The 144,179-nt window shown below is 42.6% G+C and overlaps 2 protein-coding genes across 4 annotated transcripts; both read left to right on the top strand.

The window, feature by feature from the left end:
- The first annotated feature begins 4,520 nt into the window (after positions 1-4,520).
- On the top strand, positions 4,521-8,382 carry LOC140211420 (cortexin-3). Its single transcript, XM_072281104.1, has 3 exons — positions 4,521-5,065; positions 5,306-5,669; positions 5,999-8,382. The coding sequence occupies exon 3, from the start codon at positions 6,095-6,097 to the stop codon at positions 6,329-6,331; it is 237 nt and encodes a 78-aa protein (XP_072137205.1). The 5' UTR covers positions 4,521-5,065; positions 5,306-5,669; positions 5,999-6,094; the 3' UTR covers positions 6,332-8,382.
- A 35,149-nt stretch (positions 8,383-43,531) lies between these two features.
- On the top strand, positions 43,532-120,756 carry LOC140211419 (coiled-coil domain-containing protein 192-like). 3 transcript variants are annotated; one of them, XM_072281103.1, is made up of 7 exons: positions 43,532-43,701; positions 47,627-47,681; positions 53,428-53,532; positions 70,401-70,532; positions 82,713-82,769; positions 85,129-85,261; positions 120,148-120,756. In XM_072281103.1, exons 1-7 carry the CDS (start codon positions 43,553-43,555, stop codon positions 120,183-120,185), a joined length of 669 nt encoding a protein of 222 aa, XP_072137204.1. In that variant the 5' UTR covers positions 43,532-43,552; the 3' UTR covers positions 120,186-120,756. The 3 variants fall into 3 exon arrangements, with proteins under 3 accessions (XP_072137204.1, XP_072137202.1, XP_072137203.1); XM_072281101.1 differs by lacking the exon at positions 120,148-120,756 and adding an exon at positions 104,259-105,503; XM_072281102.1 differs by lacking the exons at positions 82,713-82,769; positions 120,148-120,756 and adding an exon at positions 104,259-105,503.
- The last annotated feature ends 23,423 nt before the right edge of the window (positions 120,757-144,179 follow it).

Genomic DNA, 144,179 nt, shown 5'->3' with positions numbered 1-144,179 from the left:
GGGTTAATTAGCAATCTTGTCGTGAGAGGCCCCTTGGGTAAGAGTGACCATAATATGGTGGAATTCTTCATTAAGATGGAGAGTGACATAGTTAATTCAGAAACAAAGGTTCTGAACTTAAAGAGGGGTAACTTTGAAGGTATGAGACGTGAATTAGCTAAGATAGACTGGCAAATGACACTTAAAGGGTTGACGGTGGATATGCAATGGCAAGCATTTAAGGATTGCATGGATGAACTACAACAATTGTTCATCCCAGTTTGGCAAAAGAACAAATCAAGGAAGGTAGTGCACCCGTGGCTGACAAGAGAAATTAGGGATAGTATAAATTCCAAGGAAGAAGCATACAAATTAGCCAGAAAAAGTGGCTCACCTGAGGACTGGGAGAAATTCAGAGTTCAGCAGAGGAGGGCAAAGGGCTTAATTAGGAAGGGGAAAAAAGATTATGAGAGAAAACTGGCGGGGAACATAAAAACTGACTGTGATATGTAAAAAGGAAAAGACTGGTAAAGACAAATGTAGGTCCCCTACAGACAGAAACAGGTGAATTGATTATGGGGAGCGAGGACATGGCAGACCAATTGAATAATTACTTTGGTTCTGTCTTCACTAAGGAGGACGTAAATAATCTTCCAGAAATAGTAGGGGACCGAGGGTCCAGTGAGATGGAGGAACTGAGCGAAATACATGTTAGTAGGGAAGTGGTGTTGGGTAAATTGAAGGGATTAAAGGCAGATAAATCCCCAGGGCCAGATGGTCTGCATCCCAGAGTGCTTAAGGAAGTAGCCCAAGAAATAGTGGATGCATTAGTGATAATTTTTCAAAACTCGTTAGATTCTGGACTAGTTCCTGAGGATTGGAGGGTGGCTAATGTAACCCCACTTTTTAAAAAAGGAGGGAGAGAGAAACCGGGGAATTATAGACTGGTTAGCCTAACGTCGGTGGTGGGGAAACTGCTGGAGTCAGTTATCAAAGATGTGATAACAGCACATTTGGAAAGCGGTGAAATCATCGGACAAAGTCAGCATGGATTTGTGAAAGGAAAATCATGTCTGACGAATCTTATTGAATTTTTTGAGGATGTAACTAGTAGAGTGGATAGGGGAGAACCAGTGGATGTGGTATATTTGGATTTTCAAAAGGCTTTTGACAAGGTCCCACACAGGAGATTAGTGTGCAAACTTAAAGCACACGGTATTGGGGGTAAGGTATTGATGTGGATAGAGAATTGGTTAGCAGACAGGAAGCAAAGAGTGGGAATAAATGGGACCTTTTCAGAATGGCAGGCAGTGACTAGTGGGGTACCGCAAGGCTCAGTGCTGGGACCCCAGTTGTTTACAATATATATTAATGACTTGGATGAGGGAATTAAATGCAGCATCTCCAGGTTTGCGGATGACACGAAGCTGGGTGGCAGTGTTAGCTGTGAGGAGGATGCTAAGAGTATGCAGAGTGACTTGGATAGGTTGGGTGAATGGGCAAATTCATGGCAGATGCAATTTAATGTGGATAAATGTGAAGTTATCCACTTTGGTGGCAAAAATAGGAAAACAGATTATTATCTGAATGGTGGCCGATTAGGAAAAGGGGAGGTGCAACGAGACCTGGGTGTCATTATACACCAGTCATTGAAAGTGGGCATGCAGGTACAGCAGGCGGTGAAAAAGGCGAATGGTATGCTGGCATTTATAGCGAGAGGATTCGAGTACAGGAGCAGGGAGGTACTACTGCAGTTGTACAAGGCCTTGGTGAGACCACACCTGGAGTATTGTGTGCAGTTTTGGTCCCCTAATCTGAGGAAAGACATTTTTGCCATAGAGGGAGTACAAAGAAGGTTCACCAGATTGATTCCTGGGATGGCAGGACTTTCATATGAAGAAAGACTGGATGAACTGGGCCTGTACTCGTTGGAATTTAGAAGATTGAGGGGGGATCTGATTGAAACGTATAAAATCCTAAAGGGATTGGACAGGCTAGATGCAGGAAGATCGTTCCCAATGTTGGGGAAGTCCAGAACGAGGGGTCACAGTTTGAGGATAAAGGGGAAGCCTTTTAGGACCGAGATTAGGAAAAACTTCTTCACACAGGGAGTGGTGAATCTGTGGAATTCTCTGCCACAGGAAACAGTTGAGGCCAGTTCATTGGCTATATTTAAGAGGGAGTTAGATATGGCCCTTGTGGCTATGGGGATCAGGGGGTATGGAGGGAAGGCTGGTGCAGGGTTCTGAGTTGGATGATCAGCCATGATCATAATAAATGGCGGTGCAGGCTTGAAGGGCCGAATGGCCTACTCCTGCACCTATTTTCTATGTTTCTATGTTTCTATGTTTATTCCTCTCCATTGATGCTGCCTGACATGGTGAGTTCTTCCAGCATTTTGTGGGTGTTACTGCCATGAAGGGTCCACATAGGAACCACCTTTGGCTATCCTGCTCTCAAACAAGTATACCACCTTAAATACTATTGTTGGGGGGGGGGGTGGAAGAGGGGGAATTGTCTCTCAAGGGAAAACATCAATATTTGCCAGATCAGCTAGCACCACACTTACTCTATTGCACAACAGAATAGACTGAAATGAGCAAACAGTGATGATAAGTCTGCAACCAGCAGTGGTTGTCAAGGATCAGTGCTGGGTCCTCAGTTTAAATGACCTGAGTGAAAATGTAGCTGGGTTTGTTTGATAAGTTTACAGATGACACTAAAATTGGAGGAGTTGTTGGTAGTGAGAAAGGTTATCAAATGATACAGCAGGCAATGTATCAGCTGGAAATTTGGGCAGAGAAATGGCCATGTGAGTTCTTGCACTTTGGGAGGTTAAAAGCTAGAGGAAAGTATACAGTAAATGGCAGGACTCTTGGGAGCATTGATGTACAAGGGGATCATGGAAAGGCCCTCAGATTGTGCAACATGAGTGGTAGTAAAAACCCACACAGCAAGCTGGATTTCATCAGTCAGGGCACTGAATATAAAACTTGGCAGGTAATGTTGCAGCTGAGTAAAACTTTATTTAGGCAACATTTGGAGTGTTCTCTGCAATTAGGAAATGGAGACTTTGGAGAGGATGCAGAAGAGGGTCACCAGGTTGTTGCCTGAATTACAGAGTATTAGCTATAAGGAGAGGTTGGACAAACTTGTATTTTTCTCCGAAGCACTGGAGGCCAAGGGGCATCCAGAATCTAGTATACACAATTATGAATGGCATTGATGGTAGGTAGCCAGAGTCTTTTTCCCAGGGTGTGCAGTAAATGTCAAATATTATAGAGCATTGGTTTAAGATGAGAGGAGAAAGTTTAAAAGAGATTTGTGAGGTAAGATATTTACATGGAGAGTGAGTGATACATGCCTGGAACACACAGGTAGAAACAGATAATGACAGCAGTGTTTAAACGGCATTTATACAACCATATACACAAGCAGGAAAATGAATGACATAGACCATTTGTAGACAGATGCAATTAGTTAGATTGCTATCATGGTCAACATAGGGCATGTTCCTATGCTGTACTCTTCTATATTCTACATCATTCTAGACTACCCTGTCGCACTCTTTTGAATTGGCATAGTTGACCATATGATGTGCCATTAACATTCCATAGTCATCAGTTGGTTGGAACTGTCTATTTCTAGTTTTCAGTATTACAGTACTGCATTCTCTCCTCAACAATCCATCTTCATTCCTTTCCTCTCCAGGATCTGCATACTTCCCCTCAGTACAGTTCCATAAGTACACAAAGTTAGAATCCTCAGAAATGCTAATGACAGTTAACTATATCTCACAGCACCTCTTGATTGCCAGGACCATTCTCTTCAAAAATCCTTGTTTCTCAGCTAACATCTGTCCAACCTCCCTGGCTACTTCAGAAGCTGAGCAGATTGTTGGAGTCCTGTCATTCTAGTTAACCCTGTGTTAGGTTTCCAAATGTGTTCACACTTGCTCTAGCATTGTTAAGTTTACCCATGTCCAGACCTGTAACAAAGCATGTATCTATCACTGCATTGTTAAGTCACATCTAAACTTTCCGGTATTCTGCTAGCTATTTTCCTCTCTTCTTTCAAACATCCAAAACTCTATTTATTTACTGTACTAAACAATACCAAGTCTTGACCATTCGCTACTATTGTGCTCACTGATTTACACTGATGCCCAATCCAATAGAACCTTAATGTCAAAAGTTTAATCCTTGTTTTCAAATTATTATGTAGCCACTTCCCTGCCATTTTCTAAAAGGTTTCCCAGGCCTCTACATTCCTCTATTTCTGCTTTAACCTGGTGTCTAAGCTCCAAAGGTCCAGCATGAGTGGTTCTGTATTGGAATTATTTCCTTAAACCTCCCTACTTCTCTTCCTTCAATTCACCCCACCCTTTCAGTCCGCTGGAGACCACGTCTTCCCATTCTCTCCAACTGTGGAGCTTTGTGTGGAAAAGGGCTGTCTGACAGAAATCAACTGAACTGCCCTGCGACCTTTTATAAAGTTAAAGGTGCTATATAAATGCAAGCTATTGTCGTCGAAGCCTTTTTTTTCAAATCGTCTCGTTTTGAACTTCCCAATTCGTTTCTGACAATTAAAAGCAGTCATGTTTATTTGTTCGAAGTTCGAAGTTCTGTATGAAGGGTGTTTCAAAATTCGAATAAACTATCACGATGCGGCGCAGCGGCTCGAAATCTCGGCCAAACAAATCAATAGTTCTGAAAGGCTGCAGTAAACCACACTCGGGTCGGTCTGCTCATATTTCCTGTGGCGAACAGTCATGTCCCTCGATCTAAAGCAAAGGTTGCCTTTGAACATTTTATTTTTCGATAACCATTTCTGGAAGAACTATTTTAAGAGGACCTTTAGCGCTTTGATTAAAAATCGGCCGGTGTAAATACGATTGAACCTGTATCTCATCGATCCTCCCACTTCAAAGGGAGTTTCCTGCTTGGCGTTACAGTATCCCGTGTTGACTCGACCTTTCAAGAGAAATCGACACGAGAAGGGGTGATTACCCTGCCTTTCCGTGCGATTTATCGAGGAAGGCAGCAAGTGGGAGAATGGATCGTCTTTTCTTTTCGAACAGATCGAGGTACGGCTGGTATTTACCAATGTAAGCGCGCATGTCTGTACACAATACCTGCAATCTGTTGAAGAACTGCTGTCTTTCTTTAAGTGTGATTCTCTTTCTAAAAATATTAGTATCATCGTGCGAACCGTGAAAAGAATATTATTACCATCGTAAGAACCGAGACATTGCATACTTTAAATGCATCTAAGAAAGATTCTGATGCTTATCAACAAGAGGAAATCTTTAAAATATCTTCGGCAGGACTCACGAATTCCAGCGATTTGGCACCGGGACAGAATCCGATCCCGAAACGTCACATTCTTTAATCAGTGAGAATGATCAATAGTCTGGCGACGTCTCCTAATGAGGTTCCAATGGCGTCACTTGGTGGGGTACTTAACCTTAAAGACTAACTGCATAACCTGATCGCCCTGAGAATCGCTGTGATCAGAATGACAGTGCCTGAGCTGAAGAGTGGGAAAGAAGGGCGTGCGTGCGACCGGCAAGAGACTGGTAGGAACGGCACAGCTCAGACCACAATCCTTGTTCGTGAGACTCGTGATGTTAATATGTGAACCCAAATGTTATTTGGCAAAGTATTGACAACGTTGCATTTGGACGTATGGTAGGTGCATGGCGATTCTTCAAAGTATGTAGGGATGTTGGGTCGTCAAACATTTCGAAAGTTTTAAATTGGTATTTATGTTGGGGGTAATGTCTAAAAGTGTTCTGAGTTTGGTAATCTGTTGCTAAATCACATTTGCTGGGCTGTTGTGATAGTGTTAACTGGATAAAATTAGAAGCAACTGGGACACTTCTGCGGTTTTGCAAAGAAATAACCGAATGTTATGTGTTACTTTCTTGCTGAACGCTGTCACTCAGCTGGCAATTTGCTTTAGGTGAACTGGTTGAAGCATGTCTAACTTTCCAACATTGAACATTTGCTCGTTTTAGATCGAGGGCTTCGATCCAGCCGTTCTCGCCATGGGCTCGAGGAATTCGTTATGAGAAAGAAAATTCTGGGAGCATTCGTTTCAACTGGCCTGGAGAATGGAAAGTGAAACGACGTCCACTTTGCTGCCGGCTGTAGACCCAGCCCACCATGGCATGACTCTCGAACAGAAAACTACCTTCGCTTTTGTAATCTTCCTTTTTATCTTCTTGGGAATTCTCATCGTAAGATGCTTCAGGATCCTCCTGGATCCGTACAGGAGCATGCCCACGTCCACATGGGCGGACGGGCTGGACGGTTTGGAGAAAGGACAGTTCGACTATGCATTGGCTTGAAAAGGAGCTCGTAGTGAAAGTGGCTGCTGGATTTTAGAGATAGTCGTTCCCACTGTGCGACTGCAAGAACGCATTGCCAATAGGATTTTTCGCCAGCTGTTGGCTGTGAACTATCTTCAGAATGGGACAGCTGACTTAACATTTGAAACTCTCATTGGTACTATGCAGTTCTCTGATCGGACTGGTTGCTCGCCAAGAGCTGTGCACAGTCAGCCCGCAAAAATCATGTCTTAAAAATCTGGAGATGTGTTTGATTCTCTTCTGTCGCCACATTATTGCCTTTCCAGCGCCGAAAGGGTGTCAGTAAAACGTACGTAGACGCTTTATATTCTGCAAGAGTGAATGATAAAATCGTGGACATCTCGATATATTTGGGTCGAGGAATCCATAACTAAACGTCGTGGCATAATTAAGAGATTAATACATGTCATTTTAGGAGAGACTTATGCGGGTTACGTAAACCCTTTTGTTCGCAGATTTGAACTATTTACATAAAAATCTCATGAACACATTTGATGTAACTTAGTAACACTCTAAGAAGCTTCTTTATTCTTTCCTAGTGCTGGTCTTGAAGTTGACCAAGGTTTTGATGAAGCTTTTAATAAGATCTAGTAGGAGTTATGCATCACTCAATGAAGAGAAAGGATGAATTTATTTCAGAATGCCAATTTTGTTATTTCCCCCATGAATCAATAAATAAAAAATAAAGCCTACCATTGTTTGCTTAGGGTATTTAGATGGCGTCTTGATTCTCAGTGTCAGATGGTGAATTTCAGTGAATTTCCCTCCTCTAGTAACCCAGCAGGTACAGAAACACATAATCTCCATCCAAGCTGATAATCTCACACGTGTCTTTGAGTTTATTCCAAGCAGTTTAGACTGGGTTGGCAGTGCAAACATATGAGCTGCTCCAGTTTACCTGCCAAAATTTGCAGTCTAATAACACAACAGAAAGATTTTTATAATTCTTGATGCAACTCAAAACACTCCTTCATTGGATTTTAGGTTATTCATAGTCAAATAGCAAGAAACACACCTTCTTTGCCATACCTAAACTTTAGGTATTTTAATTGTGTGGTCAATCATCAACCATGTGCTTAAAAATAATTAATTTACAAGTTCTTGTTGACTGACTTGTTCTGAAGTTCTGTTGCATCTACAAGCAAAAGGGTTTTTTTAAGAGACTCTTAGATAGGTACATGGACCTTAGAAAAGTAGAGGGCTATGTGGTAGTGTAATTCTATGGAGTTTCTAGAGTAGGTTACATGGTCGGCACAACATTGTGGGCTGAAGGGCCTGTAATGTGCTGTAGATTTCTATGTTCTATGTTCTAAACTGGGAGTTACTTTCCCAAGGAGACTCTGGAAGACACCATCTCCACTTACCTAATACCTAGCCTCCACAACCCCAGGAATGAATTGGCTAACAAAGAGAAAATTCACAAAACAAACCATGTACTTCATGAGGTATGAACATGTATCACTGTAAATAATAATGCAATATTATATTACATGATGAAGGGTTTTGGCCTCTATAAATGCTACCTGACCTACTGAGTTCCTCTGGCATTTACTGTGTTGCAAATGTAATACAATGTACTTCCATATTGTGATGAACTTATGGATATATCTCACACAAGCAATGGAAATTTTAGACTGTGATGGTCCCAAGATCTGTCTAACTTCTCCCATGAAAGATCCTCCCTTTCTTAAAAGTTCAAAACAAGTAAATTGTAATTGATTTCTGTAAATTGTTAGTTGATGAGTTTGTCGGTGTTTATGTTAGCAGACGAATATATAACACAATAAATAAAATGACTTTCTGAAAAAATATAGCAGGCTTTGCTCCAGGCTACATACTTCTTGATTCTTCTGTAGTTCTTAGAACAATAGCTATTAACAGTCCAATAGGTAGGAAACTAATATTATGAACGCAAACACGAGGAAATCTGCAGATGCTGTAATTTCAAGCAACACACATAAAAATTGCTGGTGAACACAGCAGGCCAGGCAGTATCTATAGGAAGAGGTACTGTCGACGTTTCGGGCCGAGACCCGAAGCGTCAACTAATATTATGATTTTAGTTTCTTAAGACTAAGATAAATATATTGTAAAATAAATATTGAAGGTGGATAACTTGCACATCTGATGTTGGCAAGTAATGTGTTTAATCTACTTATAATTACAGAAGATAACACTCCAGTCAGAGCAGCTAATGACAAGTGGTCAGCACAGATTATTGGTCTGTAATTTGTAGGCATAACAGCCAATTTTCTGCCCATGCATTGAAATTGTTTACAAAATGTATACAATAGGAAACAATACAATAACAATACAAATTGTTTACGAGAGGATAAATCTACATTTCAGTCCATGAAGCAAACTACTTTCGTTCTGTATTTTCTTCAGCATTTACAGTTCACAGATGGCCAAATGTGTAAGAAAAACATGTTATTATGTGATATTTTGCGACTAAAAGAAATTTCTACATGGTAGATTAAATTAGAAAACATTGGAAATTTTCAGTGAGTCAGGTAATATCTGTGGGCAGAAGTAAGCTGAGAAAGTAGTTAATAGTCTTACTTTAGAAATGACCGGTTCCAATGTAAGATCAGAATTGATGTTTAGTTATCTGAAGTATTTGAATTCAATATTGTGTCCTAATAGTTAAAACATGCGTAGATGGAAATGTAACGCTTTTCCTTGAACTAACTCTGGGCTCCATTTTCTTTAAATGTAGCAGCCCTGCTACCACAGTTGACAGGGCATACACTCCATTTTCGACACTTCTGCTCTCAAGCAGTCTCCTCCTATCCCAACTATGGTTCCTACTGTCCTTAACCTCAACCTCACCAGCCTTCATATTCAACAAATCATTATCCATAATCTCTACCACCTTCTGGATCATTGCACACTGACTTTCGTAAATCATGGCATTGAGTACAGGAGCTGGGATGTTATGCTGAAGTTGTATAAAACATTGGTGAGGTTGAATTCAGGGTATTGCGTGCAGTTCTGATCTCCTACCTCCAGGAAAGACATCAATGAGATTGAAAGAGTACAGGGAAAATTTACACAAATGCTGCTAGAACTTGAGGACATGAATTATAGCTAAAGGCTGAATAAGCTTGGACTTCCTTCACTGGAGTGCAGAAGAATAAGGAGAGACTATATCGAGGTAAGCAACATTATGAGTGGTCTAGATAGGTTGAATGCATGCAGACTTTCCCCCTCAGGTTGGCTGAGACAAGAACTAGAGTTTAGGGTGAATCGGAGGGGGATCGCCTTCACTCAGAGGGTGGTGTAAGTGTGGAATGAGCTGCCAGCAGAAGTGGTAGATGTGGGTTCAATTGTAGCATTTTAAGAGAAGTTTGGATAGGTACATGGATGAGAGAGGTATGGAAGGCTACAGTTTGGGTCCAGGTAAATGGGTCTAGGCAAAAGACCATGTTGATACAGAGTATGTCAACTGAGGGGCCTGCTTCTGTTTTGTAGTGGTCTATGACTCTAAGAGTAACACCGACAATAATAGTGTTAATAGTATTACTTGGATTCTTGGTTCCTGTCCAATTACGGACATTCCCTTGCTGTCTTACTCCTCCCCCTTATTGACAACTTGAAACACACATGTTTTCTCACTTTTCCTGTTCTTGTAAAAGGTCACAGACATGATATGTTAATTATGCCTTTCACTGCACAGATGCTGCCTAACTTGCTGAATGTTTCTACCACTTTCTCCTCTGACTCTCAGTATGAACAGTTATTTTTTGCCTTTCCTAAATTAGAAGTAAAATAGAGACAGATAATTAGAGCATGATACAAATGAAATTTGGAAGAGGGTAAGAGGAAGGAACGTGGCAGAGGTAAGAGGTGGTATAGTGAAAGGAATAGGTACCATTGCTTTGAGACATGGTTCCTTAAAGTTGTTATAGTGGGGAGTAGTTATAAGGATATGCTCCCACTACCTATTAAATGCTCCCAATGGTGTGCACATCTGATAACTATGTCTAGCTTCTGAACTTGATGTGTGGCTTGGTTACCAAGTCTGGCAGAACCATTTCTACTCACAGAAGAAGGGCAACATTGGGTTACTGGTGCCTTAAAACCAGTCACTTCAGACAGATGGGCTTGACAGCTGTGGCTGGCAGCTCATCTAGGAGAAGAAAAACTCTGATCTCAAACCTCTGCTGCCTTGCAGCTATACCCACTTAGGGGAAAGGCTTCGGGAGTAAACTCTGAGGCAAAAATTCAGAGCTGGAGTCCCTAAGGCAATCCTACATTGAGCACAACACCGACTGGCAACCCCTGCAATGCTCCTGCTGCCAAACTGTATCGGCCCCTGCCATTCCTTTGGGTTAATCGGCTGCATGGAGAGGGGAAGCTTGCTACATTGGCAACAGCTTGCTCTTCACATTGTACTGTCCTAGCCTGCATGTCTAGATAGCTGGGACGCAACATCCCTGGTTGACTCTGACCTCTAAAATTTTGAGACATGATTGTGAGGAGATCCAATTGTCATGCATCATGTATGAAAAGGCAACGATGCAATGAAAAACCAAGTGTGAACAGTGTACATCAGAATGGAGCAGGGTGTATAAGCCTAAAAGAACACAGGCAAGTAAAGCCAGAGTAATGAAGAAGATAAAATCAATGCCAAAAAAAGCAAAAAAAAAGAGAAAGACAATTCATACTGGATTTGATCAGCAAAATTATTTCATTGGGGTGAAAGGAAGGTATTTTTTATGTGAATGTAGAGAGTGTGGTGAACTTTAAGTGCAGTAAGTCACATGGGAATTTGATATGGTTGTGATGACAGAAACTTGTCTACATGGGATGGGATTAGGCAATAAGTATTCACTCCAGAAAGGAAAGAAATTAACAGAGTAGTCATACTGATGAAAGAGAATATTACAGAGCTGGAGAAAAGGGTGGCACAGTGTTCAAATCAAATTTTGTTGGTTAATATTAAGAAAAAATATGCAGAAGAACCGTTACATTATTGGATTCTATAATAATAAGTAAAAGAGATACAGGGGAGGAAATAGAAAGGAAGGTTTTAGTGAATGAAATGCAAAATCTATAGGGTAGGTATTTTGGGGAATTTTAAATATCCCAGTGTAAATTTGAATTGCAAGAGTGTTAATGGAAGAGTGGGTAACTTCTAAAATGTGTCCAGGATATCTTTCTATGAAAACATCTATTGTCTGATGGGGAATGCGATATTGCTAAATCAGGTTCTGGAACGTGATCAGGGTGAAATGCACCAGAATCAAAATCAGAATCATGTTTAATGCAGTAGCAAAAACTAATCCAAAGTCAAAACAATTGTCACTAGCCTGTGACCGCCACAGGGCTGTTAAATAACACGTAACTTCTTCCCTTTGCTTTTACCACACCCCTACTCATGTGACTAGTTACCATAACAAACACCATAAACGCACAACACAGAATACATACCAACAGAGAACAGATTCCTGGCTCCTACATTCCAGCCCCCTAATAATTAAACTATAATAATTACAACTACATGCTACTAAGACTTTGGAGACTTGAAATCTCAACATTTATACAAATATCCTCTTTTGATAAGCAGCCTATCCTGGATTGTGATTTTCTCCTGCCAGGCCAGGTTGTCTCTCTTGACTGCACTGAGGAAAATCTGTCTTGAAATGCCGCTGCCAAAGTTCATCCAAGCACAAAACTGAAGTCCCATTAACTGTCAGCTCCGGCCGACTGTAGTCTCTTCCACCATCACAGTCTCCTTTCAATGGTCCATTCACAGTCCAACCTTGCATTGTTCTGATTGCGTAGGTCTATCATTAACACTGCAAATCACTTGCAACATCTCCAATGCCTGAGGCACGTTTATCCCTACCAACAGTTCAACTTCCTAATTAATTTCTGGCAGATAAACATGCTTCAGGTGAGACTATCCCTGAAGATCTTGCTGACAAGGAACGTTCCCATTGCGGACAGGCATACATTTCTGTGTATAGACTTTAGGCAGTTCACAATAGTTTTCACTATCTAAGCCAGACATTTCCAATGCTGAAATGATGTAGCTAGTCACAACGTTCTCTTGACCCATGGAGTGTAAGAGAATGCACGTTCCATTTCCTGTCAGGTGAGCTTGTTCATGGAGCCCACTGTGCAGAATACTGCTGTGTCTCCTTGATCTATGAAAGCATAAGTTGCCACTGTCTTGCTACCCCTCTTAGACTTCACCTGAACTGGAATTGTAGGAAGTTTACAATCATGATCACCAGCCCCTATAAGACCATTAGATACTAGAGCAGCACTCGCTGATATGTTTGCTTCATTCACCGCTTGTTTTGAAATCTGCACCTTTTCATCAACTTTGGGCTAGTTTCACTTTCCACAGCAGCTACAGTGGACTATTTGACACTGTTCGATGGCCGCCAAAATCTTCATTCTTGACTTCAATGCTGTTCTTGAAAGCCCTCATAAATTAATGATACTGCAATTGATTGCCATTGAAGATTTGAATCTCTCTTTTAGGCAGCAATGTAACATGTTGTTGTTGCATCACTATGCTTGTTATTTCCTTTCGTCCTCCAGTGTGGCACTTAGATCTTTATCATCTGAAAGACGAGTGCCACCATACTGTAAGTTAATGTCCTCAGAAGCACCTTGTGCCATTGGGTATGGCATAGGTTCAGAGTACCTCCTTGGGACAGGCTGAGAGTGAGCACCCAAGCACCCTGAAATACCACTGGGGGTTCAAACTTGTGATCAAATACTTTTGATTCTCAAATGTATCCACCTTGACATTGAGCATGCTGGATTTTCTTTGTTCCATGTCAATATAGGAACTCTCACCAGAGGACTGCTCTGCTGGAGCATGTTTAGCATCCATGGCACTTGACACCCTCAGTACTTTAACCCTGGCCATCTTGGCTGCTATTTCCTCCTGCGACTCTGTCTGCCTTAGAGGCTGCTTTGCCTGTTCTTCCTGGTCTTTTTGAAGCTGTTCCATCTTTTCTTTCAAAGCGTGTTTATCCCTCCACACCTGTTGCCTTGCATATAACTCAGTGTAGCGATGTGGTATCAGATGCACGGGAAACCCTGCTGGTAACAGAATGTGCTGCATGTACGTTATGCAGGCTCTCCTCAGAGTGTACATCATCCTATAACTCATCACCTTTATACATAGTGACAGCCCGTTCTTTGTCTTTGTAAATATCATTATTTCCTCCAGGGAACTGACCTTCAACATCACATGTTTGTTTCAACCTTTGTTCAGCCTCTGCTGTGACTGTACCAGTAAGCGTATCAATGTTTACAAAGTCTTCAACCTGTTTATCTCACTTAGAGATAGACATTAAAGAAAGCAGCAAGTTATGTTGCCTAGTAGCATCTTCATGAAGGGATTTTAAATCATCCAAATGAGACTGCACTCCCAAAATATCTTCTTGTTCTTCCTGCAAAAGATTTCTAATTGATGGTATTAAATCTTTAATCCTCTTAACAGATGTATTATAGTCAATTCTGTTCGCTAAAGCTTTCCCAGTAAGTTTAATTTCTCTCTCAGTCCTGCCTCCAAGGTTATCTCCAGCCTGATTCATTTTGTCTTCCAAGGCATGCAAACAAGACAAAACCGTGGCAGTCTCAATTCAGCTTTTCCATAATGGAAGCAATTTTTTAACTTCTTCAGCGTTTCAGCAGAATGAAGGGCCAAACACTTCAGGCATACATCACTATAGAGTTGTCCAGTTCAACCTAGTTGGACAACAATGTTGACCACTTCAAAGCTGCATTTCAAATCCAAACACACAGTGTGAAACAACAAACAAGGTCGTTACTTGTCACAAGCTGCTGCAGGATGTTGCTTCCAATTTCTCGGGCAAGTGTTGATGTTCATTTGGTATAAGTGTCAAAATCTTTGCTGACAAAATGTATCAGCAAAAACTAGTACAAGATCAAAGCAATTGCCGCTATCCTGTGACTGCCTCGTGGTTGTTATACTTGCATGATGCGCCCTCAGCTCCAATGAAATGATTGTTCCAAAGACTCTTTTTCCTTATTTCAATCCTTTATTAGCAATTAACAAACTTGAAATGACATTACGTGGGCAGCAAAAATATGACTTCTGCCAGTCCCAAGCCACAAATTGCCATGAAGTAAGCAAGAATATGTAACTTATTTCCTATGCTTTACCACTCCCCCACATTGTGACTAGATACCATAATAAACTTCATAGACGTGCAACACAGGGTAGATGGCACATACATTTAATATCATATGTCATGAAATGTCTTGTTTTGCAGCAGCACTATAGTGCAATACATTAAAACTATAAATTACAATGGTAAATATATAAAAGATTCTATTCAGAAATCTTTTGCTGGAGGGGAGGAAGCTATTCCTAAAAGATTGAGTGTGGGTCTTCAGACTGCTGTACCTTCTCTCTGATGGTCGTAATATGAAGAGAGTACAGCCTGGGTGATGAAGTTCTTATTGATGCATGCCAGCTTTTTGAAGCATTACCTTTTAAAGACGTCCTCGTTGCTGGGGAGGCTGGTGCCCAAGTTGGAGCTGGCTGAGTTTGCAGTTCTCTGCAGCTCTCTAATATTCAGTAAGGAAACATAACATGGTAAGATTTAAGAAAAGAAGAAAGAACAATTCAAATTAAAAATAATTCATTGGAGTAAGGCCAATTTCAAAGAGAATGCTCTAGTCCCTAGAAAATTGGCACCAAAAGATGCAAAAGTATAACGGAGTAATGGTCTGGCTTTGATGAAGAGTCACTTCAGTGAGAATTGGGGTATATTCCCATGAGTAGCAAAGGAAGGAGAAACAACTGCAGGATATAAGAGAAGATATAGCAAAAAATAAGTCTACTTATGACAGGTTTTGTGTTGCGTGGAAGTGAAAAATAAAAGAGGGAATGAAATAATAATAAAAAAAACAACTAGCTGTCAACTTAAATAGGAAGCCAAAGATATTCTGCCCTATTCTGCATCTGTCTTCAGCAGAAGGAGATTTCTAAAATATTAATTAAGGAGATAGTTGAGATTCTAGATGCGTTAAAAATTTTTTGCATGGATTTATTAAATATGATGGTTAATCTTAAGGTGGATAACGCACCAGCACTGGACAGAATGCATACAACGACTGTGAAGGAAGCACAGGAGGAAATCTCAAGTTTACTGGACGTAATCTTCCAATGCTCCATGGATACGGATGTGATACCAGCGAACGAAGAATGGCATAAAAAGGAGCAAGGATAAGTGCAGCAATTACAAAGCAGTCAGTTTATCCTTGGTGGTGGAAACATTTTAGAAACATTGATCGGTGACTAAAATGCTACACAATACTCCTAGTGCAGTCTGACCAGTGCTTTATAAAAGATGTCAGCATGATATCATTTCTCGTATATTCTAGTCCTCTTGAAATGAATGCTAACATTGCATTTGCCTTCCTCACCATTGACTTAACCTGCAAGTTAACCTTTAGAGAATCCTGCACATGGACTCCCAAGTCCCTTTGCACCACTGATTTTTGAATTTTCTCCTTGTCTAGGAAATAGTCTACACCTTTGTTCCTTCTACCAAAGTGCATGACCATACACTTCCCTACACTATATTCTATCTGCCACTTCTTTACCCATTCTCCTAATATCTAAGTCCTTCTGCAGACTCCTTCCTTCTTCAACATTACCTGCTCCTCCACCTATGTTCATATTGTCCACAAACTTGGCTACAAAGCCATCAATTCTGTCATCCAAATCATTGACACATAATATGAAAAGAAACAGTCCCACGATCAATTCCTGCAAAACACCACTAGTCACCAGTAGCCAACCTGAAAAGGTCATTCTTTGCCTCCTGCCAGTCAACCAATCTTCTACCATGCTAGTTTCTTTCTGGTAATACTCTGGATTCTAATCTTCTTAAACATCCTCAGGTGAGGCTCCTTGTCAAATGCCTTCTGTAAATCCAAATAAATATCATCCACTGGCTCTGCTTTGTCTATTCTGCCTGTTATTTCCTCAAAGGATTTGAGCAGATTTGTCAGGCAGAATTTCCCTTTAAGGAAATTCCCTTTTATCATGTGCCTCCAAGTACCCTGAGACCTCATCCTTAATAATGGACTCCAACATCTTCCGAACTACTGAAGTCAGGCTAACCAGCCTATAATTTTCTTACTTTTGCTGTCTCCCTTCATAAAAAGTGGAATGACATTTCCAATTTTCCAGTCCTCTGCAACCATTACAGAATCTAGTGATTCTTGAAAGGTCATTACTATTGTCTCCACAATTTCTTCAGCGTGCTCTTTCAGAACCCTGGGGTGTACTCCATTTGGTCCAGTTGGCTTTCAGCTTCCCAAGCTCCTTCCCCTGAGTAATAGCAACTACACCCACTTCTGCTCCCTGACACTCTTGCATTTCTGCTATACAGCTTGTGGTCCCATGATGAAGTCTGACACAAAATACTTATTAAGTTTGTCCCCATTACTACCTCTCCAGCATCGTTTTCCAGCAGCCTGATATCCACTCTCACCTCTCTTTTACTCTTTATATATCTGAAAAATCCTTTGATGTCTTCTTTAATTTATAGGCTAGCCTTCATTCATATTTCATTTTTTTCGCTCCTTATGGCTTTTTTAGTTGCCTCCGTTGGTTTAAAAAGCTTCCCAATCTTCTAACTTCCCACTAATCTTTGCTTATTAAACACCCTCACTTTTAAGCTGTCTTTGACTTCCCTTGTCAGCTACAGAGGTCTCACTCTCCCTTTAGAATACTTCATCATCTTTGGTATATATCAGTCCCGTGCCTCCTGAGGTTCAAACTGCAAGGTAGATTCTATCATATTATGATCACTGCTTCCTTAATGGTTTAATATTGTGCTATTGGATATTTCATCTCTGATTAGCAAACTTACTTTATATTTAAGCCTTTATAAGTATGCTTTTATGTAACATATTACATCTGAATTAAAAACAGACATAATGAAAATTTATATGCACTCTTCAGCAGGATTTATATTGAAAGCTTGCTATTTCCTATTAGCCGTAAATGTATAGATTCAAAGTATAGGGAACATAGGGTCTTTCTAAGATTTTATCCTTGCCTGTCATGCAGGAGAGTAAGGTTCACTTCTGTGACGGGGAGACAATTCTTTGAGGAAATAACAGGCGGATAGATGGAAGAGAAAAGATGTTGTTTACTTGAATGTCCAGAAGACTTTTGACAAGTGCTGCATATGAGGCTGCTAAACAAGATGAGAGCCCAGGCTACTACAGGAAAGATGTTAGCATGGACAGAAGATTAGCTAACTGGTAGGAGGCAAGGGGTGAGAATAAAGGGGTCCTTTTCTAGTTGGCTGCTAATGACTGGTGGTACTTTGCATGGGTTGGTGCTGGGTCTGTCATTTTTCACGTTATAGGTTAATGATCTGAATGATGGAACTGATGGCTTTGTGGCCAAATATAAGAATGATACAAAGGTAGGTGTAGGAGCAGGTAGTGTTGAAGAAACAAGATCAGGAAAATTCGCAGAGAAGTGGCAGATGGAATACACAGAAGGGAAGTGTATGGTCATCCACTTTGGTAGAAGGAGTAAAGGTGTACGCTATTTTCTAAACATGGAGCAAATTCAGATTTGGAAATGCAAAGGGACTTGTGAGTCCTAGTGCTAAATACCTTAAAGGTTATCTTGTAGGTTGAGTCGGCAAAAAGGAAAACAAGTGTAATGTTAGCATTCATTTCCAGAGACTAGAATATAAGAGCAGTGATGTAATGCTGAGGCTTTTAAGACATTGGTCAGACTGCATTTGGAGTATTATTTACAGTTTTGGGCCTCATATGTAAGAAAGCATGTACCGGCATTGGAAAAGGTCACAGAAGGTTTATGAGAGTGACTCCTGGAATTAAAGGGATTAAAAGGGATGAGGATCGCGGAGTGTTTGATGGCTCTGGGCTTGTTCTCGTCGGAGTTTAGGAGAATGAGATGAGATCCCATTGACACCTAATGATTATTGAAAGCCCTAGATAGAGTATACATAGAGAGAATGTTTCCAATAATGGGAAAGTCTAGGACTGGATGGGACAGGCTCAGAATATAATCATCCCTTTAAAACAGAGAGTGGTGAATCTGTGGAATTCATTGCCACAGACAGCTGTAGAGGCCAATCATTGGATATATTTAAAGTGGAGGTTGATAGTTTATTGATTACTTAGAGTGTCAAATGTCACGGGGAGAAGGTGGGAGAATGAGTTTGAAAGGGAAAGTAAATAGCCATGATCAATGGCAGAGCAGAGTCAATGGTATAAATGGCCTAATTCTGCTCCAATGTCTTATGTTTTATAAATGAATAAGATTGGTGTGGAGTCCACTATGATCTGCTGCATTTGACTGCAGTACAGCCTGGTATAACTGGCTGCTGCAGAGACATCTGCAGAAGGTCCTGATACAGGATGTCTTCCCAAAATATAGACTATCTCTCCACTGCCATCATTGCTGCCTGACTGACTGAGTTCCTCCAGCAGTTTGTATTTTTGGTGCTTCAGATGAGAGCATCTGCAGTTTCTTGTGCTTCCATTTGCAAACGTTCCATGATTTCATTTAAGAACTATAGCAATTCTGTTAATATGGAGACTTTAAGTGAAGGATGGCAGACTCTCAGTGCCAAATAGCTTGCCAGTATGTAGGGCAGAATTTCAGAGAGACTGGAGAGTGTTTAGTAACTGCGTCTCAATGAGTCATCTTACTGGAGTGAGGTAGGTCATCTAGTTGAGTGGTGCCATAGAAACAATCTCTTGCTCAACATCAGCAAAATTAAAGGGCTGATTGTAGACTTCAGGAAGGGAAAGGAACATGTGCCAGTCTACCCTGGGAAATAGGTGGTGGAGAGAGTCAGCAAGTTTCAGGGCATTGACATATTGTATGACCCGCCTGTGTCCAGCACATCATAAGGAGAGGATCGTTAATTTCTTTGGAGGTTATGTTGCAACAAATGAGGTGAACCCAAGCACAGGACACAGGCACGGAGATTTAGTTAGGATGCAGATGCAGGTGTGAGTGTTGAACAGCAAATAAGAGGGAGAGCGGGAAGGCAGGAGACAGCCAGAATTTATCTTGACACAGAGAGACTGGGTTTCACAGATAAATCTCGGTACTGAAGCAAAACTTAGGACACACAATCCTAAACAGCCGGGAAGCGTTAATTACCACACTGGCAAAACCAACGATCTGGCAACTAGTGGGTGTAAAGCCGGGGTTCTTATGCTGCAGGTCTTGATGAAAACCAGGTGTGCCGTCATCAAAGGGAATTAGGAGAAAATCAGGAATTAACGGTCAGAACTGTGACAGTACCCATCCCCCCCCCAAAGGGAGCTGCCAGGCGAACCACCAGGCTTGTCCGGATTGTCTCGATGAAAGTCACGGATGAAGGAGGGGTTTAAGATGAAGGAGCGGGGAATCCAGGTGCACTCCTCAGGACCATAACCCTCCCAGTCGACCAGGTACTGGAGACCCCTGCCTCGGCAGCATACATCCAGTATTCACCGGACGGTGTACGCTGGGTGGTCGTCAATGATCTGGGCGGGTGGAGGAGGTTCAGCAGATGGGCACAAAGGGCTGTCAGAGACAGGTTTTAATTGGGAGACATGGAATGTGGGATGAATGTGCATGGATCTGGGCAGTTTAAGTCTGACCACCGAGGGGTTGACAATGCTCTCAATCTCGAGGTAGCGAGGGGTGAGTTTCTTGGATTCATTCTTGAGGGGATGTCTTTAGAAGAGAGCCAAACCTTCTGACCAGGCTGATAATTAGGTGCAGGAATTCGATGGCGATTGGCAATCCTCCGGTTGCGGTCGGCTGAGTGGAACAGGGCTGCTTGTGCATCCTTCCAGATCTTGTGGCACTGGCGGAGATGGGCCTGAACTGAAGGCACAGCAATGTCATCTTCATGTGCAGGAAACTGAGGGGGTTGGTAACCGAGGGAGCATTCGAAGGGAGACATTCCAGTGGCGGTGCTGACCAGGGAGTTGTGGGCGTACTCGACCCAAGTGAGATGGGTGCTCCAGGATAACGGATTGCTGGCGGTTATGCAGCGCAGTGCTTCTTCCAAATCCTGGTTTGCTTGTTCTGCTTGACCATTAGTCTGCAGATGGAAGCCAGAAGACAGGCTTACTGAGGCTCCAAGGGCTTGACAAAAGGATCTCCAGACTTGAGAGATGAATTGGGGGCCCCGGTCAGAAATGATGTCAGAGGGAATTCCATGAAGGCGGAAGACGTGATAGACAAGGAGGTCGGCTATTTCACGGGCTGTAGGGAGTTTGGTAACACACAAGAGGAAGGAAGATGTTAAAGAGCACTGCCTCTAGTACACACCCCTGCCTCACCCCTGTGCGTACAAGGAAGGGCTCGGACTCTTGTCCTCCTATGGTCACCTGAGCAGTCATCCCATTGTGGAACTGGCGGAGGATGTTAAGGATGTTAACATCTTCCTCTTGTGTGTTACCAAGCTTCTCCACAATGAGATTGAAGACAGCAGCAGTGTGGCAGTGGACGTCAAACTAGATGGCAACCTCTTTGACATCAGGAGGCTCCACGCAACCACCAAACTCCGTAGAGAGCGGGTCCTGGAGCTGCAATATGCAGATGACTGTGCTCTTGTGGCCCACACTCTGGAAGATCTTCAGACTGTCCTTGCTGTGGCGGTGAGAACATACAGCAGGATGGGGCTGACTGTCAATACCACCAAGACAGAAGTGGTTTGCCAATGGAGTACCAGTGTCTCACCCACTCTACCTGTCTTTACTGTTGGTGATGAAAAGCTGTCAGTAGTGCCATCTTTCAAATATCTGGGGAGCATTCTCTCTGAGGATAGTGGTATTGACAACGACATCCAGAGCCGCATTAAACAGGCATCAGCTGCCGTTGGGAGATTTCGGTGTAGAGTCTTTCAGAACAGGAGCCTTCGTCCCTCCACAAAGGTCGCCGTAAACCAAGCGGCCTGTGCCACCACCCTCGTTTATAGCTGTGAAGCTTGGGTAACCTACAGCCGTCACATCAAGTCCTCGGAGCACTTCCATATAAGCTGCCTCCAGCGCATCCTGGGGATTACCTGGCGTGAGCGGGTGCCTCACACTGAAATACTTGTAAAGGTCAACTGCAGGAGTATCGAGTCCATGATCACCCAGCGCCAGCTGCAGAGGCTGGGGCACGTGATAAGGACGCTCCCATGTCAGCTACCCCGCAGGGTGTTATATGGCCAGCTACATCATGGTCGATGCTCAGCTGGCAGGCCGAAGAAGCGCTATAAGGATCAGATGAAGAATGCTTTAAGGAAATGCAAGATCAGACCCGAGGACCTGGAGGAGGTTGCTGCTGACCGTACCACTTGGTGACAGCTGTGTAGGGACAGGATTCATATTCTGGAGGTGGAAAGAACAACCAGAAGACAGCAGAAGAGAGCCAGGAGAAATGCAGCCATGGTTGCCACCACTACCACCACCACTAGTCATCAAAGATCTCACCGTTAAAGGAGTGGACGTCGTCATCAGATTTTGATGGACAACTGAAGAGGGAGTTTGGGAAGGGCTACGAAGTGCACGGCTTTGGAGAAGAGGTCCACCACGGTGAGTACAGCAGTGTTACCATGTGAAGGGGGTAGTCCAGTAATGAAATCCAGAGCAATGTGAGGCCAAGGACGGCTAGGGACAGGTAGGGGACAAAGCAACCCAGCAGGTGGTCGATGGAAGGCTTTTCCATGGGCACACACAGAACAGGCAGAGACGAAGGAGTGAGTGTCAGCATCCATGATGGGCCACCAGAAATGTCTCCTCAGAAGGGACAGAGTTTGATTGATTCCGGGATGGTAGGCGAAACTAGAAGTGGGCCCCCACTGGAGAACCTGAGACCGAACCGAATCAGGCACGAAGAGGTGATTGGGGGTCCATTGCCTGGGTCAGGTTGAGTCCGTTGGGCCTCTTTGACTATGGATTTGATCTCCCAGCTGAGGGCAGCCACCACACAGGATGGTGGAAGGATGGTCTGGGGGTTCAGAAGACCCTCCTCAGAGACGTATTGATGAGAGAGAGCATCGGGCTTCCCGTTCTTGGAGCCAGGATGATAGGTGAGTGTGAATCTGAAACGGCCAAAAGAAAATGCTCAACGGGCTTGGCGGGAATTTAGGCGTTTGGTGGTTTGGATGTATGCGAGGTTTTTGTGGTCCGTCCAGACGATGAATGGATGTTCAGCTCCCTCCAGCCAGTGCCTCCGCTCCTCCAAAGCGAGTTTGACGGGCAGTAACTCCCGGTTCCTAACGTTGTTCGGTGGGGGATAGCTGACGAGAGAAGAAGGCTCAGGGATGGAGCTTTTGGTCTGGGCCGGGGCATTGGGAGAGGACCGCTCCCAGCCCAGAGTCAGAGGTGTCGACTTCCACAATGAATTGACGAGAGGGGTCAGGTTGGGCCAGGATGGGAGCGGAGGTGAAACACCTCTTCAGCTCTGAGAAGGCTGAGTCCGCTTCGGGGGTCCAGTGAAAAGGGGTCGCAGGACAGGTGAGTTGAGTAAGGGGTGCTGCCACCCGGCTGTAATCCCTGATGAAGCGATGGTAGAAGTTTGTGAACCCCAGAAATCGCTGGAGTTTGAGCGCCGTGAGTTTTGGCCACTCCACCACCGCCCGGATCTTTTCGGGATCCGCCCTCACTTGCCCGCCCTCAATGATGTACCCCAGGAAACTGACAGAAGGAACTTGCACTTCTCTGCCTTAACGAATAGCTTGTTCTCCAAAAGCCTCTGAAGAACCTGACGGACATGGTGGGTGTGTTCCTGAAGACTGTGGGAGAAGATTAGGATGTTGTCCAACTAAACGAAAATGAAACGGTTAATAAAGTCCCTGAGGACATCGTTTACCAGGGCTTGGAAAATGGCCGGCGCATTGGTGAGACCGAATGGCATGACCAGATATTTGAAATGACCAAGAGGGGTGTTAAAAGCTGTTTTCCACTCACCTCCCTCCCTTATCCTGACCAGGTGATAGGCACTCCGCAGGTCCAACTTAGAGAAAATGGTGGCTCCATGAAGGGGCTCGAAAGCAGAGTTGATAAGGGGCAGTGGATAATTCCTCTTTATGGTGATGCTATTCAGGCCACGGTAATCAATGCAGGGGTGCAGTGAACTGTCTCTCTTCCCCACAAAGAAGAAACCTGCACCTACAGGGGAAGATGACGGCCACGAGAGAGTCATTTAGGTAAGCCTCCATTGCTTCCCTTTCTGGTCGGGACAGGTTACACAGCTGACTAGTGGGTAGAGGGGCTCTGGGGAGAAGGTTAATTGCGCAATCGTAGGGGTGATGTGGAGGCAGGGAAAGAGCCTGTTGTTTGCTAAACACTTCTCCCAGATCATGATACTCTGCTGGAACCTTGGATAAGTCAGGGGGTTCAGAGGCAGACAAGGTCGCGGTGACTTCCACTGGGGAAAGGGCTGATTGTAGACAAGTGGAGTGACAGAACGAACTCCAGCTGACTATCCTCCCGGTGGATCAGTCAATGTGGGGGTTATGACGGCTTAACCAGGGGTAACCAAGAGCTATAGGAGCTTGAGGAGTGGAAATTAAATTGAATCATACCTGTTCCCGATGGTTCCCGGAGAGAAGGAGAGACAAGGGTGGTGTGCAGTGTGTGACTTGGGCCAGTAGTCTACCGTCCATTACCCAGGCTTCTGGGGGGGCACTCAACAGCTCACAAGCAATTCCGGCCCAGAAAGCTAAGTCTTCATCCAAAAGGTTTTCCTCAGCACCAGGGTCTACTAGAGCTGACAGAGGCAGGGGCTGTTTGTTGTAATGTAAAGTAGCTGGAAGCTGCATCCGGGTTCGGGGGACGGAAGGGAATGCTGTCTGGCTCACCAGGGTCCCCCTTTTCACTGGTGAGTCTTCCCCTTTTGGCCGAAGGGGACAGGTAGCATGGAAGCGGCCGGACTGGCTGCAATATAGACACTCACTCGCTCTCAATCTCCGTAGTCCTTCTGTGGGGGAAAGGCGGCTCTGTCCCAGCTGCATGGGTTTCTCTCCCGGGGCGGTGGAAGCGGCCAGGCTGGGAGATACTCTAGGAGCAGGAGGAGGAGAGATGCTTGTTGTTGCGGGAGGCGGTAATGAGTGCCGACGAGTGGCCAAAGGCAGTGGACGACCAGTTCTTTCTCTATGACGTTCTCAGAGACGATTGTCCAACCTGGTGGCTAGGGAGATCAGGGAATCCAGGCTGTCGGTGTCATCTCTTGCTGCCAACTTGTCTTTTACCATGTCACTGAGACCATTCTGAAATACCCCTTGGAGTGCCTCATCGTTTCACCCCAATTCGGCTGCTAACATCCGGAACTCCACGGAATATTCGGCAACACTGCGTGAGCCCTGGCAGAGAGTGAGTAGACGCTTGGCGGCATCTTTACCATGAACATGGTGGTCAAAGATCTTCCTTATTTCCGCGATAAAGGTGGCGAAGGAAGAGCAGATATCAGGTTGGTTATTCCAGACAGCTGTGGCCCACGCTAAGGCACTTCCTTGCAACAACCCCACGATGTAAGCAATCTTTGACTTATCCATGGAGTACGTGGACAACTGCTGTTCGAACACCAAGGAGCACTGAAGGAGGAAGGCCCGGCACTTCCCCAAATCCTCAGCATAGTGCTCCGGTTCAGGTACGTGAGGCTCTCTTGGCGGGGGGGGTGGGGGTTGCTGAAAAGTAGGGGGTTGCCGCTACAGGCTGTCTGGGCTGGTTAGACAGGGTCCCAGCAGTGGATGGGGTAAAATGAGTAGATACACGGTCTACCTGGTCACCGATGTTCGTCACATCAGCAGACATGGGACGGAGGCTCTCCATGACCTCCCAGGGGAGTTGGTTGTGCAGACCCAGTAGGGAACCCTGGCTGGCGAGGGCTTGTTGAAGGGTATTCATGTCCGCTGGGTCCATAGTGGCCAGATCGTTCTGTTGCAACGAATGAGGCGAACCCAAGCGCAGGACACAGGCACGGACATTTAGTTAGGATGCAGACGCGGGCATGAGCGTTGAACGGCAAATAGGAGGGAGAGCAGGAAGGCAGGAGACAGGCAGAATTTATCTTGACACGGAGAGACTGGGTTTCACAGGTAAACCTCGGAACTGGAGTAGAACTTAGAAAACTGATCTTGACACGGAGAGACCGAGTTTCACAGATAAATCTCGATACTGAAGCAAAACTTAGGACATACAATCCTAAGCGGCCGGGAAACGTTAATTACCACACTGGCAAAACCAACGACCTGGCAACTAGTGGGTGCAAAGCAGGGGTTCTTGTGCTGCAGGTCTTGATGAAAACCAGGCGTGCCGTCATCAAAGGGAATGAGGAGAAAATGGGGAATTACCGGTCAGAACCATGGCACAATCAAAGGGAATTAGGAGAAAATGGGGAATTAACAGTCGGGACTGTGACAGGTTAAGGAGATTCAGATTGTTATTGACCACCCTAACAGGAAGGAAGGACAGGAATGTTCAAAACTGCTGAATGCATCACCAACACCAGCCTACCTGCCATTAAGGACATACGTATATACAGAAAGGTGCCAGTAACATCATGAAGGATCCCATCCACCCTGCTCATGGACTGTTTACCCCACTCTCATCAGGGAGGAGGCTACCCAACTCAAAAGCAGATAGTTTCCCCAAACAGTAAGGCTGATCAACACTTCCACCCACTAACTCTACCACTGCTTTATCATTTCCTGTCAGTCACCTTATGTACAGTCTTGTGTCACATTATGAACACACTGTACAATCTATCTATATATATAAGCTATTTTATGGATTTATATTTATTGTGATTTTTATTATTGTAGTGTCACAGACCCCGTGATGGGGATAAAGAACCAGCAGAGATGGAAAACACTTTGGAGTCTTGTATTGCTATAAACTAATAATATTCATTAGTAACTATGCAATACAGTAATATAAATGTAAATAAATCAAACAGGTTAGCAATGATTATATATAAAAGTAAGTGTGGAATATATATGTATGAAAAACCAAGCTTCTTTAGGTCTAGGGGTAAAAAGATACAGTCTTACGGTGTTGAGTAAAGCTCAGTTCAGTTCAGTTTGTGGTATTTAGTTGAGTAGTGATGGAGAGAGAGAGAGAGAGAGAGAGAGAGAGAGAGAGAGAGAGAGTGAGTTGAGTCTTCAGGTGAGCTGATGCTGTCGATCTTCTCGCTGTCCTCCGAAATCTTTTACAAGTCACCAACTGTGACTTTAACCAGGGGGACCGGTCTTCTGTGGTGGAGCTATCACCCAGGCGAGGGTGGACACATAGACAACCTCCCACCAGTCAACCCCTTCTTCACCGTTGGAATAGCAATTTGGATCGATCCGCCTGATTGATCCTCCAAAACCCACTTTCTCTGCGGGCACAACAATGCTCCTTCAGTGTCCAGATCATGTGTCTGAGGTCTGTATCATCTGACCTCCCATTTATTTCACCAGGCTGAGCATCACCTGTCATTCAAAGAGTCCCTCCTTCCTTTGTCTGTAAAGGAGTGCAAGCAGGCAACAAGTCCTTGAAAGTAACATCAACGATGTGCTGAAAATCATAACATCAAGTGTCCATTAAATAACACTGCCTTCGGTCACCATAGCAACTTTCGAGCTGTCTCCAACTCCAAACTCCAAACTCAGTAGAAATCCAAAGTTACTTCCAATGCCTTAAAGTGACAGTCCACTGTTAATCTTTGTCTCTCTCGCTCTCTCTTTTCCAAAAGCAACATATCGGTGGTTAATAACTCTGTCTCTCTCTCCTTTCCAAACAAACCATCAATGATAAATGTCTCTCTCCAAACAGTTAATAGGGGCACTCCAGGATCCCCTCACAGTAGGATTTTGTGAATAAAATATATGAGAGTCATTTTATGTGCTTAACAAAAGCCGCAGCACTTTACTTCCATTGCGAACAAACCAAAAACAGTCGCCTGACACGGATGTCAGACACTGACTCAAAGTGAACACAACTCAATGACTGTGTTTGTGATTTATGCAGAGCAGTTCCTATCATGAACAATATGTGTCAGCTGTCAGCCATTACATTACCGTACACAGGCTCCCCCAAGAATTCACCAAAATCAGCATGGTGAGACTGTCTGGAGCTCACACAGGCCACGCAACTCAGGTCCTTGGTTGGAGTAACAGCAGGTGCCTCTGGCTCATCCACACACATGGTCATGCCTGAATTCAGGTCTTGCTGGACCAGTTTCTGGGCCAGAAGTACATTCAGGTTTACCCTTCCTATCTACAATAGAAGTCTTTTCACCCCGTTCCAAAACACAGAAAGGTTTATTGTGAGGGGGTTTAAGGGGACGTTGATGTGCATCATGGTGGACAAAAACGAACCAGGTAGAATACAGGTCAGCTGGAACCCAAGACTGCTGTACACCATGATGGGAAGTAGCAGTAGGTGAAAAAAAGAATTGAGTTTACTGAAGAAGGTGGAGCACTGCTGAATTATTGACCAGGCGGTCATGGCGTCAGGAATAAAGTCTTCCAGCACACGCACTCTACTGCAGAGGACTGCAGGTCCTGTTTTGAAGCCATTCTGAGCCCCAGAAAGAGCCACAGGAGGCAATTGTGGCAACACTCATTCATCAGGAAGGTCCTCAGAGCAAGCTTTAAGGAACGATGAAACTGCTCACACAGGCCATTGGACTGCGGGTGATACACCATGGTGCGATGCCAAGGTTCTGGGCCATGTGGTCCAGGGGTCTGATATGAATTGGGGGCCGTGATCGGAAGCAATATCAGATGGGGTGATGAACCGAGTGAGCCAGGTGTTGATGAACATCTGAACCACGTTCGCAGCTGTCGTTGATGCTGGAGGGACAACCTCTGGCCACCTGGTGCTACGGTCCATCATGGTAAAGAGATACATGAAACTACAGGAAGCGGGTAGAGGACCAACCAGCTCCACATTGATGTGGTCAAACCATTGCCCAGGGACTTTGAAAGGTGCCGATGGTGCCTGAATGTGACAATTAATTTTTTGCCCACTGACACACAATACAGGCTGCAGTCCAGTCTGGCACGTCCTTCCTAAGGCTGTGCTACACAAACTTTAAAGCAACCAGTTTCTGTGAAGCTTTCCTGCCCAGATGTGAGAGGCCGTGATTGGAGTTAGGACAGTACGCCTCCAGTTTGCAGGCACAAAGGGGCGAGGGTGACCGGTTGAGACATTGCATAGGAGAGAAACTTCTGTGTCCCCGAACCTGATGTTGACCAACTGCAGGCCCGTGACTGTTGTCCTCTAAGCCTGGACCCCTGGGTTGCTAGCTTGGTTGACTGCTATGCTGGCTTGGTCAATCCCATTGTGTATGACTTTGACGGTGGGTCATGAGTGGCTATCAGCCACAGCATTATTTTTCCTTTCAATGTGCTGCATGTCAGCCACGAATTCTGAAATGGAGGCCAGGTAGTGCTGCTTCCGTGCAGACCAAGGGTCTGACACTTGGGTCATTGCATGCCCGAGGGGTTTGTGGTCAATGAATGCTGTGAAATGCTGGCCCTCCAGTAGAAAATGAAAATGGCGGATGGCCAGATGGAGATCGAGAAGCTCGTGGTTAAATACGCTGTACGTCCCCTCAGGGGAGCGGAGCTGCCAGATGAAGAAGGCGGGCAGCTGCTACACGCCCCCAGCCAACTATTTGTGCACAGCAGCCAAACCATAGTCTGAGGTGTCAGTAATGATGGCTATAGGTGTGTTGAGGAGTGGGTGCATCAGTAAGGTCGTGTTTGAAAGAGCTCATTCGGTGTCATCAAATGCTCTGGTTATGTCCACTGACCACTTGAGCAGGCGATTAGGGACAGTGATTAGAGGCGATTAGGGATGGTGATTAGAGGCGATTAAGGATGATGATTAGAGGTGATTAGGGAGAGTGATTAGAGGCGATTAGGGACTGCCTCTAAGGGAACTATACAAAGGGAGCATAAATTCAGCAGCTCATGGAATGAAATGGTGAGAGAAATTTGCCACACCTAAGAACTCTTGCAGAGCTTTGGTAGTGCAGGCAGTGTATAGTCCTTAATGGCGACGACCTTTGATGGCAGGTAGTTGTGTCTTCTGTGGAAATGCGGTAGCCGAGAAGGTCAATAGTAGACAACCCAAAATGGCTTTTAGTGGGGTTAATAATCAACCCATGTTGACTTTAGGACTTGAAAAGTGTGTGGAGTTGTGGTAAGTGTTTGGTTTTGGATGTGCTGGTGACAAGTATGTCATCCAGGTAAACATAAAGAAAATCTCTAAGTTTTTGACAGCGCATGAGTCGCTGTAAAGTCTGTACTGCATTTTTCAGCCCAAACCACATGCATAGGTATGAAAATAAGCCAAATATGACTATAACAGCAGTTTTGGGAACGTCATCAGTGCACACAGGCACCTGGTGTTAGTCCCTGACTGTCTATTTTTTAAAAAATTGTCTTTCTAGCCAAGCGTGCTGAAAAGTCTTGAATATGTGGGACCGGGTAATGATTGGGATTGGTGGCTGTGTCAAAGTGGCGGTAATTGCTGTATGGATTGCAACCACCATCGGGCTTAGGGACATTGTGGAGGGTGAAGCCCAAGGGCTATTTGACCTGCATACAGTGCCAAGCATTTCCACTTTAGCAAACTTAGGCTTGGTGCTGGCCAGCCTTTCTGAGACCAATCTGTGCGCAGGGATGTGGATCGTTGAGCTACTTGTGGAAATGTGGTGCTCGACCACATGCTTTGTGATGTCATGGAATATGTGGGCTTGGTGAGGTTTGGGAATTCACCCAGCAGGCGAGTAAATTCACGTGTGGTGATACATGCGCTAGACAGTCGTCATGTGGAAATTACTGAGGGGACAGTGCAACGATCCAAAGTCCTGAAGAAGGGTCTTGGCCCAAAATGTGGATTGTTTATTTATTTCCATGGATGCTGCCTGACCTGCTGAATTCCTCCAGCATTTTGTGTGTGTTGCCTTGGATTTCCCCATTTGCAGAATTTCTGACACAAGGTCTTTTGCGTCCACAAACCAGCAGTTCTTAAGTTCTACTAACAGTCCTTTGGCATGCAGGAAATCCCTGCTGAGCAGAGGTCTAGCAACTTTAGCCAAGACAAAAGTCCCATGTACAGTATTGACCACTGAACCAGAGCATCACGTGGCATATCCTGTAAGTCTGGATCCTACTGCCGTAGGCAGCCTCCAGCGAGGATCTGTCGCCCTGTGCCTTATAATCAATGGGCGATGCTGGCACCAGACTCACTCGAGCGCCCGTATCACCCAGGAAGCATCGCCCTGAAAGGGTGTCCATAATAAATAATATACAACCCTGGTAGCTGGGACCCATAGTGTTCACAGATCTCCAATGTCCCAATGCACTGGCACTGTCGAAGCTGCATGGTGGCCAACTCTTCTTGGTGCTCGTGCCGAAGATTGCATGGTAGAAACATGGACCTGGTGTTGTCTGGTTCGGAGCCACGGGTGTGAGTCTGCCGACAGGGCTTATTGAGACAGGGAAAGAAGGAGGAACGATGCATCTCTGCCTGACTGAGTGTAGACTATCAGCTATTTTAACAAGCTCCCTATAGTCCTTCATGGGTACATTAGCAACGGCTGTGTGAACTTGATCAGGCCTTTGTCTGCATAAAGAGTTCTTTAAAAATAAAACAAGGATGGTGATTGCCCCGGAGAGACAGCATGTGGTTCATTTGTTCTGAAGGCCTATCATCAGCCAGGTCAGGCAAGGAGAGCAACCGTTTGGCATACTCAGACTCAGACATTCCAAGTCTGTCATAGGAGTTTTCAGAGTGACATGTTTATCATGTGCAGGTGGGTATTCTAGTAAACTCACCACTCAGGCTGCAGTGGAACTACATAGTGATGCTACAGTGAAGTAAAATTTGGTAATGTCTGCAGTGATCTCTCACAGCATGAACTGGGCTTCTGCCTGTGCAAACCATGTGGTAGCATGGTGCTTCCAAAATTCCGTTAGTTTCAGAGTGACTGCATTGGTCGACATTTCATTGAGTAAATCTGGAATCATCCAAGAGCATTGGGGTCACCAATGTAGGATTTTGTCATGGTCCCGACCGTTAATTCCCCATTTTCTCCTAATTCCCTTTGATGGCAAGACACCTGGTTTTCATCAAGACCTGCGGCATAAGAACCCTGGATTTGCACCCACTAATTGCCAGATTGTTGGTTTTGCCAGTGTGGTAATTAACGCTTCCTGGCCGCTTAGGATTGTGTGTTCTAAGTTTTGCTTCAGTACTGCGATTTACCTGTGAAACTCAGTCTCTCCGTGTCAAGATAAGTATTCTAAGTTTTACTTCAGCACCGAGGTTTAGCTGTGTAACTCTGTCTCTCTGTGCTAAGAAAAGTTTTGTCTGCCGTTTTCACTTCTATGCTCCATGTCAAGATAAGTTCTGCCTGCCTCCTGCTTTCCTGCACTCCCTCCTGTTTTCCATTCAACGCTCACGCCCGCGTCTGCATCCTAACTCAATCTCCATGCCTGTGTCCTGCATTTGGGTTCGCCTCGTCCATTGCAACAGATTTTGTGAATAGAACATGTGAGAGTTGTCTCATGTGCTTAACAAAAGCTGCAGCCCTTTACTTCCATTGCAAACAAAGCAAAAGCAGTTGCTTTACACTGATATCATTACGTCAGACACCTTCCATAGGACGGGCTCTGTGTCTATAGGACACTCAAAGATGCTGCGCAGATTGACAGTGTTGTTAAGAAGGCATAAGGTGTGTTGGGCTTCATCAACTGTGGGATTGAGTTCAAGAGCCGTGAGGTAATGTTACAGCTATGTAAGACCTTGGTCAGACCCCACTTGGAGTACTCTGTTCAGTTGTGGTCACCTCACTACAGGAAGGATGTGGGTACTATAGAAAGAGTGCAGAGGAGATTTACAAGGATGTTGCCTGGATTGGAGGGCGTACCTTAATGAGAATAGGTTGAGTGAACTAGGTCTTTTCTCCTTGGAGTGATGGAGGATGAGAGGTGTATAAGATGATGAGAGGCATTGATCGTGTTGATAGCCAAAGGCTCCTTCCAGGGCTGAAATGGCTAACACAAGGGGTCCCAGTTTTAAGGTGCTTGGAAGTAGGTGCAGAGGAGATGTCAGGGATAAGTTTGTCACGCAGAGAGTGGTGGGTGCATGGAATGCACTGCAGGTGAGAGTGGTGGAGGCAGATATGATAGTGTCTTTTCAGAGACTCCTAGATAGGTACACGGAGCTTAGGAAAATAGAGGGTTATGTGGTAGGGAAATTCTAGGCAGTTTCTAGAGTGGGTTACATGGTCGGCACAACATTGTGGGCTGAAGGGCCTGTAATGTACTGTAAATTTCTATGTCCTATGTCTCTTAGAGTGAACACAACAACTCAATGATAGTATTTATGAATTACAGTATATAGAACAGTTTCTATTATGAACAATATGTGTCATCTGTCACCCATTATATTTTCCTACATTATTATTCTGTTCTTTATTTTATTTTGTTATTTTTGTGCTGCATTAGATCTGGAGTAACAATTACTTCATTCTCCTTTACACTTGTGTACTGGAAATAACATTAAGCAATCCTGCATCCTGAATAATAGGAAAAAATGCAGAGGGAAATCTAGACCTAAAGATGACCAAAAATATAACAGGAAGCATTGCCACAATTAGCAACAATTAAACTGTTCCAAGCATCCACAAAAATATGCTTCTCAGAATGACAGGGGTCCTTGCTACCACACATTCTGTGGTTATCTTGGATCATATGCAATATTTGAAATATTGTGGGACAGTGCAATACTGATGGCACCACTAACAACACACACTTAAATGGCATTACCATTGAAACGTGACCTTAGCAGTCAACAGCTGAGGATAACAGGTTGTAATTTACAATGCACTTCCATATCCAGATATGTTCTCTTCATAAAAATAAACAATGTGCTGAGGTTGTTGTTCTATGTATATGGACTTAAATTGATTTTAATCCAGAAATTAGTAGCTTTAAATAGCTAGACGTTATTTTTAATTCTGCTACATTATGGGTTACAGTTGATGAATGATGAATTCTTTATTTTAGAATGTTTACTTGTTTGCAACTGCAAGAAAACTTAAATTGGACTATTATAGGCATTATTTATAAATCTTTCATTGTTGTTCACATTGCATACAAATGTTTGCCTATGAATTTAATGTGCCCGGAAAAGTATGTTACAATAGCACTGTGAGGGTGTTCTCTGGCTTTGAGAGAGATCTCTAGGTAATAATACACTATCTGTCCATAAGGCCCAATGTGTTGTATTTCATCAAGTCAATCTGGCACAAAGAAACTGGAAAAAGTTTCCTTCCTCCAAATATCTCAGCATTGCAGAAAGTGAAGTTGATGAAGGAAATGACTTGAGGTGTAGAATAGGGTTAATGAGGGAAGGGGACTTTGTGGCTTGAGAACTTGATTACAGGGTCAAAGTGCAGCAACTGGATACTGATGTGGACATGGCGGAGGAAGGGACATAAACTGGAGTGATGGTTGGGTAGTTGTAGGTCAAGGGATGTTGGGTGATGATTACAGGAGATAATCACAAAGATTTATCTTGGGCCCAGTACATAGAAACAATCATGATGAAGGCATGCCAGAGGCTATACTTCATTAGGAGTTTGATGAAATTTGGGATCTCACCAATGGACTTGCTGATTATATAGATGTGCAGTGACTAGTTATATCACTGTCTGGTATGGAGGCTCCAATGTGAAAGATCTCAAGAGGCTGCAGGGGGTTGTAGACCCAGTCAGCTACATCATGGGTACAACCCTCCCACCATCGAGGGTCCAACCCTCCCACCATTGAGGGCACAACTCTCCCACCATTGAGGGCACAACTCTCCCACTAACAAGGGTCCAACCCTCCCACCATCGAGGGTCCAACCCTCCCACCATCGAGGGTCCAACCCTCCCACCATCGAGGGTCCAACCCTCCCACCATCGAGGGTCCAACCCTCCCACCATCGAGGGTCCAACCCTCCCACCATCGAGGGTCCAACCCTCCCACCATCGAGGGTCCAACCCTCCCACCATCGAGGGTCCAACCCTCCCACCATCGAGGGTCCAACCCTCCCACCATCGAGGGTCCAACCCTCCCACCATCGAGGGTCCAACCCTCCCACCATCGAGGGTCCAACCCTCCCACCATCGAGGGTCCAACCCTCCCACTATCAAGGGTCCAACTCTCCCACTATCAAGGGTCCAACCCTCCCACCATTGAGGGCACAACTCTCCCACTAATGAGGGTCCAACCCTCCCACCATCGAAGGTCCAACCCTCCCACCATCGAGGGTCCAACCCTCCCACCATCGAGGGTCCAACCCTCCCACCATCGAGGGTCCAACCCTCCCACCATCGAGGGTCCAACCCTCCCACCATCGAGGGTCCAACCCTCCCACCATCGAGGGTCCAACCCTCCCACCATCGAGGGTCCAACCCTCCCACCATCGAGGGTCCAACCCTCCCACCATCGAGGGTCCAACCCTCCCACCATCGAGGGTCCAATCCTCCCACCATCGAGGGTCCAACTCTCCCACCATCGAGGGTACAACCCTCCCACCATTGAGGGCACAACTCTCCCACTAATGAGGGTCCAACCCTCCCACCATCGAAGGTCCAACCTTCCCACTATCGAGGGTCCAACCCTCCCACCATCGAGAGTCAACCCTCCCACCATTGAGGGCACAACTCTCCCACTATCGAGGGTCCAACCCTCTAACCATCGAGGGTCCAACCCTCCCACCATCGAGGACTTCAAGCGGCAGTTCCTCAAGGAAGTGGCATTCATCATTAAGGGCCCTCACTTGCCCTCTTCTATTACTACCTTCAGGGAGGAGGTACAGGGGCCAAAAGACCCACACTCAATGATTTAGGAACAGTTCCTTCCCCTCCACCATCAGATTTCTGAACAGTCCACAAATACATAGACACTACCTCGTTAGACCTCTTTTGCATTTTTTTTGTAACTTATAGTAACTGTTATGTCTTGCACTCTACTGCTGCCACAAAACTCAAAATTTCATGATGTATGTCAGTGACAATAAACCTAATTCTGATTCTGATTTTGACTATAATTGTTATGTTCCAGAAGACCCCTAACAGAATTGGCAATGCTTGAGGATAGGATTGAGTGCGAAGGTGTGCAGGTTCTTAAAAAAAAAAACATCTATCTAGAAGAAGATGGAGCCCCTGATACCTAGGCCCAATATAGGCAGGTAGCTTGTTTCTGTATGCAAGGCTTGCTTTATAAGAACGTAAGAAGTAGAAATAGGAGTACATTTTTGGACTCTCATTCCCAGTCTGTCATTCAGTAAGAGCATGCCTAACTATTTACCTTAAACCAGATTTCCTTCACCAAAACCAAATCACTTGATTCACATTACTAGATTATTAGATTAGATTATGAAGACACACAGTCCTCTTTTATTGTCATTTAGTAACGCATGTAGTAAGAAGTGATACAATATTCCTCCGGTGTGATATCACAGAAACACAGGACAGACCAAGACTGAAAAACTGACAAAAACCACATAATTATAACATACAGTTACAACAGTGCAAGCAATACCGTAACTTGATGAAGAACAGGCCATGGGCATGGTAAAAAAAAGTTCAAAGTCTCTCGAAAGTCCCACATCTCACGCAGACGGGAGAAGGAAGAAAACTCCCTTCCATGCCCAACCACAGTCTGACTCTGAGTCGTCCGAAAACTTCGAGCCTCCAGCCACCCCTCTGACACCAAGTACTGAGCACCATCTCTGCCGAGCGCTTCGACTCCAGCCCCGGCCGCCAGCAGCAGGCAAAGCCAAGGATTTTGGGGCCTTCCCTCCGGAGATTCTCGATCGCACAGCAGCAGCAGTAGCGAACCAGGCATCTCAGAAGTTTCTCCAGATGTTCCTCTGTGCTTCTCACGGCTGTCTCCATCAAATCAGAAATGTGCATGGTACCCTATTTAACAAATACAATATCATTTTCACCGGAGAGGCTGCGCACGCTGCGTCGCGTTGCCATCTTCTCCTCCTTATATCAAAATATCTATCGGTCCCTGTCTTGAGTATGCTCAGAGAATGACGTTGGTATGCTAGCTTCTGCTTTTTAACCAGAGGTTTCCTATCTCTGTCCTAAAAGCTTGTATTCTTCTTAAAAGACATCAGTCCTTAATACAAGATACTCAGGCTAGGGGAACTATTATCTCCACGTCTCTGTTAAGCCCTTAAGGGTTTTGTACTTTTCAATGAAAGCAGCATAAGATCATTAAGATATAGGAGCAAAACTACGCCATTCAGCCCATCAAGTCTGGTCCACTATTAAATTATGGCTGAATTATTTTCAGCCTTTTCCCCTGCCTTCTTCCTGTAATGCTTAACCTCCTCCCCCTTAACCAATCAAAAATCTATAAATCTCTGCCTTAATTACACAAAATAACTTGGCCTCCACAGCCATCTTCCAAAGATGATTTATCACCTTCTTGCTGAAGAAATTCCTTCTCATCTTTGTTTTAAATGGATGTCCCTTTACTCTGAGGCTAGGCCCTCAAATTCTAGATGTTCCTACTAATGGAATATCCTCTCTATGTACGTCCTATCCAGGTCTTCAGTTTACCTCTCTCATACCTTTGCAGAATGCTCTCTCCTATATATGGCATCTAGATTCGTATATAATATTCCAGATATGCTCTTGTTGGGACTCTATGTCATTGGATTAAGATCTATGACATTTTTTGTATCCAAATATTCTTGTATTAGATTTGCCATGTCTTTTTGTTAACTTTCAGTGACATGTGCATTATAACACCCAGTGTGAGCACAGACTTTTCAGACTCTGACCTTTCAAAAAATTCTCTGCTTTTCTTTTCTTTTTAGTTAAAGAAGCCGATTATGACGTACTACTCAAATCCAAAACCTTGGTATATATTGTGCACAGCTTGGGCCACACCAATTCCTGTGATATCCCAATAGTAACAATCTTACAATATGAAAATGACATGTTTATTCCTACATTTTTTTGTCAGTTAATCAGTCTTCAATTCACACCACCTTACCATCCAAAGACTATGCGCTTTAATTTTGATTCAAGGACTCTACAACTCGTAATTTATTTATTTATCTATCTGTTTGTTTGTTTATTCTATTGCATTTCTCTAATCTACTGTGAATGATAGCAAGAAAATGAATCTCAAGGTGACATGAAGTATATGTACTTCAATGACAAATTCACTTTGAACTTTAAACTTTAATTTTCAGTGTTGAAGACTGTTTAAAAGTCCAAATACTCCACATGAACTTGATAATTCTTATCCTGTCCAAGTTTTTTTAAGAGTACATGTGAAGTTATGCTTCCCAATTGCTGCAAACCCACAACAATAAGTATTTTAATGTAGGTTCATTTCAAATCATTTTCATTTTGAATACCTGCTGATTGACAAGCTATTTGATTAAAAAGGGGAAAGGAGAGTTACATTGCCCACTCGTGATCTTTGTCTTTTATATTGGAAAACAGAGTCCAGAACAGAAATTTGTCATCAGCTAAAATTGTCAGAAATGACCATGTTGATACTGGAGAGACCTACAGAGTCTTTAGAGTTTCAAAATCAAAGTAGCATTGGTATAATTTTCATGTAGATTAGGTAAATGAACATTTTTCTTGTTCTTTCTATAACCTAGAGATTAATTTTCTCAGGCATTGTATGGTGTATGTATTTTTGTCTTCTGGGATTTCTGGAAAAGTGGGTAAGTGTCACATATGTTCCCTGATAAAAGTAATTTATTAAAAAATGTACTGCTAAAAGGAACTTGCTGAGTTTCTCCAGCATCTTCTATTTTCTTTTTCGCTCCAGATTCCAGTATCTGCAGTTTCTTGTGTTTCTATGGTAATTAGGAGTTATTATAATCAGCATTTAATTTATAAACTTGCATTAAAGTTATTATGCTGATGAGATTAAAATACAGTAGTTCATCCATATTGGACTTTGTCTGCTTAACAGAGCTGTAATCTCACTGTGAGTTCAAATCCACCCCATGCTTAACATTTCCTATCCCTGCAACCTTTATTTCAATAACCATCACAGAACTCTGTACTTCAAAGTACTCTAATTGACAAAATTGCTCATCAAACCTGCGTTAATTTAGGATTTAACATTAAAGATACAATTCCACATTGATTGTGATTTCTGCATTTCCTTTTGCTCCCCGTGACCAAAGATATTACTTACCCTGGCCTGGAACCTTTCCAACAATTTATCACTCACATCACTCTGGATAGAAAATTCAAAACATTCACAATTTGCTAAGTGAAATCTGCTTCTCATTTTGGTGATAAATGTCCGACCCCACTTTTTTAGACCATGGTCCCAGAAATGAAAGCATTTTCCTGTTAGGGCATATTCTGGAGTTAGAGTATATAACAGAGTTAGAGTTCAACAGCAACCAATCTTCGGACATGAATTCTGTAGATAGAATTTAAAATGCAGCCCTGTACAATAGTTTTCCGGAAGCTGTGGACTAGAGTTGACTGCAAACCAGACAGTGCCGATTAACATTAATTTCGCGTGTCTGGAATGTGTGTGTGAAGAAGGAGGTGTATGAAAATCATATGTAATTCAAAGGAAGCATTGTAGATACATTGTAACAATAGAATTGTCCTGCTGTTACCTTTGACCTTTAGCACATAAAAATGTCATGTAATATTAGGTCAAGAGGCCTCTTCCTCCAAGAGTGTCTCAATATGATGCCTGTTGCTTGTTTTTGTTAAATAAACACTTCTAGATCCACCAGCTTCAGTGTCTGTCCTGTGACTTTGTTCATGTTACAGCATATCCATTTACTCTGTCAAGTCCGTGAGGTGTGATATGCATATATTTCAATGAGATCATAATTCACTTCTAAATCTGGAGAATATAGACCCATTCTGCTCTATCAACAGGGTTCTCATTCCAGGAAACAATTCAGTGAGCCATTGTGGCATTCTCTCTGTGATTGCCATGTAACTTCTGTATGCAGGAACTACCTTTCTAGACCTTTACACCTCTCCACCTTCAGACATAAACCAAGTTACATCCCCTTCTTAACTTGGAGAAATTTTTACCTGCTTTGCACCTGTTACATATCTTGGGATATTTTCCACTGTTAGATGTAAGTTATTGTTTACCTAGCTATAAACATGAGATACATTTGGAAAAACAATCCCACACTTAGCCACAAGCCACTGATACTTTCTTGTTCCATCTTTAGCATCCTATCGGAACAACAGATGGCAGGAAGGAAGAAATTAATAATAGAGAAAGGAAAAGCCAAAGGGAGGAGACACACAGCAAAGAGAGAAAACAAAATAATCAAATGAAAAACAAGAGAGGAACGAAGTTGGAAGAAAATACTGTTGAATGAAGTATAAAGAAACTTGGAAAATTACTAGCGATGAAAAACAAAATCCAGGCCAAGACAGGAAAATAATCTTTGAATCAAAAAGAGGAACAAAGATAGGATAAACAATATGGACCGTAGTTCTGGAGAGTGGTGAAAAAAAATGGCGTTAAGATATTTACACCTGACCAGAAACTTGAAATTCCTGTCAAGCCTCACCCTTTATAAGTATACCACAACCTCTGCAAACATGACAAATGACAACATAATCAATCAGATTGAAGAATCATGTTGAAAACAAAGAACATAGAAGAGTACAGGCCCTTTGGCCCATGATATTGCGCTGACTTTTTAACCTACTCCAAAATTAATCTAACCCTTCCCTCCCACACAGCCCTCCATTTTTATTTCTTTCATGTGCCGATCTAAGAAACTTTTAAATATTCCTAATGTATCTGGCTCGACCACCACCCTGGCAACGTGTTCCATGCACCACCACTCTCTGTGTAAAGAACCTATTTCTGACATCTCCCCTAATTCTTTCCTCCAATCATCTTAAAAATATACCCCTTCACATTAGCCATTTACACCCTGGGAGGAAGTCTCTGGCTGTCACTCTGTGCTTCTTCTCATCTTATACACCTCTATCAAATGAACTCTCATTCCCTCCACTCCAAAGAGAAAAGCCCTAGCTTACTCAACCTGTCCTCATAAGACGTGCTCTCTCGCCCAGGCAGCTTCCTGGTAAAGCTCCTCTGCACCCTCCCTAACGCTTTCACCTCCTCCTCATAATGAGGTGAGCGGAACTGAACACGATATTCCACGTGTGGGCTAACCAGTGTTTAATAGAGCTGCAACATTAACTTGTGACTTGTGAACTCAGTCCCTCAACTAATAAAGACCATACACCTTCTTAACCACCCTATCAACTTGTGCGGCAACTTGGAGAGACCTATAGACCCCAAGGTTCTATTGTTCTTCCACACCGCTAAGAATCTTGCCAATAACCCTGTACTCTGCCTTCATGTTCACCCTTCCAAAGTGTATCACTTCACACTTTCCTGGATTGAACTCTATTTGCCACTCCTTAGGCTAGCTCTCCATCCTGTCAATGTCCTAGTTTAACCTACAACTACTTTTTACATTATCCATAATACCACCAAACTTTTTGTCATCTGCCAGCCGATGAACCCACCCTTCCACTTTCTCATCCAGGTCATCATGTCAAATAACGTAAGGAGAGCAGAATCAATGGAGCTGTAGTGGAGCGTGTATCAAGCTTCAAATTCCTTGGTGTCCACATTTCTGAGGATCTCACCTGGTCCCTGAACTCCTCCATCCTGATCAAAAAGGCTCAACAGCACCTTTATTTCCTGTGGAGCATCAAGAAAGCTCACCTCTGTCCCAGGATACTGATGGACTTTTACTGCTGTACCATTGAGAGCATACTCACCAACTGCACCTCAGTGTGGTATGGCAATTGTCCCGTATCAGACCGCAGAGCACTCCAGCGTGTGGTGAAAACTGCTCAGTGGATTATCGGCAGCCAATTGCCCACCATTGAGAACATCTACCATAAACACTGCCTGGGCAGGGTGAAAGACATTATTAAGGATGCATCTCACCCTAACCATGGACTTTTTACTCTCCTCCCATCCAGTAGGTGCTACAGGATCCTCCGCTCCCGGCACCAGCAGGCACAGGAAGAGCTTCTACCCTGAGGCTGTGACCCTGCTGAACCTCACATCACAGCGCTAAGCAGTATTGCATCCATATTGTACTGAATCAGTACTTTTATATTTGTGTGCTGTAGCACTTACTGCTTATTCACAGTTATTTTGTAAATAACACTATTCTTTGCATTTCTGGTTAGATGTTAACTGCATTTCATTGGCTTTGTATCTGTACTTGGCACAATGACAATAAAGTTGAATCTAATCTAATGATTGGATTAAAAGAGTGGAGAATAGGCTCAAATTTAGGGAGCAAGTGAAAAACCGAGACCATATGGTGAATTTATTTAGAATGTTAGAAAAATTGCTAGATACAAAATACATTAGACATGAGAGCAGGAATGTGGTATTGAGATAGAGAATGGCAGGGCAGTCTTGAAGGGATAGGTGGCTATTCCCATCTCTGTTATTGATGTAGAAGGCATTGTAAATGTCCATGATGGAGATAGAATAATACAATACTCCAGTGGTAAGTGAATCTATTTAGGTATTCTATTTAAGAAAGCCCTAATGAAGGGCTTTGGCCGAGAATAAGGAAGGACTTCATTCCTTTCCATAGATGCTGCCTGACCTGCTGAATTCCTCCAGCATTTTGAGTGTGTTACCCCATTTAAGAAAAGCAACACACATCAAAGTTGCCAGTGAACGCAGCAGGCTAGGCAGCATCTCTAGGAAGAGGTACAGTCGATGTTTCGGGCCGAGACCCTTCGTCAGGACTAACTGAAGGAAGAGCTAGTAAGAGAAAGCTTTAACAGTTTCCTTCTAAGCTCAATCATTTTATGATGCTAAGAGTGGTCTTCACTTTTCCATCAGATAATATCAAGTAAAACAATAATCTCGTTTGCCCTCCAGCTCCTTTTGCGACCAGCTCCGGGGCGAAGAGATACTTAAAGCTTCCAACAGAGGGAGTCCTTGGGACGCGTAATTGTTGACCGATGATATCACCGCCGTGCGGAGACTTTCGTTCCAAAACAGGAGAAATTCTGCAGATGCTGGAAATTCAAAGCAATACTGTACATACAAAATGCTGAAGGAACTCAGCAGGTCAAGTAGAATCAATTGAAATCAATGTTTCGAAACGAGACCCTTCTTCAGGTCTGGAAAGGAAGGGGGAAGACGCCCGAATAAAAAGGTGGAGGAAGGGGAAGGAGGCTAGCTAGACGGTGATAGGTGAAGCCCGGTGGGTGGGAAAGATAAAGAGCTGGTGACAAAAGGAATCTGATAGGAGAGGAGAGTGGACTATGTAGAAAGGAAAGAGCAGGCTGCGCCGATAGGCAGGTGAGAAGATGTAAGAGGCCAGGGTGGGGAATAGAAGAAAGCGAGAAGGGATTTTATTTTTACCTGAGGGAGAAATTAATATTCATGCCACAGGTTGGAGGCTACCCGAACGGAATATGATGTTATGCTCCTCTACCCTGAAAACAGTCTCGTCGTGGTAGGAGGCCATCAAAGTTTAAGTGCAAAGGAAATTTATTAGCCGAGTATATATATATCACTGAGATTAATTTTCTTACGGGCATACTTAATAAATCCAATAACCACAATAGAATCACTGACAGAACGTACCAAAAGGGCGGACAACCAGTGTACAAAAGACAACAAATTGTACAAATACAAATAATAATAAGATAAAATAAGCAATAAATATCGAGAATATGAGATGAGAGTCCTTGAAAGTCAATGGACCGACCGTCGGAACGGGAATAGGATTTAAAATGTTTGGCTGCCGAGAAATTCCGCTTTTGGCGGCTGGAGCGGAGGTGCTCGACAAAGCGGTGCGGCAGTTGCCGACGGTCTCACCGATGCAGAGGGGGCCGTGTCGGGAGAACCGGACACGAGAGACGACCCCAGCAGATCAGCAGGTGTCCGCACCTGGAAGGACTCTTTAGGGCCCTGAATGGAGGAGAGGGAGGAGGCGAATAGGCACTTTGACCGCTTGTAGGGAGAGGTGCGAGGAGAGTGATTAGTGGGGGTGGACGAGGGAATGACTGAGGGAGCGATCCCTGCAGGAAGTGTTGAGGTCATTCCTGTTGCCGGGCAACGCTCTGTAGCAATAAACAAAGGTGGCTGCGGCGAGCACTCACGCATGCGCTTGGCAGTGAGTGCGGCGCTATGGACGGCAACAGGCAGCGGGCAGATGGGGAATGCAGGCAGCGGGCAAGTTAAAGTGATATCGGTTAAACCTGATAAAAAGGAACGTGTGTCAAACAGTATCACACGTCTAGAAGTGCACAGGTAATACATTTCAGTACGGCCCCTTTCTCGATTGGGGCTCAGAGGAAAGTTATTTTGATGGATTGAGATAAATATAAAAGCGACCGGATACTGCAAATCTCTAGTGTAGAATCAGTGGCAGCAGTTTTCTTTGATGTAGAGGAAGCTTACGATATGTTATGGATACAAAAAATGCTGCTTAAACTGTAAAATATGGGAAATGGTGGTCGAATGGTAGATTCAAGTTTCTTTATGTACAAAAGATACAAATTAAGGTGGAACAACATTCTCTGAGAGGATTATGAGATAGTGAATGAGACTCCACAACGGAGTGTGTGTAGCTCACTCCTTTTTAATGTTATGATTAATGACATGTTCTTAAATGTTGGCTCAGACAGACATCGTAAAATGCAGTGTGGAAGAGAGGGAGGAATATAAATTATATAGTTATAAAATGCAGGAAGCTATTCATGAAGTAAAGGAATAGAGCCGTCGGTGGGAGTTTAAATTTTCTGTTGCAAAGACTCAGGTTATTTGTTTTTTCTAAAAGGAACATTACGCCCACAATGGTTCTCAAGTTATATATTAAATCTCTTAAAGAGGAGTCAGTGGTAAAGTTTCTAGGTATGTGGATAGACACATGGCTAATGTGAAAGGTGCATGTAAATAAAATTCTAGAGAAGTGTAAAAAAAAGCCCTTAATGTGCTCAGCTGCTTACTTGGGTGTGATTGGGGTGCAGGCTCACTTAAATGTTGCTTTACTCAGATCTGTCTTTGTTTGTGGATGTGTTGACCATAAGATATAGGAGCAGAATTAGGCCATTTGGCCCATCGAGTCTGCTCCGCCATTTCATCATGGCTGATTCATTTCCCTCTCAGCCCCAATCTCCCGCCCTCATCCGGTATTTCTTCATGCCCTGACTAATCAAGAATCTATCAACCTCTGCCTTAAATATACCCAGTGACTTGGCCTCCACAGCTGCCTGTGGCAATGAATTCCACAGATACACCACTCTCTGGCTAAAGAAATTCCTCCTTGTCTCCATTCTAAATGCACATCCCTCTATTCTGAGGCTGTGTCCTCTGGTCAGACTCCCCCACCATAGGCAACATCCTCGCTGCATCCATTCTACTGAGGCCTCTCACCATTTGATAGGTATCAATGAGATCCACCCTCACTCTTCTGAATTCCAGTGAGTACTGGCCCAGAGCTTTCAAAGGCTCCTCATATGATAAGCCTTTCAATTGTGGTATTATTTTTATGAATCTCTGTTGAATGTTCTCCAATGTCAGCACATTCTTTCTTAGATGAGCAGCCCAAAACTGCTCATGATACTCTGTGAAGCCTCACCAGTGCTTTGTAAAGCCTCAAAAGTACATCCTTACTTTGATATTCTAGACCTCTCAAAAGGAATGATAACATTGCATTTGCCTTCCTCACCACAGACTCCACCTGCAAATTGATCTTTAGGGAATCCCGCACGAGGACTCCCAAGTCCGTTTGCACCTCAGATTTTTAAATTTTCTGTCCAAGTGTGAGGTGTTGCACTTTAGTAGGTTAGGTCTTACATAGAGGGATTTGAGGAGTCTAGTAGGACAAAGGGATTTGGGAATATAGCTCCATGATTCATTGAAAGTAGCATCACAGGTAGATAAGGTCATAAAGAAAGCTCTTGGCACATGGGCCTTCATAAATCAACGTATTGAGTACAAGAGATATGATGTTATGTTGAAGTTGTATAAAATGTCGGTGAGGCCTAATTTGGAGTATTGTGTGTAGTTTTGGTCACCAACCTACAGGAAAGATATAAATAAGGTTGAAAGCATACAGACAAGATTTACAAGGATATTGCTGGGTCTGGAGGACCTGAGTTATAAGGAAAGTTTCAATTGGTTAGGAATTTATTCCTTAGAGTGTAGAAGATTGAGAGGAGGATTGATAGAGGGGTATAGATGGGGTAAATGCAAGCAGGCTTTTTCAGCTAAGGTTGGGTGGAACTACAAACAGAGGTCATAGGTTAAGAGTGAAAGATGAGAAGTTTAAAGGGAGCATGAGGGGAAATTTCTTCACTAAGAAGGTCGTGGGAGTGTGGAATGAACTGCCAACGCAAGTGGTGCATCCGAGCTTAATTTCAGCGTTTAAGAGAAGTTTGTTTGGGAAATGAATGGCAGGGGATATGGAGGACAAGAGTCCTGGTGCAGATCGACGGGAGTGGGCAGCTTAAGTGGTTTTGGCATGGACTAGATGGGCTGAAGGGCCTGTTTCTGTGCTGTAAAGTAGTCCACGCTTTTATTTCTTCTACCAAGGACACTGTATTCCATCTGCCACTTCTTTGCCCATTCTCCTAATATGTCTGAGTCCTTCTGTAGCCTCGCTGCTTCCTTGATACGACCTGCTCCTTCATCTACCTTTGTATTGTCTGCTTATGGGTCAGCCTCACTGCGGTCTTAAAGCCCCGAGATAAAGTTCAAGCTTGCGCATTGAGATTACGTTGTAGTTCTATTAAGTCATCCCCAATTTCGGCATTATTGGTAGACATGGGTGAAGTCCCTTTACAACTACACAGGTTATAGTTAGCAATGGTTTATTGGTTTAGCTTCAGAGAACATCAAGTCGGTCATCTAATATTGGCAACATTAGTAGAATATTGAGAGAACTACATTCATAAGATCTTCAGTTTTGGATTAATAGGCCATAAATAGGCACAAAGTCTTGGGTTGTTTAATGTGAAGTATAGTCCCAGTGTCACTCCTCCACTGTTTTTCTTTTGCCTGTGATTGATTTGGGCCTTCAAGAAAAGATCAAGATGAGGATTGATTGTATCTCAGTGGCACAGGAAGTTCAGCAATGTATGCAAGGCAAATATTATGGATTCTTACATATCTACACAGATGGATCAAAAGATCCAGAGACAGGCCATTGAAGCGTTTCTGTTTATATTCCAAAGTTTCAGGTGACTATTAAGAAAAGATAGTCAGACGAAGTATTAGTATTCATGCCTGAGAGGTTGATATCATTTTAGCCTTGGAATAGGTTGAAGGAGTACACCCTGATTTCTGTGCTTGGTCTTGCCATCTATTAAAAAAGGTATTTCAAATTGTAGGCCAGACATTCTTCTTGAGGTTGGACAACATCTGTTGAGGCTGCAGGGTCCAGGCCTGTGTACACATTTCATATGGGCTCCTGCCCAAGTTGGGTTGAAGGAGATGAGGTGGCAGACATGCTTGCCAAGCAATCAGTTAAAATTAATGATAAATTTGCATAAGGGGGAGACGAAAGTCATAATTAAAAAGTCTATTCAGTCACTGTGGCAACAAAGTTGGGATCAGGAAAAGAAAAAAAATGGAATTTATATAAAATTCAGAGGAGGGTGGGAACTCAACTCAGATAGGTATCAAAGGAGGGAAGAAGTTAATGTATTGGACAAATGTGGTTTCATAATTCCTTGTTCAGAATTAATATGCATGATACGGGCATTTGTAGGGACTGTGCCTTTCAAGAAACGGTGTGGTATATGTCGTTTGAATGCAGTTCCTATAAGAGGCAAAGGAAACATCCAATTGCTAAATTGAGATCTTAGGGACAGACACGGTTTAACATGAAAAGTTTGTTAGGAAACCACTGGCCATTGTAATGTATATAAGTGCATATTTGACTTTCTGAAAAAACATTAGGCTTTTTGATATTTTTTGAGATTTTTTTTGTGGGGGGGGGGCGAATTTAGTGAGTATATTTCCTGTCTCTTTGTTCTACACAGTAACTCAGGAGGTGCTGGTAATGCATCTTATGTTGGTCTGCCAAACACCGTTAAACCTTAGAAGAGGATGAAGAATAAATCTCTAGTCAATTATTGCAGGGGTTGGAATTATCATTTATTACATCTGATAAGATTGCTTTGCCCAAGTAAATAAAGATCACTGGTCACATATTATTTTCTATTTTCAGCTTAGCAAAGACCAACAATAATGCAGAGGAAACTCCACGTTGCATTAATGACATGGTAAGATCAAAACTATCACCTTTTGAGCTATTTCAGTTTAGCTTCAGTATAATTATTACAGAATATGTAATAGTTTCACCACTATATTGTGTTGAAGCAAGGACAATGAACAATGGCTTGCATGCACAATATATAGACTTATAAAAGTAGCAAGCATGTATAAACACAAGAGATTTTGCAGATGCTGGAAGCCCAGAGCAACACACACAAAATGCTGGAGAAACTCAGCAGGCCTGGCAGCATCTGTGGAGAGGAATAAGCAGTCAACGGGACTGAAAAGGAAGGGGGCAGAAGACAGATAAAGAAGATGTGGGGGGAGGGGAAGGAGTACAAGCTGGCAGGTGATTGGTGAAACCAGGTGAGGAGAAGAGTGGATGAGTGGGGAAGGGGGATGGAGTAAGAAGCTGGGCAGTCATTGGTGGAAGTGGTAAAGGGCTGAAGAAGAAGGAATCTCATTGGAGAGGACAGTGAACCTTGGGAGAAAGGGAAAGAGGAGGGGTATCAGATGGAGATAATGGGCAAGTGGAGGGTAAGAGGGGAGCCAGAATGGGATATGGAAAAAGGGAGTAGGGAAGGGGGGGGGGAAATTACTGGAAGTTATAGAAATCAATGTGCATGCCATGAGGTTGGAGGTTACCTAGACAGAATATGAGGTGTTGCTCCTCTGGTCTGAGAGTGCCCTCATTGTGACAGTAGAGGAGGTCATGGACCGACATGTCAGAAAGGGAATGGGAAGTCAAATTGAAATGGTTGGCCACCGGGACATACTGCCTTTTGCGGTAGACGGAGCGAAGGTGCTCAACAAAGCAGTCCTCCGATCTACTTCAGATCTTGTTAACATGGAGGAGGCTGCACCGGGACATTAGATACAGTGGATGACCCCGAAAAACTTGCAGGTGGAGCATTGCTTCACCTGGAAGGGCTGTTTGGGCCCTTGAATGGTGGCGAGGGAGGAAACGTAGCTGGTGTAGCACTTGTTCCACCTGCAGGGAGGGAGTTTAGTGGGGAGGGACAAGTGGGCAAGGAAGTCCCGTAGAGGGTGATCCCAGCAGAAAGTGGAGAGTTGGGGTGGAGGGAAAGATGTGCTTGGTGGTACGATCCCTTAGAAGATGGCAGAAATTTACAGAGAATGTTGTGGTGGACATGGAAGCTCATGGGGTGTTAGGTAAAGAAAAGGGCAACCTGTTACAGTGGTGGGAAGATGGGGTGAGTCCAGCTGCATGGGAAATGGAGGAAATGACTGAAGAAGATAGTCTGTCTAGGGGTTACAGGACTGCGTGTGAGTTGGGGGGAGGAACAGGGTTTGTCTTCCTGTGGTTGTTTTGCTGCTTGTTGTGTTCTGTTTTGTTGTGTCCTGTGTCCTGCCAAGCAATGTGCAACCATGATGGAATGACAGAGCAGAATCAATGGGCCGAATGGCCTAATTCTGCTCCTATTATTCTGTCTAAGATCTTATGCTATGTTGGTGCTGGAATGTGTGGCGACACTTGTGGGCTGTCCTTGGCTGTGTTGGCTGTCAACACAAATGGTGTATTTTACAGTATATGCGAAATGTTTCAATGAATGTTTGATAGATAATCTTGCATCTTGAGATGAGATTAGGGCAGCATAGATGATAACAGAAGGGAAACATTTTTTTTCAAGTAGTAAGGTGGGAGGAGGTATAGTCAAGATGGATGTGAGAGTCAGTAGGTTTATAAAAGATTTCAGTAGATCTTAGAGGTATTCAGAGAAGGTTAAAAAAGGGGGAGAGAGGTGTCAGAGATGGACCAAGTAAATATGAGAGGAGGGTGGAAGCCAGAGGCAAAGTTAATGAAATTAACAAGCTCAGCATGGGTGCAGGAAACAGCACCAATGCAGTCGTCGATGTGGCATAGACTGAGTTGTAAAATGTTACTAGTGTAGGATTGGAACATGGACTGATCCACATAGTTAACAGTAAATTAGGCACAGTTGGGGCCCACGTGGGTGCCCATGGGTGCATCTTAGCTTTGGAGAGAAGGGGAAGAGGCGAAAGAAAAATTATTGAGGTTGAGAACCAGTTCCACCAAACGGAGGAAGGTGGTGGAGAATAAGTTTTTCTCAGGCTTTCGGCTGGGTATGGGCATCAAAGACAAACACTGCCATCTTCTTCAGGGATGATACCTAGGCACATCTAGTCCGGTGGTATTTATACCCCCATAGTCTGTCCCTCGTGATTGGTTAGTCCTCGTCTAATCAGGTTTTCGCTCTCCCTCCTTGTTTGCAATTGAATTTCAGTTCTTACTTAGGTAAGACCTTCATCTTTGTTAAAATTCTTTTCCTCTGGTTTTATTGCAACAGCTTCCTTTAAGAGGTGGTCCCAAAAGCCATTGGCATGGCACAGTAGTTTGGTGCCATCAAAGTCAATCCTGTGGCTGTTGCGAATACAGTGTTCTGCTACCACCAATTTCTTCGGGTAACCCAAGAAAGGATACACCTCCTGTGCTCATTGATGTGGGTTTCCACCATGCATCCTGTCTAGCCAATATATGCTGCTCCGCATTCACAGGGAATCCTATGAGCGCCAGCCGAGCCAAGTACCGGGTCACCTTTGACCTGCATGAGCTTCCTTACAGGTTTGTGGATGGTCTTAATCCAGAATTCTGTCATTTTCCTGGTGATCCTTCCAGAAACCATGGAAACGGGCAGTAGCAATAGGTTTCTCCTCCTTGTTAGATTTCCTGGGTTTTCTGTCATCCCTTTTAAGGGTCCAGTTGATTTCCTTCACCTTGTAGCCACTCTGCAGGAACATCGTGCATAATTGTCTTATCCTCGGGGAGACTTTCTGGGTCTGAAATAGTTTTTGCATGGTCAATCAAAGTAGAAAGAACTGCTCTACGTTGGGAGGCGTGTTGGTGGTTGTTATTGTTGAGGTACAAGTCCGTGTGAGTAAGTTTCCAATTGACGCCGTGTCCGAGGCTACCACCCGGTTTGTGTTGTATTAGAATGTCATGGAGTGGGAGGCAAACATTCTTCTCCATCTCCATCACAAATTGAATATGTGGATGTCTGCTGTTCAGACGGTCGTGGAACTGTTGGAGTGCCTGGAGCCCACGAGGCCACACTTTGAAGGTGTCATCGATGTATTTTGGGGGGTAAGGGCTATGAACTCAGAGCTCTCTCTTCATAGTCTTCCATGTAGAAATTAGCAATAGCCAGCAACAAGGGTGGTCCCATGGCCACTCAGTCTGCTTGTTCACAGTAGTTCCTCTTATAGAGGAAGTACATCGATGTTAAGGGTGTGTTCAGAAAGGTCAAAGGTGCCCTATCAAAACTTGACCACAGGGCGACCAAGCTGTCCTTAATGGGAACTCTCGTGAACAGGGGCGGCACGTCGAAACTGACTGTTATGTCCTCCAGGTTCAGCTGGATGTTGGTTATTGTTTTAATGAAGTTGGTTGAATTTGTGATGTGATGTTCACAGCCTCCAACAGGGGGAGAGAGCATAGTCATTAAATGCTTAATGAGGCAGTAAGTCGGAGAATCTATCCTACTGACGATAGGCCTCCTTGTGTATCCTGGAGAGTCTGTAAAGTCTTGGTGGTACCGGCGCCTAAGGCAGAACTATCCTCGTATGTCTGCTGGCAATCCGGATTTCTTCAGTAAATTGGAGGTCATCTACACAATCAAATCCATGGGATCCTGCTGTAGAACTCTGTAGGCAGGATCATCGAGAATCTGTTGGACTTTCCTGTGGTATTCCTCAGAGGACATGAGGCCGGCTGTATGTCTTTTGCCTGCTGGTAAAATCGTGATGTCTGGGTTTCACCATAGTGCCTGGAGGGCCAGTAGCTCCCCTTTTGTAATGTTCAGTTTCGGTAAAGCAGTTCTTTTGAGGGCCATGCAGAACTCTATCCTCACCTCCTCCGTGTCTGCTGCGCCAGGATCCACCAGAGCCTCCTGTTGTGTAGAGCCATCAGGGTGTGAAGAAGGACAGAGAGAGTAAGTCCGTCCATCTATCTCAGCAACACATACAAAATGCTGGAGGAACTCAGCGAGCCAGACAGCATCCATGGGAAATGTACAGTCGATGTTTTGGGCTGAGAATCTTCAGGAGGACTGGCCCAAAATGTTGACTGTACTCTTTTCCATAGATGCTGCCTGGCCTGCTGAGTTCCTCCAGTACTTTGTGTGTGTTGCTTGGATTTCCAGCCTCTGCAGATTTTCTCCTGGCCATCCATTTATCTTTTTCTTTTTTATACTGCCAAGCCTACTAACTTAATTACAGAAACTCCATCTGAATTTAGCTAAATGGACAAGGACATTTTTTCTGTGGTAACATGTTTTGCTCACTGCATTAATGACCTGAATGCCACGGAAAATTACCCCTTCAGCAAGTATGCACAATTAATGATGGAATGGATATGTCTTTGCAATAAAGAATACCATGAAGAAGCATAAATGATGATCTTCTTGTCTTAGAAGAATGGGGGTAGATTAAGCTGAGCAATGACAAATGGTATGGAGAAAAAAGAACTCGTGGGAATAGTTCGAGAGAGCATTAATCAAATGACAGGAAGTCATAGAGGATGTTAACTTTTTATTGACTGGTGAGAAGAAATTGGCAAAATTTAGCTCGTATAAGTTCATGGGGTGTATTGAACGATTGATTTCCAACTTTAGATCTTATTTTATGTAATGAAGTGCTTAATTATTCTTATTGTGAGGGATACAGAAGTGAAAAACAATCATAATAAGATGCAATTTTATATTCAGTTTGAGAAGGACATAGCTAATGTGGAAACTTGAGTCCAATTTATGTAAAACCAATTACATAGGTATAAAGAGCAAAATGGATATTGCGAATTAGATTAGAAGGTTTGTAATTGCATCAAGAATGGCAAGCAATAAATCATTATTTATAATTTCAATGAATATGTAGTCCATTGAGAAATAAAAATGTTCAACTAAGCAGTTCCAGATATGTGTCATACCTGTGCCCAAAGCAGTTCTCACTTCAGGATGCATAGGAGGGTATTGTGCAACACTCCACTTGGAACATTACACAATAAGTAACTGTCATTAGTTAGTCACAGGATTTCTATCTTCCTAGTGCACTGTTGGATTGGGACTCTGCTATTTAAGTCCTTTATATCTTTGTATCCCACCCCATGCACTGTGAGTCACCTTCCCATGCAACCACTAACCCCTGGTCCTCTGAACTTGGGACCTCAGGACCCAGGTGGAAGCCTCATTACCAATGCTTTCCATTCCCACCTAAATGCTGACCCAGCTGTGGTCTTCCTTTCCTATCCAAAATTCAGAGCGTCAATCATGATCAAATAATCGTCCTTCCTTCACAATGCAGACAAGAGCAAGTACACAGAGCGTACCACTCCTTCCCCATGCATTATGTCCATGCCCTGTCAATTGTTGAGGGTACATTGCACAGTGGTAGGAAATAGGGAACAGAAATAATGGTGTCGTTTTTCATGCTTAAAGACTGTTTCTTAAAGTGCACCACGGAAATCACTACTAGGCCCTTAGGAATTTACCATTTACAATAATGACAGACGAAAAGATACCCACACCTGCTGTTGATATGATACTAGGTCAAAAGTTTGTAGCGGATACAAGGGATGCCTTGTAGATGTGCTATGCAATAATTATACAAACATTACACAATAGACCTTTATGATGTTCTTAGTATGTTATAAATGAGAAAATTACTTTCTTGAAGGCAAAATGTGTAATGTAGAAATGCTGATCGATTTATTTTTTTCAGGTAAAAGGTTTGAACGTCCCGCAGATTAGTTCAATACTAGATAGACCAGAAACTGATAGCAGACTTCATGAAGCAGAGGAAAAAGCAAGGACACTGACAAAAGAGGTAAACAATGCTGGAATTGGTTAAATAGAATTTTAACGTAATTAATCTAGCTTCTTTTTTACTGTGTACCAGAAGATATAGTTTTTTACAAGCTGAATATATTGCTACAGCAATCAAAAGGGTGAAAATTAAAGTAAGATCTAAACAAAGGGATCAATTGGCCACTTGGACTTAGTTCATGTAGTGATGTCATGCCAAACCTACATTACATTTCAATACTAATTAATTTTGAGCTGATTGTTCTTACTTTTAAAATATAATGTCCACAATGAGATCAAAATCCCTTTAAAGTCAGATTTAGAATTTGAACATCTGCTGTTCACCATCACCCTGATTACAACACCTTTTTGCCTTACAATTAGTTTTGACAATGAACAAAGATGGGACTGTGGATGAAGTACAGTCCTTGCTGCTTTTACAGGCAGTGCCTTGTTGGATATTTGCCTACAATGGCACTAACCTCTTTCCATTACCATTAAATTAAATAACAAAGGCACCAATTATGTTACAGTTTACACAGTTGCGGACCTAATGGTAGTTGTCACTGTTATGACCGGAGCAGAGAAAAGATACAGCTGTATCATGAAATTTTAATAATCTGGCCTTTTTCCTGTTCTCTTTTCACTATACCTTTCAGGTTAGAGTTCTTACAGCTGAGGAAAACATCACAAACATCTTCCATTTATTGTTAGGGTATTGTCATTTATAAGCACATTTACAATTGGGAAAGGCAATAAAGATGTCATACAATCTGGAAGTAGAACAGAGAACACCTATTAATCAAATTAATTTTCAATGATTAAAATCGTAGTTAAAATCTCTATTGCTAAACAGCTTATTGATGTTGTGTTTGTATTGAATTGATTCAAGTCAAGTTTTTCTGGTATGTTCTCTCATAAATAACACTCCACTTATAATAGTGAGGCAATTTAAGACCAATTCATTTACCGCAAGCAGTCATTGCTTCAACATTGCATTGTGATAAGGTGGGGTTGTGTTACTTGAGAGAAGATAGTAAAGTTGTCTTGTGAGTGGAAAGTTAATGTGAAGGAGCTAGTACTGATCAGCTCAATTTATTGATTTAGAAAGTCAAAACTAAATTGATTGAAACATTCAGCATTCTTTTGTAGATTACATAATAATGACATTAATGTTTAACTATTTATTCATCACAATTTTCTAACTACTTCCAATTTAGTAATTCATTAACATGTTAGGATTTTTACTTTGAGGCCAATAAAGATTTGTATTTTAGTTCATTACATAAATCGGATATGTAATTGGATTTACTTTATGAAGATTTAATTCTTCAGCATTCTTTTTGACTTGACATTGACTTGCTTGTAATGAAGGTGCTGTTCAGGACAATTTCATACTGTTTACAGGAAAATGTGGATGAGGGTAGACATCAAAGGTAGATATCATTACTGTCTTCACAATGCTATCACAGTTTTTCGTCAATAGAGGAAAGGGGTATTTAAAGATCAAAATCTCAGACCGTCCCCTCCTTCTGAGACTTGGACTAACCATACCAGTCACCTCAAGGCTCTGGTAAAATGCCACCACACTGACTCTGCAAAATCCTTTAAATTCACTGGAAGGATAAGCAAACCAATGTCAGTGTCCTTCCCCAGGGTAACATATCCAACAATGAGATCCTAGTTATTTTCAGTCAGCTACATGGGACAGGAAATGTCATTGTTACTGGTTGAACAGAAAAACAAAATATTCAGCATGTACTCAAAGTTTCCTTGAAGTACAACATCCCCACTGCTGAAAATTCTCAGATCCAAAATTGTGTTTTCCTTACATCGATAATGCCTGTTCTGCTGAGTTTTTCTAGCATATTCTGTTTTTATTTTGGATTTCCATCATCTGCAATATTTTTGACTTTTCATCTCTGTTCATTCCTGTGGAGAAGAGCAACATGAAGAAAGAATATTAGCGATGTCATTGAGAAATTTGAGGCCAGGCACTGCGACACAGTAAAATCCTGCATATGTGGCAGAGGTAGACAGTGCCTCAAAGGTTAACCACCTGCCCACCTCAACACCCAGCACTGTCCAACTGTGAAGAAGATGTAGTTCCCACATTAGCCACCACAAAACCCACGCTAGAGGGTGGAAGCAAAATATCCTCAAACTTGAAGGACTTCCAAGAAGAATAAAACTTCTTGATTTTTGTGTCAATGAACAGTCACAGAGCATGAGCTTCAACAATTGCCAGCTTGATCATGGGATGTTTTCCAATTAGTATATCTGTAAGAAGGACATAGATTAATACATCAAGGAGAAGTGCAGCTTTTTATTCAAGAGGTAACTTTGACTGGTATTTTGATGAGCAAACCCTCAACATACAGAGCTAAAGGTTATTCTGGTGAAAGGTCAGGACTCTTTCCCTTTGTGTTTGGATAAGAAAGTCTGAGGCAGACACAGATTTACTCCTCAATATGAGTAGCCTGTAAAGTCTGTAACAAAGAAAATCAATTTTTATCAACCACTTAATTCTTTGATGGTCTAACGATAGATTTAGAGAACAGGTATACACCACTGTAAAATGGCATCTATTCCCTTATGGAATTGATGGGCTTGGTTTACCAGTTTGAAATAAATTTTAATGAAATATTGAAAGATATAGTTCTCACAGCTACACTAAAGATTCATTAAATAATGGCCAGGTCATTCTAGATAATTAACTAGATAATGCACTGTAGCAATGGGCTTTAAGTCATAGAGAGCAGTGAGATTACCGGCTGTAGTGACAGTGAACCAATTTACTGGAGAGACGTTGAAGCTAGTGATAGAAAAATCTTCATTCATCATGACAAGCAGGCATTTTTCTAGAGACCTTTTTGGTAGAGTCTCACAAACTAACTACATCACATTTTTAGACTCTTAAAGACCAAGGTAACAGCCCGTGACTCAATGCAAATTCAATAGCTGCGATGACTTTGTTCAAACACCTTTGCTAGGACAAACCAATTCACGAGGATAGTTTAAAACTTAAGGACAGAGATCCCAACCACCCAGAATTAATCTTGTGAGGGTTGACTCTCTGAGTACACAACTATCCCTCTATTGATAGAACAAATATTTCTATGACCAGGACTGCAAATTCATTGAACTTAGTCACAATGGTGCAAAATAGCATAGCCAATGTTGCCTAGTTTGTTGTGGCCAGTTAATACAAGTCCTTCGGCTGATATACAAAAGAACATTTCATGGTCGCACCGCTATAAAAAAAAAATGTTTTTGCAGTATCAAAATATTTGCAAATGGCTTACATAATGGTGAAAAAAAAATCTCAAAAGCAGAATTGAAACATACTTTATATTATTCAAAATTTTACTTTTGGTGTTCAATCTACAACCTACCACAACTGAAACATTGTAAATGTATTTTGATAGTCAATAATATCATGGTCACTGTAAAGCTTGTGTGTTTGCCCTAAATCTGTTGCAAGCTTTCTGAGTGGTTTGTATGTTTTATTTCATAATTGAAGAGCATGGGATCAGGTGTAACCACTTACTCAATGAAGAAATGAATGATACGTATCTTCATTACCTGCCCAGCTAACAAAAATCTAATTGTCAAAGCTGAAATTAATAACTGTGCCACAACCAATTATATCTTGTGATAATGAATTCCACAGTTTTCTCAGTCTGTGCATAAAGGATTGTCTCCTAACTTCTCTCCTAAATAATTACGTGCCCTTTCCCTGGAATTCTCCATCAACAGAGAATCAAATCCTTTCAAAGTGCCGAGATCAATCTCACAATCCCTATTCTAAATGCCAGGCAATACTGTACAAGCGGGGTTTATAATCCAGGGTGTTAAAAAGTTATATTCTTGAAGTTCCATCAATAAGCTAGTCCCATCTATGGTAAATAACCAAGACACTCACTGAAAAGTGATTCTGGGAAATGTAAGTGCTATGTCAATTCTGCAAGCCTGTCACTACATTTAAGTGACATTTGGACAGGTACTTAAAGAGACATGGAATAGAAAGATACATACTAAGTACAAGCAAATGAGATTAGTGTCATCTGGCAAAAAGTCAGCATGGATGTGGTGGGATGAAGGACTTGTTCTATCGGTCTGTGACTCTATAATTACATCAAGGTTAAGTTATGGGTAAGCCTTGCATAAACATGGTTTTATTCCAGTCTGGGTTACATTAAGGTATATAGTTTTTAAACTGATAAGGCTTCAATAAACAAGATGCCAATAAATTATTTTTTCTTATGATGCTATAATTTTCCATTGGAAGTTAAATAATTGAACCACTTAAAATTTATTCAACGTCTATTTATTCAAAATATTTTCATTTGCTGATAACATTTTCCCCCGTAAGAATGAGTGATATTTCTCCATTTCCATTGTCAATGAAAGCAATCTATAGTCCTCTGAACAAGTACTGATGCCTGGTTGAATCAGGTACATTAATAACATTTAAAAGGAATTTGGAAGGTAGATGGAAAGGAATATTCAGAGGGATATGGGTCAAATGTGGCCAATTGAGATGAACTTTTATGGGAATCTTGGTTGGCATAGACTACTCGGATGGAGGAATCTTTTTCTGTGTTGTATCATTCTATGATTAGACTATATGACTCTATTTACTTAAATCAGCAGTGCAATTAATGCTGGCAAGATGCTGAACCTTTATAATGATCAGACAGCTGAGTTTGATTTGAATGGTTTAATTGAATGTGCATATCTTTCTTTGTGATCTAATTTTACAGCCATATTGTTCCATTTTGTGAATGTAGAATTCTCATTTATGCCGAGAAACATTTTTGAGTCTTTCTTATGAGTGACCAAATACTTTCTTTCTTTCTCTCTCATAGATGAAAGAACAATGTTTGCTTTATTAAGAAATCTGGGACTCTTCAGTATCACTTAAGCATCACTTACATTCAGACTTCTATGCCTGAAAGCACTAAAGCTTTCTAAATCTTCCAGACGCATTCCTAAAATATCCTTGAAAAGATTTAATTTTGAAACATAGAAGTTCTGGAGAAGATCACGAATTATTCTATTGGTCATTTCAGTTAAGTTTCTGGACGGCTTCTCCTTGAATTAATCAGCAATATACACTCCTTGAATTAATCAGCAATATACAATTGTCTCTTTGGTAGTTCATTACAGTACACATATGGCAATGAACTATTCCATTGGCCTGTCTCCTTGATTTATCAGACTCTTTAATTTTGCCCCCGGTATCTAGCAATAACAAATTGACTCAGTCTTCCTGCCATTACACTCACTGTTTAATATCTCTTATATTTTCAAAGTCATCTAGCAATTATTTTGACACAATTATTTTTGTGCTGTACCTTGGTGATTTCCTTCTCTAAAAGTAAGAATTAAAACTTTTTCCTAGCATGGCATAGGAGAAATATTCTTTTCTGTGAATCATCGTGTAGAAAATTGCCATGGGACAGACAGAACACTCCTTGGCTCTCTGACTATGTTAAGTTTTCTTGATTTATATTAGCCTCTGTATGGGACGTCACTGTTTTATCACTGTCTGGTATGGAGGGGCCTCCGCACAGGATTGAAAAAAACTGCAGAAAGTTGTGAACTTAGCCTGCTCCACCATGTGCACTAGCCTCCGCAGCATCCAAAACACCTTCAAAAGGTGATGCCTCAGAAAGGCAGCATCCACCATCAAGGACCCCCATCACCCAGGACATATCCTCTTCTCGTTGGTACCATCAAGGAGGAGGCACATGAGCCTGAAGAAACAGTTTCAGGATCAGCTTCTTCCCGTCTGTCACCAGATTTCTGAACGGACAATGAACCCATGAACACTTCCTCAGTATTTTACCCTCTCTTTTTGCACTACTTTAATTATATATCTTCATGTCCAGTCTCGAGTTACCTGAAGGCCACATACCAGATGCACAGGACAGCTACAAATATCTGGGGATCCTGCAGGCACATGGAAGCCACAATGAGGACTCAAGGAAGGCTGCAACATCCAAGTATCTCCAAAGAGTGAACCACGTCCTAAAAAGCCAGCTGAATGGGAAGAACAAGATCAAAGCTGTCAACACTTTCCCCCTACCAGTCATCAGATACCCAGCCGCAATAGTGGCTGGCCAAGGAATGAACTGGAAGCCGCTGACATTGAAACCCGGAAACTACTAACGATACTTGGAGGATTCCTTCCAAAGTGCAATGTTGAGCAACTGTACACCTGTCAGAATAAAGGAGGATGGGGACTTGCAAATGTCAAGCTCACAATCCCGGAAGAAATGCAAAATATCCATGAGTATGTCAGGAAGATGGCCCTTAAAGATGACCTGCTAGGAGAATATCTCAGACAGCAGGCAGGGGATATGGAAATGGAAGCGGGTGAAGCAGAGCCAGAGGACCAGAGGCCACGGCAGGACATGTCACTGCACAGGACGTACCATCGCCAAATATCAGAGGTGGCTGACATTAGAAAGTCCTACTAATGGCTGCAAATGGCAGGGCTGAGGGACAGCACAGAGGTGCTGCTCACGGCTGCCCAAGAACAGACATTGAGCACAAGAGCAATAGAAGCAGGGGTCTATCACACCAGACAAGACCCAAGATGCTCTGTGTGCGGAATCTGCTGAAACCATCCAGCACATTGTAGCAGGTGCAAGATGCAGGCAGGGACAGCATACCCTGAACGGCACAACCAAGATGCAGGAATTGTGTACAGGAACATCTGTGCTGAGTATGAATTGGACACTCCCAAATCCAAATAGGAAACATCCGAGAAAGAGAATGACAGAGCTGATACCCTATGGGACTTGCAAATAAAGACTGATAAGCACCTTCTGGCCAATGAACCAGACATAGTAATGCTGGACAAAGGACAGAAGAAAGCAATAGTAATAGACATCTTTGACCTCTCACTTTGGTAGTCTAAGGTATGAACCTGCATCAAGCAGGCCTCACTCATACTGGTGCCCAAGGAGAATGTGGTAACCAGCTTCAATGACTATTGTCCAGTAGCACATCCACAGCGATGAAGTGCTTTGAGAGGTTGGTCATGGTGCGTATCCATTCCTGCTGGAGGAGGGATTTGGATCCACTCCATTTCGCCCTATTGTCGCAACAAGTCAGCAGCAGATGCTACTTAATTGGCTCTCCAATCTGCAACGTCTGGATAGCAAAGATGCATACATCAGGATGCTCTTCATTGACTACAACTCTACATTTAACACTGTCATCCCTTTAAAGCTAATTATAAGCTTCAGGAGCTAGGGCTCAGTTCTCCTTTTGTAACTGGATCCTCAATTTCCTCGTTGGTAGAACCCAGTCAGTCCAGATTGGCAACAACATCCTCTCCACAATTACTATCAGCACATGTGCCCCACAAGACTGTGTGCTTAACTCCCTGCTCTACTCGCTTTATACTTATGACTGAGAGGCTGTACAGCTCCAGCGACATACTTAAGTTTGCTGACAACACAACTGTCATTGGCTGAATCAATGACAAATTGGCATATAGGAGGGAGATTGAAAAACCTCTCACTTAAAGTCCTCAAAACCATAGAACTGGTTATTGACAACAGGAGGAAGAAACTGGCAGTCCATGAGCCAATGCTCATTTGTGGATCAGAGGTGGAGAGGGTCAGTAACTTTAATTTCCTGGGCATTATCATATTAAACAATTTGTCCTGGGACCAGTGTGTAAATGCCATTTCAAAGGAAACGTGGCAGTGTCTCTACGGACCGAGTCAAGATTGCCGCCATCATCTCTCTCTTTCTTGACTGGGCAGGCTCTGACCTTGTGAGACAATAAAACCACCATTTGCAATAAGTATGGGGACTTCACTGCTGAGATGCACCAGGGTTTTGATCACCTGGGATGTGGTGGGGGGCAGTGAATCAGATACTCCACCTACATCAGGACTCATGCTCGGAGCTCGATTACGCCGTGGAATGAAAGACCCTCGATGCTGGGACGTGGAAATGCTGCTGGCTGATTAGCATCAAAGCGGATGAAGGACATACTGCCTACCTGGGAGCTGCACATTGACCTTAAAAATTTCACTCTGGCTGACCGACTTGAGAAGCTTCTTAAGGAACAACCCGCCAGGTCAAAGGTCAGAACCCCTGATCCATCCCTAGAACAACATCAGGCTGCAGGACCTCATTGTCAACACCTCCAGAATCCATGCAGTTAGGGAGAGATCGCTTAATCTCACCCCCCACCCAAGAGCATGAACATCGGTAGAAAAACAACCCATCACCCATGCATCAAATGCCCACTGTACTTGGGGACAACAAACAGAGACAAAGGGCCTTTTATCTGGTAGCCATCCCCCTCATTCCAGCACCATAGCTCAATTCACTCTTTCTGGTCTCCACACCCCCATGGCACATTGTGCATTTCTTTAGTCTTCCACTGACTATAAGCACTGAACATATGGAATTCAAGCAACACACACAAAACGCTGGTAGAACGCAGCAGGCCAAGCAGCATCTATAGGAAGAAGTATAGTCGACACTTCGGGCCAAGACCTTCATCAGGACTGACTGAAAGAAGAGATAGTAAGAGATTTGAAAGTGGGAGGGGGAGAGAGTGATCGGAAATGATAGGAGAAGACAGGAGGGGTAAGGATGAAGCCAAGAGCTAGAAAGTTGATTGGCAAAAGGGATACAGAGTTGGAGAAGGGGGAGGATCATGGGACGGGAAGCCTAGGGGGAAAGAAAGGGGGAGGGGAGCCCAGAGGAAGATGGAGAGCAGGTAAGGAGTGATTGTGAGAGAGGGGCAGAGAGAGGGAAAAAAGGGAGGAACATAAAAATAAATAAATAAGGGATGGGGTAAGAAGGGGAGGAGGGGCATTAATGGAAGTTAAAGAAATCAATGTTCATGCCATCAGGTTGGAGGCTACCGTCTTCGACCCTCCTCCTCTTCATGGACACCCCGCTCTGGTCTTCTGCCTGCTCTGGATCTCTTTATTGATAACTGCCGACTGGACATCAACCGTCTCGACTTCACTACACCTTGTTCCAATTCCAACCTCACTCCTTCCGAACGCTCTGCTCTCCAATCCCTCCGCACCAATCCTAACCTTACTATAAAACCCGCTGATAAGGGGGGTGCTGTTGTAGTCTGGTGTACTGACCTCTACCTTGCTGAGGCACAGCAACAGCTCACTGATACCTCCTCTTATTTACCCCTCGTTCATGACCCCACTAAGGAGCAACAGGCTATTGTCTCCCACACCATCACCAACCTTATCCGCTCAGGGGATCTCCCATCCACTGCCACCAACCTCATGGTTCCCATACCCCGCACCTCCCGTTTCTACCTCCTACCCAAGATCCACGAACCTGCCTGTCCAGGTAGACCCATTGTCTCAGCTTGCTCCTGCCCCATTGAACTCATTTCTGCATACCTTGACACTGCTTTATCCCCCCTTGTTCAATCCCTTCCCACCTATGTTCGTGACACTTCTCATGCTCTGAATTTTTTCGATGATTTCAAGTTCCCTTGCCCCCACTGCTTTATTTTTCACCATGGATGTCCAGTCCCTATATACTTCCATCCCCCATCAGGAAGGTCTCAAAGCTCTCTACTTCTTTTTGGATTCCAGACCTAACCAGTTTCCCTCTACCACCACTCTCCTCCGTCTAGTGGAATTAGTCCTTACTCTTAATAATTTATCCTTTGGCTTCTCCCACTTCCTCCAAACTAAAGGTGTAGCCATGGGCACCCGTATGCACCCCAGCTATGCCTGCCTTTTTGTTGGCTTTGTAGAACAGTCCATGTTCCAAGCCTATACTGGTATCTGTCCCCCACTTTTCCTTCGCTACATTGACGACTGCATTGGTGCTGCTTCCTGCACACATGCTGAGCTCGTTGACTTCATTAACTTTGCCGCCAACTTTCACCCTGCCCTCAAATTTACCTGGTCCATTTCCGACACCTCCCTCCCCTTTCTTGATCTTTCTGTCTCTATCTCTGGAGATAGCTTATCTACTGATGTCTACTATAAGCCTACTGAATCTCACAGCTACCTGGACTATTCCTCTTCCCACCCTGTCTCTTGCAAAAATGCAATCCCCTTCTCACAGTTCCCCTATCTCTGCTGCATCTGCTCTCAGGATGAGGCTTTTCATTCCAGGACGAAGGAGATGTCTTCCTTTTTTAAAGAAAGGGGCTTCCCTTCTTTCACCATCAACTCTGCTCTCAAACGCATCTCCCCCAGTTCACGCATATCTGCTCTCACTCCATCCTCCCGCCACCCCACTAGGAATAGGGTTACCCTTGTCCTCACCTACCACCCCACCAGCCTCCGGGTCCAACATATAATTCTCCATAACTTCTGCCACCTCTAACGGGATCCCACCACCAAGCACATCTTTCCCTCCCCCGCCCTTCTGCTTTCCGCAGGGATCGCTCCCTACACGACTCCTTTGTCCATTCGTCCACCCCATCCCTTCCCACTGATCTCCCTCCTGGCACTTATCCTTGTAAGTAGAACAAGTCCTACACCTGCCCTTACACTTCCTCCCTTACCACCATTCAGGGCCCCAAACAGTCCTTCCAGGTGAGGCGACACTTCACCTGTGAATCGGCTGGGGCGATATACTGCGTCCGGTGCTCCGGATGTGGCCTTCTATATATTGGTGAGACCTGATGCAGACTGGGAGACCGTTTTGCTGAACACCTATGCTCTGTCCGCCAGAGAAAGCAGGATCTCCCAGTGGCCACACATTTTAATTCCACGTCCCATTCCCATTCTGATATGTCTATCCACGACCTCCTCTACTGTAAAGATGAAGCCACACTCAGGTTGGTGAAACAACACCTTATATTCCGTCTGGGTAGCCTCCGACCTGATGGCATGAACATTGGTTTCTCTAACTTCCATTAATGCCCCCCTCCCCTTCTCCCCTTATTTATTTATTTTTATTTCCTCCCCCTTTTTTTCCTCTCTCTGTCCCTCTCACAATCACTCATTGTCTGCTCTCCATCTTCCTCTGGGCTCCCCTCTCCCTTTCTTTCTCCCGTCCCATGATCCTCTCCCTTCTCCAGCTCTGTATCCCTTTTGCCAATCAACTTTCCAGCTCTTAGCTCCATCCCTCCCATTCCTGTCTTCTCCTATCATTTCAGATCTCCCTCTCCCCCTCCCACTTTCAAATCTCTTACTATCTCTTCTTTCAGTTAGTCCTGACGAAGGGTCTTGGCCTGAAATGTTGACTGTACCTCTTCCTATAGATGCTGCCTGGCCTGCTGCGTTGCACCAGTATTTTGTGTGTGTTACTTGAATTTCCAGCATCTGCAAATTTTCGTGTATATGGAATTATTGACCCATTTAACAAATATTTTGCATTGTTTACCACAGTACATTGTTGGTTAATTTTATCATCTGTATCCTAGTGTTTTGCAGATCTACAAAGTTTATAGAATTCACATACATAGATATACACAAACACACACACATGCACACAAACACAGATATGCACACAGTAATAATATTAAATTCCATTGGTATTATTATCTGTATAGATGAAACAAGTTTAATATTTTCTCTGCACTGTCAAGGAAACTGAGTTGTTGATATCCCTCCAGTAGTTGATTTTGCATCTCAGCATTGTACTAATGTTGAGTGGGAGTCAATGCTAGTAACTATCTTTAAGACTGGTATCAAGGAGGCTGCTTTGTCCTTCATTAATTGAAGTCTCTATGTCTTTTGAGCTTTGCTCAAAGAGGCAAATAAAGGTGTCATTTCTTTAATTCACTCCCTGCCTAATGTCCCTTCTTTTTGCTCCTTCTGCCGGACAATGGATTAACCTTTATTATCACTAGATAATAGGGAAAGCAGCAGGCTAGAAGTCCACAGGAGTTACTGCAGGGCATTCTATCATTCCTTCATTACCCTGTCAAGCCCATTTGCATTTTGTACATTTCATTGAGATTGAAATTTTGACCATTCTACTAAAGTCAAGGAAACAGATGCCCAATTTGCCTATTCTCTGCTCTTATAACAAATTCACTATCCCTAGAATCAATCATCGCAGCAGCCAATATTGGAAGTGTAATCTCCTTGTATTAGGAGATCACATCTGAGCATAGTATTCCAGGGCTCTACATAGTCAGTGTGTGGGCACGTGGCTAATTAGTTAAGGTGTTCAACTAGCGATCTGAAGGTTGTGAGTTCGAGCCCCAGCTGAGGCGGCGTGTTGTGTCCTTGAGCAAGGCACTTAATCACACAGTGCTCTGCGTTGACACTGGTGCCAAGCTGTATGGGTCCTAATGCCTTTCCCTTGGACAACACCGGTGTCGTGGAGAGGGGAGACTTGCAGCATGGGCAACTGCCGGTCTTCCATACAACCTGGCCCAGGCCTGCGCCCTGGAGAGTGAAGACATTCCAGGCACAGATCCATGGTCTCGCAAGACGAACGGATGCCTTTTACATTGTCAGAACAAAATGCTATTGTTCTCATGCTCAAATGCTTTAAGACATTTGACAAGGTCCCCCACAAGAGACTCATCCAGAAAGTCATGAGGCATGGGATCAGTGGAACCTTGGCTGTTTGGATAAAATATTGGCTTACAGGAAGAAAGCAGAGGGTGGTAGTGGAAGGAAAGTATTCTGCCTGGAGGTCAGTGACTAGTGGAGTGCCGCAAGGATCTGTCCTGGGACCCCTGCTCTTTGTGATTTTTATAAATGACCTGGATGAAGAGGCTGAAGGATGGGTGAGTAAGTTTGCGGACAACACGAAGATTGGAGGAGTTGTGGATGGAGCTGTAGGTTGTCGAAGGTTACAAGAGGATATAGACAGGATGCAGAGTTGGGCAGATAAGTGGCAGATGGAGTTCAATCTGGATAAGTGTGAGGTGATGCATTTTGGAAGGACAAACCAGAAGGCTGAGTACAGGGTTAATGGTTGGTTACTTAAGAGTGTGGATGAACAGAGGGACCTTGGGGTTCAAATCCATACATCCCTCAAGGTCACTGCACAGGTTGATAGGATAGTTAAGAAGGCCTATGGGATGCTAGGCTTCATTAATAGGGGGATTGAGTTCAAGAGTAGAGAGGTCATGTTGCAACTCTACAAATCTCTGGTGAGACCACACTTAGAGTATTGTGTTTAGTTCTGGTCCACTCATTATAGGAAGGATGTGGAAGCTATGGAGAGGGTGCAGACGAGACTTACCAGGATGTTGCCTGGATTAGAAAACAAATCTTATGAGGCACGGTTAGCAGAGCTGGGACTTTTCTCTTTGGAGCGTAGAAGGATGAGAGGGGACTTGATAGAGGTCTGCAAGATTATGAGAGGCATAGATAGGGTGGATAGCCAGTACCTGTTTTCCAGGGCATGAATAACAAACATCAGAGGGCATATGTATAAAGTTAAGGGAGGGAAGTTTAGGGGAGACATCAGGGGTAAGTTTTTTACACAGAGGGTTATGGGTGCCTGGAATGACTTGCCAGGGATGGTGGTGGTGGCTAAAACATTAGGGGTATTTAAGAGCCTCTTGGACAGGCACATGGATGAAAGAACAATGGAGGGTGGGTTTAGTACTTTTTTAAAGGAATATATGGGTTAGCACAACATCGAGGGCCGAAGGGCCTGTACTGTGCTGTAGTATTCTATTGTTTAGTGTCAAATCATCCCGTGTTGGAGTCCAATATATTTGGTAACTTTCCCAAGGCTTGTGCTTCCCTTTTATCATTTCACTGACTTTTCTTGAATGCTCTTTTGTCTTGATCTTGATTTGTTAAATATCTACCATACTATTGGACCTTACAGAGAGAGGGGGTATTTATTCTTATGAATTCATTGAAAACGGGTAATCTGCCAATTTTCTACATCAACAAATTGGGTGAGTTGTTAAGGTACTACAGGTTTCCCCCGCCATCTGAAGGTAGAGCGTTCCTATGAAATGGTTTGTAAACTGAAATGTCGTAAAGCGAAGAAGCAATTACCATTTATTTATATGGGAAAATTTTGTGAGCGTTTGCAGACCCAAAAATAACCTACCAAATCATGCCAAATAACAATAAAACCTAAAATAACAGTAACATACAGTAAAAGCAGGAATGATATGATAAATACACAGCCTATATAAAGTAGAAATACTTTTCCACAATCATTACTGAACTGTTCTCCGTAGCGAAAATCTCACGCAAGCACCGTCGGCAGAAAATCTCACGCAAGCGCTGTTGGCAAAAACACTCTCTCCAGTAACCTTTAGGCTATGAAGCTGCCAAATCATAGCAAATAAAGCATAAAAATACACAGCCGATATAAAGTCGAAATAATGTATGTACAGTGTAGTATCACTTACCGGAATCGGGACAGCACCGAGCACACAGATGATGGTGTGTTAGACTGAGTCGTCGCAGACTGGGACGGTGCAGTGGCCCCCCACCCTCCAGGCTGCTGAGCGATACATTGCTGCGAAGAACGCAGGGGTCCAACCGTAGCCGGGAGGTACACAGCACATTTTTAAGAAAGAAGCCGAAACAAACATGCTAAATAATTAGGTGCCGCCCCTAATTGTCGGCCCAGATCGGTGCCAATTTCCGATTGCGTCGTCTCTGATCTGGGCCGACAGTTACGTGTTGGTGGCACCTAATTAGCATGTTTATTTCGGCTTTTTTCTTAAAGATGTGCTGTGTGCCTCCCGGCTACCTTTGCATTCTCCGCGAATCGGTATCTGTCCTTGGCCTGGGGGTTGGGGTGGTGGGACACTGGGGTGTCATCTCGTCGTCTGTTTCCATTAGAGCAGGCAGCTCATCTTCTTTTATCTCTGCCCGCCTCAATGTCGAAGGTCGAGGTTCGTCGTCTGCTGTGGCTGATGTGGAAGGCTTGCTTGACTGCGGAGCCTTGCGCATTTTTCTATCACACAGTTCTTTAATAAGGACTCAAACCATCCTGCAAATATCTCCTAAACCGATGTACCCTTTCAAAATTAAAGTCGTACTTTATCATTACTCATTTGTTTCGATTGTTATCCTTTTTTCTTCCAATTGCATCAGCTCTTCATCTGTCAATTCTTGGTAATGGGATGCCAAAACCTCTTCAACATCATGGTCGTCAGCTTCCACAAGCCAAACTCACTTTGTCCTTACTTCGTTCACCACGATCAAAACGCTTAATTATGTCTAATTTTACTGTAAGTGTAACACCCTTACAAGCTCTTTCAGGCTTTTCCGATACCATAGAACTCATCTTGCAAACGGCTGCTCACAGACTTGTGTTAAAGCAATGCCATTCCAAATCCAGGAGAGAGCAGCTGCTCGGGGCATGCGCTGTCTTTTATCGTGCGCTGAATTTTTTTTTTTGTAACAGTGAAAACCCCCTCTGAAAACAAAAACAGGGTACTAATGTAGGTCTTTCATAACAGTGAGCTTTTGTAAAGCGAACGTTCAAAAAGCGGGGGACACCTGTATACAGTATTGTACCTGAGGAAAGGTAGTGTAGTAATTACAAAAGGGATGAATATTTTTTCAGCCTCACAGTTTTGTTTTTTAATTTCTAGTAAATTGTTTCAGTAGGTACATTCGATGTCAGAGAAATGTATACAATATACATCCTGAAATTCTTTTTCTTTGCAAACATCCACAAAAAAAACAGAGGAGTGCCCCAAAGACCCATTGACAGGTTTTGGAATTTTTCTTTTGATTTGACATGATGCACAATGTTTTGTAGGTAAACTCAAAAAATCCTACTTCGATATATTTTAAATTTAGAAAATAGGACAGTAATAGATGAAAATAGTTATGAATACTCTTTGAAGGCACTGTGTATTTATAAACCCTAAATATTTCAAATTTGAAGAGAGAATAAAAAAACTTAAACCATGAACATATGACTTTGGCCATAATTTTAGGGAAAATAATATAATTATTTCATTATATTGGGAGTATATTAAAGTGAAAATAATAAGGCTGTGAGGAATCCCCATTATTAAAAACTAAATTTAAATTTTGATGCTTCCTGGTTTAGGCTTTTTGTAATTGGTTTATTTTTGTCTTGTGTACCAAAATAAAGAGCTTTTATTTACATGTCATCCAGACAGATCATTCCATGCATAAGTACATTGAGGAAGCAAAGGGGAATAAAATAGAAAACAGAATATAATATTGCAGTTACTGAGAAAATTCAGAGAAAGTAGAGAAGTGTCAGGACCATGACAAGGCAGACTAAGAGATCAAGAGTTTATCTTAGCGTAGATGTTAATTCAAGAGTCTTATAACAGTGGGACAGAGTTATTCTTGAGACTGATGGTATGAGTGCCCTGGCTTTTATATCTTCTGCCCAATGGGAGGAAAGAGAATTGAAAATGACTGGGGTAGGAGATTATTTGTTCCTCAAAAGGAAGCTTCTACCTGGGTTATACGGATCTCGGATGCTTTGTGTTACACTAAAATGAATTTCCATTCAAGACAAATTACAGTACAAAACTACACAGAAGGGCAGAAGGCATTTGTCATTGTAAAGAAGAAGCAATGTCATTTATTCCTTGTTTATTGTAAATCTTGGATCATTATATCATATATATCACAGGTCATTAGAATTCATTTTCATCATTGATCTGTAGTCCACATTTTATTGTAAACTGTCAGTGTGTATTGTAGTCTCAGCAAAATAACCTGTGCATTTGGTTCAGAGAAATATGATTTATTTGCAATGCTTACTTTGTTTCATTTCTGCATTAGGACATAACTGTAGTTTTAAATTGAACTACATGAAATGCAAACAGAAGCTTGCTATAAATAGGTCATTATAATGATAGCATGTTGATTTAATATTTGCTTTCATAAATGAAAGAGGATTATTGTGAGAAATGAAGCTGTTATTATGAAAAGAAAAAAACAACTAGGAACTATTTTTGAATTTTTGTTTGTATTACAGCTGACTGAGATGGAAATGTGCAAAATAGAGCTCAGTGACCAGGTCATATGGTTGGAAGAGCAGCTGGAAATCATGGGAAACAAATTAAGTTCTGCAGGATTATATGAAGAAACATTAATTGCCAAGGACAAGGTATAGTAAACATTTATCTCCTGTGAAAATAACTTACCTTTGCGTGCTTTTTGTAATATGGGTCCAGCTGGCACATGAAATAGCTTTCTGTAGAAATCTATCATGTATGTGCAAGCTGAAGCTAAATTGTCCATTGCTATTGAAAAGTTAAAGAGATACTTACTCTAAAAATGTTTAAACTGACCATTTATTAATTTTATATTCTACACCAGTGGTCCCCAACCTTCGGGCCGCGAAGCATGCAGGGGTGCAGCAGTAGCCGGAGTGCATCCGCACGTCTTTAAGAAAAAAGCCGAAATAAACGAGCTAATTAATTAGGTGCTGCCCGGCATATAAATGTCAGCCCAGTTCAGAGGCAATTGCTGATTTCACTTGTTCTATGCAATGTTCACTCCTCTTCCCAGGGCGCTGGAGCCTTTAGCTGTTCCATTGTTTGGTCAATTTAAACGCCAGCCCAGACAGGCTGAAAAGACAGGGCTGTCAGGATCGAGGTGACATGTTGAATCTACACAAACTTCTAATAAAGTATAGGGGCTGCCATGCTTTCCTTGTAATGACAGTTACGTGCTGGTCCCAGGCCAGATCCTCTGACACTTTTCAGAGAGAGAAACGTCGATCCTTAATGCCGAAGAATTTAAAGTTATTGACCCTCTCCACCTCAGTTCCTCTAATGAAGACTGGCCTCTGGGCAGCACCTAATTAATTAGCTTGTTTATTTTGGCTTTTTTCTTAAAGATGTGCTGGGTGCGCTCCAGCTACCGCTGCACCCCTGCATGCTTTGCGGCCCTGTATCGGTCCACGGCCCGGAGGTTGGGGACCACTGTTCTACACACTCAAATACTAGAAATAAAAAATATTTGCTGTTTCAACAGGGGTCATCTAGGTACTTATTCAATGAATACTACTATGGAATTTTGCACAAGAAAGAATCAAAATCAGGTTTATTATCACTTACATACATCATGACATTTGTTGTTTTGATGGCAGCAGTAGAGTACAAGACATAAAAATTACTATAGGTTACAATAAAGAAGTAAACAAAATATTGCGAAAGGGAAATAGTGAGGTAGTAATCATGGGTTCATGGACCGTTCAGAAATATGATAGTGGAGGGGAAGAACCTGTTGCTATAATGGTGAGTGTGCCTCATCAGGCTCCTGTACTTCAATCCTGATGGCAGTAATGGGAAGAGGGCATGGCTTAGACAGTGAAAGTCCTTAACTATAGCTACCACCTACTTGAGGCACTGCCTTTAAAAGATGTTCTTGATGGTGGGGAGGATTGTGCTTTCTGAGTCTACAATCCTGTGCAGCCTCTGTCGGTCTGGTGCTGTGGAATTTCCATACCAGTCAGCAGTGTAACCAGTCAGAATGCTTTCCACAGTACATCTGCAGAAATTTGCTAGAGTCTTTGGTGATGTACCAAATTTTCTCAAACCCTTAATGAAGTAGAACCACTGGCATGCCTTCTTTGTAATTGCATCAATATGCTGGCCCAGGATAGATCCACTGAGATGATGAACTGAAACTGTTCTCCTTTTCCACTGCTGACCCCTCAGTGATGACTCGTGTGTGTTCTCCGGAACTCCTCTTGCCAAAGTCCACAATCAATTCCTTGGTCTTGCTGAAGTTGAATGTAAGGTTGTTGTATTAACAAGCAAACTTCCAATCTCTCATAGTCTGTACACCCCCTCATTACCATTTGAAATTCTGCCAACAGTGTGGAAATTTCCTTCCCCCGCCTTCTTCTATTCCCCACTCTAGCATCTTATCTCTTTTCCTCACCTGCCTATCACCTCCCCCATTGCCCCTCCTCCTTGCCTTTCTCCCATTGCCTGCTCTCCTCTCCTACCAAATTCCTTCTTCTCCAGCCCTTGACCTTTCCCTCCCTTCTGGCTTCACCTATCATTTTCTGGCTGGTCCTCCTCTGCCTTCCCCGACCTTTTTATTCTGGCATCTTTCCGCCTTCCTTTCCAGTCCTGAAAAAGGGTCTTGGACTGAAAGATTGACTGTTAATTCATTTCAAGAGATGTTGCCTGACCTGCTGAGTTCCTCTAGTACTTTGTGCATGTTGCCCTAGAAAATTACTCTGTATGCTGTCAGTGGGATGACACTTCTCATGTTAATTTATCATGAAAACATAAAGTGCAGAGAAAATTTAGCAGGTCAATCAGCATCTGTGGAAAGGGAAACAGTTACATTTCAGGTCAAAGGCCTTTCATCAGTACCTTCATCAAATCTTCAGCCTGAAACATTAGCTGTTTCTCTTTCTACAGATGCTGCCTGACTGCTCAGTTTTTGTAATATTTTATGTTATCTCAGATTTCTAGTGTCTGCATTTGTTTTGATTTGCAGTTTTATTTTTATTTATCTTTGCAGCTCATAGTAGGATTTATAGGTAGTATGGAGAATCATATGTGAGAAAGCCATGTCCATGATGCATTCTATAGACAACTCACCTGAAGTTGCCACACAAGTATTTCCTCCTATGTCACATGAAGGACATAGGTTTAAATATTTTAAAATATTTTTAAAATGCATTTTTAATTTCTGTTCAACAAAAACCATTTTGCAAAACCAATTTCTCGTACATCAAATTTTGAAAGTGTTGGTTTAGAGTAGTGTCTGAGGTTACAATGACAAATATTGGATGCAAAAGTATTTTGCAATCTTGTCTTTGAATTTGTTAGAGAACTTGCTGCAGGATATGTTCTGGTATTATAGAGTTTGTTAAACTGGTATATGTAAATAACATTGGGTTTAGGAATTTTGTAGCTGCACAATGAAATTGTTGATGATGGGCCATGGAATTGAAGAAATTATAAAAAGGAGACAGGAAAACTAAAGGGACCATCAGCACACCTTGAGAGCGTACACATTTGTGGAAGTTGATTACCAGACCCTGTTCTCAATGGAAAAATAATTATTGCCTTATCTACAATTTTAATTATTATTATCTCTTATGGGTAATCAATGAGAGCACCTTACTTCATTTTAAGTGTTTTTTTTTAAACTGTTTTTCTTCTGCAGCAACTTGAGAGGTTTTCTGCAACTCAATGCACTCGTGGGACTTTCACCATGGTCAACACCATGGGGATCAACACCATAAAATTATGAATTACTTAGCTATATCTCCCAGGGTAGTTTTGAAATGATTATATTTTGTTATCAAAACTAAGTAAAGCATTTTCCTTTCTAGTCACATTGAGTAATGTTCCAAGTGAATTATCTCGCTCTTTACATATGTACCTAATTTTCCAGTGAAAACTTGAATGAAAGAAAAAAAGCAGCTATAGTGAGTTTTAATATGCTTGTATCTTAAATTTACTTGCTTATTTGGTAGGTAAGAGTACCCTCTTGAACACTGGCTTCTGAAAATGACGGCAAGAATGTGTCTGAAAACTGATTCTCTGTAAATACTGTTGCCCAGAAATTCATCCCGTAAACAAGGATGATTCAATTTTGGAGTCAAGAGTACAAGACATCCTCACAGCTGAATTTCTAGGCAACAATATACAAAGCTGAATGTTACAATTAATTGTCATCTGGTTTGATAAATTTAGTAATTTCTTTGAGAATTTTAATCAAGCTTCATTGAGAAACTAATCCTAAACATATGAGAATGTTACAGATTAGATAGTATCTGGTCATAAAGTGGTCTTTACTCTCAAAGATTTAAACAATGATTTTAGCTGATACTGTAACAATTGGGGAAAATATAAATTCCATCCATGTGAACATGAATAATGAAGAGAGTGCTTGTTTGATTACAACAACCAATCTAAATTTGTGTAGTTTATTTAACTGGATGTAGAAAAATACAGATGGTGCGGGAGTGCTTCTTCAGATGACATTTCACAGAATGCAAATGTGAACCCTTTTTACCAGGCTTCTCTAAAAACACGGCTGGTTAGCTCCTCATTTACAAGCCAATGATCTCAGCAGTGAGAAAAAGACCTTTTCCGAATTCTGTATGTCGAGGGTCAATGTGACTTGGGTCACTCCAGTCCAGGAGACCCAGGATGTCTCGCCCATCGGCACCACATTCAGAGTGAATACTGTGGGAATGCTGCCCACTTGCGATTATCTGTTGGCAAGAAATAACAGATCAGACACTGCGTGCAATTACAAATAAAGTATATGTACAATTTCAGCTCTATCAAGCTGTTAGTAGGTAAAGAAAAAGAAAAAAAATAAAAAGGGCCCATTACAATTAACCCAGTCCAAATGTGCACATAATTTGGTGCTCATCTTGAAGTTGTCTTTAACTCAAGTGCTGGATCCACGGTCTGCATGAAATCACACATTACCCTCCGAATGTTGCTCAAAATCCACCTCAAACAAACGGGCTCCCCACTGGTTTACTGGCCCTTCCTCCTCGAAGCCATTCATCTGCACAAAGCGCCTTGTGCAACAGGGGTAGCACCCTCAGCCATCTTCCCCCCCATCTTCTCCCAGCTCCCGCCAAAAAGACCTCCTCTCACATCGGTGTCTGTCATGAAAACCTCTCTGCCCAACGTTCTCTAGAACCTTCTCTCAATTCCACCATCCCGATTGGATGACAGTACATTCCCAAGCATGAACATTACAACCCCTTATCTGTAGCTCAAACCCAAAGATGCTGAAAGCAGAACAGACTGCTGTTACAGAACTGCTATAATGAAATACCTACAGTATAGCAGTAAGCATCTCAACCAGGATGTTTTGCAAGTCATCTTCACCTACCAGCTTAACAAACACCGCAGTCATCACCAGTTTCTTCCTCAACCATCATATATGATGGTTCCCACCATTCCCACTTCCACTGTTTCTTTTTTATTCAGCAGCAAATACCATGGTCCCATTTAACCAAATGACTTCCTGAACAGGATTAACCCATGATAGTGAGGGAGAGACATCTTTTCCAGAAGCAAAATTAACTCGTTAGATTCTGGACTAGTTCCTGAGGATTGGAGGGTGGCTAATGTAACTCCACTTTTTAAAAAAGGAGGGAGAGAGAAACTGGGGAATTATAGACCGGTTAGCCTAACGTCGGTGGTGGGGAAACTGCTGGAGTCAGTTATCAAGGATGTGATAACAGCACATTTGGAAAGCGGTGAAATCATCGGACAAAGTCAGCATGGATTTGTGAAAGGAAAATCATGTCTGACGAATCTCATAGAATTTTTTGAGGATGTAACTAGTAGAGTGGATAGGGGAGAACCAGTGGATGTGGTATATTTGGATTTTCAGAAGGCTTTTGACAAGGTCCCACACAGGAGATTAGTGTGCAAACTTAAAGCACACGGTATTGGGGGTAAGGTATTAGTGTGGGTGGAGAGTTGGTTAGCAGACAGGAAGCAAAGAGTGGGAATAAACGGGACCTTTTCAGAATGGCAGGCGGTGACTTGTGGGGTACCGCAAGGCTCAGTGCTGGGACCCCAGTTGTTTACAATATATATTAATGACTTGGATGAGGGAATTAAATGCAGCATCTCCAAGTTTGCGGATGACACGAAGCTGGGTGGCAGTGTTAGCTGTGAGGAGGATGCTAAGAGGATGCAGGGTGACTTGGATAGGTTGGGTGAGTGGGCAAATTCATGGCAGATGCAATTTAATGTGGATAAATGTGAAGTTATCCACTTTGGTGGCAAAAATAGGAAAACAGATTATTATCTGAATGGTGGCCGATTAGGAAAAGGGGAGGTGCAACGAGACCTGGGTGTCATTATACACCAGTCATTGAAAGTGGGCATGCAGGTACAGCAGGCGGTGAAAAAGGCGAGTGGTATGCTGGCATTTATAGCGAGAGGATTCGAGTACAGGAGCAGGGAGGTACTACTGCAGTTGTACAAGGCCTTGGTGAGACCACACCTGGAGTATTGTGTGCAGTTTTGGTCCCCTAATCTGAGGAAAGACATCCTTGCCATAGAGGGAGTACAAAGAAGGTTCACCAGATTGATTCTTGGGATGGCAGGGCTTTCATATGAAGAAAGACTGGATGAACTGGGTTTGTACTCGTTGGAATTTAGAAGATTGAGGGGGGATCTGATTGAAACGTATAAGATCCTAAAGGGATTGGACAGGCTAGATGCAGGAAGATTGTTCCCGATGTTGGGGAAGTCCAGAATGAGGGGCCACAGTTTGAGGATAGAGGGGAAGCCTTTTAGGACCGAGATTAGGAAAAACTTCTTCACACAGAGAGTGGTGAATCTGTGGAATTCTCTGCCACAGGAAACAGTGGAGGCCAGTTCATTGGCTATATTTAAGAGGGAGTTAGATATTGCCCTTGTGGCTACGGGGGTCAGGGGGTATGGAGGGAAGGCTGGGGCGAGGTTCTGAGTTGGATGATCAGCCATGATCATAATAAATGGCGATGCAGGCTCGAAGGGCCGAATGGCCTACTCCTGCAGCTATTTTCTATGTTTCTATGAAATAATACAAGGGGTGATTGATAAGTTCATGGCCTAAAGTAGAAGGAGATGAGTTATACAGCTCTTGTTACATGCACGAGCAGTTCAACTCTTTGAGTGATTATGCAGAAAGTTTGAAGTTAACTCATCTCCTTCTACCTTAGGTCACAAACTTATCAATCACCCCTGCTGTGCACCACTTCCTGGAGGTCCAAGATGCCGACTGCTACAAAGAAGGGATTCGTATGCTCCACAACCGCTGGACTAAGTGTGTAAATGTAGGAGGGGACAATGTTGAAAAATAAATGTGCTAGGTTTTCTTAAATTGACTCCTTCTACCTTAGGCCACGAACTAATCAATCACCCGTCATAAATATTACCCATTGAACTGTGACAATATACTGGAAACTAACGTTGTTTGTGGCCGCCATGTAACTTTGCCTCATGCATGAAAGTGTTGCAAAACAATTCATTGATATTAATAGCCAGACCTCATTAATTTGCAATGCTAATTTACCAAAACTCCCAGGAAGTTTTAATGAGAAACTAGAGACTGCCTAGGTAAATTAGTAGCCAACACAAACTGCTGGAAGGGAAACCCACTTGGAAGTAAAGAAGCCTGAAGAAGGAAAGGTACAGGGTTGATTTGCGTTCTTGTTCCACAGGTCTACAAGAGCACCTAGAATAAATTCGTAAAGATTATGTTATTCTTCAGGCTCTGGCTGGTGTTCCCGATGTGTTGTTGCATGGCATGGAAGACATATTAAGCCTCAGATTAACACCTCATCAGTGTCAGATCTGCACATTTAAAGAGGGAAACTGGACATTAAGGTTTCAGTAATCTTTTCATCGTAATAGTCTCTATGAAATGGGTAAGGGGAAAATAGAGGTCTACATCCCTAATAAACATTTTGGTACGTTATCAATAATTTAGCTGTTCCTAATTCTGACTTTTTTGACTATAGTAATCACGGCCTGTCTACAATTCATGGGGGGAATCTCCGAGCCCTGGAAGTCATAGGGTCATTCAACATGGAATCAGGCTTTCTGGCCCATGTGGACCAAAATTCCTATCTAAGCTATTTCCAGTTGCCTGTACTTGGACCATACCCCTTAAACACTTTGCTATCCATGTTCTTGCACAAGTAACTTTTAAACAATGTTAATATATTTGCCTCAACCACTTCCTCTGGAAGCTCATTCCACATACTGATCAGCCTCTGGGTGAAAAACTTGCCCCTCCAATTCCTATTAAATCTGTCCCCTTGCACCTTGAACCTATGCCCTCTCATTCTTGATTTCCCCAAACCTTGGAAAAGGACTGTGCATTCACCCTGCCTATGTCTCTCTTAATTTTATACACTTCTATAAGGTCATCCCTGATTTTGCTGCACTCCAATGAATGAAGGTCAAACTTGCTCAGTCTCTCTCTATAACTCTGTACCTCAAGTATCTGCAACTTCCCAATAATATCCTCTGTACTCTTTTCAGCTTAATGATATCTTTCCTATAACCAAGTGACCAAAACCGAACATGATATTCTAAATGCAGCTTCTTCAATGTCTTGTACAACTGCAACATACACTAAGTGGCCATGTTATTAGATAGACCTGCTCATTACTGCAAATATCTTATCAGCCCCAATCATGTAGCAGCAACTCAATGCATAAAAGCATGCAAACATGGTTAAAAGGTTCAGTGGTTGTGCAGATCAAAGATCAGAATTGGGAAGAAATGTAATCTAAATGACTTTGACAATGGGGTGATTGTGGTTGCCAGATGGGGTGGTTTGAGTATCTCAAAAGCTGCTAATTTCCTGGAATTTTCATGCACAGCGATCTTTAGGGTTTACAGAGAATGGTGCAAAAAACAAAAAAAAAACCACACACACAGCGGCATTTCTGTGGCAAAAATGCCTTGTTAATGAGAGAGGTCAGAAGAGAATGATCAGACTGTTTCAATCTGACAGGAAAGCAACAGTAGCCCAAATAACCATGTTTTTGAACAGTGATGTGCAGAAGAACATCTCTGAATGCACAACGTACTGAACCTTGAAGTAAGTGGGCTACAGCAGCAGAAGATCACGAGCATACACTCAGTGGCCACTTTATTAGTTACAGGGCGTACCTAATAAAGTTGCCACTGAATGTAACATGCCAACGTTTATACTCATTGTCTTGCCCAGTGAATGACAGTGTCCGGAAAGTTTTCTTCATCATCCTGTCTACCATCGATGGCACTTTCAGCGAACCATGTACTTGTGCTGCAACACTCCCCAGGGCCCTAAATTCCTTGTGAAAGTCTTAAGTTTATATGTCTTCCCAAAGTGCAAGACATTGCACTTATCTACATTAAACTCCATTTACCATTCTTCAGCCCATTTACCCAGCTGATCAAGATCAGAGCTGTTAAATAAGAGGCTCATAAAACACATGCATTGCTGTAATGGAATTGCTAGTCACCCCAATGTTTTGGTGAAAGTTTCTTAAAGAGCGCGAATTTCAGTTACAAATCTTAGAGAGTAGCAGTGTTGGTTATCCTGTATAACGTTGCTTTGAACTGGCATTGCCTGTCTCATTGTATATTCCCTATTGATGTGTTGTTTTGTTATTTCGGCTACAAGCATTTAGCCCACCTGGTACATGATGTCAGAAGCACCCTTCCAGCCACAGGGGAGTGTTCCCATTGAATGACTGGTGCTGAATCAAAGTGATGGGACTGTGAGGGTGGTGGAGTGCTCCCAGCCATCAGAGGGATCTAGACAGGTTATTAAAGGCCAGTGCCAACACAAAACCATGTATTTATTGTAAGGGGAACCATAGAAGTCCATGGGGACATAGCAGGGAATTTCCTGAAAGAAGGATTGTGTGAGTGGAGTCCTTGAATGCCTGGGTTCAGGGGAAGCCAGCAAGGCAGTAACTGCTGTGTGTGGGATGAAGAAAAAATTACTCTTTTTTTCCCCTTGAATATGAAGCTTGAATTACTTTCTCAAAGCAGCAGTGAGCTACAAACTGCAATATGGCAAAGATCAGCAGCAGCAGCCTGCAATGATCCTGAGGCAATGAAGATGAGAATGACCTGTGATCTAAACCTTGAAGCAGGTCATATGAGAATTTATCTTTAAGGTCATGGACCTCAGTGAGGCCAAGGAACATAACTTGAATTTTGGGCATTTTAAAATAGCAATTTCAATGGTAGTAAAACCTGGTTGTTCTGTGAGCCTGAATATCTAACTGCAAACAGAAGTTGTGTGTCACCACTGTTAATAATGTAATTTGGGAGAGTTTTACATGGAAAATACGTGTTAAGACAAATTAAAATCATGATTAAAAGGAGTGATCTTTTTCTTAAGAATGCCAAGTAATGCAGCAATGTGCTCATCTTGCTAGACTCAAGGTTGAACTAACTTTCCCCTGTGCAGCAATGGATTTTTGGAGCTATCTGAATGAATTTCTAATTCCTGTGTTTTAGTACCATAGAACATAGAATATTATAGTACAATACAGGCCCTTCGGCACACAATGCGATGACCTTTTAGCCTGCTTAAAGATCAATCTAACCCTTCCTTCCTACAGAGCCTTCCATTTTTCTAGCATCCCCATTCCTATCTAAAGGGGGATGACCTTCCTGGTGGAAGCTGCAGCAACCAGGTCTCTGGCACTGAGTTTGACTGGTGGCTCAGAAGTGAAGGGAAGAGAGGACGAGTGTGGTGGTGAGAGGGGTTCAGTAGTTAGGGGAACAGACAGGAGTTTCTGTAGACATGAAAGAGATTCCTGAACTCCAAATATGTTGCCTCCCGGTTGCCAGATCAGGAACATCTCAGACTGGATCCACAACATCCTTAAGGGGGAAGATGAGCAGCCAGCAGCCATGGTACATGTTGGTACTAACAACATGGAAAAAGGGATGAGGTCCTGAAGGAGAATATAGGGAGTTACAGTGTCTAGGAGGCCAAAAAACAGGACCTCAAGGGTATTAATGGGCCATATGACCCACCATGTTCACACTGTCGGCATATATCCATATAAATGTGATCTTCCATCACTTTCATGACTTGTAGCCTTTGATGTCTAGGTGCCCATCTGGACTCACTTAAACACTGTAGGCATCTTTGCTTTCAGCACTCACATTACTAAGCACTGGGTGACAAAGATTCCCCTCAAATTCCATTTAAGGTATCCTCAATCTTTGCCCTCTTGTTTAATTCATCACTGCCAGGTGAAAAGATTCCTGCAACCTACTCTTCACATTCTTATATTCTTCAATCATTCTCCCTCTTAAACTCCACTATTCCAGGAAAGCAGACCTGGCCTCTTCAGTCGCTCCTCATAACTAAATCACTTCATCCCAGGCAACATCCTGGTGAATTTCATTTGCGTCTTCTCCAGCATTATCATATCTTTCTGAGAGTGTGGTAACCAGAACTACACGCACTACTCCCCATGACGTTGACCAATATTTCATAAGGCTGGAACAAAAATCTCCCTTTTCTTGTGTTCATTGCCCAGACTAATGAAAGCCAGAATCTCATGTGTCTTCCTAACCAAGTTATCTACTGCACTGCCATGTTCAAGGATCTTTGGACTTGCTTAACAAGATCCTTCTATTCTTCAGTACTCCCTGGGACCTTGATGTTCATGGTGTTTGTCCTAGCCTCATGAGTACTCCCAAAGTACATTACTTCACATTTATCAGGAACTTATCACATTTATTGCAGAAATGGGCTGAGACATAGCAACCTCCATTTGCTGTGTCTCAGCCCATTTCACCAATATTTTGATATTGCCTGACTAATCCCGACACCATCAACAACTCCACCAGTCTTCGTGTCATTTGCAAATCTACTGATTATGCTATGTCATTCACGTATATTACAAACAATACCCATTAATCCCAGTGGAGCACCATTAGTCATAGGTTTACAATCACAATAACAAGCTTATACATCACCTTCTGTTTCCTATTGCCAAGCCAGTTCTGATCCAATTTGACAACATGCCCTGGATCCCATGGGCTCTAACCTTTTGGACCAGTTTCCCATGTGGGGTCTTGTTGATGGACTTCAGTGTAAATCAGAACTACTGACTTGCCCTTATCACTTTGCTGCTTCCTCATAAAATTCATCCAGACTGAATTTTCTCTCTTTTCCATGACCCATCTTCTGTAGGTCTATAAAAATATTTCTGTTTAAGTTCAAATCTCTTTGAATGTGATTCGTTGGTCAATTTCCACTGTTTTAAGACAAATGGATGTTTTAACTCTAAGTATGCATGGTTACCTTATATATAAGCATGACGCTGAAAGAAAAAGAATACAGTTCTATTCATCAATAACAATTACTGCCACCTGTGTAAAATCTAGCCTTCTTAAAATTTGATTCTAATTATATCTGGTTACCAGCAGGACATGTATTAAAATAGCTAAATCAGAATCTCCTGCCAGGTGAAATGACCCAAAGAACTTTTCACAGAATCATAGGATTGTTACAACAAAGCACAAGACCATTTAACACCTCAAAACAACACTAACTCCTTGCAGAACTATCCATGCAGTCCTATGTGCCTTGGTTTTAAGAATCCTTCTAAATTATCCATGTCCCCATAATCCTTGTAAATTATTTTCTCCTGAATGCCTGTTCAATTCTATTAACTGCTTGTTTAGACTCTGTCTAAAGTAAATGAGTTACTATCTCCTTTTGTAATATTGGACGGATACAAACAGATATTTCTAAGATAATAAGAAGGAGAGGCTGTGTTTCATAAACCCGCTTTTCCTTTCTCTTTTTGTAGTACATCCAGAGGTTAGAAGCAGAAAATAAATGTTCCAATGCACAATTGGTACAATTAGTAAGTATGTTCATTTCTTGTCATTTGATTTAATTATCAGAATTTGTTGTCTGCCCTTACTTGTGCATTACTAAAGATTTATTTGTTGTTGACATACAGTGTGGAATAGGCCCTTCCAGCACTTTGAGCCGCGCCATTGAGTAACCACCAATTTAACCCTTGCCTAAATGATGGGACAATTTACAATGACCAATTAACCTACTAACTTGTACATCTTTGGAATGTGGGAGGAAACCGGAGCACCCGGAGGAAACCCATGCATTCCGCAGGAAAGATGTCCAGAATCCTTGCAGATGATGCCGGATTTGAACTCTAAACTCCAATGCCCCGAGCTGTAATAGCGTCATGCTAGCACAACACTACGGTAGCATTCTGTAACAGACCACCATTGAAATGGAGCACCATTGTACTAAGTGGTCTCTTACATTTCTTAAAATGGCTTCTGTTCCCATATGATACTAGATGCCATGAAATGTTAAATATTTCACAAATCAGTAATTTTCTCAAATAATCTGCTGTTAATAGATGATCAAGATGTTCTGTGATCTATTGCTCTTTATGTTGTTCAACTTTACTTTTCTGCCATGGTGTGTTCCAGTAGAGCCTACAGCTGTAATGGTACGCACACGTAGGAATAGCTCTTAAATCCTATAACATACACAGCATGAATATTATTTGAAATGGAGCACCATTACATTAAGTGGTCTCTTTCCATTCTTAAAATGGCTTCTGTTCCTATATGATACTAAAACTGGTTCCCTACACCCTATAAATAATACTTGAACCGGCCTATCTGCTGGGATCCCTGCCTTTGTAAAAATGGAGAAAATATTTCTATTTATGGGGAGACCAAAAAATAGTTCTGTAAAAATACAGCAACCATAATAAACCCAACTGGGAATCCAAGAAACAGATATTTATCTAAAAAATATTAAGAATAAAGAACTTCCTGGCACATGGAGTGATTGAAGTAAATTGAACAGTTACACTCAAAGAGAGCTAGGTAACCACAGAAGGGGAAAAGGAATAGAAGGCTATGAGGCCAAGATTGGATGCATGGAGCATAACCTCTGTCGCAGATCAATTGGACTCATGTCTTGTTTATCTGAGTATTTCAGTGTTTTCCTGTACACTCCCATCTACTATTCACTGGAAAATTAGGATTGAAATGAGATGTTGGAAAATTTAGGTTAGTCCTTGGATCTCCATGATGCCCTGTTACAGCAAGTTGCAAAATTTAACCTCCTTTAGGGACTTAACAAACTTTCAGAACATCTGTGTTTAATACCTTGTGAGATTTTGCCAGTCATCTCTGTTTTTTTGGCATGACAGTGTTAAGCTCTGAACAATGATTTCTCTTTGTGTCTGCTAGTAGATTTGAGTAGCTCAACATTTCATATTTATGTTGAAAACTGAAAGGGGAATGTCAATAAAGTGTACTCAGTCTTTTTTCAGCTGAGTTGATGATATTTAAATGCCTGATCAACATCCACTGTAGTGGAATCTATTCTAAAAGCACTTGAAAGGAAACTAATGTGATGTTGTTGCTTATTTTAGACAACACCCAATCTTACTGCCCATTTGATTCCACCAGAATGTTACGCTTGTTGCTATAAAATGAATAATGGATCAATCAGATAATTGCCACTTACGAGAGTTTAAAATTATCCCATAGATTGTTAGTACATCAACCTTAAAATGGTACTGACAGTAATATATTACTTCCCCCGGGTCCCCTCCTCCTTCCCTTTCTCCTATTGTCCACTCTCCTCTCCTATCAAATTCCTTCTTCTTCAGTCTTTGACCTTTCACACCCACCTGGCTTCACCTATCATCTTCCAGCTCATCTCCTTCTCCTCCCCCAACCTGTTTAATTGGACATCTCCTCCCTTCCTTCTCAGTCCTGAAGAAGGGTCTCCGCTTGAAAAGTTGATTCTGTTCCATAGATGCTGCCTGACCTGCTGAGTTCTTCCAGCATTTTGTGTGAATTTCCAGCACCTGCAGACTTTGTCATGTTAGAGAAATATATTGTTGGAGATGCCATGCTTTAGCTTAAAAATCTTCCAGTTTAGTTAGATATTAAAAATCTCGTGACAACTTTTGAAGAAGGATAGAAAATTATTCCAGTAATTTAGTTAACATTTATATCAATAGCATCTCTGAAACATAATAATTTTGACATTTTTCTTGTAGCTATTTGCGGGACCTTGGTGTAAATAAGATGGTTGTTATGTTTCCCCGCCTGATATACTGTCACTTCAAGAAAACTAAACTTAGGAAACATGATTTGAGGACATTGATGTTGTAATGCTTGCTGATTCTATTATGTGACTTATATATTTCATATATTTTATTCCAGAAACAAAAGCACAAACGAATTGTGAGGAAGCTACAAATTAAGTTAGCTCAAGTCAAACAAGATTCTGCAATTAGTGTGACCAAAGCAAAGGAGAGAATCCAAGCATTGGAGAGTGAAATTAAACTCACCAAGGGTCAGTATGAGCTTTGTTGTGCAACAGCACTACTGCATACAATATATGTACTTGCACGGTTTATTGAAACACATGGAGCACTCTATCCATATTGTGGTAAATGTTAGTTGAAATTTGAGGTAAATGGTGTTAGAAAATCAACTCATGAAAATCACTCTTATTGGTTCCTGCTGCAATCATGCCTTTTACTGTTTAATTAGTATGAAAGGTAAATAAAATATTTTCGTCTGTCCAAAGGCCAAGTAAAATTATTAATTTTGGTATCCACTGCACTAGTAGTACATAGCATCTTACATCTTGTTATGTAAAATGCTCCAACCCAGGTTAGAGAGAAACTGGGGGAGGAAACTGGGATTGGGTCTATTTTTTGACCCAATTCTCAAACATCCCACCAGATCTATGGTAAGTGATTGATAAAATGTCGGTACTTGGCCCCACTAAGGCCATTTTCAGATGTTTGGCGTACCTTTGTATCCTCTTCTTCTCAGGCGGTCCTTCAGACCAAGAAGGCTAACTTTCAGTCTAACCTCCAGTCTAAAGTCCTGATGAAGGGTCTCGGCCTGAAACGTCGACGTCCTAGAGATGCTGCCTGGCCTGCTGCGTTCAGCAGCAACTTTGATGTGTGTTGCTTGAATTTCCAGCATCTGCAGAATTCCTCGTGTTTGTGTTTTCAGCCTAACTTTTTGGGTTCTATGGTGAGTGATGAGGCAAGTATGGCAACTCCAGACTTTCCATAGTGGAGCATGACCCGACAGGTAAGTTGATAGCTTGTGAGGTAGTTCACTCCTTCCGCCAGTTAAGCAGAGCTTGTATGAGCTTCTCAGCTAGACTTGAGTTCCTCTGCATCATTTCTCAATTTTGTGTGGTTGAGAGCAAGGACTTCCCAGAACACAAAGAGATTGCTGCATTTTTCAAGGACTAGAGCACTTCCTTGAATCTTTCCTCTCTCTGCTTGGTAATCAGCCTGTGTGACAGAGCCTGGAACAGGGTGTCTGTTTTGGAAGTTCAGTGTTGGACATGTGAGTGTGCTCAGTAGAGCCAAATGAGTGCAGCTAAGGGCTCAGTGCTGAGAACATTGGCCCTGTAGAAGATACTCATTTATCCTTTCCTAGTAAAATTGGCAGAAAATATGCTGGGTGGCGCTTTGAAATCACTCCTTTAATTAGTTTTGGTTTCAGAAGCGTATAGGAGGACAGAAGTCACTACTGCCTTGTAGATCATGAGTTTGTGCTACATCTGAGTTCTTAACATTTAAACAATCATTTCCTCAATCAGCAACAGATTATGCTGGTGCATTGAAGGCAATGGTGAATTCCAGTATCAAGGTTTGCCTTTGCAGAAAATTGGTGCTGAGATGTTGAAGTGTTAGTGTTTCTCAAGGTCTTGTTGTGAACCTTTGTTACCAGAAATTAGTGTTTAGTGCAGCAGGAAAAAAACTGGTAGAATATCTGTGTCCTGCAGGTATTGAGTAGAAGGTCCACCCTCTCATACAATTCAGTGAACAAGTCACGATGTGCACACTTGACTCCGTCCCACAGCAACCAATTGGTACAGCGCTGCCACTACTCATGGCTGTCAAGTCACTAGAAAGGCTATGCTCTTACTAAAATAAAACAACTTTGGAAATTTTTAGTAGATCTATAGAAGTTCTAAAACTCTGCAGTGAAGAGTCTCAGTAACAAATTCACAATCTGATCATCAACACATGTGAAGAGCAGGATATATCAGGGGACCTCAGAGATGTAATCATCACCATCTTTGGCCATTTAAGAATGTGGTGATCACAGAGGGTCTCTGAAACCAGAGAAAATCTGCAGATGTTGGAAACCCAAGCGACACACACAAAATGCTGGAGGAGCTCAGCAATCCAGGCAGCATCAATAGAAAATAGTACAATCAATGTTTTGGGCTGAGACCCTTCATCAGGCCTCACAGTGGGCCTCTGTGCTGTTTGTTGTGGGTGAAGTTATCAGCAGAGTCCTCTATAATCACCTTTTCCCAATGGCTGAAAGTCTGCTCCCCAAATCACAGTGTGGATTCCATCCATTTAGAAGCGTAGCAGACATGTGTGATAATTCTAAAAGAAGTGCAGAGAGTATCACTTACAACTATAAAACTATTCCTTGTTTTTCCCCTTGTTATTAGCTCCATCAGCAGGCGAGAATATGGTCAACACCCTAACATCTGGCTCACTGCAGAAGCTTGTCTTGATTTTCCCATGGTCCAAGTGAGCCAATCTCAATGAGGACTTGTGGCAAGCAAGGTCATGTTATCACCCCAACATTTTTCTCAGACCTTCTCACTGCAGTGCTCCGCCGTGCTTGCAGGAGTGACCTAATGAGAACTATTCACCATTCGGTATATGGACACCACAGCCAAAGTTACTTAAACTGCAGTAGCTGAGCTATAGTATTGAAATAGTACTTGAATTGTCAATTTGTTCACTGAAACATATTTGTGTAGCCAGGAGATGGCAGCACTGTATTGAGTAGAGCTGTATTCTTAACAGACCTTTTATCTTTTGATTTTAGTGGCCATTCATTGTTCTACTGCCATGCTGCTTGTTAGCTGAACATATCTTGTTGCCACTCTCCATGTGCTTCTTAGTAACTTGCAGCCCGGAATGGCAGCTTCCCATGCAAGTTCACTCCGTCTGCAGATGTGTTTAGTGTAACTGAATATTGTACACAAACACAGAAAACACTATGTTATTTAATATAGGCTTTCCTTGCAATCTAATGGCAATTCAGCTGCAGTTGGGTTACATGGGAACAGAATACTTTACATCATTCAGCCCCCTCCAGAAGTTAAAGATAAACACTGTCAGGGGTGAGGGCACCAGCAAGTGGAAAGAATTCACTTCTAGTGCAGCATGGGTTACCACGCAAAGACAGTAAAGGGAGTTTCCTGCAGGGAAATCCACCAGTAGCACTGACAGTTGTCGTGGGAAACAAGGATGACTCACGACATTTCCCATAAAGGTTTGTGAGAATCATGAACAGCACAGAAAAGAAAATTTAAAGGATATGAAGAAAAAAATTGTTAGAAATTGTACCAAGATTGTCCACTGATCTTTTTATTTTACTTTCTCACCTTAATTCTATATGTAGCTCAGTGCTCATTAATCCTGTGCATGTTAATTGCTTTGAGGATTTGTCATTGAAACTTTTTCAGAGTAATAAAGGTAGATTTGTTACACATTGAAATTATACCATCATGATGTCAATGCCAAGACATTGCAACTTAAATAAAGAGGTGAGAAACTTAGTGGCAAGCTGCAGGAACATAAATCCATGTCAAAGCTCTGCTCTATTGTGTCCTTAAAACAATATGACTGATGTAATGGGAGCTTGATTCAGCTCTACATACATTCTCTAGTCTTAGTCAAATATTCCTCTGATTGTTAAAGCTCTTTGAAAATTCAATATAATTTTAAATTAGTAAAACTCACTTCTATTTGCAGTACAAGTTTTTTTTATAACAAACCCAGAACGTAAAACTTTCATTTCTCTTTCAACTCAGACCTTCATATTTTGAAATTTGGAATCTATTTTTTGAGAAATATAGACAGAAATATTGTAAAGCGCATATAGGGGAATTTGTGGAAACAAAATAATATAGTAAACAATATAGAAATGGCAACCATATCTGACATAAAACTAGAAGGTATAGAAGAAAGAGTAGGTTATTCGATATTTGAAGCCTGCTCCATCATTCGTTAAGTTCGTGGCTGACTATCTCCTCATCATTTTCCTCCACCATCTTATTTTACATCATCGTAATTTCTCTTGATTCCATTAATATACAAAAAGCTGTCCAATTTTTATTCTAAATGAGCTCACTAAATGAGCCTCCACAATTCTTCTTAATGAAATTCCGGTTGTGTGAAGAAATTCATCCTTGTCTCAGTCCTAAATTCTCCATCACATATTTTCAAACTGTGCCCCCTCATTGTATACTGCTCAGCAGGAGAAGCATCTATCCTCTTGCATCCTTTAAGAATTTGGTACTTTATAGGGAAATCTCTTCATTTCTTAGAATACAGGCTTAGTTTAGTTTTTTTTCCTTTGTGGGGAGTTTATTCTTTCTTAATTAAAGAAGCCAAAGTTATTCATTTTATTCTAGTACTTTCTCACCAAGGCTTAATATATTTGCAGTAAGAGATTTTTATTCTACTACTCTCATAATAAACATACAGTAATTTGCCTTCCCAAACTTTCACATTTGACTTTGAATGACCTGTGTAAAAGGATGCCCAAGTTCCTTTGAACACCAGTATTACCCAATCTCTTTCTGTTTTAAATAATACTCTCAAGTAAATAACTTGATAATTTTCCATGCAATATTGCACCTACCCTTTCACTGTGATTTTATCAATTTATCCTTTTTCATTGAACAAATTACCAAAAGTTTGACTAGTAATCCTCAAGCATTTCCTTGGGTCAGGATCACTTTATTGCATACATGCACTCAGCAAGATTTTCCCTTCCAGCCCTTCCAGAAGGGAGCCTATGGATGTATTGAAGAACGAAGTGGGGACACAGATAACATTGGTGGCTATCCTGCGGTAATAAAAAGAATTTGGCAGTCATATAAAAGGATCAGGTGCCATTAGGCCAGCTAACTTCTTATGTGCTGTCATGGGGCAAAGAAAGGGAGGATCAAAGGTGAATGCAAGGAAGACATATCATACCATTCAAATATATACAACTCACTGTGGTAGGATATCATTTGCACATTAAGTTCTTGCAAGTTGAGATATGTTATGAGATGTGAAGTGATACCTTGGACACAGTCTGCACATACTGCAAAGTCCTAAGTAACACACACAAAATGCTAGAGGAACTCAGCAGGCCATGCAGCATCTATGGAAAAGAGTAAACAGTTGACATTTCAGGCCGAGGTCCTTCTTCATGACTGTTCTCCAACATTTGCAGATTTTCTTGTGTTTGTGATTCTGCAACAAGGTCCTAAACTGATTGCTTCTGGGGAAAGAGATGAAAACGTTTGCTTTAGAATTTGCCACCTGTTTTAATTCAGTAGCAAAAGATTGCAGATGCCGGAATTCTGAACTAAAGGTGGAAAATGGTGGGACTACTCAGCTGGTCGGACTGCATCTGTTGGACGAGAAGCAGAATTAATGTTTAAGATTCTGACGGAATGTCTTTGACCTTAAACGTTAATTCTTTGCCTTGCTCTGCAGTTGCTGCCTGACCTGAATATTTTCCCCATTCTTGTTTTAATCCATTAATTCTAAAAAATGAATGGATCAGAAGTAAAAGGAGTGTGAAATCACTGCAGAGTTCCCCTGTAGCCAGTTCCAACGCTCAGCAGGGAAGAGTAAAGTTAGACAGCACAATAGTGGTGGGAGATTCAATAGTTAGGGGGCCAGTCAGGGTGATTCTGTGGCCCATAATGGGACCTCTGCTGTTCTTAATAAGTAAGTGACCTGGATGAGTGGGTTAATAAGTTTGCTGATGCTGCAAAGATTGGTGGTGTTGTTGATAGCATAGAAGCATTTTAACCTGGCCAAATGTGAAGAGTTGCATTTTGAGAGATCAAATATAAATGGAGCGTACACTGTTAATGTCAAAACCCATAACAGTGTTGATATGCAGAGGGATCGGGAGCCACATTCATAGCTCCCTAAAGTGGCTACTCGGGTTGATAGGGTGGTAAGGAAGTCATACGGCATGCTTGTGTTTATTAGTTGAGGCACTGAGTTCAAAAGTTGGGATATTGTACTGCAGCTTCATAAAACTCTAATTAAACCGCATCTAGAGCATTGTATTCACTTCTGGTCATCCCATTATAGGAAAGATTTTGAGGCTTTGGAAAGGATGCAGAAGAGATTTACCAGGATACCGCCTGAATTCCAGGATACCGCCTGAATGCTATAAGAAGTGGCTGGACAAACTTAGGTTATTTCTTTGGAGTGTTGGAGGCTGAAGGAGATCTAATAAGGTTCTGACAGGCCTCAATAAAGTAGACAGGCAGTATCTTTTTCCCAGGGTCAAAGTGCCTAAGAGGGCATGCATTTAAAGTGAGAGAGGGTAAGTTCGAAAAAAATGTCAGGGCAAATTTTTTACATGGAGATTGGTGGTTGCTTGGAATGCTCCGCCTGGGCTGGTGGTGGAAGAGGCAAATACAATAGAGGCTCTTAGTTAGGCACATTTGGTCCAGGAAATGGAAGAATATGGACATTGTGTAGGCTGAAGAGATCGGTTTAGATGGACATTTGATCACTAATTTACTTAGGTCAGCACAACTTCGTGGGCCAAATGGCTTGTTCCTGTGCTATACGGTTCAATATTCTATTTCATCTGCCTGAAGTTGGCAATCCTCTTTCTTGAATTGTCAGAAGGCTTTTCATTTTGCTATGTCCCTTAAAATTCTAGATGTTCATAAAGGTTAATATCAGCAACAAAACTCTTCCAAAATCAATGGAAAACAAATGAAGATAGAGCAGACGATTATCCATTGAAATAATGTCCATTGTTAAGCTATACAACTGAAAGTGTTAGACAAGTTAAGGAAGAGGCAAAGACAGCATTGATTTCCTGAGTCAGTGCAGGAAGCCTACCCCCACCTGCATAGGTACTGAATTGTATTGGTCACCTACCCCACTCATACATTTCCCATTGGTGCAGTTACTTAGAGATTCCAACCTGTCTTAGTTATCTTAGGAAAATCCATGTGGTGCACCCTGAGGCCCTGTTTCTGGACAGCTTTCATAGTATTTTGGTGTTAAAGGCCCTTAAATAATGATGATCAGCATAATTTCAAAATAGTATCGGTTAAACCATGAACATTTTTTAAAACACAAAAGTAAAGTAATTTTACTTGAAAACACTTTGAATCGCTAGAAGTTAATTAAACACCTGAAGAAAAATAAACAACTACATATTTTTGCTTGACTTTTCCATTAATATCATTGACCTTATTGAAGTGAATGGAGTTAGGCTATTAATGCCAATCATTGTGGAGCCAAACATGATGTGCTTCTAAACCTTGTTGGTATGTCAGTACCTTGCTGCTGGATTCCGTGTGCTGAACTCAGCAACATAGTGCCAGTTTGATTGACTGGTGCCTGACGTCTAGCTCATCTTTAAACTTTGCCTGGCAATATGCAGGCGTGGAAGTCAGAGCCAAGCTGGCATACAAGGAAGATGTTGTTGGAGGATTCCTGCTGAACCACCAGCAAATAGTAACTACTTTACGCTGTGTTCTTCCCTTTGGATTGGAAGTGAAGGCTGATTTCAAAGAGTGCATGCAGATGGCTGAAATAATGAAAGGGTAAAAATTGCTGAGGCTGGACATCTGAATGAAAAGTTGAAGAGGGTGGAGACCTTGAACAGGCCAATCAACATTGGTGCAGAGAGAAGCAAAATTAGCTTACAGGTGTTGATTTATCAGCAGATAAGATGGACGAGTTAACATTAAGAGGATGTTAGTATTCTTTATTATTTTGTTTGTCCAGAGTTTGTTGTAATTTGCATAAAATTATGTCTTATGCTTGTGATGTTGCTGCAAGTAAGATGGCGGTGCACTTGGACACAGTAGCCAAACAGGGTCTGATCATAGGTCCTGTACGTTCTTTTTTGATTGCAAATCACTGCTGGAGACTAAGAACATCAATTACTGCAGGACTATCCGATCAATGAGTTGCTGGATAGTGATGGAGCTGGACTTACTGTGTACAGTTGTGCTGTTGTCTGGAGTTGTTTTGTACTGTTTTGGCAAGACAACATGCAATCCAAAAAATGGTCCAAGCCATTGTCTTGGACATTTTTATAGTCATTGCAAGACACTACTGGACATTGGTAACATAGAATACTGTGGCCCAGTTCACTGGTTCATTGGTGAGACTGATGATGGGGTGCTGCATTGCCTCAACTGTTGTGCAGACAAGCCTCTCGCGCTTGGAGTTGCCCGTTGCAGTTACTGGTGAAGGAGATGCTGAAGCTGGCTGTGTGCCATTGCATTTCACACTGGGTTGGGGAGCTGGCTCCTCCCTTCATTGCTGCCTTCCAGTGCTTATCGGTGCTGCCTTCCAGTGCTTGCTCAGTGCTGCCCTCCAGTGTTTGCTCAGTGATGCCCTCCAGTGCTTGCTCGGTGCTGTCCTCCAGAGTTCACTCACTGGAAGAACAACCTGGACCAGGACAACTTTTCTCTTTGTGACTGCGTGTTTTTTCTGAAATTGTAACCAAGTGTGCTATTTGTGCCATGTGCTAGGTGCAGCGTGCTGTGTGCTGTTGGTAATGTATTTTGCACATTAGCCCAGAGGAGTGCTCTTTCATTTTGTTATATTCATGTCTGGTACAATGATAATTAACCTTGAAACTTGGAACTTGAACTTGAAGTAAGTTTTACACAGCACCTGTGCATCGAAGATCGTTTTGGATGTTGGTAATATAGAATACTGCAATCCATTTCACTGGTTCGTTTGCGAGACCAATGGTGGGATGCTGCGTTGCAGGATCTGCATATGACAATAAACTTGACTTTTATCTTTATTCAGTGAAAATGCACATAATTTGATTTTGTGATAATCTGATGAAGGGTCTCGGCCCAAAACGTTGACTGTTTACTCTTTTCTATAGATGCTGCTGAGTTCCTCCAGCAATTTGTGTGTGTTGCTTGGATTTCCAGCATCTGCAGATTTTCTCTTGTTTGTAATTTAATATTAACAGAGTCTTGGGGGAGCAGTGTAATGAATGCCAGTGCTGTGTTTAAAGAGACCATGGATTAAAATAAGAGCCACAGCACTGTCATGTTGATTTCTCAACTTGTGGTATCTTTGACTATGACTAGCCTTTGAGAATACAAGACTGATGAATTTACCAGCACAATCCAAAACTTGAAGGCTAATGTTTACAACAAGTGAATGAATCGATACAACAATGAAAAAGCATGAAATTCACCTGTGTCAACAACAACCACAAATACCTGCACAGCAGAATTGCTCATTGATAAACAGTAGACAATAATGCGAGGTATTTGCCAGCACATTTGTGCAAAACAAAAGCTGTGGAATAGGTTCATATGCTGTGGATGGCATTGCATCCACTGCTTTTAAACATTATCTAATGTACTGTTATTAATCCTTGGTGGGACATGTCCTTCTCTGTGCTCACATCCTCATTGAATACGAAAAGCATTTTCATTTGAATTGCCATAGATTAAACCTTCCAGAAATCTCCAAGCAGACAGTGGCAAGGTGCTTTCTGAAGAGTTAGTGCCCACCGTTTTCATTTGCAGCTGTACAGATATGGCCATAGTCATACAAAATGAATTTACTTGATACTGGATAAAAACAGTGAATGCGATGACATGGGTAGTGTGAGAATCTGCCCCACAGCCTTTTTGTGTGACTGAACTGGAAAGCGCATCCCGTGATTGTCTGTGTCTGCGGATGATGCTTTGTGGTCTGTCAATTCTTTCTATTGTTTCTAATTTAAGACCAGCATTGGAATTGGTCATGGAAACCGCTACTATAAATGGCATTCTGCCAGTTAGCAAACTCTAATTTGATTACGGGGCATTATTTGCCAAATGTTTCTTTCAACAAAAGTTGCACAAATGAAGCCAGAGATTATTTTATTCTGTTACCATAATTAAGTACAATGATAGACAGTGAGAAAAATTAAAACAAATACCTTGTTTACGGTTTATTTTCCTTTATCTCAAGAAATCTCCCCACTCCACCCTAATTGTTTTTCCATACATTTTCCATTTTTATCAATTGTTTTTCAACTCTGGGGTTTACTTTTAATTTTACTGACACGGAGTCAAGAACTGCAGAGTTGAAACTTTTAGAAGTCAAAGTCAAATATATTGTAATATGCTCAAGTGTAATGAAAAGCCACACACATCAAATGCTGGAGGAACTCGGCAGGCCAGGCAACATCTATGGAAAAGAATAAACAGCCGATGTTTAAGACTGTGGCTCATCATCGGGACTGGAAAGAAATGGGGAAGGAGTCGGACTCAAGCTACGTCCACAGTAGACCGGATAATTTTGAAAATGCCGGTTTCGTGTAAAAACGATAGGTGACCACACCAGGCGTTTTTGAAAATAGCTCCGTTCACATTAAAACGGGTATTTGGGCGAATCACCTCCTACTGGGCATGTGCAGGACACATCTACAGAAAACAAGCGAAGAGGAAATGGTATACTTGGTGTGCATTTGTCCAGTTACAGACTAGAAAAACCTAAAAGGAAATTGCCAAACGATGGACAGCTATTGGCTCTCGCGCAGGAGGACTTAAAACTAAAAAAACAAATACTGAAGCGTATGGAGGCAACCGACAGGGAGTTCATGGACAGTATGACCCGACTGATGACAAACATTGAAAAACTGACACAATACCAGCCTCACATCCACTACAATAGCTCCACATACGGACACACAGACCCCCGGGTGGCCCTGCCAACATCTTCCCCACTCCCACAGAGGGGTCGCCCTGGAAACATTTCCTACAGCCATAGTCTCTTCACCGATGAAAGGGTTGACAGGTTTTTTGGTTACCCCGTACACACTACAACGCCCAACCGGCGTTTTCAGATTTAAACACCCTGGAGAGTGTTTTAGAAAAGCTCTGTTTTCAGGGGAGGAAAATGCAGTTTCAGTGTGGACGGAGGGTCAAAACAAAGAGAAAAAGCTCCAGTTACGGATTTATTTGGTCTAGTGTGGATGTAGCCTAAGAAGTTGGGGGGGTGGGAGGAAGAAGTGCAAGGTGACAGGTGATAGATGAAACTGGGAGGGGGGAAGGGGGTGAAGTAAAGAGCTGGGAAGTTGATTGCTGAAAGAGATACAGAGCTGGAGAAGGGGGAATCTGATAGGGGAGGACAGAAGACCATGAAAGCATGGAAGAAAGGGAAGGGTGAGGAGCACCAGAGGAGGTGATGGGCAGGGAAGAAGAGAGGCTGTGAGAGGGAAACAGGAATAGGGAATGGTGAAAGGGGGAGGGGGGCATTACCGGAAGTTTGAGAAATTGATGTTCATGCTGTCAAGTTGGAGGCTACTCAGACGGAATTTAAGATGATGCTCCTCCAACCTGAGTGTGGCCTCATCATGGCAGTAGCGGAGACCATGGACTGACAAGTCAGAATGGGAATGGAAAGTAGAATTGAAATGGGTGGCTATCGGGAAATCCCACTTTTTGTAGTGGACAGAGCGAGGGTACTCAATGAAGTGGTCTCCCAACCTATGTCGGGTTTCACCCCAAACAGTCCTTTCAGGTGAGGTGATACTTCACCTGCGAGACTGTTGGGGTCATCTACTGTTTCCAGTGCTTCCGGTGTGGCCTCCTGTATATCAGTGAGACCCAACGTAGATTAGGAGACAGCTTTGTCGAGCACCTTCACTCCATCAGGTGTGGATTTATGATGATAGATTTTGCCCTCTTGAGGTAACTCCTCGTGTAGAACCACCAATGGGGCACACGATCTACTGAGTTCTGACACGATATCTAGTTCATATTTGTTCTTGGTTGTTGCTTCGCATCATCTGTGTTGTGGGAGCTCACAAGAACAACCTCCCCTAGAGCAATGGCCCCACTATTAGCTGGAATAAAGGTAGTTGCAGATGTGGAAGGAGTATTAATATTGTAGACTGCCTGGGTATACATTCACAATTGGTTTATTCCACAGCAAGTTTTATGCATCTGTTGTATGATAATTTAAGATAATTCAGATAGACAATCTTATTTACAGTATATGCACTCAGTGCCCACTTTACGACTTGCACCGAGTAAAGTGGTCATTGTGTTCATGGTTTTCTGCTGCTGTAGCCCATCCGCTTTAAGGATCAATGTATTGTGAGATAAGAGATGCTGTTCTGCACACCACTGTTGTAATCTGTTAATGTCACCTTCCTGTCATCTTGAACTAGCCTGGTCATTCTCCTCTGTCTTCTCTCATTAACAATATGTTTTCACCCACAGAACTGCCAGTGACTGGACTTTTTTTTTGTTTTTCACATAATTCTCTGTAAAATCTAAAGACTGTAGGATGTGAAAATTCCAGGAGATCAGCAGTTTCTGAGACACTCAGACTACCTCGACTGGTACCAACAATTATTCCATGGTCAAAGTTGCCTAGATCATATTTCTTCCCCATTCTCATGTTTGGTCTGAATAAAAACTGAACTTCTTGATCATGTCTGTATGCATTGAGGCTGCCACATGACTGGTTGATTAGGTATTTACATTAACAAGCAGGTGTACAGGTGTACCTGACAAAGTGACCACTGAGTATATACTTGGAGTTATTATCAGGAACATCTTGTAGCCACACTTCCACACATAGTTAAAAGAGTTGTTCAAAACAATATTAGTCTTCACTTGTATTTGGTTTCCTGGCAGAAAAGGAATTTTGCTGCTGGGGAGGGGTGGTGGCGAGGTGCTAAGTGTACGTCTGACCTCTGACGTGATCGTCAGAGAGTTGCTTAAGGTATGTTTACTTGTTCTGAATCTGTTAATCTGGGACCACCTGAGAGACCTCCAAAATAAACTGTGGGAAAAGCTAAAGCTAGCGATGGTGAGTTTCGTTCTTTAAAGGGACCACTAGAGACTATTCCCATACAAGGCAAGTAACTTGCCCTTACACTTTGCTTTAGACAGGAACCTTCCTCCATGTCCCACAGCACCTCTGAGCATTATTGTGGACGTACATTTGTCTGTTCCCATTCTTGCGAATAGTGGCCACGCGGTAGTTAAATTATTGCCTAGAAACTCACAAAACAATCCAGAGACAGGGCTCAAGTCTCATCATGATGCAGTGGACGTTAACCTCAGTTAATAAACTGGAGTGTAGGAGAATGAGGTGTACAAAATTATGAGGGGTATAGATAGGATGAATGCACACAGGCTTTTCTCCCTCAGGCTGGGTGAGACTCAAACCAGGGATCTTTGGTTTAGGGTGAAAGGTGAAATATTTAAGGGAAATCTGAGTGGGAATTTTACACTCAGAGGGCAATGCAAATGTAGAATGAGCTGCCAGTAGAAATGGTAGATGCAGGTTCAATTGCAACATTTGAGTGATGTTTGTATAGGTACATGAATGAGAATGGCTTGAAGGGATATGATTTGAATGCAGCTGGATGGGACTAGGCAGAAGATTGGATAGGCATAGGTTGGATGGGCCAAATGGCCTGTTTCTGTGCTGTGGTACTTCATGAATCTATGACTCTGGAATTTTGAAAAGCAGCAACAACTAATCTTAATAGCAATGGCTATGAAAGCTCATCTGGCTTACAAATGTCCCCAGAGGAGACAACCCGCCAGCTTCACACGTCTGTGCATTTAGTGGTTCATAACGCAACTCCTGTGGTGATCAATCTTGTAAGCCAAGCAACTAAACCATTACTGCTACTTTCAGCTGTTGGCCGGATGAGTATTGCTTAAACAACTCTTCAGAAGCCCAATGTCAAACAGGACAAAATAACTCTTTTGATTCATATCTCCTTGAACATCATTCTCTCTGTAACTGGTGCAGCATGGTTGCAGTGTGTCCTATTTACAAAATATTCTATGGCTACTTACCCAGACTGCTCTGACTATCCTTCCCAGAACAGTAAACTTCTACTGCCAGGAAGGATAAGAGTGACAGGTGCTTGGTAACACTATGCAATGTATGTTCTCCTCCATACTGTCATGGAAATATCTTGCTGGATATAAATCTTGGAACTCCCTACACAACAGTACTCTGGGGGTATCTTCAGCAGATGAGTGGTTGCTCATCTGGCAGCAGTTCAAGAAGGCAGGTCACCACCACTTTTTCGAGGGAAATTAGAGATGGGAATTAAATACTGGGCTTGCCAGCAAAGCTGGATCCTGAAAAATGAATAAGAATATACATACCCCACTGTGCCTTTGTCAGGTAGATCATTCTACCAATTTTTATCTTTATCCAACAGATATTTGAGTGTGTGCACCTTCAGAGTAATGTTTTGATAAGACGTAATCCCCATTCTGTACCGCAGCCCATTGCTCATGCTATCTATATTAGAGTTGAATGGAATTTTATTTTACTTAGAAAGGTATGATCGAAAGTGTTGATTGAACTATTTGTGATGGGCTGCGTGAAGGGATGAAGTACAGCTGAGGGAAAGATTTGATGCTCTTTGTTGAATTTGAAGTGGTTATTAAATGAATGAATTACATTTACATTTTCTATTAGGCCTGCAATACTGACTGCTCAACTCACTTGTGTCCTGCAGAGGTGTTATACCTAGATCTATCTCAGTGTTTGCAAGCATCTGATGCTACAAGTATTCCTTTTATACAACTGTTTGTCATGGAGTGACTTCCTTTCATTCCTTATTTACATCAGGATTTTGGTGACTACCCACCATCAGGGAGTGAGTGGCCAAGACCATGTCCCTTCCGATGCTATTTGTGAAAATCTGTGCCACATTATGATCTTTGACCAGGAATTTATCGTGCATTAACATTTTGCTTAGCACCTCTCACTGTTTCAGGTGGATCAAATTTGGGTAATGCTGAGGAAGTTAACAAGAGACTAATAAATAAAAACAAAAAATAGCTAAAGTGAGAAATCAAATTTATAAACAAAAAAAAAGGCTGGAAGTACTCAGCAGGTCAACTCAGATCTGTGGGAAGAGAAACAGAGTTAATGCTTAGGTCAAAGCCTCCTCATGAGAACTGGATTAATGAGCATCTTTTGACTCTTTCCCAGTCATAATGAGGAGTCTTCAATTTGAAACAGACCACAAATGTGGTCTGAACTGTTTTTTGTTTTTATATTTATAGACTTGCTGGAAGTAGCCTTAGCTTAATGAAGTACCATAAAAATAGAGAATCCAAATTGGAAAATAACAATGAGCAGATAATATGTTGAATTATATTATTCACTGAAATTCCTGAGTAGATGGTGTCACAGTGTCCACCGTGGTAAAGTGGTTCATACATTCCAGGGTTAAATAAATTAGACAATGGCTTCTGACTAATACCTTTGGATGAAAACGTGAGGCCACATCTGTTCTCTCTGTTGCATGTAAGATGTCCCTTGGTACAATTAAATGAAAAACATAGAAGCTCCCTTAGTGTCTTAGCTAATATTTATCTTTGAACAACACTGCCAAACCTGATAACCTGTTAATTTCCTCATGGATATTGGGGAACTTCACGAAGCACAAATTGGGTGCCATCATTCTCTTTGTGATAATGAATACAAGTGTACTTTTGAAAGAAGTTTGGCAGGTTTTTAGATGAACAAATGAAGTGCTTTGCTGCCAAAACCTTTATGAAGCACACTTGAATGCAAGTTGTATCTAGCAGTAAATGCAAATATAACATCTTCAAATCCAGCCATACCAACAACAGATTAAATTATCCATGTAACTTCTTTTAGCTAAAAGAAGGCCTGACAGCTGGCTATACATAGGACATGACTGTAATAAGCACGTCACTGCATCTCTGAACTTTTAACCATAATTGTTCCAATTATTGATGTCACTTCCATACAATTAAAGGTTTGACTCATTGCCAAGGATTAGTTTTACCTCACATCCTCATGCCTCCTGCATCTTGCTGCAATGGGAACAAAGTTAGCAATTTTTTTCCCTCCATGCATCACATATTTACTTTGTGGCTTAACTCATTTGTGGACACTGGATGCAATGTGTTGACCGGAAACAGAACGGCTGATACCTGAAGTTAAACTTTTAACTTCCCACAGGCTTGGAGCAGGGGAACAGGGAGTGTCTCTTCTGCATCTCCTTTGTAATAACAACTTTTACCTAGCTAGGGCACCCAGCTTTCTTACCAATTGGGCTAAATGGGCTTGGAGGCAAAGTACACAACACAGTTTTTACTATTGAGAGGCACATTTTAGTTTGACATTTGTTGCTGGATGAACACATAATGGCAAGCCTGCCTTAGGACTTGGCGGCTTTTTTTGCTGAATGCTACGTAAAGGTCTTGGGGCTATTATATTCCTTGATATTAGGAAAAAGAAGCCAGGATTACAAGACTTGGAGGTCCTCACAAAACTGAGTGAGGAACGCCCTATTTAGCTTGTGCATTGAAAGCAGTTTATTGACCTGCTCAGATTAGAAAAGCTGAGCACAGTGACGCAATCAATGGACGTTTCAGTTTTCCCTAGACTAACAACATTCACCTTGCAGTTGCACCCTTCCTATTTCCCTGAGTACTTCCTCAGAAGCTCATCTATCCAACCATCTTCATGGGTTGTCATGCCTGTCCCTCATCCTTCTGCCTCTCTCCCTCGTTATCAAAATGTCCGCATGCACCACTTCTGCAAAGCACCCAACAGCTCATTGTTCGAAGGAAAACGCTGAAGTGCCAGGAGAATGCAAAAAAATAAAGCAGGAGTAGGTCACCTGGTCCCCCAATCTCACCCTGCCATCCAGTATGACCATGGGAGATCTGTGCTTGCCTCTGTTTCTCTTCTGTGTCTGTTCCCCATAACCCTTATTTTCTCTATCTACTTATCTCCATCTTAGAAAGAGATGGATAATCATGATAGGGAATTTGGAAGTGAAGGCTCTGATCAAAATAATTTTTGCTTTCATATGTTTCTGTCCATACCCACTCATCACAAGTCAGTAGCCACCCATGTCCTTATAGTTGTCTTCTCTTGTATCAGGAGAAGGCATGTCAGTCTCTAGGAAGGCTTTTAGGGGATGGAACAGGAATGAAAGTTAGATCAAATCAGTTTGCTTCTCTCTGCTAAAATCCCTGTGGTTTTGGCATACAGTGTGTATAGGAAGAGGAAATTTAAACTTTTGTCATTGTACAGAAGATGTGCGCATGTTCCTTTTCACTATATTTTGATATGTTAAGTTTCAGTGCTTAGAAATACTTAAAAATGATTTACTGTCAGCAGTTTTCTTTTGTCTGGAGCATTTTTGGCTTGTGATCAGCAATTGCGCTTTGATTTGTGCAAGCAGAACTGCTGAAATATGGAGTAATGCTTACCAATGGGAGTAGGGTGGGCAAAACAGAAATGGTTACTATGACCTATTGGTAGAAATAAAGCCAGAAGTTGAAGCCTTGACATCCAAATATTATACAGGTGAACAAAACAAACCTTGGAGTTTTCAGGGAATCCCAGGCTCTTCTGTATTTGACTTGCCACATTTCGTTTTTCCTCACATCAGGAAGCAAAATCAGTGTTCCGTATAGGCCCAGTCCTCACTGCTGCACAATTTTGATTGGAACACATGTTGCCACCACTGCTCAGTAGGCCTTGGCTCATGAAAATTTATGACACCACTATATCAAGATACCTAAGGCAGACCTTTATCATCTTAACTTTTCCAGGTAGCACTCATAGTTCCATTCCTGGGTCTTATTGTCTGTTGGCCTCTCCCTGTATGTCAAGCTAGATTGCAAGAAGGTTCCCATACCTCAGTACCTCTGCATGGACATGTGAAAAGATTATGTATGTTAGACAGCAGCAGGATGAAAGCTTCATAGTTCTTGGGTTATCTAGGGCAGACTTAATCAGTACATGTATGTAATGATTGTTACTTTGTATTGGGGGAACATCAGCAGAGCAACAAACCCAATTTCCATAGTGTCAAGGTTGGTAATTGGCTTCCCAGGCATCAGATACTGTCTGTGTTAAGGTCAATTGTGATATTGTGAGCATAGGAAGGGTAGGTGTTGTGCTGGTAGTAGAAGCTGAGGAACAAGTAAAATAACTACAAAGCCTATTTATGCTATTTACCCTGTCTATGTCAGGGTTTCTCAACCGGCGTTTCGTGAGAGGTCACTAGCAGTTTGGCGAGAGACCGTGATAAAAAAAATAAATATTGTTTTTTGAACTGAGCGTAATGTGCAATGCTAGAGCTAGGGCAGTGACCGATCAGCCCGTTACCAATCTCGTCAGAGGTCTCTCAGTCCATTATCGCAGTCCACAGTAGGACCGTGTTTATTTGGTTGAGTCCATTCTCAGTTTTTGATGCAAGTTGGCTAGGCCACTGACAATTAGCGAGCACTGTATTGCATGAAGGGGAGGAGGGGAGGATGGTAGGCTGATAATTGGTGAGTGCTGTATTGCACGGAAGGGAGGGCAACAGGCTGATGAGGAGCATGAAGTGTGTTTTCCAAGTATTGAATAGTCTCGCTCAATTTGGGCTGTGACATCAGCCTCTCCTTCCCAAATTACCATAGGGAGATGTCTCCTTTAATAGCTGTGGCATCTATGGACCTATGTGGTGCAACTAGATGTACTGTGTGGCATTTGATAGACCCAAGACTAACCTGTCAACTCATCTACTGAAAAAGATCTAAACCCATTAAAGGTAAACTTTTGAATTAAATCAAATAAACTCTTCTCATGCTTCCATCCGGGGGCAGGTATTGATTTTAACTGACGCTTTGATGACAAACTCTGCCACCTTCATCAGGGATGGCACCTTGGCGTGTCCAGTCTGGTGGTATATGTACTGTACTTGTGGTGGTATAGACATGCCCAGGCATCACCCCTGATGATTGATATGTCAGTTAGAGTCGATACTTGTTCGTGGCTGGAAGCCCGAGAAGAGTCTATTCATCATATACTTCAGGAAAGCACTAGATCCTTTTTCATTTGAATTAAGTATTTTATGAATAGCACTACAATGTAATCTTTCAAAACTTGCCCACTCTGCCTCCGTCAATCACCCGCATCCTACATTGCAAGGGTCGCTTATTGAGGCTCCACATATGTGCCTCGACAAAGACTTACCTTTGGAGCTGTTCTCCCAGACTACAAGCTCCGGAGGAATTAGTTGTTAATTTTTGCAGCGTGTGCTACTCCCATAATGGCCAGAATCTCACACTGCAGATCTCCATGTCTGTTAAACTTAACTGTATGTGGCTGAGGGCAAGTCTAGGGTAAATTATATGCCCACGTGCCAGTGGGCAAAAATTATTATTGACAGCAGAGAATCATAAAATTATCATTTTTCATATTGAACATATTAACAATCAGCTTGTTTATCCCTGCTTAATTTCACAGAGCAAATATTTAGCAATAAACACCTTAAAGAAGATTTGAGAAGCCGTGCCTCTGATGTACACAAACTTAGTCTTGGAGAAGAGAGTCGAATGCGCCTTGTCCTTGAACTGTCTATGCAATTGTCACAGCAGCAAGAAAAGATACTCCTTCTAGAAAAAACTTTGGAAGAGAAGGACCGGCAGCTGACTGGACTTGCAGCACAACAGTTCACTCAACCAGCTGCTGGAGGCTTAGTACACTTATTACTGCAGCCTGATTTGCCAACCCTACTCCAAAATAACCCCTGCACAACAAAGTGCGATCAAAGGTTAGGAGCAGTGCCAGTTTTAGCGAGTGACTTGACCTCAAATCGGTCTCAAAATAGCCAAGTGAACCAAAGCTAATCCCATCTCTGGATACAAAGGGGTTACACAGTTGGAAACTGTGTCACAGCAGTGTATTTGAAGATCAAATGAACAATTTTGCTACTTTCTTCATGCCCATGAAGAGCAGGATATCCAGGACAGCAGATGAGACTGGTGGTGTGGGAAAAGTAAACAATATGAACTAAAATAGATTCCCAGTTCAAAATAATCAAGGCATCCAACATATAACAGAGAACCAACGTTCCATTAACCTTTGAGGCCGAAGCTACACTACAGCTAAGTTTCAGCATGAGTGGTGCATTTTTAATTTTAGAGCAACTTTTTACTGAATATGTAGTAACAGAATTCTGAAGTGTGTCATTTATCACCATGAGAGAGAGTCTCTGCACAACTTCATCGTACAATGTGTTATTAAAATAATTAGATGCATTGTGTTGTATTTAACTTATTATTAAAATTAATATTATACAACCAGGCACAGATCTATGGTCTCATGAGACTAATGAATGCCACCACCACCATACAAGTCTAAGGACATTTAAATTCACTTAGCATAATTATGAACATTGATACCTATGATTGAAGTTTAAGTTCTATGTATTGTATAGATTTTACTTAAACTTATTGCTATTGGAGATCTTTGAATATTTTACATTTTGTTTTTCCAGGTTCTTACTTCCAATACTATAGAACCCAATTCAGATTTCTAGAAATTTCGTGTCTTCTTAATGAACCTGCTTTTGCTTTATTACACATCCCAGCAGTTTAAACATTAACACACTCCAGAGCACATTGGCAGCTGATTTGATTGAGCGTGTGATGACAGTGTGCTTCTGTGTAATAGGGCTACATCTGTTATTTTCAACACATTCTCTGCAATAAATGGCTGGCCTTTGCACCTGCTCACTTCTAGATAAATCTTCTCCTTTAATATGGTCCTTTAATATGGTCTTTAAGAATTAGCTCTTTGTCAAACGTAATTCGACTCTCAACACTATAGTTAATCAAACTAAATATAAATTTCAAAATATTCAGAAGTATTTGGTTTAATTAAGAGGTTTTGTAATAGACAATCACCAAATTTACAGAGCGTAAGAAGGCATTGCATCAATGTAACACTTTTCATACTGTCTAACAAGTCAGACATAATTTCTTCGGATAATTCAGGACACTCTTTTGAAGTGTGGGTAAAATAGTAATGCAAATTGGTTTTATACAAAGTCAATTTGCATAGAAGTAAGAAAGTAATAATGTTCAATTAGTAAAACCTACTACAGACAGCAACATGAAAATTCTCCTCATCACTTGTATCAAAAGCGAGCACCAGTTTGATTCTCCAACCGGATGTGAACAAAAAAGTACACATATAATTTAAAGAACTCTTATTGTTCATCCATTATCAACATGTTGTGCAGATGTTTTCCTAGAAGCTTGTTCACTTGTGAAATGATCCCTGGCAAACCCAAGCTAGGTTAAGAGATTGTTCCCTATAGTGATGTGCATGGATTTTCAGATCATGAAGCTGATCATGGCTTGTGGCCATATTTTTTAAATAGACCCTTTAGCCTCAATGAGAAGTGAAAGTGGCACAGAAATATTGCCTTAGATAACAACTTTAGAATGATACAGAAGGAAAAAGGACCTTACAGAAGGTCTAATAAATTATTTTCTATGTTCAGGTATGGTTTTAAAGTTTCAAAGACTGTGCACTTATCTTCTGATATTTCAATACACACACAGCTATCTCATAGGGATCCCAGTACAGGTGGGATGAATTCTTGGAGGGATCAAGTCACCTTATACTTTCAACAGTTTTTCTCCCACTTCCCCTAGCAAGCACTCAGCATCCCAGTCACAATGTCCTATCAGGATAAGCCTTTCCAGACCAAGTGGACAAACAAAATTTCACTTGTATTGATTGTGACTCTGTTGGTTGCACTCTTGCCTCTAGGAAGGTGTGGATTCATGTATTACTCCAAAGACTTGATCACACCCACATAGGCTTTTGTGCAGGAGTTGAAGATCTGCCTTACCAAAGGTGATATCTTTCAAAATGAAGCAGTAAACCAGGGTCTGTTGATTACCCCGCAGCTGAATTTAAAAGGGACCATGGTACAATTTTGAAGGAGAGTAAAGTAGTTCAACATTTATCTTCAGTCAATTTTACAAAAGTAAATTACCACCTTAGTTATTACCATGTTGAATTTTATGAATAGATCTGCATGTAAATTAGTTGCAGCATATACTACTTTGTGACAGTGTCCAAAAGCACAAGAAAGATGCTTGCTGGAGGAACTCGGCTGTTCTGGCAGCATCTGTAGAAGGAAAGGGACAGTTCATGTTTTTGATCAACACCCTTTATGTGAACTGGAGGAAATCTTCAAAGTGGGCATACCTTGAAGAGATTTTATAGTGGAGTGGTAAAATGAAGACACGAGAGATTGCAGGTATGGAATTTGGAACAGAAAGCAAGCTGCAGGAGGAACTCAGTGAGTCAGGCAGTGTCTTTAGAAGAAAATGGATAGTCACCATTTCAGGTCAATTTTGCTCCAGTTTCTAGTATCTGTAATCTCTCGTGACATTGAAATGGCTGAAAAATTCTTTGGATTAACTTGGCTAGTAAAGGGGGCAACATTAACCCTTTATAAACAAAACTCAGTTAAACTGAAGACACTTTATGTTTGTTCCAGACAGATGTTTCTTGATTTTCAGTCCAGATAACCTTAAGTGCATTTCCAATATCCCTAAAAAGAGAAGCAAATAATTAAGAAGTACATCTTTGCTGTGCTTTTGATTTCGTCTCTTGAGGATTGCTTGAAGCAGTGTCCTAGGTATTAATCTTCAAACGCTGCAGATTCTAGATCCTTCTTAAAGACGTGGCATTGTGGTTCCCCACAAAGTGATCTTCCTCAGGGAGATGCTGCAATGTATGGGGATTAGAATTCCTAACATTTTGCATCTCAGCAGTTTTAAAGCAGTCGCAATTATTTAAAAACATTCAAAATTTGAACAGGAGTGGCAAACAGCAAAAATAAATGATGTGACAAATGCCTGTTAATGAATATTCGGCCTCCTGTAAAATGAGCAAGTGAGCTTGTGCAGTCAATGAGCTTTGCAAGCCCGTAGCTTTTGGAGTACTGTTAAACTAACCTTCCAAGCAAGCCCTAAGTTAATAATTAAAAAGTAGTTGCCATAGTTATCATTAGTTTAAATGTCTGAACCTGGAAACTGGATAATGCGTTTTAGCCACTGCATGGTTCAGTTTCAACTTCACGCAGAATAGATCTTGCAAGAGTTAATTTTCAGGTAAGATTGCACTGATTGTGAAATTGGACCAGGGTTTTCGGTTTGCTGATCATGTTAGTACATCTGATGTTTTCATAATGTTAGCAAGTTAATGAATGACAAGTTAATTTGCATATACACAAGAAGACAGGAAAATAGGAGCAGGAGTAAACCCCTTGTCTCCTCAGGCCTCCCTATCATTCAATATGATCATGGCTGATCTACCTTGTCCTCAAGTCATCTCCTGTTGTAGTTTTCTATAACCCGTAATTCATCAGTCGAGGGGTTTAGATGGGGTGGAGTTTGTTAGGTGTGTTCAGGAAGGTTTCTTGACACAATATGTAGATAAGCCTACAAGAGGAGAGGCTGTACTTGATCTGATATTGGAAAATGACCCTGGTCAGGTGTCAGATCTCTCAGTGGGAGAGCATTTTGGAGATAGTGATCACAATTCTACCTCCTTTACCATAGCATTGGAGAGGGATAGGAACAGACAAGTTAGGAAAGCATTTAATTGGAGTAAGAGGAAATATGAGGCTATCAGGCAGGAACTTGGAAGCATAAATTGGGAACAGATGTTCTCAGGGAAGTGTACGGAACAAATGTTGCAAATGTTCAGGGGATATTTGCATGGAATTCTACATAGGTACGTTCCAAAGAGACAGGGAAAGGATGGTAGGGTACAGGAACCGTGGTGTACAAAGGCTGTTGTAATTCTAGTCAAGAAGAAAAGAAAAGCTTACGAAAGGTTCAAAAAACTAGGTAATGATAGCGATCTAGAAGATTATAAGGCTAGCAGGAAGGAGCTTAAGAAAGAAATTAGGAGAGCCAGAAGGGGCCATGAGAAGGCCTTGCGAGCAGGATTAAGGAAAACCCCAAGGCATTCTACAAGTATGTGAAGAGCAAAAGGATAAGATGTGAGAGAATGGGACCAATCAAGTGTGACAGTGGAAAAGTGTGCATGGAACCGGAGGAGATAGCAGAGGTACTTAATGAGTACTTTGCTTCAGCATTCACTACAGAAAAGGATCTTGGCGATTGTAGGGATGACTTACAGCAGACTGAAAAGCTTGAGCATGTAGATATTACGAAAGAGGATGTGCTGGAGCTTTTCGAAAGTATCAAGTTGGATAAGTCACAGGGACCGGACGAGATGTACCCCAGGCTACTGTGGGAGGCGAGGGAGTAAATTACTGAGCCTCTGGTGATGAACTTTGCATCATCAATGGGGGCGCGAGAGGCTCCAGAGGATTGGAGGGTTGCGGATATAGTTCCATTATTCAAGAAAGGGTGTAGAGATAGCCCAGGAAATTACAGACTAGTGAGTCTTACTTCAGTGGTTGGTAAGTTGATGGAGAAGATTCTGAGAGGCAGGATTTATGAACATTGGGAGAGGCATAATATGATTAGGAATAGTCAGCATGGCTTTGTGAAAGGCAGGTCGTGCCTTACGAGCCTGATTGAATTTTTTGAAGATCTGTCTAAACACATTGATGAAGGTAGAGCAGTAGATGTAGTGTATATGAATTTCAGCAAGGCATTTGACAAGGTACCCCACGCAAGGCTTATTGAGAAATTAAGGAGGCATGGGATCCAAGGGGACATTGCTTTGTGGATCCAGAACTGGCTTGCCCACAGAAGGCAAAGAGTGTTTGTAGATGGGTCATATTCTGCATGGAGGTCGGTGACCAGTGGTGTGTCTCGGTTATCTGTTCTGGGACCCCTACTCTTTGTGATTTTTATAAATGACCTGGATGACAATGTGGAGGGATGGGTTAGTAAATTTGCTGATGACACAAAGGTTGGGGTGTTGTAGATAGTGTGGAGGGCTGTCAGAGGTTACAGCAGGACATTGATAGGATGCAAAACTGGGCTAAGAAGTTGCAGATGGAGTTCAACCCAGATAAATGTGAGGTGGTTCATTTTGGTAGGTCAAATACGATGGCAGAATATAGTATTAATGGTAAGACTCTTGGCAGTGTGGAGGATCAGAGAGATCTTGGTGTCTGAGTCTATAGGACACTCAAAGCTGCTGCGCAGGTTGACTCTGTGGTTAAGAAAGCATATGGTGCATTGGCCTTCATCAGTCGTTGGATTGAATTTAGGAGCCAAGAGGTAATGTTGCAGCTATATAGGACCCTGGTCAGACCCCACTTGGAGTACTGTGCTCAGTTCTGGTCGCCTCACTACAGGAAGGATGTGGAAGCCATAGAAATAGTGCAGAGGAGATTTACAAGAATGTTGCCTGGATTGGGGAGCATGCCTTATGAGAATAGGTTGAGTAAACTCGGCCTTTTTTCCTTGGAGCGACGGAGGTTGAGAGGTGACCTGATAGAAATGTACAAGATAATGAGAGGCATTGATCGTGTGGATAGTCAGATGCTTTTTCCCAGGGCTAAAATGGCTAACACGAGAGGGTACAGTTTCAAGGTACTTGGAAGTAGGAACAGAGGAGATGTCAGGGGTAAGTTTTTTACACAGAGAGCGGTGAGTGCGTGGAATGGGCTGCCGGTGACGGTGGTGGAGGCAGACATGATAGAGTCTTTTAAGAGACTCCTAGATAAGTACATGGAACTCAGAAGTATAGAGGGCTATGGGTAACCCTAGGTAATGTCTAGGGTAAGGACTAATTCGGCACAGCTTTGTGGGCCAAAGGGCCTGTATTGTGCTGTAGGTTTTTTATGTTTCTATGTTTCTAATCTTTCAAATATTTATCGGTCTCCTCCTTAACTATTTCCAGTGATCTGACTTCCACCACCCTTGGGGTAGAGAACGCCAGAGATTCGCTACCTGCTGAGAGAAGAAATTTCTGACCACTTCAGTTTTAAATAATCGGCCCCTTATTGTGCAAAAATAGCCCCTTACTCATGAATCCCCATTGGTAAAAATATCCCACACATCTCCCTTATTAAGCCCAGACAGAAATTTATATGTTTGAATAAAGTCACTTATCATTCTACTAAATTCCAAAGAAACTGTTTAGTCTCTCTTGATATGACAACCTCTCATCCCAGGAATTCACTTATTTGACTTGAAACAAATGACACATTTCACTGTATTTTTAAACGTTTTGATGTCCATGTGAGAAAGCTAATCTTTGGACCAAAAAGTTCCGACGTTTGATCATCATGAAACAAGCTTACCCAAACTAGGAATGCTTTGCTACAGTTAATTGCTGTCTTCAGATCTTAAAAGGCCCTCTTGTGACATTGAGGGATTAGACTGGGCAATTTCAGTAACGATTTAGTCAGCTGTTCAGACACCTTCTACCAAGTGTATTTTCCACAAGCCCACAGAATGTGCTGCAAGTAAAACCAGTTCTTTTATTTATGTTTAGATGCGGAACAACTGGTTCACTGCATGGGGGGTGGTGGTGCTACTGCACAAGATCAAAGTAAGCTGTAAAGTTAGTCAGCTCCAAGATGAGTAGTAGCCTCTGTCAGGTGTCCAACATTAAGGATCCCCACCACCCAAGACATGCCTTCTTCTCATTGTTCCCATTGGGAAGGAGGTACAGAAGCCTGAAGGCACACAGTCAACGATTCAAGGACAACTTCTTCCCCTCTATCCTCCGATTTTTAAATGGACATTTAACCCCTGAACACAACCTCGCTACCTTTTTATTTCTGTTTTTTTGCACTACTTTTTTAACTTAACTATTTAATAATCATATTCTGTATATACTTACTGTAATTCTGATTTGTTTTCTCTATACTTACCATGTATTTCATTGTACTGCTGCTGCAAAGTTAATAAATTTCACAACTAATGCCAGTGATATTAAACCTGATTCTGAATCTAACTTTGATTCAGTAGAGCCTCAGTAGTTACGTTCAGACATGGCTTTGTTACTATAGGCACTGCTATGGCCATGGCTGGCCAGTTAAACTAGCTCAGGGACATTGGATGCAAAGATGTACCATCAATGAAGAATCTCCTCCCGGAGGATCTCCGGAGACATCACATCTCACCTTGACTTGCCTAATGAACACTGTATTCACAAGCTCAGGTTATCCGTTGGTGAGCATGCACCATCCTGCGCTGAGACCTTCAGTCAAATTTAGTGCCTGACTGCTTTTGTCCATTGTGAAAAAGATCACTTTTATTTTCAACCCCTCACCACAGGAAAGCTGCCACAGCAGATCCCTGTGTTATCCCCCAATCTGCTGCTCACCACTGTGTCATTGAAGTCAGCGAGGCATTGCGTTTGCAAAGGAATTCATCTATTTTGATTATGACAAGCAATAGGTGGCAGCTTATCATAGAGATTTGCCAGTACTACTGGCTTTCCAGAGTGCAAGTGTTGACAGTTTTCCTTATTCATTGGTAACATGAGGGGGAACAACTTTACTCAGAGAGTGGTAGCTGTGTGGAATGAGCTTCCAGCAGAAGTGGTTGAGGCAGGTTTGATGTTGTCATTTAAAGTTAAATTGGATAGCTATATGGACAGGAAAGGAATGGAGGGTTAGAATCATAGAACCATAGAAACTACAGCACAGGAACAGGCCTTTTGGCCCTCCTTGGCTGTACCGAACCATTTTCTGCCTAGTCCCACTGACCTGCACACGGACCATATCCCTCCATACACCTCCCATCCATGTATCTGTCCAATTTATTCTTAAATGTTAAAAAAGAACCCCCATTTACCACCTCGTCTGGCAGCTCATTCCATACTCCCACCACTCTCTGTGTGAAGAAGCCCCCCCTTTAAACTTTTCCCCCCTCACCCTTAACCCATGTCCTCTGGTTTTTTTCTCCCCTTGCCTCAGTGGAAAAAGCCTGCTTGCATTCACTCTATCTATACCCATCATAATTTTATATACCTCTATCAAATCTCCCCTCATTCTTCTACGCTCCAGGGAATAAAGTCCTAACCTATTCAACCTTTCTCTGTAACTGAGTTTCTCAAGTCCCGGCAACATCCTTGTAAACCTTCTCTGCACTCTTTCAACCTTATTTATATCCTTCCTGTAATTTGGTGACCAAAACTGAACACAATACTCCAGATTCGGCCTCACCAACGCCTTATACAACCTCAACATAACATTCCAGCTCTTATACTCAATACTTTGATTAATAAAGGCCAATGTACCAAAAGCTCTCTCTACGACCTTATCTACCTGTGACGCCACTTTTAGGGAATTTTGTATCTGTATTCCCAGATCCCTCTGTTCCACTGCACTCCTCAGTGCCTCACCATTAACCCTGTATGTTCTACCTTGGTTTGTCCTTCCAACATGCAATACCTCACACTTGTCTGTATTAAACTCCATCTGCCATTTTTCAGCCCATTTTTCCAGCTGGTCCAAGTCCCTCTGCAGGCTTTGAAAACTTTCCTCACTGTCTACTACACCTCCAATCTTTGTATCATCAGCAAATTTGCTGATCCAATTTACCACATTATCATCCAGATCATTGATATAGATGACAAATAATAATGGACCCAGCACTGATCCCTGTGGCACACCACTAGTCACAGGCCTCCACTCGGAGAAGCAATTCTCTACTACCACTCTTTGGCTTCTTCCATTGAGCCAATGTCTAATACAATTTACCACCTCTCCATGTATACCTAGCGACTGAATTTTCCTAACTAACCTCCCATGCGGGACCTTGTCAAAGGCCTTACTGAAGTCCATGTAGACAATATCCACTGCTTTCCCTTCATCCACTTTCCTGGTAACCTCCTCCAAAAACTCCAATAGATTGGTCAAACATGACCTACCACGTACAAAGCCATGTTGACTCTCCCTAATAAGTCCCTGTCTGTCCAAATGCTTGTAGATTCTGTCTCTTAGTACTCCCTCCAATAACTTACCGACTACCAATGTTAAACTTACTGGCCTATAATTTCCCGTATTACTTTTCGATCCTTTTTTAAACAACAGAACAACGTGAGCCACTCTCCAATCCTCCGGCACCTTACCTATAGACAGCGACATTTTAAATATTTCTGCCAGGGCCCCTGCAATTTCAACACTAGTCTCCTTCAAGGTCCGAGGGAACACCCCGTCAGGTCCTGGGGATTTATCCACTTTAATTTTCCTCCTCCTTTTCGATCTGTAGAGTTTCCATGATCTCACTACTTGCTTCCCTTAATTCCATAGACTTCATGCCAGTATCCTTAGTAAATACAGACGCAAAAAACCTATTTAAGATCTCCCCCATTTCCTTTGGTTCCGCACATAGCCGACCACTCTGATCTTCAAGAGGACCAATTTTATCCCTTACAATCCTTTTGCTCTTAATATACCTGTAAAAGCTCTTTGGAATATCCTTCACTTTGACTGCCAAGGCAACCTCATGTCTTCTTTTAGCCCTCCTGATTTCTTTCTTAAGTATTTTCTTGCACTTCTTATACTCCTCAAGCACCTTATTTACTCCCTGCTTCCTATACATGTCATATGACTCCCTCTTCTTCTTTATCAGAGTTGCAATATCCCTTGAGAACCAAGGTTCCTTATTCCTATTCACTTTGCCTTTAATCCTGACAGGAACATACAAATTCTGCACTCTCAAAATTTCTCCTTTGAAGGCTTCCCACCTACCAATCACATCCTTGCCAGAGAACAACCTGTCCCAATCCACGCTTTTTAGATCCTCTCTGATTTCTTCAAATTTGGCCTTCTTCCAGTTAAGAACCTCAACCCTAGGACCAGATCTATCCTTGTCCATGATCAAGTTGAAACTAATGGTGTTATGATCACTGGAACCAAAGTGCTCCCCTACACAGACTTCTGTTACTTGTCCTAACTCGTTTCCTAACAGGAGATCCAATATTTCATCCCCTCTAGTTGGTCCCTTGTTGGTTATGGGCTGAGTGCAGGTCGGTGGGACTAGGTGAGAGTAAGCGTTCGGCATGGACTAGAAGGGCTGAGATGGCCTGTTTCCGTGCTGTAATTGTTATATGGTTATATGATTATAAGAAGGATAGCCAGAAGGTGATAGATGAAGCCAGGTGGGTGGGAAAGGTAAATGAAGGAATCTGATAGGAGAATAAGGTGGACCATGGAAAATAAGGAAGGAGGAGAGTTAACGGGGGAATTGGTGGACTGGTGAGAAGAGCTAAGAGGCCAGAGTGGGCAATAGAAGAAGAGGGAAGGGGAAGAGTTACTGGAAGGAGAAATTGACATTCATGCCATCAAGTTGGAGGCAACCACATGGAATATAAGGTGTTACTCCTCCACCTTGAAGGTGGTGTCAGCACCTGAGGATGACCAGAGGCTCCTCCATCCTGAGGATGACGCCTTTGATGCTGTCATCCATTTCTCCACCATTTTTCGGATAACCATGCTCACTCCATCTTCCTGCCGCCTTAATAGTGATAGAGTTCTTCTTGTCCTTACCTACCACCCATGAGCTTTGCATCCAACACATCATTCTCCCCAAGTTCTGCCATCTCCAAAGGGATCCTACCACTAAAGATATTTTTTCCTCCCCTTCCCCCTCTCCAGTTTCCACAGGGATCACTCCCTCTGTGATTCCATTGTCCAATCTTCCCTCCCGGCACTTATCCCTGCAAGCAGCCAAAGTAACCTGCCTATTCACCTCCTCCCTCACCTCCATTCAGGGCCCCTTTCAGATGAGGCAATACTTCACCTGTGGATCTGTTGGTGTTGTCTATTGTGTCCAATGCTCCTGAAGCAGCCTCCTCTACATTGGTGTGACCTGTTGTAAGTTGGGAGACTGCTTCGTTGAGCACCTCCACTCCAGCTACCAAAAGCGGAACTCCACGATGGCCCAACATTTTAATTCCTATTCCCAGTCCCATTCCCATTCCCATTCCCATTCCAACATGTTGATTCATGGCCTCCTCTTGTGCCACAATGAGGCCATTCACAGGGTGGAGAAGCAACACCTTATAGCAACACCTGGGTAGCCTCCAACATGATGACATGAATATCGATTTCTCCTTCCGGTGAAATAATTTTTCCCTTTCCCTCTCTCTTCTTTTATTCCCCACTCTGGCCTCTTACCTCTTCTCACTTGCTTATTACCTCCTTCTGGCGCCTCTCCTCTTTCCCTTTCTCCAATGATCCACTCATCTCTTCTCAGATTCCTTCATCTCTGGCCCTTTAAGTTTCCCACCCACCTGGCTTCAATTATCTCCTTCCAGCTATCCTCCTTCCCCTCTCCCCACCCTGTTAATGCTCATGTCTTACCCCTCTTTTCCAGTCCTGAAGAAGGGTCTCAGCCCAAAATGTCGACTGTTGTTTATTTCCGTTGATGCTGTCTGACCTGCTGGGTTTCTCCAGCATTTTGTGTGCGATGCTTTAGATTTCCCACATCTGCAGAATGTTTTTGTGTTTATCTATTCATTTATTTATCTATTAGGATCTCGTCATTGCTGACCAGCCCAGCATTTATTGCCTATCCTTCATTGCCCTTCAGAACATAGTGACTATACTTTGTTGAATATACATTATGTTTACCCATGTTGCTGGGAATTATTATCTGAATTCATGGACAGAGTATCAATCAATTGGTTGTTTTACCTTAGGTGGTGTTCACTTTGTGTGTTGTACTCATCAAGGTAAGTGGAAGGTGTTCCATCCCACTCCTGGTGTACGTCTTGCAGATGGTGGAAATCCATTTGGAAGGAACGGAAGTGAGTTTTTACCACAGTGTACCCAACGTCTGACTTACTTTGCATTTATACAACTGGTCTGATTGAATTATTGGTCAATGGTGTACAGTAAAGTTTCATTTCCCCATTGTGAAGTTTAGTATGGATCCTAAACAGAATTTACTGATAAATTTCCATATTGCTGGGTATCACACAAGATTCCTTCATTTTGAGGGAGACTACACAGTTGATGATCTTCATTTTCTGGTGCTGTTTAGTGGATGGGTCTTGGGGGCCTGGGAATACAATTTGTTTCCTAACCTACTCACTTCAGTGTGCTCTCAACCATGGGCTCTGAGGACAGATCCAATGAGAGTCAAGCAAGTACCAGGATAATTGTGGAATACATCAAGTGGTGTCCTGGAGATAAGATTTGGTTGTCTGCATTCTTGTGGGGGAGCCAAATCTACACAAAATGCTGGAGGAACTCAGAAGATCAGGCAGCATTTATGGAAATGAATAAACAGTCAACGTTTCAGGCTGAGACCCTTCATCAGGACTGGAAAGTCATAGTAAAAGCTGGGGAAAGGGGAAGGAGGACAAACTACAAAGTGATAGGTGAAGCCAAGTGGGTGAGAGTGGTAATAGGTGGAAAAGTCAAAAGGGTTGGAGTAGAAGAAATCTGATAGGACAGGAGAGTCACCATGTGAGAAAGGAAAAAAGGAGGGGCACCAGGGGGAGGTATTAGGCAGGTGAGGAGAAGAGCTAAGAGGCTAGACTAGGGAATAGAAGAGGGAAAGGGAGACGAGAAAATACATTTTTCCAGCATCTGCAAGATCTCTTGTGTTTACACCAAAATATAATTGCCTTCTACTGCAGTTCATGGAACATTGTGAATCCAATTGAGTTGTAACCGGAAGGAGACTGAGGCGGATCCTAGTCAGCAGCAGGGACAAGAGAAGCATTATTAAGGGGGAGCTACGAAGAAGATGTCTATGTTCAGCCAAAGCCTCAACATCAAATAGAATGGGAGAGTCAGTTACTGGTTTGATAAGATGTAAGAAACTCCCTAACTGACAGCTTTTGAAATGATGCTCCAAAATAAAATTTTGCCTTTGCAATCTAAATGACCCTCTCCATACTGCAATCTTTAATATGAACATCGTAGACCTTGGCTGATCCATAATACCCCTCAAATGTTGCTGTGTGTAGCTCTACCTATACTGAATATACGACAGGAATGAATCCGTACTCCAATTACTTAAGTGGCTTGTAACAACATCACCATAGTCCTTGATGGGCAAGTTCTCCCTTAAAGAATTTGGATAGCTGTATAAAAGGGTCAGTAACTTTAAATTCCTTGGTGCTATCACATCAGATCTGACCTGAGAGCAGCACTTAGAGGCAATACTGAGCCTTACTTTCTCACAAGTTTGCACAGATTCAGCATGTCATCTAAAACTTCGTCAAGCTTCTATAGATGTACAGTAGAGAATATTGTGACTGGTTGCGTCACAGCCTGGTATGGAACCACCAATTCCCAAGAATGGAAAAGCCTACAAAAAGTGATGTGTACAGCCCAGTCCACTATAGGGAAAGCCCTCCTCGCCATTGAATACATCTGAAAGGAGCATTGCCACAAGAAAGCAGAGTCCATCATGCAGGACACCCACCATCCAGACCTTGCTTCCTTTTCACTGCTACCATTGGGAAGGAGGTTCAGGAACAGTTATCATCCTTCAACCATCAGGCTCCTGAACCAACGGGGATAACTTCACCTTAACAATGGAGCAATCACTGAACACAACCTGTGGACTGAGGACATTCTTGCTATTGAGGGAGTGCAGCATAGGTTCACAAGGTTAATTCCCCGGATGGCGGGACTGTCATATGTCAAAAGATTGGAGTGACTGGGCTTGTATACTCTGGAATTTAGAAGGCTGAGAGGGGATCTTATTGAAACATATAAGATTATTAAGGGATTGGACATGCTGGAGGCAGGAAGCATGTTCCTGCTGATGAGTGAGTCCAGAACCAGAAGCCACAGTTTAAGAATTAGGGGTAGGCCATTTAGAACGGAGTTGAGGAAAAACTTTTTCACCCAGAGAGTGTGGATATATGGATTGCTCTGCCCCAGAAGGCTGTGGAGGCCAAGTCTCTGGATGCTTTCAAAAAAGGGATGGATAGAGCTCTTAACGATAGTGGAATCAAAGGTTATGGGGAGAAGGCAGGAACTGGATACTGACTGTGGATGATCAGCCATGATCACAGTGAATGGCGGTGCTGGCTCGAAGGGCCAACTGGCCTACTCCTGCACCTATTGTCTATTGTCTATTGATTCTTCAACTGATGTTCTCAGCATTTATTTCTTTATAATTTGTATTTGCACAGCTTGTCTACTTTTGCATATTGTTTGCTTTTCAGACTCCCTATGTAGTTTTTCATTGATTCTATTGTATTTCTTTGTCATACTGTGAATGCCTGCAAGTAAATGAATCTCAGGGTAGGATATGGAGATATATACATGTTTTGATAATAAAGTTGCTTTGAATTTGGAACACTGAATTTTAAAATAAATGTCCTTTGAGGTTCCCCACTCTACAGGTGGAAACTGTTGACATATCTTGTGAGATTATGAAATTTCCCACTGCACTGCTCCACAAAAGGGATTTCACACCTCATGCTAGGGTCTTCTGAAAATGGGTCAAACAGCTGTTCTGGTTCTCCCAGTGTCTCTCATGTATTTCTTTAGCAAGGATGTCCACGTCTCTATCTCCCTGTAATCTTGGCCTCTCTTCTGACAGCAAAAGTATTGAATTGAATTTAATGAATTTATTTAAATCTTACATCCATCCCAGCAACATGAGGGAGTAAAAATCTTTGAGTTATGACTCCGTTGCAATGTACAGACATGTGAATTCATAAGTCTAATGGCTTGTAGAAAAAAGCTGTCCTGTAGCCTGTTGGTCCTGGCTGTGATACTGCGGTAGCATTTGCCAGCTGGAGGCAGCTGAAACAGTTTAGGTTGGGGTGTCAGGTGTCCCCGATGATCTTCCAGGTCTTCTTTACGCACCTACTGCTGTAAATGTCCTCAATGGAGGGAAGTTCACATCCACTCAATGTAATGTGATGCTGGTGTGAAAATACATTCCAGGGCTGATGGCTGTCCCTGAATGCAAAATGTCCATGGAAGCTGACATCCTTTGGAAATTGCACACTGCTATTTTAGTTCTTGTTTTGGGGGGACAAATATCATAACAATGTTTCAAACTGGATCCTGAAAAATTTCCAACTTTTCCCCTTAAGACATTTTCACAATATATAGTTATGTTCCACTGTGCTAAAATGAGTGTAATCCAATTTTGTGACACTGACTTTCCATTTAGTTATAGCATTTTGCAGGAGTGAATCTTGTTTGAATATATTATTGGTAAAAACCACTATTCTGTACATCACCATATGTTTACAAGATGCTGTATTTTCTGAAAAACATAGAAACTCTATGGAAAGATTCAGGTGTGTTTAGCCTAATGCATTTTCCTATTCCTAACAGTTTTGACAAACTGCAACAGGCTTTACCCAGTATTTACCAATATTTTTGATTCAATTTGTTAGCATTTGATGAACTATAAAGTAGTACTTTAATTCGGCTTTGCAACAATTTATTTTCTAGGGTGCATCACAACCTGTTATGGAAGTTGTCCTGTCTAAGACTGAAAGAAGCTGCAGAAGATCGTGAACACATAGAAACATAGAAACATAGAAAATAGGTGCAAGAGTAGGCCATTCGGCCCTTTGAGCCTGTGCTGCCATTCAGTATGATCATGGCTGATCATCCAACTCAGAGCCCTGTACCAACCTTCCCCCCATACCCCCTGATCCCTTTTGCCACAAACCCAGCACATCATACAAACCAATCTTCCGTCCTTGGACTCACTTTACACCGCACGCTGTCGGAGCAGGGCTGCCAAGATAATCAAGGACACGACCCACCCAGCCAACACACTTTTCATCCCTCTTCCCTCCAGGAGAAGGCTTAGGAGCTTGAAGACTCATACGGCCAGATTTGGGAACAGCTTCTTTCCAACTGTGATAAGACTGCTGAACGGATCCTGACCCACATCTGGGCCGTACCCACCAAATATCCGGACTGGCCTCTCTGTTTTTTTTGCACTATCTTACTTTCCATTTTTCTATTTTCTATTTATGATCTATAATCTAAATTTTAATATTTACTAATTTTTACTATTTTTAATATTTAATATTTGTAATCCAGGGAGCAGGAAGCACAGAATCAAATATTGCTGTGATGATTGTACGTCCTAGTATCAATTGTTTGGTGACAATAAAGTATAAAGTATAAAATAAGATTGAATTTGGCTCATTCAGCTTTAAGCTGGCGCATGATAAAATACTGAGGAAAGAGGGTGTCCACTTGAAAGCCCCTGCGTGTCAACCCTGTGCCGCTCCCAACATCAAGACAGTCTACAGCAAGTGGTCACAACCCATTGGCACTAAGGATATTAACATCTTATTCTATTTTTTTTGGTTTTTGAGAATTTTCAGACTGAATTTAAAAGATATAACATTAAGATGGGGTCATCATGGATCTCATTAAAATTAATTGATATTCAATACAGAAATGTTAAGGCAGTTCAGCCTGTCATCAAACACCCTAACAGACTTCTACAAACGTACTATTGAAAGTATCCTGACTAGTTGCGTCATGGTTTCAAATGTGCAGGAATGTAAGAAGCTGCAGAGAGTATGGACTCTACCCAATACATCACAGGCACATCCCTCCCACCATTAGTAGAATCTACAGGAAGCATAATTTACCATCAAATATCCCCACCATCATGGTCATGCCATCTTTTTGCAGATCCCATTGGGCAGGAGATACAGTAGCCTGAAGACCCACATATCAGGATCAAGGATAGCTACTTCCCTTTAACCATTCAGTTCCTGAATCAAATTGTAAAACCTTAATGTGATCACCCTGCACTGGCAGGCACCTCCCAGTCTCCACCCAGCTAGCAAGAATCATCTGCCACTGTTCTCAAACCATCACCTGCAGCTCATTTAAACCCAACTCTCATTCACAATCTTTGTTCACTTATACAAACAGGCCAGCCTCAACCAGTTGCCTGCAGTTACCTTGATGTGTTAACTATTTGTTCTTTCTTGCTTTGTTGGTCCTTATGGTTTGTTACTTTGCAGCTTATTAGTAAAATATTGTTTACTGCTAAATCATCTCTGCTGCTTTGCTTTTGGGTGAAACCTCCTCTACATTCCCTGATAGGATGATTGACTAGGCAGAGCATGCTTGCTTAAAGGATGTCGTGAGTCCACAGGAGCACATGATCCTAAAGCAGCAGGAAGCCATCGGCTATCTACTAGGGAATTCTCCATCTCAGTACAGTAACTCTGCACCAGTCAACCTCCATCCTTGGAGCCCCAGATTCTGGTGTCTGAATGCTTTGATGGATCTCCAACCTGTTGCTGCAACTTTCTGTTGCAGTGCATCTTACACTTCAAGCTCCAGACATTTCTGTATGTTACAGACCAAGCCAAAGATTGCCGTTGTTGTTTTTTTTTTCTGAAGCTCTGGCCCAGGCTGTTGCTAACTGGGATAATAAAGCCACCATTTGCAAACTATATGAAAATTTTATCAAAGGTTAATTTTTGTTGTCAAAGTATGCATGTACAATGCAACTCTGATATTTGTCTTTGCCAGATAGCCATGAAATACAGAAAAACCTCAAGAGTTGTTAAAAGAAAAGACATCACACCCCCTACATGAAGCGAAAAAAGAAACAAAACTCGCAAACCCCCAAATCCCCCACCCCATCCTTTGCACAAAAAAAACTAACAGATTCCCCACATGGAAAACGGCAGCTGGAACATCAAATCCCAAAACCCTCAACCCTTCCCTCACACAAAAACCAACAGATTGCCACCCAGCTGACAGCAGCCCGAACATCAAAAACCCCAAAGCCACAACCCCTTCCCTCACCAAAAAAAAGCAACAACATCAAACCCCACCCCTCCCCCACAAAAAAAGAACAGTTCCAACAGCACGAACCCCAACCCCTCTCCCACATTCAAAACCACCAGATCGCCCACACAGAAAAAACAATAAGCATATCAGACCCCAAATCCCTAACCCCTCCTTTGCACAAAAACCAACACATCACTCACTCGAAACCCCAACCTGCCAATCGAACGATAAGTAAGAGTACACAGAAAACTGAGGGAAATATAAACTACAGTCCAGTAATCATATAAATCTCAGAATTTCAAAAACATCCTCCCACTAGAATCAAGGAGAGCGGCCATTTGAACTCAGTCCTTCCTCAAAAAGCGACTGCCCCACCACTGACCTGCGGCCTGCTGAACGACGTTGACCCGGCTACCAACCTCTCTCAACATGTGGCCTCCGTGGAGAGCTGACCTCCTCAGTTGATGCTTCAATCTTTCTCAATGCCTTAAAATGGAATTGATCCTGGCCCCACACCCTGTCTCTGGTCACGAGGCAGCCTGTACTCACAGTCCTCTCCAGGGACAACAGAGTGCCACATCATTCGATTGAACTCCAAACTGCACGTCACAGGCCCCAACAGTCTCCAAACCATAATCAAGACAAAAAGAACAAGCAGAAGGTGTAGAAAAAGTGAAATAATTGAAGAGATTGGCCATCTGGAAGATGTCACCTGAGGAATCATTGTTTGCTGGTGCTATCTTGACCACTGGATTGTGCTGTATTCTCAACCATCTGGGAAGTGGATGGGAGGCAGCACATTGGTACTGTACCTATGTCAAGGCTCATGCTTGGTGCTGGATTACATCATGGAATTCAGAACTCCTGTGGTGGTGCGTGTCTGCAGTGTGGATGCTCTGCTGGCCCATTACCATCAGGACCTCTCAGAGCACTTGAAAAACAACCTGTCTGCCTGTGAGATGCCCACTGACCTCGAAAGCCTCATCACTCTGGCCCTCCTCATTGCCAAGCGTCTTATGGAATGCCCCTCCAGATCCCATGCATGTAGGGAGAGCTCCCTTAACACCACCACCCCCACCCCAAGAACGTGAGCATAGTTGGAGAAACAACTTGTGCGCTGACTGTGGAGTTGCTGATCACCCATGCATCAAGTGCCCATTGTGTCTGCAAAAACGGCACCACCAGGTAGAGATGAGGGGCCTTCCATCTGGTAAGCACCACCCAGCCTCAGTCTATCACATCCATTCAGTCCTTCACGTCTCCTAATAAAATCAACTCTTCTACAAGTTAGAGAAATGCCAGTTCCACACACTGGTCATTTCCTTCCTGCGTTACATCCTATAACCCCAAGCCATAACCATGGACCCCCCGAGAAAGTGCACACCATTGTTGAATGGCCTCAAATGTGCTCCCTCAAACAACAACAACGTTTCTTGGCCTTCTCCAACTTCTACTGCCATTTCATCAGGAACTACAGCCAAATCACTACTCCAGTCCTCCCTCACCAAATCACTTACCTCATGGATAATCTGGTCCGCTAGCATGGGGACTGTGCTTTTCAGGAGCTCAGGGGACTCTTATTCTCCGCCATCCGAACCGTCCGGATGTTTTGTGGTAGAGCTGGGCAATGAGCCATCCTGTCCCAGTGAGGACTGGATGAGAAGACTCCCCCTTGCACTTTCTCATGTAGGTTTGGAGGAGTGGGTGCGGAGTGGGCAGAGCAAACTCAAGATGGCATGAAACGGTAACTTCTTTGCTTGCATCTTTGGAAACAGCTCTATTCCTATTTTTGATATCTCCTTTTACCCTTTTCAAGGTTCTTTTGAAGACTCCAACCTGGAGTTACAGTCTGACTTTGGTTCTTTGTGGGAATGGGACACACTCTCAGGGCCTCACGTCCGACCGCTTTTCGATATCCCAAGGACACAGCTTGGAAGACTAGTGCGCCTTCAGGGTTCCGGATTTTCGTGGCTCTGGAGACAAGCTGATTCTAGGCTGTTGTCCCTGACTGATGCATCATGGGAGAACATGGTACATCGGGAGCAGTGGGTTAACTGCCGGGGGTTGTGTGTCCGGAGAGCTACACCTTTCTGGGGCCAACGAAAAAGCGATGCAACAGGCTTTTAACGTCGTAAATCAGTAAGCTGTTTGTTATGTCTTCCGTCTCGCTGTGAAATGGGGACATCTCTTTTTCCTTATTAGGAAGAGAGAGAGAACCTGTGGTATGTCGAATTAATGGGTGAACGTGTAGTTTTTGGGGTACTGCAAGTCTGTGTCTTTATTGATGCTTTGCTGCACGCTTGAGTGCTTGGTGGAGGACGCTGATGCCTTTTTGCTGGTGGGGGTGTGGGGAATTGTTGCCTTGCTGCTACTTGTGCATGGAGGGGGGGAACTGGGGGGTTTTGGGGTTGTAACGTTTTAACCGTCATTCATTCTTTGGGACACTCCTCTGTTTTCATGGATATTTGCGAAGAAAAATAATTTCAGGATATATATTGTATACATTCCTCTGGCATTAAATGTACCTTTGAAACCTATTGAAGTTCAACTTTTTACTGTGCCATTATAGAGCAGGAGATAGGGAGCTACTTACTATCAAATAGGCTTTGGAGGAATGGGGTCATTGGCTGATGGGAAACGCCGAGCCCTTCCTGATCTGGACTGGTCACCAGACCCTCAGATCTATTCAACCAACTCAACCCATATCAGGCTTGTTGGGTCCTCTTCTTCAAGCAATTCATCTCCTATCAATCTGGCTCCAAGAACACGAAGGTGGATGCCCTTTCATGGCAATTCGACCCAGCTGAAACTGAGATCGACACTCAGCCCATTATTCCATCCTCCCAGATCCTGGCCCTGATCATCCAGGACCTTGAGAACCAGACCTGACAAGCCCTTTAGCATGAGCCTGTTGGCTGACGCACCTGACAAATGCACATACATGCAGGGTGCCGAGCACTCTGAAGCACTCCAGTGGAGCCATTCCTTACCTCTCTCCTGCCATCCAGGCACACAACAAACCCTGGATTTTCTGCAACGCCAGTTCTGGTGGCCCACCATGACTGCAGATGTATGTCAGATTATTGTTGCCTGCCCTCAATGTCTACAGTCCAATCCATCTAACCGGCAGCCCTCTGGGCTTCTGCAGCCCCTGCTGGTCCCTCGACGACCATGGTCCCATCTTTCATCATGAGTTTTCCACTTCCGAATGGGCAGCGGTGATCATGTCAATGGCGGACCAGTTCTCAGGGTGGCCCACTTTATTGGTCTCCCCAGACTCCCGTCAGCCCCAGAGACGGTGGACCTGGTGCTTCAAGTTGTAGTTTGCCTCCTTGGCTTCCCCCAGGGCATTGTGTTGGATTGGGTACCACAATTCATCTCCCACTTCTGGCGCACCATCTGCTCCCTCCTCTGCAACTCAGTGAGTTTGTCCTCTGGCTATCATCTGCAGGCCCATCAGCAAGTGGAGAAGTTTCTACAGGTGTCCCCCACTTTTCGAACGTTCGCTTTACGAAACCTCACTGTTATGAAAGACCTACATTAGTTCCCTGTTTTTGCTAACAGAAGGTATTTTCACTGTTGCGAAAAGAGGCAGCGCGCGCCTCGAGCAGCCACTCCTCCCCCGGATTCGGAACTGCATTCTTGCCGGTATTGCTTAAACATGTGCCTGTGAGCAGCCATTAGCAAGATGAGTTCTAAGGTATTGGAAAAGCCTAAAAGAGCTCATAAGGGTGTTACACTTAGTGTAAAACTAGACATAATTAAGCACTTTGATCGTGGTGAACGAAGCAAGGACAACGTGAGTTTGGCTTGTGGAAGTTGACGAAGATGATGTTGAAGAGGTTTTGGCATCCCATGACCAAGAACTGATAGATGAAGAGCTGATGCAGTTGGAAGAGGAAAGGATAACAATTGAAACCAAATGCAGTAGCGAACGGACCGAAAGTGAAGTCATCCAGGAACTGAAGCAACTGCATGAAATTTTCACTGCAATGATTGCAGAAAAGTATGAGTTTAATTTTGAAAGGGTACGTCAGTTTAGGGCATATTTGCAAGATGATTTGAGTGCTTACAAAGAACTGTATGATAGAAAAATGCGTGAGGCTAGCAGTCAAGCATCCTGTTGTTTTTCAAGCCTTCCACATCAGCCACAGCAGACGACGAACCTCAACCTTCGACATCGAGGCAGGCAGACATAGAAGAAGATGACCTGCCTGCCCTGATAGAAATAGATGACGATGAGATGACACCCCAGTGTCCCAGAATCCCAACCCCCTGGCCGCGGACAGATACCGATTCACAGAGAATGCAGTGTTGGCCGGGAGGCACCCAGCATATCTTTAAGAAAAAAAGCCGAAATAAACAAGCTAATTAATTAGGTGCCACCCTAAAAACAAAAATGTTTTTGGGAATGTATCCAGACATGAAACAAAGGTTGCTACATTTCTGTATAGAGTCATACATCTTGGAAAATCACCCTTCAACCCAACTGTGCTCATCCCATCGGCTCGCGCTTGGCTGACAGCCCCCCAAACCCCTTCTGTCCATGTAATTATCAAGATGGTTTCTATATGTTGCTAATGTAATTCCCTCAACAACTATTTCTGAGAGCTCATTCCAAATATGCTCCACTGTTTCATGAAGAAGCTCCTCCTGATGTCTCTTGTAAATCTCTCATGTCCGATCTTCAATCTATATCCTTTTGTTTTTAACACCCTCCCTGGTAAAAGGACTACACACTTTCACACTGTCCATGAACCTCATGATCAGTATCCAGTCACCTTTCTCCGGTCACCCTCAATCATGGACTGAAGTCCTAATTTACACAAAATCCATGCAACATGGTAAATCTTTTCTGCACTCATTCTAATTTAATACCATCTTTCGAGTAGCACTTGACCAAAACTGCACAACACTCCAAGTGCAGTCTTATATAACTGCATCATAACTTCCCAATTCTTATACTTGTCTCCCCTAATGCTGTGGACAGAGCAATATCTGTCTCTCTGTTGTTAGTGAGAGGCAGAGCCTGTGGGACATCGAAATGTTGGAGCGAACAGTTAATTTCTGATGAACTATAGACCATGGTCTCTTTCTGGGGGCTTTGCTGTTGCTTGCATAGTGGATGGTGGGAATGCTGAAGCTTTATGCTAGAATGTGGGGGAGAGTGGTAGGGGAGGGTTGATGCAGCTTGTGGGTGGGGGTGGAGGAGGATTTAGGGTTCTCACATTTTTTGCTGTCACTCATTCTTTGGGGTTTTTGTTCTGTTTCGAGGATGTCTGTGCTGAGTGAGAATTTCAGGTTGTATATTGTACGGAACCATTGAAACGTAGAGGTGACTTGACCCAAGTGCAGAGTAGCGTAGATGATTTACCAGTGAGTGATAATTTTAACTTGCACCATACAACGGGGTGCTCTGTTCAGTTACCTAATGAGGTAACCATAACCTTTGACCAAGAGCAGAGTCGTCAGATGCTGCCCGACCCTCATAGAGTGTTTCAGCCCTTAACACCTACATTCTCCAGTTGGCGGGTCAGCAGTGGTGGCCAAGTCACTCCGCATCTGCTCCTGATTTCCAGCTCAACTCCTCTCTCCTGCTTCATATCCAGCAAGAGGCTCTTTCTGCTTCCTCCCCCATCCTGCGAGCTGCTTGGTTCTTGCTCCTTTCATCAAGGCCCAGCGCAGACAGCAACCTCCATGTCGATCTTGCTGGGAACCCTCCACAGCTGATCTCTGCAGGGAGTAGCCACATCTGCCATCCTTTGTCCCTGCACTCCTGGACCAAGGACTGGTACTCAGGGCCTTCCTCTCATGAGCCTCCTCGCATCCTTCCTCCCATGGTACTGTGAGCTCCACCAGGATGATTTTCTTGTCTTTGGTGGACCACAGTACAAATGTCTGATCAAAGTGTGGCTCGCACCACCTCCAGCTTCCTCACCACATTGACCCTCATCTCCCATGATTAGGCAGTTTGCAGCAGATGGGATTTAGGCCTCCTTTATATGACTAGTGTGGCCCTCTCCTTGCTGAAAATGACTGTCCTGTTTGCCTCTCTGCCAGCTAGTCTCTTTTCTCACCTCTCCTGCTCCAGTGTGTCAGCAAGGGACGGTAGGACCTTGTCACCAATTATGCCATCCTTGTGTTAAAGCTGTTTTGTATCCTCACCGAACCCCGCTGACCACAAAGCTTGCAGTTAGGGTCCTCTCTTGGCTCCCACGTGTGCAGCTGTGATGGTGTAGGGACAGTGTCATACACAGACCACAGGAGGAAAGAAACGCAGAAGGGCTGCATTCTCCAGAGCTCTGCCCAAGTGATCTTGCGCTTGGTAAGTCCCATTTCATCCAGATGCCCTGTGACTCCAACTCCACTACCTTCGATAACTGCCTTTCATCCTCATGGTTCTGTACCTTAGAATAAACTGCAAAATAACAAGCCATGAGGGGCCATAAAATAAGAGGGAACAGATGCTTAACACAACAAGAAAAACGAGGTAACTGAAATCTAGGATCAATTGGTTGGGGCTCACTGGTTTGTTGAGTGAACAAAGCGTTTGGATGAGAGCTGGGTTTAAATAGTTTGCAGTGACGAGTTGGTATCAAGTGGCAGGTGACTCCTGTTAGCTAGGTGGAGACTGGGAGATGTCTGCCTGCTCAGGGCTGACAGGATTCCACATCTACAGCCAGCACCTGAGAACCCAGAGTGATCCGGATGGGTCCGGCGGGACTCCTCGATGAACGATGAATTCAAGACGAATCTGAACAGCACTCAAGACCTCTCCTCCAGGCTGTACCCCTTCCAGTTGACCAGGTACTGCACAACCTGTCCATGACAACGTGAATCCACTAAATGGAGAACTATACACTAGACCACCTACCACCATCCTTGGTTAAAGAGATGCAGGCTCACATGCGTTGTGTGGTCCATGGACTGTCACAACCGCGGATTCGGCAGCGCAGTAAATACGGCAATTGCGCTTGTGAATTTGCGCGTGTCAGGTAATTATTATTTAATCGGGATGGTACTTAACTCCATTCTTGTCGTTGTAGTGCTTGTCGAGACTTGTACCGAGCATAGCAAAGCTTCACTGTTGTTTTGCATTTGGCCTTCCCTGAGATATTGGACTTTCAAAATCACTCTGAAGACTAGCGGTATTCGTTTAATGTTTAGATGTTCTTTTCAGCCACAGCGTAGGCTTCGTTTTCCTCTTGAGAGTTTTAGTTAACGGCCTTGTTTGGCCTGGCATTTATTGTTTTATTTTCCCTTTTTCATATTAAAGTCTGTGAACTATCAACCTGCTTCAGTGTCTCTCACTCCGCACTTGGGCCCTATCCCAACCGTGGTGACATGGACATTGGGACTGAGGCAGAACACGTGGAAGGTAGATGTGATCTTGAGGAACAGGGCAGCAGATGGTAAGTGAATGGATTGATGCAATGGGTAATCTTGAAAAGACAAATGAACCTGGGCGAGAGCTTGTGGGAGTTGGTGCACATGGGCATTTCTCAGGTGGACAGCCAAACACCGTACTGACAGAATGCTTAGAATGCACTAGCTCTGGCTGGGTGCAATGGGCAGCTGGTCCAGTGCCAGTCGACATGGTTGGCAGCGAGGATGCTCTCTTTGCCCTCTTCCATGCATTCTGGCCGTGACGAGCAGGGCCTTGGCAGACAGGACCTCCACCGTTGGGGAACAACAGGAGTCGGTAGCCATGAAGCACTTCAAAGAGTGACAAACCCGTGGCAGAGGTGGTGTGTAAATTGTGTGTAAGTTCGGCTCAGGGCAGTTACTTCTTCCATGTGGAAGGGTACGAGGTGGAGAAGACCTGCTGATGCTTCTCTACTTGCTGATGGGCACTTCCCAGCTGCCCATGGGTGTGCAGATGATAGCCAGTGGACAAACTCATTGGGGGACGGACGAGGGGATAGAAGACTCAGCAGAAGTGGGAGACAAATTATGGACTCCGGTCCGACACAATGTCCTGAGGGAAACTGGAAGCGAACTACACGTTGGAGAACCAGGTCCACCATCTCAGCAGCTGACAGAAGTTTGGGGAGGGCAATGAAGTGGGCCCCTTTGGAGAACCAGGCCACCACTATTGTGATCACCATGACCTTCAGAAGATGACTAAATCCATGGTGATGAGAGACCACGGTTCTCGATGGACCAGTAGGGGCTGCACGAGCCCTGAGTGCCGCTGGTTGGAGGAACTGAACTGAGCACATTGAGGGCAGGCAGCGACGAACTGACATACATTTGCGGTCATGAGTGATTCCAACCCTACTCACACTATTGGGGTGTTAAGGGAGCTCTCTCTAGCTGCCTGGGTTCGGGAGGGGCTGCTGAAGAGGGTCCTGCAGCCTGAAATGGTTCTGGCGGTCTGGCTGACAGTCTAGAGGGTCACAGTGGTCAGAGGTATCTGCTGGGTAGACAGCTCACCTTTCAAGTGCTCCGAGATGCCATGATAGTGAACCAGCAGTGATTCCGCATTCCAGCTGCACTCAGCTGCGAGGGTACTGAATTCAACGTGTAAGTCAGTTCTGAATGTGAGCCTTGATGCATGGGAATTATCCAATCCACTGCTTCCCTTCCACTTCCTGGGTGGTTAAAAACCTGGCACAACTCAGTGGTGAAATCTTCATATTGGTTGCTTATGGTGGTTTCATTCTCCCAGTTAGTGACGGCCCAGGTCAGAACTTGCCCAGTCAAGAGAGAAGTGATGGAGGCAATCTTCAAGATTCAAGATTCAAGATTCAAGTACATTTATTGTCAAAGAAGGTATAAATTATACAACCTTGAGATTGTTTTGCTCACGGTGGCCACCAAGCAAGAAACCTGAAAGAATTAAATTAAAGAAAAAGAAGAAAAATAAAAATAAAAGACCAACACTCGATGTGCAAGAGAAAGAACTTTTTTTTTTATCATACCAACAATTGAAGTGAACAATAGCGTTCTGAACCAGAATTGAGTCCTCAGATCCAAACCCTGGAACAGCCTGGAGCAGGCCCAAAGCCTCACTTATCAATTCATCATATTAGCGGTCACGGAGCACAGCAGCCAGGGGAGTCTTCATAGCCTCAACACCATGGAGATGACCACCACAGAGAATGAGTGAAATCAGCTCTTGTCCTGACAGGCACCTTATCTTTTCAGTCTCTCTGGGCCAGTGTTCAAATTTACCCAATGGAACAGCAAAAGGCTCCAACGACCCGGAGAGAGGAGTAAAACTCATGGAGAGTGAGCAAAATCGGCTCTTGCCTTCAAGTGGGGCTGATGTTTAAATTGTCTAAACAGAGTATCGTACCTCGCACTTGGACCCAGGCACGGCTACAGTGTAAGGCTCTGGGCCCAAACCACGTCACCTAGCCTGAAACCAACCTCAAGCTCATCGAATCAATTCAGTACCCAGAGTGAACTCAACCTCACACCCAGGCTAGTTGAACAAGCACCGGATCTTCTCTGCCTGGGCCTCAACTTCTCCTTTCAGCACCCACTCACTCCCAGGCCAGCTGTAAAGGCATCAGAACTCCACTTGCAATGATTCTGCAACATACCATCTCGCCTCGCCATCATTCACCCCGTTACTGCTTGCGGTGATACTTCAAGACAATTTACCTCAGGAAAGGCTTTTTTTAGTGATGTTTTTAGTTGGATTTCTCAGCTATTTGACTACCAGAAGCTGTCGCACACATTCGTTAGTGCCATCTTAACCGGAATTTAGTTAACTCCATAAAATACAGAGATGACTGTAGCTCAAAGTGTAAGAAGCACAGGGACAGATGGTTGCAGCAAAGGCTGGCATCTATCAAACATCAGGGCACTGAACTCCTGGGCTCAAAGGGAAGTTGAATGGCATGGGTTGCTGTATCGAGATGAAGCGTTGGTTGAGAATAGTGAACAGATGTTCAGTGGTTTCCTGCTGCTTCAGGATCATATACTCATGTCAATGGATGACTTCCTTCAGGCAAGCAAGCTCTGCTGTGTCAATTGCTGTTCACTCATCTTGACAGGAAATGTAGAGGAGGTTTACCCCAAATCCAGAGCAGCAGAGATGACTTAGCAGTGACCGACAACTCTAATAACCAACTGGAAAATAACAAGCCATGAGGGGCCACAAAACAAGAGAGAACGCTTAACATGACAAGGCAACAAAGCAACAGAAGGTTCGGAGCAACTGGTTGAGGGTGCCTGGTTCAAATGAGTGAACAAGGATTGTGGACAAGAGCTGCTTGTAAGTAGGCTGCAGATGATGAGTTGGAAATGAGTGGCAGGGTGACTTCTGTTAGCAGGGTGGCAACACGGAGGTGCCTACCATTGCAGGCCTGACAATACTTAGTGCCCTGCTGATGAAGACCAGCATGCCAATACCCACTTTACCACCCTATCTACTGTACCTGTGATGCTGTTCCTGAATCAGAATCAGAATCAGGTTTAATTTCACTGGCATAGGTCATGAAATATGTTGTCTTGTGGCAGCAGTGCATTGCAATATGTAATTTAAAAACCTATAAATTACAATCAGAAATCGGAAATGTATATATACATTTATATTTATAAAATTACATAAGCAGAGCTAAAAGAGAGCAAAACTGGGTGCCATGGCAACATCATGGTTAGCACGACACCATTACAACTTGGAGTGTTCTAGAGTTCAGAGTTCAATTCACACTGCTTGCTCACTGTGAAGGACCTACCTTGACTTGACTTTCCAAAATGCAACACTTCACACTTAGCTGAATCTTCTAATTCTTGTGGATATCTAGGCCTCTGGGTTTCAGAAAAAAAAAACAGGATCAGGTTGGGGAGTTGCTTTTCGACAGCCATAGAAATAATGGGTAAAGGGATGTCCTGTGTCACACGATTCTATGCTTGGACTGGAAATAAGGAGGAAAGGCTTGAAGGTCATGTTGAGAACTTGAAAGAACAGAGAAACACTACTTTATTTAAACTCTTTTTGTTTATTGTTAACATTTCCTTCTGCATCAGAGACATCTGATGCAGACTGGCCTCTTAAATTGCCGCAGGAGCAGAAATCTTTAAGTGGAGCCTTTTCCTCTCTCGCAGGTGTGAGGCAAGTGCTGAGATAAGCACATCAGGAGACTGCAAAGGGAATCTGGCCCATCGCTCTTGCTGCTGGTGATGGTAATAAGCATGAACAAGAAATGCCTATAGATGCAACAAACACTGTAGTAAAGTTTGTTTGTGAAAATAATAAAATACAAACTAATGTTGTTTTTGAACAGAAGAATAGTCATTGTAAGTGGCAATATTAATAGCAACAATCTGAATGCAGGCCCTAGGTAAGTCGTAAAGGATATTTTATGAATGGACAAGATCATAAGGCAAGAGGTGCATGACTTGCTTAAGTCCGTAACAAATTAGTTTTCAGAATCTCAGCCACTGTGACAAGCTTATTAGAAAGTAGTCCTTCATTGGAAGTTGTTACAAACTCTCTAAGGTCTAATTATGTTGCTACTTTCTTAGATAACCAACCATTTAGATCTACCCTGCACCACCCTGCCAAATGATGCAGCATTGCTGCTCTTTCAAATGAGACACACGCTTAATGGTCATGTCAATCTGCTGTGAAGAACTTTGAATTGGAAGGCTATTTCAATGATATAATTTCTGCAATTATTTGCCAAAGTTCAGATGTAGATGTAAAATGAAAGTTCATGTGCTTTAAGTTCGGAAGAATGAGATCACAGGCTGAATCTACATGTTATGCCAGCACTGCAAACACTCATTCTCCCTGGTACCATCTGCACTATTTAGCATGGAGCACACAACTTCTAGCAGCACTCTGGCTACATTTCTTGCATTTACTGCTCAGTATATTCAGTGAGTACGACGACTAGATATTACCCTCAGCTCCATGATGTAAAACCTGATGTATATTTTATTTGGTCTCCTGTGAATGAAGCCGATCATAATTTGACATTTTAGGGAGTCCAGGCATGGACACTCTCTCTACTCATTGGGACACATCAATGTCACATCAGTCAGTGCACCAGCTTGTTGTACTATGCTGAGACTTCAGCGTTCCTTGCATATAATCTACTTGCTATCATTCTGTAAAAATTCTTACCTTATTAGAAATTTGGATGGGTTACAAACAGGAGAAAATCTGCAGATGCTGGAAATCAAAGCCTTTTCCTTCTCCCTGGGCCTCCTGTCCCATGATCCTCTCATATCCCTTTTGCCAATCACCTGTCCAGCTCTTGGCTCCATCCCTCCCTCTCCTGTCTTCTCCTATCATTTTGGATCTCCCCCTCCCCCTCCCACTTTCAAATCTCTTACTCACTCTTCCTTCAGTTAGTCCTGACGAAGGGTCTCGGCCTGAAACGTTGACTGTACCTCTTCCTAGAGATGCTGCCTGGCCTGCTGCGTTCACCAGCAACTTTGATGTGTGTTGCTCAAAATACACAAAATACTGGAGGAACTCAGCAGGCCAGGCAGCATCTATGGAAGAGAGTAAACAATCGATGTTTCGGGCCGAGACCCTCCATCAGGACAGATAGGTTGGATGGGTTATTTTAAGATGGATTCTACCATTTGCTGAATTTATACATAATCTCTGCAGGCTTTCACAGTCAATGAGTTTGATACTCAGATTATAATAACTCAGATATTTTAACAGTTTGTTGCTACAGCAGAAGATCGTACTGACAGTGCTTAGATTGTATTGCACTGGTGCTATTCCAAAACCCAGGAGATTTTGCCACCACAGATGCTGGCATTGGTGCTCCTGGACTTTTATGTCTTTATGGCCCAGTGCTGTACTGCTGTCACAAAGCAACAAATTTCCTGTCATTTCGATAATAAACCTTCTGATCCTGACCGTGTCTTTGAGGACAGGGCAACAGATGAGGCAGTGGTAATCGACCAGATTCCGATTCTGATAGTACTCTTTGAAGACGTGGTAACAGATGATTGAAGACATGCATGACCAGTGGTTTCACGAGGTACAATGAGAGAAGGACATTGCTTCCTCTTCACTCACTCACTCACTTTCTCACTCTGTCACTTGTACTTTGCCAGGACTTGAGGGACTGGGTTAAAGGGAGAGATTGGACGGGATGGGACATTTTTCCATGGAGCGTAGGAGAATCAGGGTGACGTTACAGAAATTTATAAAATCATGAGGGACGTTGATAAGGGAAATGCTCGCAGTCTTGTTCAGGATTGGGAAATCAAGAACTAGAAGCCTAAGGTGAGAAGGGAATGACAAAATGAATTTGGCAGACAACATTTTTACACAAAGAATGGTATAGATATAGAATGAGCTGTGAGAGGAAGCAGTTGAGACTGGTACAATATCAATTCCTAAAAAAACAGCGGGACTGGTACATGGATAGGAGAGGTTTAGCTTTAACAGGACATGGGCCACATGTGGTTAAGTAGGACTAGCCTGAATGGGAATCTTGGATAGCGTGGACCTACTGGGCTGAGGTGTCTGTTTCTGTGCTGTCTGTTCCTGTAACTCTATTTAAGCACCCCAGCATGCCCGCATAATATGCTGATATATTTAATATATTTGAAGGAGTAAAATGCAGCCAGCATCCCTACATACCTTCCTTTGCTGTTTCTATAGGGGGCCTCCGAGAACAGGCACAGCATTTCCAGCCCTCCACATCACTCGCTGCATCTGTAGCAACAAACTAATCCATTGTCGGGGATTAGGGATCATCTGATAAAACACAGAATATTCAAAGGAGTATGCACTTGATCAGCATTTATCGCCACCTAGTAACCAGGCTCCAAGAAGACTTTTGTTCTACTAAAATAAAGTTATAGATAACTATCTTAAAAGGAAATAATTGGAACTGAGACAGGCATTGATGTAGGGAAATCTTTGCAATTCGTAAACACCATGACCTGATTGAGCGCATGTGCATTATCATTAACCCCTGAGCATTATAGAATCAGGTATCAATACCGCAGTGACCTCTAATACCAATAATAGATTGATGAGGTAAGCATAATGTGAGATCCTGACATTCAGTAACAAAATCTAACAAAAGGGAAGTTGGTATTGACTTACCTACAAAGTATCGTTCCTTGCAAGCTCAGATTGTCAGTGACTCAGATATGAATGGCAATCAAAGTTCAAAGTTCAACGTAAAGTTATTATCAAGCTATGTATATGTCATTATATACTGCCCTGAGATTTATCTTCTTCTGGGCGTTCACATTAGAATGAAGAAATACAGCAGAATCAATGAGAAACCATATGCAAAGTCTGAACCAATAACAGACCACGAACCAGTATGCAAAAGGAGACAAACTGGAAATACAAAAATAAATAAATAAATAAATAGATAGATAGATAGTATTAAGAACATGAGTCCATGAAAGTGAATCCACAGGTTGCGGAACCAGTTCAGTATTGAGGTGAGTCAGGTTATCCACACTGGTTCGGGAGCCTGATGGCTGAAGGGTAATCACTGTTCCGAAACCTGGTGGTGGGGGGACTTAAGCCTCCTGTACCTCTTTCCTGATGGCAGCAGCAAGAAAGGAACATGGTCTGGGTGGTGGGACTCCTTGACGATGGAAGCTGCTTTCTTGTGGCAACGTTCCCTGTAGACGTGCTCAATGGTGGGGTGGACCTCTCCTGAGATGAACTGGGCTGTATCTATTACTTTTGTAGACTTTTCCATTCCTGGGCATTAGTGTTTCTGTACTTAGCTGTGATACAATCTGAGCAACCAAAATACCAAAGCACCAGAAAAAAATACCAAAATTGGAAACAGTCAATAAACTATAATCTGTGATCAACTGCCATGAAAGGATAATCTTGAGGCTGTCTTCATCATAGACAGTGACTTCAAAAAGGCCAACTTCAAGGGTATGTTGCCAGAATATGACCAGTACGTCTATTATTCACCCCACTTTTGACTTTTGTAAATCAAACGACAGATTAGTGGGCGGAATCACAAATAGTGACGAGTTAGAGTAGAGGAGGGAGATAGACAGTCAAGTGACATGATGTCATGACACCAACATTTCCATCAATGTCAGCAAAACAAAAGAACTGCTCATTCGCTTCAATGGTGCTAAGGTTGAGTGTTAAAAACTTCATTATCCTGGGAGTGAACATTGTCCATAGCCAATCCTGGTCCAACCACAAAGACACTACGGCCGAGAAAGCTCACCAATGCCTCTACTTCTTCGGGAGGGTCGCTGATTTGTCATGTCTACTGTGACAAATAGAATACTTTTAACTGTGCATTGATAAAAATTGGTGAGGGTCATCATTTTTTATTAATGCACCATAAAAAGTATTCTATTTGGAGGTATCAAGGCTTGGTGTGCCTTGATATGTCAACGGCTCTGCCCTTGACCACATGAATCTGCAGAGAATTGTGGACGTGGCTGAATACATCATGAAAACCAGCCTCCCCTCCATATAATACATTGGGTTCCAGTCATCTGGGACATAAATGGACCAATACATTTTGTCCCGATTAAGCGGCTGTCCCACTTAGCCAAGGTTTCATAGAAATAGTTAAAAAGGTATAAGAAAGATGAATTGAACAACAAATTATGTATTTAATTGAAATACAGAACAAATTAGAACACTACAAATTATAGCACTACAGTACTATAAAACTGTGTACTAGTTCCTAATAGTTATCAATGGAGGAACTTATTCAGTGTCTGCAATGAATGAAATCAGCACAGACAACTAGTGCAGATAATGGGCTGCCTTCATATAATGCTATTTGCGATTGCATCCTCCAAATCATTTTCATTGTTGCATTCAGGATAATTGTCAATACCTTCATAGTTCCTAACTTGTTGAAGTATTTCATTTTCACTCCTGGCTGTTTCTAGCATCTCCAAGCCTGGGTGTTTGGCAACTTTCTCCTACCCCAATTAAGCAGCATAGTGTCCTAAATAAATGAAGGACATCCTGCCAATTTTCTTGATTAGTTTTTGTTCCTTAAGGGTTAAATAAGCAGCTGCCCAGATTAACAGATGGCCCAAATAACCGGAATCCACTGTATAGCTAAAAATGGTGGGAAGGTCAAGGATTTGGAAGCTTTTGAAAACCAAAAGAAGGCAACTAAAAGAAGCCACAGGAAAAAAAAGATGAAATATGAATGTAAGCTAGCATTTAATATAAAGGAGAATACCAAAAGGTGTTTATCAGATACATAGAGTCAAAGAGGGACAAGAGTGGATACTGAACCATAGGAAAATAATGCTGGAGAGATAGTAATGGGAACAAGAAATGGCAGACTTACTTAATAAGAATGTTGCACCAGTGTCCACTGTGGAAGATACCAGCAGTATTCCAGAAATTCGAGAGGGTCAGGGCAGAAATGATTGTATTTGCTATTACTGAGGTGCTAGGGAAGGTGAAAGGTCTGAAGTTAGGAAGTCACTTGGTCAAGATAGGCTACACTCCAGAGTTCTGAAAGAGGTAGCTGAGGAGATTGTGAAGGCATATGGATTGTGGATCCTTCAGGAATCAATGGAGTTCTGGAATGTTTCCGGAGGACTCGAAAATGGTAAATCTCACTCCACTCTTTAAGGTGAAAGGGAAGCAGAAGAAAGGAAATTATAAGTTAGTCTGACCCATATTTGAGAAGATTTTGGAGTTTATTATTAATGATAAGGTTTCAAGGTACATGATAAAATAGGCCAGAGTCAGCATGGTTTCCTTAAGGCGAAACCTTGCCTGACAAACCTGTTGGAATTCTTTGAGGAAGTAACAGCCAGGATAGACAAAGGAGAATCAGTGGATGTTGTTTGCTTCGATTTTCGAAAGGCCTTTGACAAGGTGCCACACATGAGGTTGCTTATCGAGATAAGAGCCCGTGGTGTTGCAGGTAAGATACTAGCATGGATAGATTGGCTGACTGAAAGGAGTGGGAATAAAAGGGATATTTTCTGGATGGCTGCTGGATGACAGTACCGGGTGTGTTGGGACCACTTTTTTCACATTATACTGTATGCCAACAATTTGGATGATGGAATTGATGGCTTTGTGGCCAAATTTGCAGATGATATAAAGATAGGCGGAGGTGCAGGTACTTTTGAGAAAGCAGGAGGAAATAGCCAGATCAGGAGAATGGACAAAGAAATGTTAGATGAAATATAGTGCAGGGAAGTGTACAGTCATGCACTTCGGTCGAAGGAATGAAGGTGTAATTGGGAAGAAAATTCAGAAGCCAGAGGTGTAAACAAACTTGGGAATCCTTGTGCAGGATTCCCTAAAGGGTAAATTGCAAGTTGAAGTGGTGGTAGAAAGGCAAATGCAATGTTAGCATCCATTTTGATAGGTCTAGAATATAAAAGCAAAGATGCAATCCTGAGGATTATATAAGACATTGGTCAGACTGCACTTAGAGTATTGTGAGAAGTTTTAGGCCTCTTATCTAAGCAAAGAGGTACTGGTATTGGAGAGGATCCACTGGAGCTTCACGAGAATGATCCCGGGAATGGCAGGGTTAATGTAATAAGAGCGTTTTAATGAATCTGTTCCTGTACTCATTGGAGTTTTGAAGAATGAGGAGTGGATCTCATTGAATCATTTTGACTATTGAAAGGCCTAGTTAGAGTTAGAGTGTATGTGGATATGGGAGGCTATCACCAAAGGGCACAACTTCAAAATAGACAGACATCCATTTAGATCAGGGATGAAAAGGAATTTCTTTAACCAGAGGGTGGTGATTCTGTGGCATTCATTGCCACAGTCAGCAGTGGAGGACAAGTCACTGTGTATTTTAAAACTGGAGGTTGATAGGTTCTTGATTAATCAAGGCAACAAAGGTTATGGGAAAATTCATAACAATGGGTTGAGAGAGATAAAAATCAGCTATGATACAATGGCAGTACAGACTTGAGCTAAATGGCCTAATTATGCTCCTATCTCTTATGGTCTCATGGTTTACACTTTAGCTGCCTCAGTAAAGCGGCCAGCATAATCATAGGAACCACTCACTGCAAATGTCTCTCTTCTTGTCCGCTCCCAGAAGATGGAAAAACCTGGAAAGCATGAACCACTAGGACAGCTTCTATCCCACTGTTATAAGAATATTGAACGAACCCCTCGTATGATAACATGGATTTTTGACCTCACAATCTACCATTTATGGCCTTGCACCTTAATGTCTGCCTGCTCTGTAGTTTTTCTGTATCAGTAACACTTTATTTAGCTTTCTGTTACTGTTTTCCTTTGTACTTCCCCAATGCACTGTTATAATGAAATGCTCTGCGTGGATGGTATGAATGACAAGCTTTTCACTGTACCTTGATCAATATATGTATCAAAAACAAACCAATTTATCATTTGACTTCTCATTCTGTTAGAGTAAGCGTCATGATGGTACAAAAGTTGAAAGTGGAGTACTGCCATTTCCCGTCCTTTAACGGTGAATAAATTCTCCAGTAGTGGATACATTACATCAGATGCAGCTTTACAAAGATTGGTGGACTGACTTGAATGAGGTAGTGATGGTGGAACAATGTCATGCATCACATTTTCCATCATGCTAGCAATTCTAGAACCAAGAGCATTTGATAATTATCAATTACTAAAAATTATTTAAAGACAGGATCAATAAAAGAAGGCAAGATAATGGACAGACTACTTTACACTGGCTGCAAGATTCATGTCAAAATGGAGCCGCCAGCCTTAGAAAATATTTCAGGAATCCAGTTACTTTACCCATTGGGATTTCCTGCTTACCCCTGTGACAAATTCTCAGTCTCAAGCAGGAATACTACCAGGGGATGGCTGAAAATGTTGATGACACTTATTCAGCAGAAAAGGATCCCATAGGGAGCAGAGGACCTGTAACTAAGATTAAGTTCAGATATCTATAGTTGCAAAGCTTATTCTAGTCTCTGATTTTGAAGACCATAGAACAACACAGCATAGGTATGGACACTTCAGCCCAAAATGCTGTGCTGAACTAACTGAACTAGTAGTCAAATGGCCAACAGATAATTCCTTCTGCCTACACAATGTTCATATTCTTTCACTTTCTGCACATGGAAAGGAAGAGTGATGTAACATTGGCCACTCCTGAATTACTTTATATAAAATAGGTCACTACCACTTTCTAAGTGTCCCATTGTCAGTTGAGATAAATATCCTCTATGAATCCTACCTCTGTTAAGCATCTACTAAAGTAAAACTCATCTTTCCTAGACCCAGTGACGAAATGTATTTTCAGGGTTCATAGAACGTTTGATCTGTGTCAGCCTGGGCTGCCTTTTGTGCCCACCTGCAGAATCTTTCTGAGCACGCCCTATCCACCTGACTGCCAGCCAAGCAGTCTCCAGGCAGGGACAAAGACAGTGAGTTTCTACTTTAGGTAACGGAATGAGGCCCTGCCCTTAAAATGGACTTTGCAATGGATGGCTTGTGAGTTCTGCTGACTTCTTGTCTTGGAGCTTCAAATATTGTTTCTTGGCTTGCCAATATCAGTCTTTGATTGCCGTTGCTTTGCTAGTAGCTTGTCTAGTTTAAATTTGATTATTTCATACCACTTCACTTTCAAATGATGTCTATCTCTGGTAATTCAACAATTTCAGTATCCTTCTCCGACATGAAAACTAAAGCAGAATTTAGTCAGTATCAATGGCATCCCATCATTTAGAGTCAGAGAGTCATAGAGAAGTAGAGCACAGAAACAGGTCCTTCAGCCCATCTAGTCCATGCCGAGACCATTTAAACTGCCTATTCCCAATGACCTACACTGGGACCATAGCCCTCCATATCCCTACCATCCATGTACCTATCCAAACTTCTATTAAGCATTGAAATCGAGCTCACATGTACCACTTGTGCTGGCAGCTTATTCTACACTCTCATGACCCTCTGAGGGAAGTAGATTCCCCTCATGCTCCCAAACTTCTCACCTTTCACCCTTAAGCCATGACCTCTTGTTGTAGTCCCACACAACCTCAATGGAAAAAGCCTGTTTGCACTTACTCTATCTATACCCCTCATAATTTTGTATACCTCTATCAAATCTCCTCTGAATCTTCTACGTTCTAAAGAATACAGTCCTAACCTATTCAATCTTTCCTTATAGCTCAGGTCCTCTAGACCCGGAAACATCTTTGTAAATTTTCTCTGCACTCTTTCAACCTTGTTTACATGTTTCCTGTGGGTAGATGACCAAAAATGCACACAATACTCCAAATTATGCCTTGCTGACATCTTGTACAACTTCAACAGAACATCCCATCTTCTGTACTCAATACATTGATTTATGAAGGCCAATGTGCCCAAAGCTTTCATAACAACCCTGTCTACCTGTGACACCACTTTAAACAAATTATGTACCTGTATTCCCAAATCCCTTTGTTCTACCACATTCCTCAGCACCCTACTGTTCACCCTACTACTCAGGTTGGTCTTACTGAAGTGCAAAACCTCACATTTGTCTGCATTAAATTCCATCTGCCATTCTTCAGCCCATTTTCCCAGCTCATGCAGATCACTCTGCAAGCATTGAGAGCCTTTCTCTCTGTCCACTGCATCCCAATCTTGGTGTCATCCACAAATTTGCTGAACTAGTAAACTACGTAATCATCCAGATCATTGATATAGATGACAAACAACAAAGGACCCAGTATTGAATTTATTTAAATCTTACATTCATCCCACAGTGTGAGGAAGTAAAAATCTTTGCATTATGACTCCGTCACGATGTACAGACATGTGAATTTATAAGTCTAATGGCTTATAGAAAGAAGCTGTCCCATAGACTGTTGGTCGTCGCTTTAATGCTGCAGTGCCATTTTCCACAAGGAAGCAGCTGAAAACAGTTTATGGTTGGGGTGACTGGTGTCCCTGATGATCTTCCAGGCCTTCTTTACGCACCTGCTGCTGTAAATGTTCTCAGTGGAGGGAAGTTCACATCCACAGATGAGCTGGGCTGTCCGTACCACTCTCTGCAGTGCCCAGCGATCAAGGCTGGCGCATTTCCTGTACCAGGCAGTGATACAGCCAGTCAGGATCCTCTCAATAGTGCACCGATCCCTGCGGCACACCATTAGTCACAGGCCTCCATTTATAGAGGCAACCCTCACCTCCCACTCTCTGGCTTCTCCCACAAAGCCAATGTCTAATCCAATTTACTACTTCATCCTGAATGCTGAGTGACTGAACGTTCTTGACCAGCCTCCCATACGGGACCTTGTCAAATTTTGTGCGTGACATTGATTTTCTCTCATTACTGCTAAAGTATCGGAGGAGACTATTTCTTTAATTTTCTCTCAATACCTTTGTCGTATTTTTGGTTATTTCTAATCTAACCTAATATTATTTTAGCTCATATTTTTAATCATTCACTTGGGCAAGCTCCAACTCTCTCTCTAGACCTTGAAGAATATCTAAATTCAATGTGAAATATAGTGCAGGAATGTTTGCTGCTAATGCTTGCTGCTAATAGCTTTTGCTTTCACTAGATTATATTCTTCTCTTCAGAATCTGTAAAACTTTATTTCAGGTATAATTTAATTCTAAAATACAAAACACATTGATTTTTACAAAATATGAATAACTATTTCAATAATTAACAAATCCTTGTTGTTTGTTTACAGTATACAACTGAAATTTCCTATATACTGCACCTTTCACAACTTCAACACCCCAAAGCTCATGTAGTACCCAGTCATTGCAATGTTTGAAGCAACGCTAGCGAATTTTCATACAGCAATTTCCCATAAACAGAAATGAT

The sequence above is a fragment of the Mobula birostris genome, chromosome 17 (genome assembly GCF_030028105.1).
Source record: "Mobula birostris isolate sMobBir1 chromosome 17, sMobBir1.hap1, whole genome shotgun sequence".
NCBI lineage: Eukaryota > Metazoa > Chordata > Chondrichthyes > Myliobatiformes > Myliobatidae > Mobula > Mobula birostris.
This window is presented reverse-complemented; position numbering and strand designations above follow the sequence as displayed.

Excerpts from the sequence above, each read along its gene's own strand:
- LOC140211420 (XM_072281104.1), top strand. The coding sequence starts at position 6,095 with ATGGAAAGTGAAACGACGTCCACTTTGCTGCCGGCTGTAGACCCAGCC.
- LOC140211419 (XM_072281101.1), top strand. The coding sequence starts at position 43,553 with ATGCGCTTGGCAGTGAGTGCGGCGCTATGGACGGCAACAGGCAGCGGG. Across the intron at positions 47,682-53,427 it reads CACGTTGCATTAATGACATG|GTAAAAGGTTTGAACGTCCC; the intron begins GTAAGATCAAAA and ends TATTTTTTTCAG. Across the intron at positions 70,533-82,712 it reads CATTAATTGCCAAGGACAAG|TACATCCAGAGGTTAGAAGC; the intron begins GTATAGTAAACA and ends CTCTTTTTGTAG.